The sequence below is a fragment of the Trachypithecus francoisi genome, unplaced genomic scaffold, assembly GCF_009764315.1.
Source record: "Trachypithecus francoisi isolate TF-2019V2 unplaced genomic scaffold, Tfra_2.0 Lachesis_group4, whole genome shotgun sequence".
In the NCBI taxonomy this organism is placed as follows: Eukaryota; Metazoa; Chordata; class Mammalia; order Primates; family Cercopithecidae; genus Trachypithecus; species Trachypithecus francoisi.
This window is the reverse complement of record NW_022681469.1, coordinates 28,852,851-28,967,837: the sequence shown is the minus strand read 5'-3', so window position 1 is coordinate 28,967,837 and position 114,987 is coordinate 28,852,851. Positions and strand designations below refer to the sequence as shown.

At 43.9% G+C, this 114,987-nt stretch overlaps 2 protein-coding genes across 5 annotated transcripts; both read left to right on the top strand.

Annotated features, from left to right (window-relative positions):
- Positions 1-19,808: 19,808 nt before the first annotated feature.
- Positions 19,809-90,929, top strand: KLHDC10 (kelch domain containing 10). Of its 4 annotated transcripts, XM_033195127.1 has the most exons (11): positions 19,827-20,109; positions 50,381-50,467; positions 65,709-65,732; positions 71,656-71,877; positions 75,982-76,136; positions 77,290-77,438; positions 79,646-79,730; positions 81,081-81,147; positions 82,641-82,688; positions 84,632-84,771; positions 85,733-90,929. In XM_033195127.1, the coding sequence occupies exons 1-11, from the start codon at positions 19,944-19,946 to the stop codon at positions 85,940-85,942; spliced, it is 1,353 nt and encodes a 450-aa protein (XP_033051018.1). In that variant the 5' UTR covers positions 19,827-19,943; the 3' UTR covers positions 85,943-90,929. The 4 variants fall into 4 exon arrangements, with proteins under 4 accessions (XP_033051019.1, XP_033051018.1, XP_033051020.1 ...); XM_033195128.1 differs by lacking the exon at positions 65,709-65,732 and having other exon boundaries at positions 19,809-20,109; XM_033195129.1 differs by lacking the exon at positions 50,381-50,467 and having other exon boundaries at positions 19,840-20,109.
- Positions 90,930-96,664: 5,735 nt separating this feature from the next.
- LOC117073073 lies at positions 96,665-98,116 on the top strand. Its single transcript, XM_033193572.1, has 2 exons — positions 96,665-97,266; positions 97,655-98,116. The coding sequence occupies exons 1-2, from the start codon at positions 97,011-97,013 to the stop codon at positions 97,729-97,731; spliced, it is 333 nt and encodes a 110-aa protein (XP_033049463.1). The 5' UTR covers positions 96,665-97,010; the 3' UTR covers positions 97,732-98,116.
- The last annotated feature ends 16,871 nt before the right edge of the window (positions 98,117-114,987 follow it).

Sequence of the window (114,987 nt, the reverse complement as noted above, 5' to 3'; positions counted from 1 at the left end):
GCGATTCTCCTTCCTCAGCCTCCCGAGTAGGTGGGATTACAGGCACCTGCTACCATGCCCAGCTAATTTGTCATATTTTTAATAGAAACGGGGTTTCACCATGTTGGCCAGGCTGGTCTCGAACTCCTGACTTCAGGTGATCCACCCACCTTGGCCTCCCAAAGTGCTGGGATTACAGGCATGAGCCGCCATGCCCGGCCACTTGGCTAATTTTTATAATTTTAGTAGAGGCAGGGTTTCACCACATTCACCAGGCTAGTCTCAAACTCTTGACCTTAAGTGATCTGCCTACCTCGTCCTCCCAAAGTGGTAGGATTACAGGTGTGAGCCACTGCACCCGCCTTCATAGATGGCTATTGTGTAACTCTTTCCTCAAACACCTTCAACACTTCCACTTATCCATACTTCCTTTCTGCTAATGACACACTCCTAAGAAAATATTGACTATACAGTTAGCTATGGTAACAACCAGCAATCAGAGCCAGTTTTAAGTTCAATTGACCCATGATTACTCATCACAGTGAACGCGCTTTTGCAAACGCAATCAATGACAACTTCTTGATTCAACCAATCACAAAGACTCACTTCAATAAGCACTCCTCTGAGTACCAGCCACTCAACAATAGTTTCACCCAAGTTATCACTTCTACAAATGATGCCAACACACTTACACCTTTGAAAGTTTGCCCATCGCTGAACTCCTCACTTTCTCAAAGCCTGATAGAAGATTAGTAGTCTGGTCTGCTTGAAGACTGTGCCTCACCTGCATGGCTCTTACTGTTTATAGTAAGCAAGAAATTTGGCTTTGTGGGGTTTTTTTTTCTTTTTTTTTCTTTTTTTTTTTGAGATGGAGTCTCGCTCTGTTACCCAGGTTGGAGTGCAGTGGTGCATCTCAGCTCACTGCAAGCTCCACCTCCCGGGTTCACTCCATTCGTCTGCCTCAGCCTCCCGAGTAGCTGGGACTACAGGCACCCATCACCACGCACGGCTAATTTTTTGTATTTTTTTTAGTAGAGACGGGATTTCACCATGTTAGCCAGGATGGTCCTGATCTCCTGACTTTGTAATCCGCCCGCCTCAGCCTCCCAAAGTGATGGCATTACAGGCATAAGTCACCATGCCCAGCCTAGAAAATATTTTTTTTAATAGATGGTTGCATGAGTATTGAACACATACAGAATTTTTTCCTTGTTATTCTTTTAACAATACAGTATAACAACTATTTATATAACATTTACATTGTATTAGGTATTGTAAGTAATCTAGAGATGATTTAACAGATACACATATGGAAGGATGTATATGGGTTATATGCAAATACTACACCATTTTATATAAGGGACTTGAGCATCTGTGGATGTTGGTATTGAAGAGGAGTCCTGAACTAATCCCTTGAGGAGATGCAGGGACAACTATATGTATACTGAAGTATAGATATTTATTTATTTATATCTATTATGTATAATGTATATATTGTGTGTGTGTGTGTGATATTTCAGTTTTTTTCCCCTTAATTCTCCAGCATCTGGCGTATAGTAGATGTTCAGAAGATGTCCTTTTTTTTGTTTTTTGAGACAGAGTCTTGCTCTGTTGTCAGGCCGGAGTGCAGTGGCGCCATCTCGGCTCACTGCAACGTCTGCCTCCTGGGTTCAAGCGATTACCTGGGACTACAGGCGTGTGCCACCATGCCCAGCTCATTTTTGTATTTTTGGTAGAGACAGGGTTTCACCATGTTGACCAGGATGGTCTTGCTCATTTGACCTCATAATCTGCTCACCTTGGCCTCCCAAAGTGCTGGGATTACAGGTGTGAGCCACCACGCCCAGCCAGAAGATGTCAATTTTAAGACAGGAATCAATAAAAACTTCCCAAGTTTCAGATAGTCACTTGGCCAGTGTGATGTGAAGAAAAGAGTTTTGAAGACAGAGACGGTCTCTTGTTCTGCTTCCATCACTAGCCATGTGGCCTTGGGGTCAAATAACTTCTGGATTTGAGACTAAATGAAATAATGTATGTGAAAATGTTTGGTACGTAGTAGGTTCTTGGTAAGTGCTAGTTTTCTTCCTAAGCATTTTAGTGATGCATTATCCCACATCCTTTCAGGAATAAAGAACTAATCTCCCCAGCCGCTAGGCATAGCAGCAGCAGGAAGCCCTGCTGTCCTTGGCTGTCATCTCCTTTGATATCTACTTCACTGAAGGAAGCCATTTCTCCTGAGGTCACCTCCACTCCCTTCCTTAGGGCATCCACTAACTAATCCAGACAGTTATAAAAGGCCCAACCATGTGTCCTAACTCAGGATAATGCTGAAGGGCCATCCAGTCTCAGGGTTTCCTGGAGGGTCTCCCTTGAGACTGCATCGTAGCCCAGCTTCTCCCCCTGCCCAGACCAGCTTCCTTCCCATCCTTTCCATGGTGTTGACCCCAAGAGTCCTCCCAAAAACCTCCTGCATGCTAATCTCCCTCTCAGGAGCTGCTTATCCATTTTGTTTATACTGGGGAAGTAGACAGTTCTGCCGATTGCTCCAGCTGTCAGACTGTCTTTACTGTACGTATGGTTTTTTGCTTTGTTTTGAGACAGACTGTCGCTCTGTCACCAGGCTAGAGTGCAGTGGTGCGATCTCTGCTCCCAGGTTCAAGCAATTCTCCTGCCTCAGCCTCCCAAGTAGCTGGGACCACAGGTGCACGCCAACACGCCTAGCTAATTCTTGTATTTTTAGTAGAGACGGGGTTTCACCATGTTGGCCAGGATGGTCTCTATCCTCTGACCTTGTGATCTGCCCACCTTGGCCTCCCAAAGTGTTGGGATTATAGGTATGAGCCACTGTACCCAGTCGTATGTATGTTTCTTTGTTTTCTGTGAGTTTGTTTGTTTGTTTGTTTTTTTGAGACGGAGTCTCTCTCTGTCGACCAGGCTGGAGTGCAGTGGCATGATCTTGGCTCACTGCAAGCTCTGCCTGCCGGATTCACCCCATTCTCCTGCCTCGGCCTCCCGAGTAGCTGGGACTACAGGCAGCTGCCACCATGCCTGGCTAATTTTTTATATTTTTCTTTAGTAGAGATGGGGTTTCACCGTATTAGCTAGGATGGTCTTGATCCTCTGACCTCGTGATCTGCCCGCCTCGGCCTCCCAAAGTGTTGGGATTACAGGCATGAGCCACCCTGCCCAGCCAGCCGTATGTGTGGTTTTTAATGTGAGAACACACATTTGGCCAGGTGTGGTGGCCCAATGGGTGGATCACTTGAGGTCAGGAGTTCGAGACCAGCCTGGCCAAAATGGTCAAACCTTGCCGCTCCTAAAAATACAACAATTAGGTGGGCGTGGTGTCATGCACCTGTAATCCCAGCTACTCGGGAGGCTGAGGCATGAGAATTGCTTGAAACTGGGAGGCGGAGGTTGCAGTGAACTGAGATCACGCCACTGCACTCTAGCCTGTGTGACAGAGCAAGACCCTGTCTCAAAAAAAAGAAAAAAAAGAAGAACACACAGACATTTAAACTGAGAAGCTTTTAATACTTCATAGGACCTCTCCTCTTAGGAATAAATCAAACATACTATATTTGTGAATATAATTCTTTCATGAAGTAGAAAAATGTGTCAACTAGCAAAATTTAGCCAGGCTCTGTGCTCACATCTTTAATCCCAGCACTTTGGGAATCCTAGGTGGGTGGATAGCTTGAAGCCTGGAGTTTGAGACCAGCCTGGGCAACATGGTGAAATGCTGTCTCTACAAAAAATTTAAAAATTAGCCAGACTTGGTGGTATGCACCTGTAGTCCCAGCTACTCAGGAGGCTGACACAGAAGGATTGTTTGAGCCGTGGAGGTCAAGGCTGCAGTGAGCCATGACTGCCTCACTGATTTCTAGACAGTGTCAGAGTGAGATCCTGTCTCAAAAAAAAAAAAAAGCAAAATTTTTATTTTTAGTGAAAATTTAATTTATATAAAAGGTGACACAGGTTTTTAAGTGAGTATACATTTATTAAACATTTTCATTTCTTTTTTTCTTTTTTGAGATGGAGTCTTGCTGTCACCCAGGCTTGAGTGCAGTGGTATGATCTTAGCTCACTACAGCCTCCACCTCCTGGGTTCATGCAATTCTCAGGCCTCAGCCTCCCCAGTATCTGGGACTACAGATGTGTGCCATCATGCCTGGCTAATTTTTTGTATTTTTAGTAGAGACGAAGTTTCATCATGTTGGCCAGGCAGGTCTTGAACTCCTGACCTTAAGTGAGCCACCCGCCTCACCCTCCTAAAGTGCTGGAAATACAGGCATGAGCCACTGTGCTGAGTCAAAACATTTCATTTCTTTTGGGCTGCTTTTTATTGATGTAGATCTCACGTAACATAAAATTTACCCTTTAAAGTGTACAAGTCAGTGGTTTTTAGTATATTTGCAGATATGTGCAATTATTGCCACTGATTCAAGAACATTTTATCACCCCCTAAGAGAAACCCAGTAACTATTAGCAGTTACTGCCATCCCTCCTCTCCCTCCCTGGCAACCACTAATCTACTTTTGGTCACTATGGATTTGCCTATTCTGGATGTTTAATATAAATGGTGTCATACAATATGTGGATTTTTGTGTCTTACTTCTTTCACTTAGCATCATGTTTTCAAAGTTCATCCATGTTGTAGCATGTATTACTACTATACTTCCTTTGTATGGTTGAACAATATTTCACTGTATAGGCATATCATATGTTGTTTCTCAATTCATCCATTGATGAATCTTTGGGTTGTTTACACTTTTGGCTATTATGAAAAATACTACCATGAATATTCATACAGAGGTTTTTGTAAGGGCATATGTTTTCAATTCTGTTGGGCATATATTAAGGAGCAAAATTTCTGGATCATATGGTAATTGTATATTTAACATTTAGAGAAACTGTCAAAATGTTTTTCAAAATGGCTCCACCGTTTTACCTTCCCACTAGCAATGTATGAGGGATTCCCTTCCTCCACATCCTTGTCAACACTTATAATTGTCTGTCTTTTATATTTTAGCCATTCTAGTGAGTGTGAAGTGGTATCTTGCTGTGGTTTCAATTTGCATTTCCCTAATGACTAATGATGTTGAACATCTTCTCCTGTGTTTATTGGCCATTTGTATATCTTCTTTGCAGAAATAGCTATTTGTGCTTTTTTGGCCATTTTTTAAATGGGTTGTCTTTTTGTTGTAGAGTTTTAGGAATTAATTAATTTATTAATTTATTTATTGAGACAGAGTCTCACTCTGTCACCCAGGCTGGAGTACAGTGGGATCTCGGCTCACTGCAACCTCAAACCCTGAGCTCAAGGGATCCTCCTGCCTCAGCCTCTCAAGTAGTTAGAACTAGAGGCATACTCCACGATGCCTTGCTGATTTAAAATTTTTTTGTAGATATGGAGTTTTACTTTGTTGCCTAGGCTGGTCTTGCTGGCCTCAAGTGATTCTCCCACCTCGACCTCCTAAAGTGCTGGGATTACAGGCAGGAGCAACCCCATCCAGCCACTTCTGAGTTTATTATCTGGTAAGTACAAGAACATTACCAATAAGAATAAGATAATTATCATAAAAATTCCTTTGAAATACTGTTCACATTTTCACATTTTGAGTCCAAAGGAAGCCAAGTTGAATAGAATGTTTTTGGTAGAATAGAATATTACTAAATGGGGGCTGGGCGCAGTGGCTCACACCTGTAATCCCAGACTTTGAGAGGCCGAGGTGGGTGGATCATGAGGTCAGGAGATCAAGACCATCCTGGCTAACAAGGTGAAACCTCATCTCTACTAAAAATACAAAAAATTAGCTGGGCGTGGTGGCGGGCACCTGTAGTCCCAGCTACTCGGGAGGCTGAGGCAGGAGAACAGGGTAAATCTGGCAGGCGGAGCTTGCAGTGAGCCAAGATCGCACCACTGCACTCCAGCCTGGGTGACAGAGTGAAGAGCGAGACTCTGTCTCAAAAAAAAAGATATATATATATGTATTACTGAATGGGTTCAGTGTTCTTCTGGCATCCTTTTCCTTTTTTTTTTTTTTTCATTCCTTATCTCTTTTTTAAATTATGGTTAAAAAAATACCTAGCAGGCTGGGTGTGGTGGCTCACATCTGTAATCCCAGCACTTTGGGAGACCGAAGTGGGAGGATTGCTTGAGCCCCCAGAGTTTTGAGACCAGTCCAGGCAACATAGTGACTCTACAAAAAATTAGCTGGGTATGGTGCTCACCTGTAGTCCCAGCTACTTGGGAGGCTGAGGTCAGAGGATCACCTGAGCCTGGGAGGTTGAGGCTGTAGTGAGCTGTGATCACGCCACTGCACTCCAGCCTGGGTAACAGAGCAACACCTAGTCTCTTTAAAAAAAAAAAAAAAAAAAAAAAAAAAAAGGTCCAGGTGCAGTGGCTCACGCCTGTAATCCTAACACTTTGGGAAGGCAGAGGCGGATCAGGAGGTCAGCAGTTCCAGACCAGCCTGACTAACATGGTGAAATGCCGGCTCTACTAAAAATACAAAAATTAGCCGGACGTGGTGGCATGCACCTGTAATCCCAGTGGCTGTCAGCAAGTCAAGGAGACAGGCATCGGATCAAACATCAAGACATCTGGCTGATGTCTTGATTTTGGACTTCTAGCTTCTGGAATTGTAAGAAAATAAATTTCTATTGTTTAAGTAGACTGTGGTATTCTGTTATGGCAGCCTTAGCCAACTAATACACCTGGGAGATTAATATAAATAGGAAAAAAGTACCACTGTTTTCACAATCTTCCAACTGAAATTTGGCATTTCCATCTATGATAAATGTAGTCAGCAAGCCACAGTGGTATTAACTGTACTGTGAGTTTGTCACCAATAGAAATCCAGATATTTTCATATCCCATTATAGTTATTGCAATTTTTTTGAAACATTTTGGGTTTTTTTTTTTTTTTAGATGGAGTTTTGCTCTTGTTGCCCAGGCTGGAGTGCAATGGTGCAATCTCGGCTCATTGTAACCTCTGCCTCCCGGGTTCAGGTGATTCTCCTGCCTCAGCTTCCTGAGTAGCTGGGCTTACAGGCATGTGCCACCACACCCGGTTAGTTTTGTATTTTTAATAGAGACAGGGTTCCTTGATGTTGGTCAGCCTGGTCTCGAACTGCTGACCTCAGGTGATCTGCCTGCCTCAGCCTCCCAAAGTGCTGAGATTATAGGCATGAGCCACTGCACCCAGCGAAATATTATTTATTCCCTATAATAGTTATTAGACTACCACTTAACTTGTTATTTATTTATTTTTTGAGATGGAGTTTCGCTCTTGTTGCCCAGGCTGGAGTGCAACGGCATGATTTCAGCTCACTGCAACCTCCGCCTCCCAGGTTCAAGCAATTCTTCTGCCTCAGCCTCCTGAGTAGCTGGGATTACAGGAGTGTGCCCCGTGCCCGGATAATTTTTGTATTTTTAGTAGAGATAGGGTTTCACCATGTTGGCCAGGCTGGTCTCGAACTCCTGACCTCAGGTGATCCGCCTTCCTTGGCCTCCCCAAGTGCTGTAATAACAGGCATGAGGCACTGCACCCGGTCTTGACTTGTTATTTACTATGTTAGAGACACATTAATTACATTATCACAGCTGGGTGCAGTGGCTCCCTCCTGTAATGCCAGCACTTTGGGAGGCTGAGATGAGCAGATCGCTTGAGCCCAGGAGTTTGAGACCAGCCTGGGCAACATGACGAAACCCTGTCTCTAAAAAAATTACCAAAATTAGCCAGGTGTGGTGGTGCATGCCTGTAGTCTCAGCTACTTGGGAGGCTGAGACGGGAGGAACACCTGAGCCCAGGAGGTTGCAGCTGCAGTAAACTGTGATTGCTCCACTGCACTCTAACCTAGACGAGAGTGAAACCCTGTCTCAAAAAAAATTTACTATGTTACAAATTTAATTATTTTGATTTGATATCTATATTTCAATATAATTGGTTTTCTTTGTAATCCTACACATCTTATTTTATGCGTTAAAAACATTTTTTCTGAAAAAGTGTTCATAGGCTCTGCCAGGTTGATAGAGGTTAAAAAACTCTGATTTTTTTTTTTTTTTTTGAGACGATGCTTTACTCTCTCTCTCAGGCTTGAAAGAGCTCCTGGGCTCAAGTGATCCTCCCACTTCAGTCCCCTGAGTACTGGGACCACAAGGGGGCGCCATTACATTCTGATAATTTTAAAATTTTTAGTAGAGACGGGGGTCTTGCTAAAAGCAGGTCTTGAACTCTTGGCCTCCAGCAATCCTCGTGCCTCAGCCTGCCAAAGTACTGGGATTACAGGTGTGAGCTGCTTCACCCAGCCAGGAACTCCTGATTTAAGGAGCAATATCTGCATGGAGAAACCAGAACAGTGTCCTATGAACAAATTCTCTCAGGGGAGATGAAACTCAGTGGAACTTTTTTTTTTTTTTTGAGACATAGTCTTGCCCTGTCGACAGTGGCATGATCTCAGCTCACTGCAACCTCCACCTCCCAGGTTCAAGCGATTCTCATGCCTCAGTCTCCTGAGTAGCTGGGATTACAGGCACCTGCCACCATGCCTGGCTAATTTTTTTATTTTTAGCAGAGACAGGGTTTCACCATATTGGCCAGGCATGAACTCCTGACTTCAAGTGATCCACCCGCCTTGGCCTCCCAAAGTGCTGAAATTACAGGCGTGAGCCACTGTGCCTGGTTTCCCCCCCCTCCCCCTCCCTCGTCTCCTCCTTCTTCTTCCTCTTTTTGAGAAAAGATCTCACTCTGGCGCCAAGCCTGGAGTGCAGTGGCATGCACACAGCTCACTACAGCCTCAACTGCCCCAGCTTAGGTGATCCTCCTGTCTCAGCCTCCAGAGCAGCATCTGGGACCACAGGCGGGCACCACCACACCGGGCTAATTTTTGTATTATTTTTATAGTGATGGGGTTTCACCTGTTGTGTAGGCTGGTCTCAAACTCCTGGTTTCAAACAACCCGCCCACCTACACCTCCTAAAGTGCTGGAATTGCAGGTATGGGCTGCCCCACCTGGTCAAACTTTTTGAACCTACTGTACAAGGATATCCTCAGATTCACTCAGATCTTGATGAATTATCCTTCCTGTTTAGAGAAATCCCAAGCCTACCCTTAATATTTTTTGAAAGGAAAGATTGTGAATATGCTGAAGACAACTTCAACTTTGCTTTTATTTATTTGGAGTCTTTGAATGATTTTAACATCTTTTGTTTAATTTTTTCTGTATTTTAAAAAATTTAATTTATTGATTTTTGAGACAGGGTCTTGCTTGCTCTATCACCCAGGCTGGAGTGCAGCAATGAGATCATAGCTCATTGCAGCCTGGAGCTCTAGGGCTCAAGGGATCCTCCTACCCGCTCCTTCCAAGTAGCTGGGACTACAGGCATGGGCTCTATAAAAAAGAAATGGGGGTCTCACTATATTGCCCAGGCTGGTCTTGAACTGGGCTTAAGCGATCCTCCTACCTCAGCCTCCCAAAGAACTGGGATTATAGATATGAGCCACTGCCCCTGGCCTTAAACTTACATTTTAAACTTCCAATGTGCTGATTTGGGGCTTAGGAGGTTTTTTTTTTTTTTTTCTTTTTTGAGACAGAGTCTCTGGAGTGCAGTGGCACAATCTCGGCTCACTGCAACCTTTGCCCCCCGGGTTCAAGTGATTCTCCTGCCTCAGCCTCCCGAGTAGCTGGAATTACAGGCACCGGCCACTGCACTCAGCTAATTTTTCTATTTTTAGTAGAGACGGAAATCGCCATCTTGGCCAGGCTAGTCTTGAACTCCTGACCTCATGATCAACCCACCTCGGCCTCTCAAAGTGTTGAGATTACAGGCGTGATCCACTGTGGCTGGCCTCATTTTTTTTTTTTTTTGGAGAACTCTTTACTAGTTGTTTTCACCAATGGTGAAAAAAGAATGGTTGCAGATTTTATTTATTTACTTTTAAAATTAATTAGTTAATTAATTAATTTGACATAGAGACTTGCTCTGTCACCCAGGCCGGAGTGCAATGGCGCAATCTCGGCTCACTGCAACCTCTGCCTCCCAGGTTCAAGTGATTCTCCTGCCTCAGCCTTCTGAGTAGCTGGGATTACAGGTGTGTACCACCATACCTGGGTCTTTTTTTTTTTACTTTTAGTAAAGACAGGGTTTCAACATGTTGGCCAGGCTGGTCTTGAACTCTGGCCTCAGGTGATCCGCCTGCCTTGACCTCCCAAAGTGTTGGGATGACAGGCGTGAGCCACCGAGCCCGGCCCACTTGAGGTCAGGAGTTTGAGACCAGCCTGGCCAACATGGTGAAACCTTGTCTCTACTAAAAGTACAAAAAAAGTTAGCCGGGTGTGGTGGTACATGCCTGTAATTCCAGGTACTCAAGAAGCTGAGGCAGAAGAATTACTTGAACCTGGGAGGTGGAGGTTGCAGTGAGTCAAGATCGTGCCACTGCACTCCAGCCTGGGCAATACAGTGAGACTCCGTCTCAAAAAAAAAAACATAAAAATGAGACACAGTGAAACTCCATCTCTATAAAAAATAAACAGAATTGACTGGGCATGATCATGCATGCCTATGACCAGCTACTTGGGAGGTTGAGGTGAAAGGATGGCTTGAGTCCAGGAGGTCAAGGCTGCAGTGAGCCAAGATTGCATCACTGCACTCCAGCCTGGGTGACAGATGAAACCCTGTCTCAAAAAACAAACAAAAACCAAACCAAAACAAAACCCACAAAAAACAATGTATAAAGCTCTCTAAGACATATTGTATAAAAGAACAAAAACCTATCTGCTGAATACATTCTGTACAATCCCCAATCCTATTTATGTAATAAGCAAAAACAGAGTACCTGCATAGGTCTACAAATGTGTATGTGTTTACAAAGAAAGAGAACTAAAACTATATCAAACTGTGTTTTTTTCTTTTTTCTTTTGAGATGGAGTTTCACTCTTGTCGCCCAGGCTGGAGTGCAATGGCACGATCTCAGCTCACTGCAACCTCCGCCTCCTGGGTTCCAGCGACTCTCCTGCCTTAGCCTCCCAAGTAGCTGGGATTACAGGTGCCTGCCACCATGCCCAGCTAATGTTTGTACTTTTGGTAGAGATGGGGTTTCATCATGTTGGCCAGGCTGGTCTCAAACTCCTGACCTCAGTTGATCCACCTGCCTCAACCTCCAAAGTGCTGGGATTACAGGTATGAGCCACTGCAACTGGCCTATATCAAATTATTAATAGTCTTTTTTTTTTTTTTTGAGACAGGGTCTCATTCTGACACCCAGGCTGGAGTGCAGTGGTGTGATATCGGCTCACTGCAGCCTCTACTTTCTGGGCTCAAGCAATCCTCCTACCTCTGCCTCCCGAGTAGCTGGGACCACAGTCATGTGCCACCATGCCTGGCTAATTTTTGTACACTATGTTCCCCAGGCTGGTCTGGAACTCCTGACCTCAAGCCATCTGTCCACCTCAGCCTCCCAAAGTGCTAGGATTACTGGCATGAGCCACTGAGCCCAGCCATCAAACTGCTAATAGTCTTTTGAAGAGGTGAATAAGATTGGGGGAAGGGTGAAGTGGAAAGTTTCACTTTTTCTCTATATTCCTCTGTTTATTTAAGATTATAAAATAAGGATGTACTCTTTTTTTTTTTTTTTTTGAGATCGAGTCTCACTCTTGTTGCCCAGACTGGAGTGCAATGGTGGGATCTTGGCTCACTGTAACTTCCGCTTCCTGGGTTCAAGCAATTCTCCTGCCTCAGCCTCCTGAGTAGCTGGGATTACAGGCATGCACTACGATGCCAGCTAATTTTGTATTTTAAGTAGAGAGGGGTTTTCTCCATGTTGGTCAGGCTGGTCTCAAACTCCTGACCTCAGGTGATCTGCCCTCCTTGGCCTCCCAAAGTGCTGGGATTACAGGTGTGAGCCACCATGCCTGGCTATTATTTTGAACATTAGGATTAAATTTAAAGACAGTAGAGTTACTGTCTTAGTCCATTTTGTACTGCTATAAGAGAATGCCCACAGACTGGATGATTTTTTTTTTTTTTTTTTTGAGACGGAGTCTTGCTCTGTCGCCCGGGCTGGAGTGCAGTGGCCGGATCTCAGCTCACTGCAAGCTCCGCCTCCCAGGTTCACGCCATTCTCCTGCGTCAGCCTCCCGAGTAGCTGGGACTACAGGCGCCCGCCACCTCGCCCGGCTAGTTTTTTGTATTTTTAGTAGAGACGGGGTTTCACCGTGTTAGCCAGGATGGTCTCGATCTCCTGACCTCGTGATCCACCCGTCTCGGCCTCCCAAAGTGCTGGGATTACAGGCTTGAGCCACCGCGCCCGGCCGACTGGATGATTTATAATGAACAGAAATTTATTAGGCTCATGGTTCTAGACGCTTAGAAGTTCAAGAACCTGGAGCCACATCTGAAAAGGGCCTTCTTGCTGCATCTTAACATGGCAGAAAAAGCATCACATTGGATGAGAGAGAGTGAAAGGGAAAGGCAGAGGGAAGGAGGAAGAGAGAGAGAGAAAGGGAGAGAGAGAGAAGGGAGAGAGAGAGAAGGGAGAGAGAGAGGGAGAGTGAGAGAGAGGCACCAAAGTTATCCTTTTATTGGGAACACATTCCTGAGATAACTAACTCATTCCTGCCATTACAGCGTTAATCCATTCATGAGGGCGGAACTCTCAGGTCCTAATCACTCTCAAGGGTTCGTTCTCCAGATTGTTGCATTGGGGAGTAAGTTTCCAACACATGGAACTGTGGGGGACACATTAGAATCATAGCAGTTACCCATATAACTAGTGAGCCAAACCTTGGGACTACTAAAACTTTATATGTTGCTGCCCGCCTCCCTTCCCCCTCCCTCCCTCCCTCCCTCCCTTCCTCCCTCCCTTCCTTCCTTCCTTCCTTCCTTCCTTCCTTCCTTCCTTCCTCCCTTCCCTTTCCTTTCTTTCTTGGAGTCTCACTCTGTTGCCCAGGCCAGAGTGTTGCAGTGTGGTCTCGGCTCTCTGCAACCTCTGCCTCCCAGGTTCAAGCGATTCCCCTGTCTCAGCCTCCTGAGTAGCTGAGGCTACAGGCACCTGCCACCACATCTGGCTAATTTTTTTTTTTTTTAAATATTTTTAGTAGAGATGGGTTTTCACCGTGTTAGCCAGGATGGTCTCCATCTCCAGACCTCATGATCCACCCCCCTCGACCTCCCAAAGTGCTGGGATTATAGGCGTGAGCCACCGCACCTGGTCCTTTTAAAAATTATTTATTTTTTTTTTATTTTTGAGACAGAGTCTTGCTCTGTCACCCATGCTGGAGTGCAATGGCACGATCTCGGCTCACTGCAACCTCTGCCTCCTGGGTTCAAGCAATTCTCGTGCCTCAGCCTCCCAAGTAGCTGGGATTCTAGGCACCCACCACTATGCTTGGCTAATTTTTTTCAATTTTTAGTAGAGACAGAGTTTCACCATGTTGGCCAGGTGGGTCTTGAACTCCTGACCTCCGGTGATCTGCCCACCTCGGCCTCCCAAAGTATTGGGATTACAGAAAGTGTTGGGATTACAGGCGTGAGCCATTTGCGCACAGCCAAAACTTTATATCTTATTTTCTTATTTCATCTCTCCCAGTTGATTAATTAAGAAGTGTTACTTAAGAATCTACTTTGGCTGGGCATGGTGGCTCATGCCTATAAATTACAAATGCTTTAGAAGGCCAAGGCAGGAGGATGGCTTGAGGCCAGAAGTTCTAGACTAGCTGGAGCAACTAGGTAAGACTACCTCCCCCACACTGCCCTATCTCTACAAGAAATTAAAAAATTAGCCAGGTGCCTGTACTTAGGAGGTGGAGGCAGGAGGAGCCTTTGAGCCCAGGAGTTGAAGGTTGCCATGAGCTATGACTGTGCCACTGCACTCCAGCCTGTGTGACAGAGGAGATGTTATCTCACAAAACACACACTCTCTCTCTCTCTCTCTGTATGGTAAATATCTGATTCCATTGTACTTTATGGTTTGAATCTATTTCTCACGGCTCTAGAGGTAGTGTATTCATTATAATTTTATTGGCTTCAGGTAAAAATCCAATATAATCTAAGCAAGAAGGAAAACTTAATAGAACAGCATTTCTTAAAATTGAGGAATGTTCCCTCCACCTTTTAATTTTGTTCTTCCTATTCTAAAGAAAAAGAAACCCCTTCCTCAATGTTAGCAAGTTATTTTATCCAAATTTAGTTATATGTGAGATCTCAGCAAAAAAAAACAAAACACATTTACTTATATGCATAAATTATTTATAAGCTCCTATAAGCATAAGGAGCATGCATATAAGTAAATTTGTTTTTCTCAAAACAAATTTGAAATCAGAATATGAAATCAGAATAAATTTATTAATTAAATAGGTTGGCATGGTGGCTCATGCCTATAATCCCAGTGCTTTGGGAAGTTGAGGCTGGTGGATCAGTTGAGGCCAGGCATTTGAGACCAGCCTGCCCAACATAACAAAACCCTGTCTCTATTAAAAATACAAAAATTAGCCGGGCATGGTGGCGGTCGCTTGTAATCCCAGCTACTCGGGAGGCTGAGGCAGAAGAATTGCTTGACCTCGGGAGGCAGAGGTTGCAGTGAGTCAAGATCATGCTACTGCACTGCAGCCTGGGCAACAGAGTGAGCCTCCATCTCAAAAAAATAAATCAATAAAAATTTAAAAAGAATAAATTTATTAATTAAATAACCGCAAATTCAAAACAATTCACATTAATGGCATTCATTTACTCTGATGAGTGATGTTGCTTTGCTGAAATACAATTACCAATGTTGGAACAAAGCAGAAAAATATAGCTCTATTTTAGTTTATTTAATTTGCTTGTGTAATTTCGTTTTAATATATTAACACATGCAGAGAATGCCTGTTCACATAAGTTTGTCATACCAGAAATACAAAATGATATTCATAATTTCAAGGCTTTATTTACTTATTCAAAATAATTGAACTTAGTAAGTCACAAAAGATTTTGCAAGAAAGCATTTCTTTAATGTCAATTTAATGAGATGTGACTTGATATCTTCATTAAAACAGACTTGTTCCCTTGTAGTTAAGTTAGTGTTACGCAAATCTGCATTAAATGAGTATCTAAGCCAATTATTGTTGGAATAGGGAACAGGAAATAATATCTGGACTTCAAGTCCAATCACTGCAGATGTTGAAAAAGTGTCTAGTTTTAGCCCAGAAGTTTCTGTTAGATTGTTGAAGGAGGTAAGTACTCCAATGACTTATTCACATAATTTTTAAAATGACTGACCATTAATCAATTTTTTTTTCTTTTTTCTTTCTTTTGAGACAGACTTTCGCTCTGTCACCCAGGTGAGAGTGCAATGGCACCATCTCAGCTCACTGCAGACTCCGCCTCCCAGGTTCCAGTGATTCTCCCTCCTCACCCCCTGAGTAGCCGGGATTACAGGTGCATGCCACCACACCAAGCTAATTTTTTTTTTTTTTTTTTTTTTTGAGACGGAGTCTCGCTCTGTCACCCAGGCTGGAGTGCAGTGGCGTGATCTCAGCTCACTGCATGCTCTGCCTCCCGAGTTTACGCCATTCTCCTGCCTCAGCCTCCCAAGTAGCTGGGACTACAGGCGCCCGCCACCTCGCCCGGCTAGTTTTTTGTATTTTTTAGTAGAGACGGGGTTTCACCGTGTTAGCCAGGATGGTCTCCATCTCCTGACCTCGTGATCCGCCCGTCTCGGCCTCCCAAAGTGCTGGGATTACAGGCTTGAGCCACCGCGCCCGGCCACCAAGCTAATTTTTGTATTTTTAGTAGAGATGGAATGTCACCATATTGGCCAGGCTGGTCTCGAACTCCTGACCTCAGGTGATCCACCCACCTCGGCCTCCCAAAGTGCTAGGATTACAGGTGTGAGCCCAGTTTTTTTTTTCCCCCCCAAACATCCAGTTTTTACTGGACTTGGAACATTAGGACCACTGCTAAGCTTGGTTTTATACTTTTCACTGTGATGTCATGCAGGCTTCATTTACCTGCATACGGCAGCCTGTGTGTATCCTCTTTTCCAGTGGTCCCCAACCTTTTCGGCACCAGGGACCGGTTTATTGGAAGCGGTGGCGGGGTGGATATGGTTTTGGGATGATTCAAGCACATTACATTTATTGTGCATTTATATCATTATTACATTGTCATATATAATGAAGTAATTATACAACTCACCATAATTTAGAATCAGTGGGAGCCCTGAGCTTGTTTTTCTGCAACTAGATGGTTCCATCTGGAGAGATGGGAGACAGTGACAGGTCATCAGGCATTAGATTCTCAAGGATCTGTCAACCTAGATCCCTCCCATGCACAGTTCACAGTAGAATTCCTGCTCCTATGAGAATCTAATGCTGCTGCTGATCTGACAGGAGGCAGAGCTTGGGTGGTAATGCAAGTGATGGGGAACGCCTGTAAATATAGATGAAGCTTTGCTTGCCCACCAGCCGCTCACCTCCTGCTGTGCAGCCCTATTCCTAATAGGCCATGGGACTGGCCCCAGGGGTTGGGGACCCCCGCTCTTCTAATTAGCCTACAACAGCTAAAGTAATATGCTGCTGCATTACATTATGTCATTTTCATAATGTCAAGTACAAAACTAAACTTATTCAGGTTGGGCTCAGTGGCTCACACCTGTAACCCCAGCACTTTGGGTGGCTGAGGCAGGTGGATTGCTTGAGCCTAGGAGTTCAGAATCAGCTTGGGCAATATGGTGAAACCCTACCTCTACAAAAAGAAAAAAAAAATTAGCTACAGGTGGTGTGCACCTGTAGACCCAGCTACTTGGGAGGTTGAGGTAGGAGGATCCCTTGAGCCTAGAAGATTGAAAAGTGAGACCCTATCTCAAAAATAAATAAATAGCAGTAGCTCACACCTGTAATTCCAACACTGGGAGGGTGAGGCGAGTGGACCACCTGAGATCAGGAGGTTGAGACCAGCCTGGGCAACACGGTGAAGCCTCATCTCTACTGAAAATACAAAAATTAGCTGGGTGTGGTGGCGGGCACCTGTAATTCCAGCTACCTGGGAGGCTGAGGCATGAGAATCACTTGAACCTGGGAGGCAGAGGTTGCAGTGACCCAAGGTCACGCTACTGTACTCCAGCCTGGGCGACATAGCAAGACTCTGTCTCTAAACAACAACAAAATTATTAAATAAATAAAGAAAGAAAAATAAATAAAGAAAAACAAATTTAGTACCTTAAAAAACTAAAATTTAATTCCGTTTTAGTCTTTGGGTTACAAAACAATGCTACAAGAACATTGCCTTTATAATTGATGGTTATAAAACCATGTGACCTAGTGGTAGTACTGTATTGCAATTAAATCATAGTCTAAACGGGAATTTTAATCTTTAGTTATATTGCTCTCAAACACGCATAATGTGATAGGTAGATATTTAGTGTGGCAGTTAGAAGATATTTGGGAGCAGAGGTCTTTTCCCTGAGGCTGCTGCTTATAGGCACCTCCATTCTCTAGTATAAACACCAAACTCTGGGGTGTGGTGGCTCACGCCTGTAATCCCAGCACTTTGGGAGGCTGAGGAAGTCCGATCACCTAAGGTCGGGAGTTCGAGACCAGCCAGACCAACATGGAAAAACCCCATCTCTACTAAAAATACAAAATTAGCCGGGCGTGGTGGCGCATGCCTGTAATCCCAGCTACTCACGGGGCTGAGGCGGGAGAATTGCTTGAATCCAGGAGGCAGAGGTTGCGGTGAGCCGAGATTGTGCCATTGCACGCCAGCCCAGGCAACAAGAGTGAAATTCCATCTCAAAAAACAAAAAAACAAAAAGCAAAAAAATTCCCCAAAATCTACCCAACTGAGTTCACTGTAGCTGGAGTGATCTTTGAAAACATAAATCTGATCGTGTCACCTCTCTGCTTAAACCCTTCAATGCTCCTCACTCCATTAGGATTCAATTTAAGCTCCTTGATGAGGTTTACCTTTTCAGTGTCATCTCAGGCAGAATTGTTCAACTGCTTCCCTGCCCCAGAATGGCACATAATGTCTCACGTCTTATTTTGTGACACTAACAGTGGTTGATGCTCAATGGGTAGATCTCTTAATTCATTAGGGGTTGCAAAATGGTGACATCCTATCATTCCTTATTTATTACTTGGACTACTCTTTTAAAGAGAAAGTTTCCCTCATTTACTATTTGGTTACTCAAAGGTATAGGTTCTTTAGAAAAGTTAACATGGGCTGGACGCAGTGGCTCGCACCTGTAATCCCATCACTTTGGAAGGCAGAGGCAGGTGGATCACCTGAGATCAGGAGGTGGAGACCAGCCTGGCCGACATGGTGGAAACCCATCTCTACTAAAAACATAAAAATTAGCCGGGTGTGGTGGTACATGCCTGTAATCCCAGCTACTTGGGAGGCTGAGGCAGGAGAATTGTTTGAACCTGAGAGGCAGAGGTTGCAGTGAACCGAGATCATGCCTTTGCACTCCAGTCTCTGCGACAGAGCAAGACTCCGTCTCAAAAAAAAAAAAAAGTTAACATATATTAATTTTGTTTTTCATATTTTAGAACCACAGGCTTTTTTTTTTTTTTTTTAAGTCTCAAACATTTCATAAGTAGTGTGCTATGGTGCTAGTAGCTAAAACATCTCTGCCTACAGCGACTGGAAGTAGGAAAACAAGGAGGCAGGGCCAGTGGTGACCAGAAATTTGCACACCAGGACCAAAGGGTATTTGTCCTCAGCTCCAGCAGAATTTTTTTTTCTCTGAAACCGTGAAAGGTTCTTCTAATGCAAAAGAAAAAAAATCTGTCACATCTAAGGACCTTGAAAAGTTTTGTTTCCCTTGAGGAATTTGATATGCTTTTTCCTTATCATTTAGAAACATCAGTGTGTAGTCTGTTTTCCCAGTTTGCAATGCGCCCAGTAAGTTTCAAGCCAAAATTTCTGTTTAATTTTGGAACAATAGGAACTCCTGATCGGCACATCTAAAGTTTTCTTTGATCTTGATCTTCCATATCCGTTACTGCCTTTTATTTAATTTTACATTTCCTTTTGATTATATATCTTCCAAGCTGATTAAAATTTTCTACTAGCCAAAAGGAGTTTGAGTGAACAAAAATATTTACAGAGCCATCAGCCATCTACGAGAATACCTTTTTCTTGGCATTCCACACACTGCCGGGTGTTATTTGAAAAACCTTTACTGATGTAATAAGCCAAAAATGGTTTCTCATTGGGGTTTTATTTTGTATTTCTAAGATTACTGGTGAGAGTGAGCATTTTCCCGTATTTGTTAACCAGGTTTAAAACTGTTTGATTGGGACGTGGCTTATACAGGGACGAGTGCAGTTAATCCGACTGAGAGACAAATGAAACCCAGGAATATCTGGTTCTTACATTTTAGCTTTGACTCCGCCTCTGGGTCCCCTCACCCACCCCGACCCCAAGCAAGCCCTTTGTGTCAACTGTCAGGGAATGGGATCTCAGTCTGAAAAGCTGGCAGAATACCGTATTGCCCCCAAATATGTGTATTATGCTTATATCCAGTGTCCGATTGCAATGTTTACGGGAAAGAGTTCCTGAACGCTAACCAAACCTGAGGCACTGGCCGTCGCCGTGAGTCTTTCCGCAGGCGCGGCCTCTGACACTCGACCTTCGATTGGCCCGCCTGGTCCCGCAGGAGTCGGGGTGACGCCGGCCAGCCCAGCGCGGACGATGAGAGCGAGGAGTGGCTGCTTCTGCCTTTCTCTCTCCTCACTTTTTTTTTTAGCCATAGCTATGGTTACCACGTTTCTCTCCGCCTCCCTCTACCTGCCAAGAAGACGACTGACCATTGGCTGTCTTTCACCAAGGCGGTAAGTCATTGGTCTCTGGTGGGACCGGGCGCTGCCCCCTTCCCCTCTCTCCTGGGTCTCTGAAGGAGCCCAGGAAGGAGGTTCCGCTGGTGCCGCCGGGTCAGGCGCTGACGGGACCGGGCTGCGGCAGTCGTTAGCGGGTCATGTCGGCCGCCCAGGGCTGGGACAGGAACCGCCGGAGGGGAGGAGGCGCCGCCGGCGCTGGTGGCGGAGGTAGCGGGGCCGGCGGGGGCAGTGGGGGCAGCGGGGGTCGGGGGACTGGCCAGCTCAACCGCTTCGTGCAACTCTCCGGGCGGCCGCACCTGCCAGGTGAGTCGTGGGACAGGGTCCTGACCGCTTGCGGGCGCGGCGGGCGGGAAGGTGACTGCTACCTTTTCTTTTTCTCCCTGGCTTTCTTTTCCTTGGGAGGAGGAAAGGCAGGCCCCACGCATAGCAGAGGGACTGGGGATCAGAGAAAAGGGAAGGTGTCTTTGAGGTCAGGGAGGGAACAGGAGCACAGCGAAGAAAAGTATCTTTGCTCTGTTGAAAGCTCTGTACTGAGAGTTCTGTTTTCTTTTCAAAGGAGAGGCCACTGTCTCATTGACATTTCCAAATGTTTCGGTTACTCGGTTCCCAATCTCTTCCCCTTCCGCAGTTTGATCTTGTAAATGAAAGACATTGGCGCCTAGCTGTGGGAAATTATTTCAAAAAGGGTGCCAAGTTAAGGAGAAAAGAGGGAAGCGCATTCCAAGGAGTGATTTTGTAAAAACTACCCGGGGTGTGTGTGTAAGAGGCATTCTGAAACATAAGAAAGGGGTGGGGGAGTGTGGTTGGGGAGTGTATGGGAAAGAGAACCTACAGGATTAGGGAAAACTAGTTGAATTATTATTATTTTGGAATGTCCAGAGACAGAATGGATAATGGGGTCTAGGTTTTAGGGGAGAAAGTGAAGATCAAAAATATACTTAGTGACAAAATTATGCTGTGTTTACGATATGAAAACAACTAAGAATTGGAAAAATGTACCCAATACAATTATTTCACATTTTGGTCTACAGTGCTGTAGTCTTGAGTTCAGATGCTTTTGAAAACAAAATAAAATCAAGTGAATATGTATGTGTAGACAAGTTTAAAGAGGTACGTTTGTAATCGAATATTCAATCTAGTAGAAGGAAGGTAGGGGATTAAATAATGCACAGAATGTCAAATATCCCACTGGGCAAGCCTGTTTTTACTATGAAAAGAACTATCAGGAATGATGTGTTAATTATTCATCGTGTTTTTTTGTGAATAATATTGATTATATTAGTGATATGTTTGTTTAGCTGATGAGTTTTGAGAACATGATGAATTGATTTTTTTGAATTGTACTTATGACTGTGCCTTATACTTCTAAGTAGTCAAAAATTATTATTTGATTAAATTGAAGATGACAAAGGGAATTTAGCACATTTAATGAGACAATTGCTTATGTTTGTGATGAGGTTATTGATGTGTGCTAGAAACGTACATTACACCATTTATATGCGCCATTAAAATTAAATCGAGGCATTTGTAAGTAATCATATAATATACCAGAAGTTGGGTTTGAGATGTTAATATCAGACTGGGCACCCTAGAATTTCCAAATATATGATCCTTAACATGAAAAAGAAAAAAGGAGCAATCTTTTTTCTTACTCCCAATTAACAGTACAAACTTAGATTTTTGTGTATTGACAGCTTAGAAGATGGATCTCTTAGCGAGCACTGTCACCAGTTTGCCCTCTACTATCGTAATCTTTAGGTCTTTGATCACGGATTAATTATACCATGGGCTTCATGTAGGCATTCCTAGGTTCCTAGAACCTGGTTGGTGCACTTCCTCACTGCCACCACGTGGTGGCAGTGGAAGCCATGATTTCTGCTAAGGGGCTTCAGTGTGGAGCTGTTTCTGCATTCCCTTAGCACACAAGACCAAGAACAGCCATTTATCCGGAGGTAAAGATAAACGTGTCTAAACTGTGAAAATTTGTAAAGTGGGGTCATCAGTCTCTTTTTTCTGCTTCCCTTTTCTCTTGACTGACACTTCATTGCTCCTTTACTCATTCTCAAAACTGGGACACATCTGATATCTCAGTGTATTATATAGTTTGAAATTCTTTCATACCAATTCTTTATTCTCCTAGGTATTGCATTTTAAGCCTCTCCCTTTTCTTGTATTTTGATAGATTTTAAAAGATTTTAGGTGATGGGGAGGAGTAGGATGTCTAGGCTTGGTTGACGGGCCTTGGAGATAAAACCTTTTTTAAAAAAAATTAATTAATTTATTTATTGAGATGAAGTCTTGCTCTGTCCTCCAGGCTGGAGTGCAGTGTCGCCATCTCGGCTCACTGCAACCTCTGCTTCCTGGGTTCAAGCAATTCTCCTGCCTCAGCCTCCTGAGTAGCTGAAATTACAGGCACCCACCACCACGCCCGGCTAGTTTTTGTATTTTTAGTAGAGACAGGGTTTTATCATGTTGGCCAGGCTGGTCTTGAACTCTTGAACTCAGGTGATCTGCCTGTCTCAGCCTCCCAAAGTGCTGGGATTACAGGCGTGAGCCACCTTGCCTAGGCAAAAAAATTTTTTTTTTCAAAGTGTACTATAGCAACTGGTCATGATGGCTCACGTCTGTAACCCCAGCACTTTGACAAGCCAAGGTGGGAGGATCGCTTGAGCCTAGGAGTTCAAGGCCAGCCTGGGCAGCAAAGCAATACCGCATCTCAAGTTAAAAATTAAAAACAAAAAAAACAAACAAAAAAAACCAACTCTGCTATGGCTCACTCTCTCTTTTGACCTCTAAATCCCATTTGTCTTTTTTTTTTTTTTTTGAGACAGTCTCACTCTGTGGCCCAGGCTGGAGTGCAGTGGCATGGTCTTGGCAACCTTTGCCTCCCAAAATCTAGCAATTCTTCTGTCTCAGTCTCCCAAGTAGATTAGAGGTGCGGGCCACCACATCCGGCTAATTTTTTGTATTTTTGGTAGAGATGGGGTTTTGCCATGTTGGCCAGACTGGGCTCGAACTCCTGGCCTCAAGTGATCCTCCCGCTTCAGCCTCCCAAAGTGCTGGGATTACAGGCGTGAGTCACGGCGCCCAGCCAGCTCCGTGTTCCATTTTTCATCCTTGTCTGCCAAGACTTCCAGTTACTGACACTTAGAACCTTTTCTTACTTTTTACGTCTCAACCCTCCATCCAGCCCCCAATGAAACCAAACAAAACAACCTGGTCTTCCTGGAGTGTTCTCACCCTCTTTCTGTGGTAGCTTCTTTATGCATCCAGTTGTGCAAACTTGAAACTTGGGCATCCTCGTCAATATTTTCGTCTCCCTTGCACTTCAGGTGTAATCATTTACCAAGTCCTGTTTCTTTTACTCCTGCCGTAACTCCAATCCACGGTGCCGCCATCCCTCACTTAGGTCTCCTGCAGGAGCTTTTTAAGCAGTATTCCTGCTTCTACTCCTGCCCTCCAATTCGTATAGCACACCAGTCTTTTTGCAAGCCCAAATACATTCTCATCCCTGCTCACAACTTTTTTATTGCTCTTAGGATAAGGCAAAAATCTTTAACATGGCCTCAAAGGCACTGTGTCGTCTGACTCCTCTCTAACTCTACAGTTAATCCTGTGTTATGTTCTCTTGGTCGTTGATCTTTTTCTGCCCCCTTAGATGTATCATGCTTCCTCCTGCCCCAGATCCATTGCACAAGATTTTCCATCATCCAAGAACCTTCTTACTCCTCATTCCATTCTCTTATTTTAACCTCTATTCCATTAGATCTCAGTTTGATCAAAATGTTTTTTACACAGAAGCCTTCCCTGACCTTTCTGACTTGGTCTCTTCTCTCTGTAACACTCATAGCATCATGTGGCTCTCCTTGTGCATACTTTACCATTTGTATGTGATTCCTTGATATGCGTGATTTGATACTCTTGAGATGTATGTGTGTGTACATATATACACATATACATATATACCATACACATATACATATATTTTTAAAATTCTAAATTAATACATTGGCATTATATATAACACATTAATGTCTAGTGAGTTTGATTAGTGTGGTTCAATCCTCTCTAGCCACATTGACTCTGAATAGGTGGTTAAAATCAGTTTCTCTCTCTCTTTTTTTTTTTTCTGAGATGGAGTCTTGCTCTGTCACCCAGGCTAGAGTGCAGTGGCACAGTGTCGGCTCGCTGCAACCTCTGCTTCCCGGGTTCAAGCAATTCTCCTGCCTCAGCCTCCTGAGTAGTTGGAATTATAGGTGTGTGCCACTGTGCTAATTTTTGTATTTTTAGTAGAGACGGGGTTTCATCATGTTGGCCAGGCTGGTCTCGAACTCCTCATCTTGTGATCCACCCACCTTGGCCTCCCAAAGTGTTGGGATTACAGGCATGAGCCACCGTGCCGGACCAAAATCAGGTTCTTTAATGTAAAGTAGTGGATTAGAGTCTGCATCCATTGCGACAGCACAAATGATAGTTTGTGAAACCTTTTTTTTTGAGCACTTGCCTTTCTGCTGTTTTCTAAAGTTCAGTAGTGATTATGTATTTGCCTCATAGGCCAAGAAATTAATAGCTTTTTACTCCTGGATTTTTACTAACTCATAATTTCTATACACCCAGTAACGAGCAGGGAATTGTGCTTTTTGTAGAATAAGTATGCAGAGAGAGCTCAGGAGCAAGGGGATCATGGGACAGTGGAATTCAGGTAACTTATGATTTAACTGTGTGAGTTTGATTAAATACCATGATTAACTGGGAAAATAGTTAAGCGTTGCTAACGTGAGAACTGGAAAACTGACAAAGAAAAAGAAGGAAAAATGTGACAGTTGGTAAAGCTGGGTAAAAATAATACTGTAGTCTTAACTTAAACATCTTAAGTAAGTAATGTGTATAAAATCCAAATGGTATAAAAAGGTATATGGTAAAAGACAAGTTTTTCTTCTTGCTTTGACCCCAGCTAATTGACTTCCTTCCCTAGAAGCAACCAATGATACATTTCTTGTGTATTATTTCCAGGCGTGAGGGGATGGGAAGGACTTTGTGGAGATGGTAGTATTCCTTTGTTTGGATGGGTATTTAAGATGTTTACAGTCTTGCTAATACAAATAGTGATACAATGAATATCCCTATACATATATAATTTTTGCACATGAGAGAGTCTCTCTTTAGGATACATTTGTAGAAGTACAGTTTCTGGGTCAAAGGATATATGTTTACTGCTTAAACGTTGATAGATACTGTCAGATTTCAAGTTTGTGTTTTCCTGTTGGTGTTCAAGTGCTGTCTTCCTTGTTCTCTTGGTAACGGAGTGGGTTATCAAATGTTTTTTAAATTGTCAGTTTAGTAGGAATATTTTTCTTAAGCGTCTTTTCAGTAGGTAGATATAAGAGCCATTCATTTGTTTCCTTTATTTATAGACCCGTTTATATTTTTTGTTCATTTTTCTTTTGGGGTGGTTCATATTGTTTATAAAGGCGGTCCCCAACCTTTTTGGCACCAGGGACCGGTTTTGTGGAAGACAATTTTTCCATGGATAGGGATGGCGGGGTGGAGGAGTAGGAGGAATGGTTTCGGGATGAAACTGTTCCACTTCAGGTCATCAGGCACTAGAGACTCGTAAGAAGCGCACAGCCTAGATCCCTTGCACGCACAGTTCACTGCAGAGGTAGCACTCCTATGAGAATCTAATACCTTATCTGACAGGAGGCCGAGCTCTGGCAGGAATGCTCATTCGTCCACCACTCACCTCCTGCTGTGTGGCCAGGTTCCTAACAGGCCATGGACCGGGACTGGGGGTCCATGGCCTGCGGGTTGCTGACCCCTGGTTTATAGAAACTCTGTATTTTAATGAAATCAGTTCTTAACCTTTGATACATGTTACAGATATTTTTCACAGTTTTTCATTTGCCTTTTGACTTTGTTCATGGTATATTTTTTCATCAGAAATTAAATGTTTTGTTGTTAAATTTATCAGTCTTTTCAGAGTCTAGGTTTTGTGTCATAAGAAAGGCCTTTCCTATTTTATTATTATTTCTAATTAGAATTAAATATTCTTGTGTTTTCTCCAGGTACTTCTGTAATTTTATTTTATTTTATTTTATTTTATTTTATTTTATTTTATTTTATTTTTTTGAGACGGAGTCTTGCTCTGTCGCCCAGGCTGGAGTGCAGTGGCCGGATCTCAGCTCACTGCAAGCTCCGCCTCCCGGGTTTCCGCCATTCTCCTGCCTCAGCCTCCGGAGTAGCTGGGACTACAGGCGCCCGCCACCTCGCCCGGCTAGTTTTTGTATTTTTAGTAGAGATGGGGTTTCACCGTGTTAGCCAGGATGGTCTCGATCTCCTGACCTTGTGATCCGCCCGTCTCGGCCTCCCAAAGTGCTGGGATTACAGGCTTGAGCCACCGCGCCCGGCCTGTAATTTTATTTTTAAGTTAAATACACTTACCCACACAAAATGTAAGTTGAATAAGGTGTCGAGGTAGGAATCCAACTTTACCTTTCTTCCGGATGGCTGCCCAGTTATGGCAGTTTCCTTCATTTAGTTCAACTTTGCCCTACTGATTGAAATGTTGTCTATAGGTGTACTTAGTTCCTACATATAATTTGAGGTTATTACTGGACTTTTATTCTGTTTCATTGATCAGATTACCTTTTTATACCTAATGACCCCATTCCTTGGTTATCGTCTTCCTCATTCTACTTCCCAGAGTTTTCCTGGGAAGTTTTCTTTGTTTATTTTTCTATATGACTTAGAATTAGCTAACCAAGTCCTGCTCCTCTGTCCTGTTGGTATTTTTGTTGGTATTGTATTATGTTTATAGATTAATTTAGAGATAATTGACATCGTTTTGAGGTTCAAGAACAGGGTCTATATTCATTTCTTTATGTTCAAGAACAGTATATGTGACCAGGCACGGTGGCTGACGCCTTTAATCCCAACACTTTGGGATGCTGAGGCAGGTGGATCATTTGAGGCCTGGAGTTCGAGACCAGTCTGGCAACATGGGGAAACCCTGTCTCTGCTAAAAATATAAAACTTAGCTGTTCTTGGTGGCAGGTGCCTGTAATCCCAGCTACTGGGGAGGCTGAGGCAGGAGAATCGCTTGAACCCGGGAGGCCAAGGTTGCAGTGAGCCAAGATTGTGCCACTGCACTCCAGCCTAGGTGACAGGACGAGATTCTGTCTCAAAAAAAAAAAAAAAAAGAACAGTACATGTATTTATTGTCGTTCAAGTCTTGTTTTGCATCTATCAATATTAAAAAGTTATTTTTCATATAGACCTCTCACATTTCTTATTATATTTATTCCTTGGTGTTTATCTTGTTTGTTGCTATTGTAAACGGAGTTTCTACTTTCCTTTTTTTTTTTTTTTTTTTTTTTTTTTTGAGACGGAGTCTCGCTCTGTCACCCAGGCTGGAGTGTGGTGGTGCGATCTCAGCTCACTGCAAGCTCCGCCTCCTGGGTTCATGCCATTCTCCTCCCTCAGTTTCGCGAGTAGCTGGGACTACAGGCGCCCGCCACCACGCCTGGCTAATTTTTTGTATTTTTAGTAGAGATGGGGTTTCACCTTGTTAGCCAGGATGGTCTTGATTTCCTGATCTTGTGATCCACCCACCTCAGCCTCCCAAAGTGCTGGGATTACAGGCGTGAGCCACCATGCCCTGCTGGGGTTTCTGCTTTCTTTTTTAACTTTTATGTGGTTGTTTGAATTATTATTATTATTTGAATTATGTATTAAATTTTGAGTGTTAATTTTATACCTAGCCACCTTAAGAATTCTAATATTATCTATAATAGTTTCCCAGTTGTTTTTCTATAGAATAACAGGTATAGCTAAATAATTATATAATTGCTGAATAATGATAATTTTATCTTCTCCTTTTCATTTTTTTTTCTTTTTTTAAAATAGGCCGAGTGTGTTGGCTCATGCCCGTAATCCCAGTACTTTGAGAGGCTAAGGCAGGCAGATCACTTGAGGTCAGGAGTTTGAGATCAGCCTGGCCAATATGGTGAAACCCCGTTTCTACTGAAAACACACACACAAAAACTAGCTGGGCGTGGTGGTAGTTCATGCCTGTAGTCTCAGCTGCTCAGGAGGCTGAGGCAGGAGAGTCGCTTGAACCCTGGAGGCAGAGATTGCAGTGAGTGAAGATTGCGCTACTGCACTTCAGCCTGGGTGACAGAGCAAGACTCCATCTCCAAAAAAAATAAATAAATAAAATTAAAATAAAATAGAATAGAGATGGAGTCTTGCTATGTTGCCCAGGCTGATCTCAAACTCCTGGGCTCAAGTGATCGTTCTGTCTTGGCCTCCCAAAGTGCTGGGATTACAGGTATAAGCCTCCGCGCCCTGCCCTCCTTTTCACTTTTTTTGTTGTTGTTGTTGAGACAGAGTCTCGCTTTGCTGCCCAGGCTGGAGTGTAATACTGCGTTCTCGGCTAACTGCAACCTCTGCCTCCCGGGTTCACGCCATTCTCCTGCCTCAGCCTCCCGAGTAGCTGAGACTACAGGTGCCTGCCACTACGCCTGGCTAATTTTTATTTTTTTGTATTTTTAGTAGAGACTGGGTTGCACCATGTTAGCCCAGGATGGTCTCGATCTCCTGACCTCGTGATCTGTCCGTCTTGGTCCATTTTTTTAAGTTTTTTTTTTTTTTTTTTTTGAGCCAGAGTCTCACTCTGTTGCCCAGGCTGGAGTGCAGTAGCTCGATCTCAGCTCACTGCAACATTTGCCTCCTGGGTTCAAGTGATTGTCCTGGCTCAGCCTCCCGGGCAGCTGGGACTATAGGCGCCCGCCACAACATCCTGCTAACTTTTGTATTTTTTTTTTTGAGACGGAGTCTCACTCTGTCTCCAGGGCTGGAGTGCAGTGGCCGGATCTCAGCTCACTGCAAGCTCCGCCTCCCAGGTTTACGCCATTCTCCTGCCTCAGCCTCCCGAGTAGCTGGGACTACAGGCGCCCGCCACCTCGCCTGGCTAGTTTTTCTTTTTTGCATTTTTTAGTAGAGACGGGGTTTCACCGTGTTAGCCAGGATGGTCTCGATCTCCTGACCTCGTGATCCGCCTGTCTCGGCCTCCCAAAGTGCTGGGATTACAGGCTTGAGCCACCGCGCCCGGCCAACTTTTGTATTTTTAATAGAGACAGGGTTTCACCATGTTGGCCAGGCTGGCCTTGAACTCCTGTCCTCAAGTGATTCGCCCACCTCAGCCTCCCAAAGTGCTGGGATTACAGGTGTGAGTCACCATGCCAGGCCTAAAGTATTTTTTTAATAAATGGAAGTAATGTTGCTAATGCCTGTTCAGCATCTATGGGAATTATAATGTAATTTTTCTCCTTTGATCTATTATTGTGGTAGATTGTACTAATGGATTTATTGTTACTGAACCATTCTTGTATTCCTGAATTAACTTACTTTGTCGTGGTTTATTAGTATTTTAAACGTACTGCTGGGTTCTGTTTGCTGAACTTTACTTAGAAATTTTGCATCACTCCTCATAGGCATTTTCATTTTCCTTTCTGTTTTTTTTTAACTGTGTTATTTTGTTTCTACTTTTATAAAACTATTTCAAAGCTTGCCTGCCTGCCTGCCTTCCTTCTTCTTTCCCTCCCTCCCTTCCTTCCTCCCTTGCTCCTGCCTCCCTTTCTCCCTTCCTCCTTCCCTCCCTTCCTCCTTTTCTCCCTCCCTCCCTCTCCCCTACCTTCCTCCCCTTTCCCCTCTCTCTCCCTCCGTTCCCACCCCTCCTCCCTCCTTTCCTGCCTCCCTCCTTCCTTCCTCCCTTGCTCCCTGCCTCCCTTTCTCCCTTCCTCCTTCCCTCCCTTCCTCCTTTTCTCCCTCCCTCCCTTCCCCCCTCCCTCCCTCCTGCTGTCGCCCAGGCTAGAGTGCAGTGGTGCAATCATAGTTCACTGCAGCCTTGAACTCCTGGGCACAAGCCAACCTCTTGCTTTAGCCTCCCAAGTAGCTAGGACTACAGGTGTGCACCAGCACACTCAGCTTATTTTAAAATTTTTTTGTAGAGATAAGGCCTTGCTATGTTGCCTAGGCTGGTTGCAAACTGCTGGCCTGTAGTCATCCTCTCACCTCAGCCTCCCAAAGTACTGGGATTACAGGCGTGAGCCACTGTGCCTAGCCCTCCTTTCTTTTTCTATGCATTTTTTCCCCTCTATGGTTAAATGGCATTGAAGTTAAAGGTTTTGTTGAATTCCCCATGAAGTCATATGGACCTCCTCTTTTTTAGGGGGTAGAAGTAGCTCTTAGACAATTATATTGTCCAATTATATCATACTTCTTAGTTTTTTTGAGACAGGGTCTCACACTGTTGCCCAGGCTGGAATGTAGTGGCACAATGATGGGTCACTGCAGCCTCAACCTCCTGGGCTCAAGGGATCCTTCTTCCTCAGCCGTCTGAGTAGCTGGGACTACAGGTGTACACCACCACACCTGGCTAATTAAAAAAAAATTTTTTTTTGTAGTGGTGGGGTCTCGTTGTTGCCCCAACTGGTCTTGAATTCCCAAGCTCAAGCAATCCTTCTGCCTCAGCCTCCCAAAGTGCTGGGATTATATGTGTGAGCTACCGTGTGCTGACCAATTATATCATTCTTCTCTGATAGTTGGCTTCTTTTTTTTTTTTTTTTTTTTTTTTTTGAGACGGAGTCTTGCTCTGCCACCCAGGCTGGAGTGCAGTGGCCGGATCTCAGCTCACTGCAAGCTCCGCCTCCCGGGTTTACGCCATTCTCCTGCCTCAGCCTCCCGAGTCGCTGGGACTACAGGCGCCCGCCTCGTCGCCCGGCTAGTTTTTTGTATTTTTAAGTAGAGACAGGGTTTCACCGTATTAGCCAGGATGGTCTCGATCTCCTGACCTCGTGATCCGCCCATCTCGGCCTCCCAAAGTGCTGGGATTACAGGCTTGAGCCACCGCGCCCGGCCGATAGTTGGCTTCTTACAATTTATATCTTTTGGGGGTAGCTTTGATAATTTATGTTAACCTAGAAAATCAGTTCATCTAGATTTTCAAAATTATTTGTGTGAATTGACCAAGGTATTCTTTGATTAAACAGTTATTTCCTGGGTTTGCGACTACTCATTATCATTTCTTATTTGGTATTATGTGAGGCTTTGCCCTTGTTCATAACCTGCTCTTGGATTTTTAAAACTTAGTTCCACTATTTTCTTTTTTTTATTAATTTTTTTCTTTTAGTTTTAAATCCTCCCTTTAGCTTTCCACACTGTATTTTGTGGTTTGTATTTCTGTCTTCTTATGTTGGATGCTTAATATTTCTTTCATTCTTCCCATATGTTTAAATGCGATTTCTTCTGAGCCCTGCTTTAGTTGTGTACTGTTGATTGTAGGCTTCTCTTTGTAATTATTTTCTGAATATTTTGTCATTCCATTTTGAATTTTTTTAAACACAGAGTAGTTTATCCTTTTCAAGTGTTGTTTTGTTTTATTTTTTGTTTTGTTTAGAGACAGGATCTCATTCTCTCACCCAGGCTTGAGTGCAGTGGTACAATCATGACTCACTGCAGCCTCAACCTCCCAGGCTGAAGCGATCCTCCCACCTCAGCCTCCCAAGTAGCTGGGATGACAGGTATGTGCCCACCACGCCCAGCTAATTTTTAAATTTTTTGTAGAGATGGGGGTCTTGCTGTGTTACCCAGGCTGGTCTTGAACTCGTGGCCTCAAGCCATCCTTCTACCTTGGCCTCCCAAAATACTGGGATTAGAGATGTGCGCTATCGTGCCTGGCCCTTAAGTTTTTTTAAAAACATTCCATTTCTATATATTTTAACAGCTTTATGGAGATATAATTCACATGTCATGCAATGCATACATTTGAAGTGTGAAAGTCAGTGGTTTCTAGTATATTCACAGATATGCACAGCCATCACTGCAGTCAATTCTAGAACAATTCATCACCTCAGGAGTAAGCTCTTTATCCTTTAGCCATCATCCCCTTATCCTCCTGTTCCCCTCCCCCATTCCCTCACCCTCACCCTAAGCAATTATTCATCTATTTTTTGTCTCTGTAGATTTCCCTGTTACAAACTTTCTCATATGAATGGAATCATATAGTAATAGTATGTGGTCTTTTGTGTCTGGCTTCTTTTACTTTGCGTAATATTTTCAAGGTTCATACATGTTGTAGAAGGTATCAGTACATCATTGCATTTTATGATGAAATAATATTCCATTATATGGGTAGACCCATTTTGTTTATCCATTCATCTATTGATGGATATTTAGGTTGTTTTTCCTTTTTGGCTATTATGAATAATGCTGCTGTAAATGTTGACATATAAGTTTCTATGGACATATATTTTTGTTTCTCTTAAGTCTGTATGTACAAGTAGAATTGTTGAGTCGTGGTAATTCTGTGTTCTACGTTCAATCAGTTGAAGAACTGCCAGACTGTTTTCCAAAGTGGCTGGAATTTTACTTTCCCACCTGCACTGTATGATGGTTCTGATTTCTCCACATCCTTGCCAACATTTGCTATATATGAAATTTTTATTCTCTTTTTTTTCTTTTTGAGACAGAGCCTCACTCTGTCACCCAGGCTGGAGAGCAATGGTGCGATCTTGGCTCACTGCAACCTCCACTTCCTGGGTTTAAGCGATTTTCTTGCCTCAGCCTCCTGAGAGCTGGTATTACAGGTGTGCACCATCACACCCGGCTAATTTTTTTTTTTTTTTTTTTTTTTTTTTGAGATGGAGTCTTGCTCTGTCGCCCAGGCTGGAGTGCAGTGGTGTGATCTTGGCTCACTGCAACCTCCGCCTCCCGGGTTCAAGCGATTCTCCTGGCTCAGCCTCCCGAGTAGCTGGGATTACAGGTGCCCACCACTACACCTGACCAATTTTTGTATTTTTAGTAGAGATGGGGTTTCACCATGTTGGCCAGGCTGCCCTTGAACTCCTGACCTCAGGTGATCTGCCCACCTCAGCCTCCCAAAGTGCTGGGATTACGGGCGTGAGCCACCGCACCTGGCCTATGAGATTTTTATTCTTTTTTATTCTAACAGTCCTAGTGAGTGTAAGGTGGCATCTCATTGTGGTTTTTGGTTTGTATTTCCCTGATGAGTAATGATATTGAGCATTGTTTCATGTGATTGTTGGTTATTTGTATGTGTTGGCCATTTCCTCTTTGGAAAAATATTTATTCAGATCTTTTGCCCAATATTTAATTGGGTTGTCTTTTTATTGTTGTTATAGGAGTTCTTTATATATTCTAGATACAAATCCATTGTCGTGTATGTGATTTGCATATATTTTCTCCCATTCTGGGATTGTCTTTTCATTTTCTTGATTGTGCTCTTTAAAGCACAAAAGTTTTCAATCTTGATGGAGTCTAATTTGTTTTGTTGGTTTCGTTTCAGTGTCATATCTTAGAATCTTTTGCCAAATCCAAGATCATGAAGACTTGTTCCTGTTTTCTCTAAGAGCTTCATAGTTTTACTCTTATATTTATGTCTTTGATCCATTTTGAGTTAACTTTTGTATTTGGTATGAGATAAGGATTATCTCAACTGCCTATCCAATTGTCCCAGCACTATCTGTTGAAAGACTGTTCTTTCCCCACTGAACAGGTTTTGGCACTCTTGTTGAAAATCAATTGACCATAAATGTATGGGTTTATTTCTGGACTCTGAGTTCCATTCCATTGATCTATATGTCTGTTCATGTACCAACACCATACTGCTTCAATTATTGTTGCTTTGCAGTAAGGTTTGTATTTTTTTTTGTTTTTGAGTTGGAGTTTCGCTCTTGTTGCCCATGCTGTAGTGCAGCGGCGCAATCTCAGCTCACTGCAACCTCCGCCTCCCGGGTTCAAGCAGTTCTCCTGCCTCAGCCTCCCAAGTAGCTGGGATTACAGCCTTGCACCACCACGCCCAGCTAATTTTGTATTTTTAGTAGAGATGGGGTTTCTCCATGTTGGTGAGGCTGGTCTCAAACTCCTGACCTCAGGTGATCAGCCCGCCTTGGTCTCCCAAAATGCTGGGATTACAGGTGTGAGCCACTGTGCCCAGCCTGTAGTAAGTTTTGACAGGACAGTTCGAGTCCCCCTAATTTATTCCTCCCTTTTAGGGTTATTTTGGCTATTCTGGGTCCCTTGCAATGCCATATAAATTTGAGAGTCAGCTTGTCATTTTGTACAAGGGATTCACTTTGTACAAGGGATTGTCATTTTATCAGCTGGGGTTCTGATAGGGATTGCATTGAGTCTGTAGATCAATTTAGGCAGTGTTGTCATTTTGATATTGTTTATTTATTTATTTTTTGAGATGGAATCTCGCTCTGTCACCCACGCTGGAGTGCAGTGGCGCAATCTTGGCTCACTGCAACCTCTGCCTCCTGGGTTCAAGTGATTCTTCTGTCTCAGCCTCCCCAGTAGCTGGGATTACAGGCGCACGCTGCCACGCCTCGCTAATTTTTTGTATTTTAGTAGAGACAGGGTTTTACTATGTTGCCCAGGCTGGTCTCGAACTCTTGAGCTCAGGCAATCCACCTGCCTTGGCCTCCCAAAGTGCTGGGATTACAGGCATGAGCCACCACACCTGGCATTTTGATGATGTTAAGTCTTCTAGTCTGTGAACATGAGATGTATTTCCATTTATTTAGATCTTGAGTTTATGTCAACAATATTTTGTGGTTCTCACAGGTCATTTATGTTTTGCCTGCCTTTCTCAATTCTGTCATCTATTAATATGTCCCTTACTATGTTTTCAGCAGTGTCTGTACTCCTTTGTGCTACTTCCAATGAAGATTTCATTTCTGTGTTGGTTTTATTTTTCCCTTCCATTTCTTTTCTGTTCTCTGTTTATATTTTTCTCTATTGTCTACCTTTCTAGAGCTAGAATCTCTTTTCTTTTCTGGACTTGAGACATTAGTTTTTGTAAAACCTGTTGTCTCCCACCCCCTACCACGACCACTATATGAAAGGAATACAAACTCATTAATTAAAATTTGGATAATGGGCTGGGTGTGGTGGCTCACACCTATAATCCCAGCACTTTGGAAGGCCAAGGCGGGCAAATGGCTTAAGTTCAGGTGTTTGAGACCAGCATGGGTAACATAGTTAGACCTTGTCTTTACAAAAAATAAACAAAATTAGCCAGCTGTCGGGGCACGTGCCTGTAATCCCAGCTAATCCCACCTACTTGGGACACTGAGGCAGGAGGATTGTCTGAGCCCAGAAGGTTGAGGCTGTAGTGAGCTGAGATCATGCCACTGCACTCTAGCCTGGGCAACAGAGTGAGACCCTGCCTCAAAAAAACCCCCCAAATTGGAAAATGTAGAAAAATTGAGACAAGGAGAAAATCATCCATAGTGATTCCACTTAAAGACAGCTATATCAACATTTTGATATTTTACTTTCCTTTTAGTTCTTTATCAAGTGTTTCATTTAATACTGCGTAATAACTTATCACCTGTAGGAATTTGGGATTCTCTTAAAACCGTTCTATATTTAAATGTTTTACTCACAAGGCTTGTTTATGTTTTCTGTTATTTTATTAGGTGGAATCTCTCCTCAGTTTACCATATGAGTAACATTTTAGGTTTTTTCTAGCTGGTGGCCTGTTTTACTTCTCTCTGTCACAACCAGGCTTTCAGAAAGAATAGACTCTCTTGTTTATTTTAATTTCTTTTTTCTTCTTCTCTTCAGTCTTTTGCAGTCTCACTTCTGCCTCCATTGTTCTACTCAAGTGCTCTTACTAAGGTAATAATGTTCTAATTGCTAACTCCAGTAGATAGCTCTTAGTTTTCATCATACCCAGCTTCTCTAGAATTTGGTTTTAACTGTCTCCTATGCTAGACCCTGGAAATACATAATTAAATAAAGTTCCTATTCCTAAAGAGCTCTTATTCTTTTATCTCTTGAACTTCCTGTTAGTTTTCATCTGCCCCTTAATATTGGTATTCAAGAGTATATCTGTTTGTTTCCCCTTCTTACTCTTAGTAAGATATCATTAATGTCCTGACTCAACCTACATCTATGTCTAACCCACATCTCTCTTTCTGGCCTGTTTGCCAACAGCTTCTAGATGTTTCTACCAACTGACTGATGAGTACCTCAAATACAACATTTTCAAAAAACAATTTCATCATTTTTCCTGCCAAACCTGTTACTTCATCCTGTGCTTCTTATCCTTACTGATTTAATGGCTATATCATCAATTTAGTGAGTCAAGCCAGAAATGTGGGAATCACATGAGATTCCTTCCTTTTACTCATTCCTTATCGAATTGTGACCAATTCGAATTGGTCACAATTCGATAAGGAATTGTGTTGTTGATTCTTCCTCCTTACCCTCACTCTATTTGTCCCTTTCTACCTCTTTACCCTCCCCATTTATGTCTTTCATTTTATATTTCAGCTATGCAGAAGTATTTTCAGTTAGTTGCGTTAAATTCTTGGAACAAGGTAGGTTGAGAGGAGAGATTTTTTAAAAACTTGGAATTTCCTGTGCTACACTGTTTCTTGATTTTGTACATACCATTTCTTCTTTCTAAAGTGCCATTCTCCTAGTCATCTTTTTAGACCCACCCATGTATACTTTAATCTACATAGCATTTTTTCCTATTCTCTCTTTTAATCCCAGCACTTTGGGAGGCTGAGGCAGGAGAATCACTTGAACCCGGGAGGCGGAGGTTGTAGTGAGCTGAGATTGCATCACTGCACTCCAACCTGGGCGACAGTGAGACTCCATCTCAAAAACAAAAAACAAACCCACAAATGACTTACGTGTGTCAAGTCAAAGGAACATTTTAAAATCTCCATCTGCCTTGATCTCCCTTCATTTTTAAACATCCTTTTCCCTTTTGGCTTCCTGGGCGTCAGGTCTCGTTTTCCATTTATGTGTCTAGCCTCATCCTTAGTCGTCTTTGTCAACTCTTTCCCTTCCACCAGGACTTTACGTATGAGAGTTCTCAATTCTTGGTTATGTGTTCCCACCCTTCTCTTTTCAACTTACTTGAGGTGTTCTCTTCCAAATCTGTGATTTTCAGTATCTATACATATGCCAATAAGTTATGCCAGTTTGTAATTTCAGTCCAAGTCTCTTTTGAGGGCCATTTCCTTGTTTTCTCCATATCTACAATTACATGCTTCACATTTCTCAAGCTTAGCAAGCCTAAAACTGAATTTATGATGTTGATTATAAAATTAAAGGGTAACTATTGGGTAATTTTAAGCAGAGGAGTGATGTGATATGATTTATTATTTTCTAAAGCTCCCTCTAGCTGCTGGTTGGAGAATGGCTAGTGGGACATGGTAATAAGGACACATTGAGGTCATTTAGAAGACTATAGAAGTACTTTGCTAAAAAGATTGTGGTGGCTTAGACTAGGGTATGGTGGTATATCAGTGGTTGGAAGTGGTTGAATATGAGATGTATTTCGAAAGTAGCATTAATAGGATTTGCTGTGAGGTGTGAAGGAGAGAGAAGAATCAAGATGATTGCTAACAAGGCTAGATGCAGTGGTTCACTCCTGTAATCCCAGCACTTTGGGAGGCCAAGGCAGGCGGATCACTTGAGGTCAGGAGTTGGAGGCCAGCCTGGCCAACATGGCAAAACCCCATCTCTACTAAAAATACAAAAATTAGCCGGGCGTGATGGCGCGTGCCTTTAGTCCCAGCTACTTGGGAGGCTGGGGCACAAGAATTGCTTGAACCCAGGAGGCAGAGGTTGCAGTGAGTTGGGAAAAGAAAAAAAAAGACTCCTAAGTTTTTGTCTTGAGCGATTGGATAGATGACGATCTCATCAAATGTGATGGAGCAGATCTGAAGCAGCAGGATTGCAGGGGGCAAATCAAGAGTTTTGTTTTGGCAGTGTTAAGCTTGAGATGCCTATTTGACCTCCAAGTAAGGATATACAGTAAATAATCTTTACATTAAAAAAATCAAACTTAGCGGCCGGGCGCGGTGGCTCAAGCCTGTAATCCCAGCACTTTGGGAGGCCGAGACGGGCGGATCACGAGGTCAGGAGATCGAGACCATCCTGGCTAGCACGGTGAAACCCTGTCTCTACTAAAAAAAAAAAACCAAAAAACTAGCCGGGCGATGTGGTGGGTGCCTGTAGTCCCAGCTACTCGGGAGGCTGAGGCAGGAGAATGACATAAACCCAGGAGGCAGAGCTTGCAGTGAGCTGAGATCCGGCCACTGCACTCCAGCCTGGGTGACAGAGCGAGACTCCGTCTCAAAAAAAAAAAAAAAAATCAAACTTAAGGGAGATGGTGAGGCTCACAATGTTTTTTGGAATTATTAACAAGCCTTTGGACTGGATGAGTTCACCAAAGAATATTTTTAGCCATGTGTGGTGGCTCACACCTGTAATCCCAGCACTTTGGGAGGCTGAGATGGGTGGATCACCTGAGGTTGGGAGTTTGAGACCAGCCTGGCCAACATGGTGAAACCCCATCTCTACTAAAAATACAAAAATTAGCCAGATGTGGTGGTGGGTGCCTGTAATTCCAGCTACTGGGGAGGCTGAGGCAGGAGAATTGCTCGAACCCAGGAGGCAGAGGTTGCAGTGAGCCGAGATCACGCCACTGCACTCTAGCTTGGGGGACAGAGCAAGACTCCATCTCAGAAAAAAAAACAAAGAATATTTTTACAAACTGGTCAAAAGACTATATAACTCTTGAAAGTGAGAAGGAAAGGAGAAGCAAGCAAAGAAGGTTAGTGAGGTAGGAGGAAGACCAGGACTACTTGGTTTCACAAGAGTCAAGAGAAAAACATGTTTCAAGAAGGAGGGAGAGGTTATCTTGTCAAATGTACCTGAGAGTTTGAGTAGGATAAGGTTTTAAAATGGTAGACCCAGCTGGGTGCAGTGACTCATGCCTGTAATGCCAGTACTTTGGGAGGCCGCGGTGGGTGGATCACCTGAGGTCAGGAGTTTGAGACCATCCTGGTCAACATGGCAAAACCCCATCTCTACTAAAAATACAAAAAATTAGCCAGGCGTGGTGGCTGGTGCCTGTAGTCCCAGCTACTTGGGAGGCTGAGACATCAGAATCTTTTGAACCCAGGAGGTGGAGGTTGCAGTGAGCTGACCTTGCACCACTCTACTCCAGCCTGGGTGACAGAGTGAGACTCTTTCTCAAAAAAACCAAAAAATTTAACAGCAACAACAAAACAAAATAAAATGGTGGAATCTGTACTACCATTAGTACAGTATTATAAGTAATCTAATAGGGTATAGTAGGCCTTTGTGAGCTGAATAGGGACTGACCTATTAACTATTTATAACATTGGAAAATATATTAAGAATTTCAAATGACAAATTGACATAATTACTTAGAATTTTCAGGTGCAGCCTAATTTTTATTAGCCTGCATATTTTTTAAGGCTTTATTTTCCCCAAACTATTTTTTTTTTTTTTTTTTTTTGAAACGGAGTCTCGCTCTGCCGCCCAGGCTGGAGTGCAGTGGCTGGATCTCAGCTCATTGCAAGCTCCGCCTCCCGGGTTTACGCCATTCTTCTGCCTCAGCCTCCCGAGTAGCTGGGACTACAGGCACCTGCTTAGTCGCCCGGCTACTTTTTTGTATTTTTTAGTAGAGACGGGGTTTCACCGTGTTAGCCAGGATAGTCTCGATCTCCTGACCTCGTGATCCACCCGTCTCGGTCTCCCAAAGTGCTGGGATTACAGGCTTGAGCCACCGCGCCCGGCTCCCCAAACTATTTTTAAGGTCATTCCCTTACTTTTTAAAGTAAGCAGTCCTTGTCTTCTACTTTATTGACCTTCTTTGCTTCTCCTTTCCTTCTCACTTTCAAGAGTTCTATAGTCTTCTGCCCATTTATTAAGTGGTTTTGAACACTCCGTATCATTAGACTTTTACCAGTATCAGTATTGGGCAAGCTTGTAGAACACATAAAGGTTACGCTTACTTAAAATATGTAAGTATGATTTCCTATGATTGAATGCATCCAGCTTTCCTCCTAAAAGTCTTTTTTTTGTTTGTTTTATTAATTTTTTAAATGGGAAAACATGTAAACTTGGTAAAATCAAACAGTATGCAAGAGGAGAAAGTGTCCCTTCCACTTGAGATCCCACGTTTTGCATTCTGTCTCCCTAGCAGTGTCATCTCCCTAGAGTTTCTGGTGTGTCTTTCTAGAAGTAGAATTTGCAGATATGTGCATATAGGTGTATGTTATCTTTATATTAAAACAGAGTGCAACAACAAAGTATTCTTTCTGCATCTGTCTTTTTTTTTTAACTTAAAAATATGTTTTGGGGATTGTTCTGTGTTAGCACATTTAGACGTATCTCATGCTTCTTCATGGCTGAAAGTGTTGTGTTGTGTGAATGTGCTGTAATTTACCAGCCACCCAATTGATAGATATTTAGCTTGTTTCTGGTTTCTGTTATTTAAGAACATCACTGCAATGCATAGTGATAAATATTGCTAACTTGCCTTTTAATGTCTGTGTTTTAAAAGTTTTCCTCAAGTTATAGAACTTAAAAACTCACACTTATCCCCTTATTTTACTCCACTTTCCCATTCAGCTAGTCTTTTACTCCTTATGTTTTATCCCTACAATAATATTAGCCAGGGATTTATATAAACATTTACTCATAACTCAGTAAGGGAATAGATACTATTGCTGTCCCTTTTTTATAGTTAAGGAAGCTGGGGTACCCAGGACAAGACCTTGTCCAAGGACATATAGCTAGCAAGGGACAGAGCTAGGATTTAGACCCAGGCAATGTGGTTCAAAAGTCTGTGCACCATGCTGCACTCCCCTCTGCTTCCTGTCCTTCCCTGTTATTTTGTTACTAGTACTGTAATTCAGGCCCTCACTGCTGTGAACTGGACTACACTAAAAATTTTTTTTTTTGCTATTCCTAGTCTTACTTTCCTAACCCGTTCTCTATATTGAAACAAGATTAATCTTCCTAATGCACAGCTATGGTTATGTTGCTTCCCAGATCAGAATCCTTCAGTAGCTTCCTGCTGCATTTAGAATCCAGCCCAATCTCATGCTCTTCCCTTTTATATTTGCTATATGTCCCTGAATTTGTTCCAAGCTTTATCTAGGATGTGAGCATTAAAGCATCATAAGACAAAATAAGACTAGATAGTGAAGTGAAATTAGAAGTATTATGACTCGCAAAAAAATGAGGTAAGTGATCTTTGGAGTTGAATGGTGTTTTTTCTTTGAGTTATTTCCCTTTTTACCCATAGTAGCTCCTGCCATATGGTTTCATCAACAAACTGTCAACTCAATTAATTTCAGTCAGATGTGTAATTGATCAAATGCTAACCACAGATATTTTAGTGTCACATAAAACAAATTCCTTAAAACACACACATACACACAAACCTAAAACAGAAATATGTAATTTCTTTCTTTCTTTTTTTTTTTTTGAGATGGAGTCTTGCTCTTGTCGCCCAGGCTGGAGTATAGTGGTGCTGTCTTGGCTCACTGCAACGTCCACCTCCCGGGTTCAAGTGATTCTCCTGCCTCAGCCTCCTGAGTAGCTGGGATTACAGGTGCCCACCACCACGCCTGGCTAATTTTTGTATTTTTAGTAGTGACGGGGTATTACCATGTTTGCCAGGCTGGTCTCAAACTCCTGACCTCCTGACCCACCTCAGCCTCCCAAAGTGCTGGGATTACAGGTGTGAGCCACTGCGCCTGGCCATATTATACTTTTTAAAGCAACTTTAAAAATATCAGATATTAGATATTAAAAATTTGCTAATTAGTGACTATTATATGCTTTTTGCTGGATTTAGTCCAATATAAGCTTTTATATCCTTCCGTCAGATCTAAGTATTTTCTTGGAAGGCATTGCATTTGTCAACAGAAAATGACCTGAGAGAATGGAAAGTGAGTTCATAAAGAAAAGTTATGTCTTCACTTTTTTTTTTTTTTGAGACTTAGTCTGGCTCTGTCCCCAGGCTGGGGTGCAGTGGTGCAATCTTGGCTCACTGCAACCTCTGCCTCCTGGGTTCAAGCAATTCTCCTGCCTCAGCCTCCTGAGTAGTTGGGATTACAGGTGTGCACAACCACGCCTGGCTAATTTTTGTATTTTTAGTAGATATGGGGGTTTTACCATGTTGGCCAGGCTGGTCTCGAACTCCTGACCTCAAGTGACCCACCTTCCTCAGCTTCCCAAAGTGCTGGGGATTACAGGCCTGAGCCACCAGCCCCAGCCGTGTCTTCACTTTCAAAACTGATTACTTCTCTAGTTTGTTTTTTTTGTGTGTGTTTTTTGTTTTTTGTTTTTGTTTTTGAGACAGAGTCTCACTCTGTGACCCAGACTGGAGTGCAGTGGCACAATCTCAACTCACTGAAACCTCTGCCTCCCAGGTTCAAGTGATTCTCCTGCCTCAGCCTCCTGAGTAGCTGGGATTACAGGGACCTGCCGCCACACCCAGCTATTTTAGTAGAAACAGGGTATCACCATGTTGGCCAGGCTGGTCTTGAACTCCTGACCTCAAGTGATCCGCCTGCCTCGGCCTCCCAAAATGCTGGGATTACAGGCCTGAGCCACCGCCCCTGGCCTCAGTTTATTTTTCTAAGTGGTGAAGTTTTGCTGGAGATAAAAAGGAAGGAGGGTAATACTCAATTAAGAAAAACAATCTCTGGCTATAGTTAATATTTCAAGATAGGCACATTCACACTGATACATATAAAGTACAAATGCAGGCAGGATTTTTGGTAAATCTTACAGAAAGAAACCATGTACAGTAAAAAAAAAAAAAAGAAGATTTTAAAATGAACTTTTATCTTTTAAATTTTTCCCCTTGTCTGAAACTTCTTAGAATCATAAAATGTTAAAATTGATAAAGACTGCTGGGCATGGTGGCTCATGTGTGTAATCTCAGGAGTTTGAGACTAGCCTGGGTAACTTGGTGAAACCCTGGCCACATCTCTACAAAATAAACAAAAATTAGCCAAGTGTGATGGCACATGCCTGTTGTCTCCCTGTTGGGAGACAGAAGCAGGAGGATTTCTTGAGTCCAGGAGTTCAAGACCAGCTTGGGCAACATGGCTAGACTCTGTGTCTACTTCTCCCATGCCCCGCCAAAGAAAAAAGAGTATTTTATTTATTTATTTATTTTTTTTGAGACATAGTCTCGCTCTGTCGCCCAGGCTGGAGTGCAGTGGCCGGATCTCAGCTCACTGCAAGCTCCGCCTCCTGGGTTCACGCCATTCTCCTGCCTCAGCCTCCCGAGTAGCTGGGACTACAGGCGCCCGCCACCTCGCCCGGCTAGTTTTTTGTATTTTTAGTAGAGATAGGGTTTCACCGTGTTAGCCAGGATGGTCTCGATCTCCTGACCTCGTGATCCGCCCGTCTCGGCCTCCCAAAGTGCTGGGATTACAGGCTTGAGCCACCGCGCCTGGCCAGAAAGAGTATTTATAAGTGCTAAGCATAGAGTAGATACTCAGTATATAAAGTTGTTTGGCATAGAGTAGATAATAAATGTTGGTTATCCTAAATTTAAAAGAAAGTTGTTTACTTAACAAGTAAGTCACTGTTAGCTCAAAGTGTGCCATTGTGAAATTTTAAAAAGATTCCTCTTCCAGGTAGACATAGTCCCATGGGTACATTGGAGAATAGAGTGAAGGCTGGATTTAGCCTCCCTTAGACACTTTGCCTGGAGCTCTTGTGCAGTAAGCAATCTGTACAGCTGTGCAGCGATTCCAAATACAGTATTACTCTTTTGAAATTCTTACAGATCCTGAATTGTATATAGGAGTAGGACTGTACCACATGTTGTAGCCACCTAAGTCAGAATTCTTGGATCATTTTCTCTGATTCAGTAGTTCTAATTGTTAAATATTCATAATTGTTTTAGATATATCATTTTTGAATGTAATCTATTCCATATTGGCACCATCTTTTTTTTCTTCATTTCGATTTTTATTTAATTTTTATACCTTTTGCTTTGAGAACTGTAGATTCATTTGCAGTTTTAAGAAATAATATTCGCTGGGTTCTGTGGCTCATGCCTGTGATCCCAGCACTTGGGAGACCGAGGCAGGCGGATCATTTGAGCCCAGGAGTTTGAGACCAGCCTGGGCAACATGGTGAGACCCTATCTCTACAAAAAACACAAAAATTAGCCAGGTGTGGTGGCACACACTTGTAGTCCCAGCTTCTTGGGAGGCTGAGGTAGGAGGATTGCTTGAGCCCAGGAGGTGGAGGTTGCACTGAGCCAAGATCATGCCACTGCACTCCAGCCTGGGTGACAGAGTAAGACACTGTCTTTAAAAAAAAAAAAAAAAAAAAAAAAAGGAAAATAAATAATACTGAGAGATCCATATACCCTTCCCCAGGCAGTTTCTTGGAATGATAACATCCTGTTACTATTGTACAATGACACAACTAGGAGATTGACTTTGATACCATCCAGTGACCTTACTCAGATTTCATCAGTTTTACATGTACTTGTGTATGTGTGTGTGTGTGTATCATATTCTGTACAATTTTATTTCGTGTTAGATTCGTGTGGCCACCACAGTCAAGATACAGAACAGTTCCATCACAAGGCTCCCTGGTGGTACCCTGATACAGCCACAGCCACCTTCCCTGGCAAACCCCTGGTGACCACTAATCTGTTCTCTAAAATTTTGTCATTTCAAGAATGTTATGTGAGTAAAATCATACAGTATGTAACCTTTTGACACTTTTTTTTTCCCTATTGGTTGCATGAATCCATGGTTGTACCACAGGTTTAACCATTCATTTCGCTGAAGGACATTGGGATTGTTTCCATGTTTTGGCTATTGTGAATAAAGCTGTTAGGAACGTTTGTGTACAGGTTTTTGTGTGGACGTAAGTTTTCATTTCTCTGTGGTAAATAGCCAAGAATGTAATTGTTGAGTTGTATGGTAAGCATATGTTTAGCTTTGTAGGAAACTGCCATACTGTCTCTCAGAGTATGTGTGTATCATGTTACATTCCTCCCAGCAAAGTATAACTCATCCAGGTCCTCTGCATCCTTGCCACCATGATCAGTCTTGGTAAAACACTTTGGCAACTACTGTTAACTAGTCTCTCTCATTTTAAGAAAATCAGAACTGATTGACTTCTTACATGTATCTTCAGGTTCTCTAGAATGAGACCTTTGGTTACTTATATCAGTTTGACTTGGCAATTGGCCCTTAAATATTAGGAGGACTTCACCAGTGAAGCCATCTAGTATTCTTAAATCTTTTACACAATACTTCAATTTATATTTTTCCATCAATATCTATATTAATCATTTTCTATATCCTTCATCTGAATAAGACAGATACTTTAATGTTCTTCTGGTTTTCCTTCTCTCAGCCTCTCTTCCTACCCTTATAAATATTCCTGTTGATAGCATCTGAGATTATATCAGATGTTATATATATCAAATATATAACATTATATATTTGAATGTTAGTAATGTTTTTTCCCCAGTCAGTGCATATTTAGACTTAAAAGTTTTGCTGGTTTCTCTGCTTACTCTTTTTTTTGCGCCTTGTTTGTTATTCTTCCATTAATTTTTTTAAAAAACAATCCAGATATATATCTTTGAGTAATTCTTTCATCAGAAGTCTGAAGGAAGCAAACTTTTTGGGTCCTTGCATATAAAAAAAGTCTTTATTTCACTCTCCTTCTTGAGCAGCAGTTGGAGTAGGCATAGAATTCTAAATGTAAAAGTATATCCAAGTGTCCCAGGACAATTCGTTGAAAAGACTATTTATTCCCCACCGAATAGCCTTGTCACCCTTTAAAAAAAATCAATTGACTATGGATGTTAGGGTTTACTTTTGGACTCTCAATTCCATTCATTTAATCTGTATGTCCATCCATATGCCAGTACCACAGTTTTTGAATACTGTATCTTTGCAGAAAGTTTTGAAATTAGGAAGTATGAGTCTTCTTTCACTTCTTTTTCAAGATTGTTTTGGTATTCTGGGTTTCTTGCTTTTTTCCCTCTGAAGTATAGGATTAGCTTGTTCATTTTGGCAAAACAAACAAAAAGGTAGTTGAAATTTTAATATTGTTCGATTCTCTTTTGTGTCTTAACTTTTTAATATACTTTTCTATAATACTTCGTCATGCTTGGGTCTTAGTTTTATAAAAGCTCATTCATCTTTATCTGTGAGTCCTAGTTAGCTTTGCTGTGAGTGTTACGTCTGTTTATTGCAGCATGTCTCCATGGATTGTGGATAGGGATGGAATAAGCAATGAGATGAAGTGTAGTAGTTGCCAGGCTTCTTCAGTGTGACTGTCCCCTCTTCTGCCTGGGTGTTAATATCCCCACAGGGTTCTACCTTCTCTCTCTGATCCCAGTGTTCACACTCATTGTTCTAGCTGAAGAGTGACACCTTTGTTGTTTTTGCCACTGTTCCCATCTGGGAACAAACACCTCTGTTCTATAGTGCTTGACTCAAAGAGGTAAATGGCTGGGAGGGGTTAACCTGCTATGTAACTTCTGTGCTACGCTCCAATCACTTAGGCTGTAAATGTTTAAAATGGTTTCACTTCTTCTTGCTGTCTTTTACCTTGGGGTTTAGTTGACTCTGAGAGTTGGTCCCTCCACTTGCCCTGGTCCTCTGCTCTTGGTGTGTAGGACTGTGGTGTCTTCTTTAGTCTGATTATACCCGCTTTTCATCGTCCAGTGATTCCTCATAGTATTAGTCCACTAAGGGCATTTCATGTTTTCTTTTAATTATGGTTTTTTTTAATGACTTTTTTTGTTATTTGGGAGATTTTAAGGGAAGGTGAGCTTGCTCACAGTGTGCTCAGCCTACCATTTTAATTCAGCCAATGACTATGTTATATTTATAGCAAAGTAAACATAGTAAAAAAGAGAAATTAAAAACTAGCAGAAAATAAAATATTGATGAAATCATTGAAGAAATTATTATTATTTTTGTGGAGACAGAGTCTCGCCCTGTCGCCCAGGCTGGAGTGCAGTGGCATGATCTTGGTTTACTGCAACCTCCGCCTCCTGGGCTCAAGCACTTCTCCTGCCTCAGCCTCCCAAGTAGGCAGGATTACAGGCGCACGACACCATGCCCAGCTAATTTTTTTTGTATTTTAGTAGAGACGGGATTTCACCATGTTGGCCAGGCTGGTCTCGAACTCCTGACCTCAGGTGATCTGCCTGTCTCAGCCTCCCAAAGTGCTGGGATTACAGGTGTGAGCCACCACACCTGGCCTATGTTTTTGTTTTGAAGAGTCTAAGCTACCACTTAGGAAGGTTGGCACTTTGCATATATAAAAATTAAAACTTCAATGAATGAAAGTTCAGACCAATAATATATTTATATGGAAGTGGAGAGGCATATATTTATTTAAAAATTTAATAAGTACATTTGTGTTGGCGTAACACTGTTATGTTGCTAGTTTCTCTTTTTTCTGCTATTTGGGTGAAAGAATAAAACGGGTTCTGAAGTCAGTGCCTGCCTTGATTGAATAACCTCAGCAGAGTCAATAGGAGTCTATGCATACAAACTTATGCTGGTTGCTGAGAGAGAGACCTGCCAAAGATGTTTGACAAAAGTCCTGAGAAAACATAAAAAGGGTTTTTTATGACAGTTTTGGTTTGTTAATTATTTTTGTTTTTTTTTTTTTGTTTTTGAGACAGGGTCTCGCTCTGTCACCCAGGCTGGCTGGAGTGCAGTGGCGTGATCTCGGCTCACCACAACCTCCATCTCTTAGGTTCCAGCGATTCTCCTGTCTCAGCCTCCTGAGTAGCTGGATTTACCAGGCACCTGCCGCCATGCCTGACTAATTTTCATATATTTTTAGTAGAGATGGGATTTTGGCATATTGGCCAGGCTGATCTCAAACTCCTGGCCTCAAGTGATCTGCCTGCCTTGGCCTCTTAAAGCGCTGGGATTACAGGCGTGAGCCACCACGCCAGGCCTGGTTTGGTAATTTTTAATGTTATTCCTTCAGTGTTACTCCAAAGTAGTTTTTTGTATTTTTCCATTGTAAAATCATATATCCTAGAATTTATGGATAACATAAAAGGGGTAATAACCTCAAGCCCAATCATAACCAGTGTTAAGACTTTGGTATGTTTCTTTCCAGTATTTTTTTATAATCCCTTCTTAAAAAAATTAAAATAATACAGTATTGTTTTTCTTCCAGTCTAAAAGTAATGCCTACTCAGAGAGCTTGGAAAATAAAGACCATCATAAAGGGGAAAAAAACAAAAATAATGTATTAGAACCATCCAAAGATAACTACAGTCAAATACATTAATTTGATGTAATCTTTCCTGTAATTTTTCTGAATATATAAAAATACTTTTTTCTTTACTAAAATGGTGTCATACTTAATACTACTTTGTACATTGTATTTTTCATTTGCAATATATTGTGAATGTTTTGTCATGTTAATAGTTTTGTATATACTCTTTAGTGGTGTGTAGAATATGAGCATATTTAAGTATGTTTATTTAGCATACTTAACCATCCCGTCACTGGACATTGAAAGTGTTTCTAATTTTTTACCATTATAAATAATACCATAGTTAATATCTTTGTCCATACATCTTTCCATGCATCTATGATTGTTTCTTTAGGAATAGATTCCTAGAAGTGGAATAGCTGGGTCAAAGGGTATGTACATTTTAACGCTTTTGATACATAAAAATGTCAAATTTTAAGCTAATCACTTGTTATATTCTGTCCTGTATTGCTAATTATTTTATGTGTCTGTCTTGTCTCCCTAATTAGAATGTAAACTTAATGGCAAGGGAGGTTTCTTATATATTTAATGTATCCTTTGACAGTGTGGTTTACAGTTTTGGACTCTGGAGTCATCTCAACACATACTGTATTGATTTAAAACAATGGTTCTCTAGACTGTTGAATGTCATAAACCTGTACACTAAAATATATATGTACTTATATTTATCCATATGTGTATATTTAGAGTAGATAGGCTTGCAAATTTTCAGTTTTTCCACGAGATAATATTAAAAAGAAAACCAACTACCATTTTCTTATCAGCATCATTTCATAAAGTAAAGAATATTTAACAACAAAAAGGTTCTAATCTCTGAAAAAAGGGCAGGCCTTTAAACGAAACATTTTAGCTTTTTGAAAAACTTATTGCCTTGTCCATATTTTTCTCATTTTGTGTTGGACTGGTGAATCTTCACCTTAGCCTAGCAGTTGTCAGTAGACCAACATTAGGGAATCACTGATTTAAAATCACTGACCAACATTAGGGAATCACTGATTTAAAAGACTTAGAATATTAAAAGATAAATCCTTTTGTAAAATAAATAATTCTTCCCCTTGTCCATGAGTCTGTATTCTCTACAAAATTAAGTACAAATGTGCAGGTGATGCCATTTCATTATACAGAATTGGTATATATCTATGTACAAGTTCTGTAGTAAGCAAACTAGACCCTGCTGATGGACATCTGAATATATATTTCCAGTTGCCAAAAATAAAAACTGTTCTTTTTGTAGGGAATTTAAGACAGGATAAATATGGTGTAGTGGAAAGAGGCAAGTTTTTAGAGTCAGAAGGCCTCGCTTGAATCCTGGCTCTAGCATTAAGTCATTTAATTTTCCTTTAGCTTCCTTGCTTGAAACATTAGGATGATCCTATCTTCTTCAAAGTGTTTTGGTAGCTCCTATTACAGCAGTTCCTTCACTATCATGTAATTATTTTTTTACACATCTGCCTTCCTCATGAGACCATGGGCTCCGAAGAGCAGGAGTCATGTCCTTGTTTTGCAATCTCAGGTCCTAGCATAGGGCTTCAGGCATAGCAGATGCTAAATAAAATGATTGTTGAATCAATACAGGGTTGTTGTGAGAATTATATGAGGTAATATATGTGAAAGCTCTTTGTAAACCCTAAACATTATACAAGTGTTAATTGTTTTTATTGTCAATAACAGCTATCTTTGAGAGCTATCAAAACTTTGGGAAAAGAGAAAATTACCCCATTTAACAGTTCCATTAATTTATTAGGTTTTTCTTCTATTTTATAAGAAAACATTTTAATTGAGGTTAACATGGAGGTAATTTGCTTCCTGGGAAGGCAGATGAGCACCTTCCCTCCTTTCCCCTGTGGAAGTGCCAAGATATTAAATGTTTGTTTAATTTAGTTGCTGTTTTAAAATTTAATTATAGTAGGGTCAACTTATTTCATATTTAAAGAATGGTGCCCATTGCTTTATCTTCTTAACCATATAATTAATATAACCTTGAAGGGAACAGGAGCCTCTGTTATGTCCAGTTAGTTTCAGAGCTCCATTTTGAAATTAACTGACTTAAAAATGTCATCATTTCTAATCTGTTCATAAAGCTCCTGGTGAATTTTTGCCACAAGATGGCATTGGTGATTATTGAGTGCACATACTATTGAACCAGAATTCTGAAAAACGGTGCACAAAACTGTATTCTTTTGGGGGTAAGAGTTGAAAACCTTCATCACTGCTTATATGTTAATTTAATTTTGACTTCCAAAACAGGGTTAAATGCTACTTTACATCACTTTCTTTCTGTATTCAAGTATTGTGTTGTTTCTTGTTTTTCTGTCTTTATAACTACAGTGACTATGTATTATTTGCCATGTGTTGTATGTGTCTGACTTATTGCTGATAATTGTGGTAACAGGTAAGAAGAAAATACGATGGGACCCAGTTAGGAGGCGCTTCATTCAGTCCTGTCCCATCATAAGGATCCCTAACAGGTTTTTGAGAGGTGGGTGATAACTAGCAAGAGATCTGTGCTTCATATGGGTTAAAGGGAACTTTGAATGAATTTTCTAAACTCAAAACTCTGGTTTTTAAAAATCATCTAGCTAATGAAACAATTGGAATAAGAAAAATCTAGAACTTAATTTTAAACCTGTTGTTGGCCACGATTGGGCTTGTAATTGTAAGTGTCAGGGAGTTAGAATCACTTACTGTATTATTAGATAGTAGAGATAAATCATCTCTCTGATAAAAATGGTATTCCACAGTAGCCATATTAGAAAGAATTTTGAGTGACTAATCTATAAAATATGGATGTGGGAAAGAATTTTCTAAATATGATTCTAAGGAAGAAGTAAAAGATTATGTGATGGTATAAACTAAAAAACCTCTTATGTCAAATGTCATATATTAAAAGATAAAAAAGAGAATTTGTAACAAAGGGGTAATATCAATATATAAAGAGTTCTTATAAACCAATAGGTTAAAAACAATTGCCCACTAGAAAAATAGGTAAAAGGATATAGAATTATCAGTTTGTTAAAAAGAAGTGCCAATAATTACGAACAAGTATTTTTACTATTATTATAAACACAACAGGCCGGGCGCGGTGGCTCAAGCCTGTAATCCCAGCACTTTGGGAGGCCGAGACGGGCGGATCACGAGGTCAGGAGATCGAGACCATCCTGGCTAACATAGTGAAACCCCGTCTCTACTAAAAAATACAAAAAACTAGCCGGGCGAGGTGGCAGGCGCCTGTAGTCCCAGCTACTTGGGAGGCTGAGGCAGGAGAATGGCATAAACCTGGGAGGCAGAGCTTGCAGTGAGCTGAGATCCGGCCACTACACTCCAGCCTGGGTGACAGAGCGAGACTCCGTCTCAAAAAAAAAAAAAAAAATAAACACAACAATTAAAACAATAAGATATTTTTATCTATTAGATGAGCAAAGACCAAAAATAAGAATATCCAATATTGGCAAGGGTATGGGAAGATAAAGCTCATATATTGAAGGAAGTGTAAATTTTATACAGCTTTTCTGAAACCAATTTGGTAATATGTATTAAAAACCTTAGAAATGTTCATACCCTTTGACCTAGCAGTTTTTACTTTTAGAAATGTTGCATTCCTTCTACTTTTTATTTTTTCTACTAAAACATACTCCATACTGAAAAAAGAAAATCTCAAAAGAGGGTTGAAAACTGATTCACACTATTTTTCTAGATACAACAAATTGTCACACAAGCATACTTAATGTTGTAATTTAGACTATATTAAATTATTTACAACCCAGTGTATCTAATTTTAACTGGAGTTTTTTTTTTTTTTTTAACCTAGGAAAAAATCCTGCAACTGCTATAGATGTTTCTATATCTAGTTCCTAACCTATTTTTGGCACCCGAGCTCCAGATCATGCATAAAATCAGCCGTAAAATGGGTCAAGATAAGATCCTGAAGATGGTGTACCACCTTTTAGCATGAGTAAATTTTGTTAGTAAAAATGAAGGGCCAGGCTGGGTGGCTCATACCTGTAATCCCAGCTTTTTGGGAGGCCAAGGTGGGCATATTGCTTGAGTCCAGGAGTTCAAGACCAGCCTGGACAACATGGTGAAACCCTGTCTCTATAAAAAATACAAAAATTAGCCAGGCATGGTGGTGCACACTTACAGCCCCAGCTACTTGGGAGGCTGAGGTGGGAGGATCACTTGAGCCCAGGACGCAGAGGTTGCAGTGAGCCATGATTGCGCCACTGCATTCCAGCCTGAGCGATAAAAGTGAGACTTTTCTCAAAAAAAAAGAAAAAAATTAGGTGATTTTAGTATTATATGACAGGAAAGCCATTGTACACACATGGCCAAGCAGGCATGTCTAATTCTATAGCATTTTTTCTTTTTTCTATTTATAAATTAGAGTGCCAATTTCCCAATTTCCAATGAGAAATCTAACTTGTACTGAATAAAGCATAAATTAAACTTCATTTAATTATATTAATAATTATAATTATGCATACTAAATATAAGCATAATTAAGGAATTGTTTAGGATATATAATTCAACATAATGATATAGAACATGTAAACATAAAAAACAAATAGTGACATAACAGGTTGTTTCTGTATGGTGGGGATTTTATTTTCTTTCGTATGGTGTTTGTTTTTCAATTTTTTGATTGTGGAAAAAAAGATTGCACAGGTAAGTTTTATAGCATTGGTTATTTGTAAGCCCTCAATAGCCTCAATCAGTGGTTGAGAAAGGTGGCCCCTGACAGTACTGGAATTGAGGTGGGAGTTAACTCAGCATCAGCAACATCAGGATCACTAGTGGCCTTCTTTTAGTTCTCACCTTCTTTAACCTCTAAGTAGTGTTTGAGGCTGTTGACTACTTGCCCTTCTTAAATTTTTCTATTTTTTTGGGTTGCTGTACTGTATAGTTCTAGATGTTTTCTTCCTGCCTCTTTGATTGTTCATTCTGTTTCCTTCACTAGCTTCTTTCTTCCTGCCCCCTCAAGGTGGGTATTGCTCCAGTGTTCTGTTCTCTCCATTATCTCCTTTAGTTGTCTCATCAACTTTCACAGGCTTAACTCTCTGTTTGTTTGTTCGTTCATTCTTTCATTCTTTCAGTATTTCTTGATTGCTTCCTATGTACTGTGCTAGCCTGATGATCTGAGTAATAGAGAATCAGGTAAACAGGCAATTACAGAATAATTTGAGTATAATTATTTGTGGTAAGTGTTCTGATGAGGTAGCATGCTATGGGAGCACACAGGAGAGGTACCTGACTCAACTTGGCTGGAGGAGGGTGACAGAGGAGTGGCCATGAGGATGACATCAGAAGGAATGTGCTTAAAGGCTGAGTAGGTATCAGCAAAGGAGGGTTGGATCCTCTCAAACCGTGGGGATCAGGCAGCTTGAGTAAAGGCATTTAGGCAAAACAGGCCATGGTGCTTTTAGAGATCTAGAGAAAGTTCAGCACAGTGGGAAAGGGGTAGACAAAAGAGGCAGGAGAGGGCCCAGACCAAGTGGGCACCACCCAGGTGGGGTTTTCAGGATCAGATTTGGTTTTTTAGCTAGTGAAGAAATTTAATTAAAGGCTAGTTATGAGATTATTACAGTTATCAGTATGCAAAATGATAGAGACTGAAATGAGGTAGTTGTAACAGGAATGGAGAGTAGGGGCTGGGCACGGTGGCCTGCACCTGCAATCCTAGCAGAGTGAAACCCTGTCTCTCTACATACACACACACGCACGCACGTACAATTAGCCAGGTGTGGTGGTGGCATGCCTGTAGTCCCAGCTACTCTGGAGGCTGAGGCAGGAGGATTGCTTGCACCTAGGAGTTTGAGGCTGCAGTGAGCTATAATCATGCCACTGCATTCCAGTCTGGGTGAAAGAGTGAGGCCCTATCTCATTAAAAAAAAAAAAAAAAGTAGAGAATTGATTTGACATATAAGGAAGTGGAAATGAAATTAGATGTAGATTTTAGGCAAAGGATAGTAAATTCAGTTTAGTCTCTTAAACCAACCAATAATAGCATTAATAGCATATCCTTGAACACTCGGTCCAAGAGTATTTCCAGGGAATCTTCCTTGGCAGGCCTCTCCCCTCTTTGTTCTGATGGCAGCCTCCATGTACCTACCTATATCATAGCACTTATTGCACTGAACTGTAGTTGTTTACTTGGCTCTGCCTCCCATTAGACTGTAAGCTCTGTAAGGGCAGGGACAATCGGACAGTGCCTTTCATATCTTTACTCCAGTTTGTAGGATAGTGCATGTAGCAGTTATATCATATGTATTTGAGTTGAATTAAAGCATTATAAAGGCCACTGTCAGAAAATAGGATGGGACTAACATTTTATTTTGTTCTCAACTTCTCTATGGTATTGGTGACAGTGAACTAATGAATTGTTGAGAACATGAAAATGCTATTGTTTAATGCTTCAATAGGTTGTCTGGTTTTGTTTGTTTGTTTTTAATTATACTTTTGAAATAGCCACTTTCAAGCCTCATATTTTGGAATTCTTTATATCACCTCTCTTGGTTCAGATTGTAGACAGTTTATGTCATAGGGCCCATTTTCTGTCACTAGATTCCTTCACTAGGTCCTACATCTTCTCTAAAGCATATTTCTACCAATTAAAATTGTGGTGTAGTGAAAACAGTAATGGTGTAATGAAAACAATGGTTTTTATTATAAAATGGCAGACTTAACATACCCATTTACCTTCCCCTACTTCTCAGATGTCATTGGAAATGACAAAACAAACATAAGACAGAGAATAAATCATTGTAATTTAAAAAAAAAAGAAAAGAAAAGGGAGACTTTGAAACGAGATTACTTGTGTCTGAATCCAGGCTCTGCCCTTTAGCAACCGTATGACCTTGGGCAAGTTGCTTATTCTTTTTTTGCCTCAGTTGCCTCATCTGTAAAATTAGAATGATGATAATAGTATCTGCCTCCTAGAGTTACTGTGAAGATCAAGAGAGACAGTATGTCCAGAGCACTTAGGAGAGTTTCTTTATGTATAGCAAATGTTGAATTAATGTTCGCTATCATTATTGTTATTGTTATAATGCCAGAAGTTTTTAGAAATTTTAGGGTACTGGAAAACAATTGGAATTATATCGATGGAGGAACCATCACAGAATAAAGTGCAACCCAGAATAGATGCTCCTGTTGCATGGTAGAGGTCAGAGAGTGTCTTAATAGGGCTCTTTTCTTAAACTCTAAGCATAGAGGCAGCAAGTATAGGAACATGGAGCAGTTTGGGGGGAAAGTGGAATTATCAGGGCAGGTAATGAAAAAATTGCCTTCAAAACAGTTACTTCCCCTACTCCTTCTCTCCCTTCGTATAAAGCACCCTAGCAGTGGCATTAGTTCCAGGATAAGGCCATGAGAACAGTTCAAGGAAAGTAGATTTGCCTTGGGGAGGATTGGGCAGGCACTGGATTAAGACTGGAGGAAGAAGGCGGGGCGTGGTGGCTCACGCCTGTAATCTCAGCATTTTGGGAAGCCGAGGTGGGCGGATCACGAGGTCAGGAGATCGAGACCATCCTAGCTAACATGGTGAAACCCCATCTCTACTAAAAATACAAAAAATTAGCTGGGCATGGTGGCGGGTGCCTGTGGTCCCAGCTACTCAGAAGGCTGAGACAGGAGAATGGCTTGAACCCGGGAGGCGGAGCTTGCAGAGAGCCAAGATCGCGCCACTGCACTCCAGCCTGGGCGACAGAGCAAGACTCCGTCTCAAAAAAAAAAAAAAAAGATACTGGAGGAAGAGTGCACAAAGCAGAGCCTTAGCGAATGGACTTCTGTAGTACATGGATGAGAAGAGTAGAATGAGAGGAGAACAAGAAAAACAGCTCTGTCAAGGATCCATATGCATTAAAGGACAATACCGTCAAAATACAGCCTGCCAATTTTGGCATTAATAAGGTCAAACTGCTTTCTTTTCTCCACTTGTAAAGGGAAACCTGTTTGTCAGTGTGCCACTTACCTGCAGAGACCCACACTCAGACCTTCCATCCCTCCGTTTGGGTTTTGGAGGCAGATTAATACAACTGTTGAGGAAACACATGTTTCTTATAATAAAGTAAACAATGTAGTCCTTCATTTATAATATGAGTAGGTGATAAAGGCTCATCTACATTTGAGGGAAACTAGACTTAGAAGAGACTAAAATAAACAAATAAAACAGCTGCCTATGGTAGAAACAGAGATAATGAAGAAGTAGAGTGGAACTTGAGGAAGTTCTAATCACAGGATGTATCGTTACAGAGCCAAGAGTGAATTAGATTCATAAATTTAAAAAACCAGCTTCCTGGCTGGGCATGGTGGCTTACACCTGTAATCCCAGCACTTTGAGAGGCCAAGGTAGGTGAATCACTTGAGGCCAGGAGTTCAAGACCAGCCTGGCCAACGAACATGGTGAAGCCCCATCTCTACTAAAAATACGAAAGTTAGCTGGTCATGGTGGCACACACCTGTGGCACACACCTATAATCTCAGCTATTTCGGGAGGCTGAGGCATAAGAATCACTTTAACCTGGGAGGCAGTGGTTGCAGTGAGATGAGATTGTGCCATTGCACTCCAGCCTGGGCAACAGAGCGAGACTCTCTCAAAACAAAACAAAAAACGTTTCCATGGATAAAAAGTAATGATTAATGAATTAGTTTTATATTGAATTGATTGCTGACATTAAAATTCAGTTGGAGGGTTAAACAATACACTTAAGACCAGTTACTTTTCATAAAAATAAAATAGAGGAAATTTGCAGACTATAAAGAAGACCTACAGATAGAAAGTACATGAGGAAAATTCTTCCTTTGAGGATAGATCTGAGTGATCAAGTACCCATTTCACAGGAGTTACAGAAGGAAAGATCAGACAATAGAACGGAGAAAATTTAAAAATCTGAGTTTTGGCCTGGCCAGTGGCTCACACCTGTAATCCTAGCACTTTGGGAGGCTGAGGCGGGTGGATCACGAGGTCTGGAGTTCAAGACGAGCCTGGCCAAGATGGTGAAACCCCCGTCTCTATTAAAAATAGAAAAAAATTAGCCAGGCATGGCAGGTGCCTGTAATCCCAGCTACTTGGGAGGCTGAGGCAGAGAATTGCTTGAACCCGGGAGGCAGAGGTTGCAGTGAGCCACAATCACGTTATTGCACTCCAGCCTGGGTGACAGTGCAAGACTCAAAAAAAAAAAAAAAAAAAATCTTGAGTTTTCACGTATAAAGGGCATGCCAAGGACCAAACAGGAAAAAATGCAAAAACAAACCAACAAAAAGTACCTCCCTATACGTTACTAAAGTACTTACTATTTCAGAGGTGGAAAACAAGTTATATAGACTCAAAACTGAAAATCAGACTGGCATGGATTTCTCACCTGCAGCATGGTTTGCTAGAAGATAAATGCCTTCAGTGTTCTGAGGGGAAATTATTCTCGAGAAAGAATTCTGTACCCAGCCTCACTAATGTTTAAGGGGGGGAGTCAAAATAAGATCTCTGAAAGTTTGTGACATACCCCCATTTTGTGACATACCCCAAATTACTTGAAGATATACTCTGGTAAAATGAAAAATCCAGCCTGGGAGTGGTAGCTCACGCCTGTAATCCCAGCACTTTGGGAGGCTGAGGCAGGTGGATCACGAGGTCAGGAGTTCAAGACCAGCCTGGCCAACATGGTGAAACCCCGTCTCTACTAAAAATACAAAAATTATCCGGGCATGGTGGTGGGCATCTGTAATCCCAGCTACTCAAGAGGCTGAGGCAGGAGAATCGCTTAAACCCAGGAGGCGGAGGTTGTAGTGAACCAAGATCACACCACCGCACTCCAGCCTGGGCAACAGAGCAAGACTGCATCTCAAAAAAAAAATTATAAGAAAAATAAAATACACTTACCATTCATTAAGTGGAAGTGGATCATCATAAAGGTCTTCATCCTTATTGTTTTTACATTGAGAAAGCTGAGGAGGAAGAGGAAAAGGAGGACTTGGGCTTGCCATCTCAGGGGTGGCAGAGGCAGAGGAAAATTTGCATAGAAATAGACTTGTGCAGTTCAAATTCATATTGTTCAAGGGTTAACTATATAACATTCTGTAACTAAAATTAAACAAATTGAGAGTAGTGCTAAAGGTCCTAGAATTTTTTGTTTTAAAATTTACAGGTAATATTATCTACTAAAAGAAAAATTCAAATAATATAGAAATACATAGGGTGAAAAGTGAAGATCCTTATTGTAAGCATATATAACATTTCTACAAATCAAGTTCAAAAAAGACAGTTCAATGAGAATGTGTTAGAGGCTTGAGCAGGTGTTCTTTTTTTTTTTTTGTTTTTGAGATGGAGTCTGGCTCTGCCGCCCAGGCTGGAGTGCAGTGGCCAGCTCTCAGCTCACTGCAAGCTCCGCCTCCCGGGTTCACGCCATTCTCCTGTCTCAGCCTCCCGAGTAGCTGGGACTACAGGCGCCCGCCTCGTCGCCCGGCTAGTTTTTTGTATTTTTTAGTAGAGACGGGGTTTCACCGTGTTAGCCAGGATGGTCTCGATCTCCTGACCTCGTGATCCGCCCGTCTCGGCCTCCCAAAGTGCTGGGATTACAGGCTTGAGCCACCGCGCCCGGCCTGAGCAGGTGTTCTTAATCTGTTCTTGCACTGGTATAAATAAATACCTGAGACTGAGTACTTTATAAAGAAGAGGTTTAATTGACTCACGGTTCTGCAGGCTGTATAGGAAGCATGGTAGCATCTGCTTCTGGAGAGGCCTCAGAAAGCTTTTACTCATGGCAAGAGGCAAAGTGGGAGCAGGTGTCTTACATAGCAGGAGCAGGACCAAGAGGTGGTGGGAGGAGGTGCTACACACTTTTAAACAACCAGATCTTGTGAGAACTCAGTCACTATACAGTACCAAGGAGGTATGGTGCTAAACCATTCACGAGAACTTCGCCCCCATGATCCAGTCACCTCCCACCATGCCCCATCTCCAACACTGGGGATTACAATTGTACATGAGATTTGGGTGGGGACACAGATCCAAACCATATCAGCAGGCATGTCCCAAAAGAAAAATTCAAATGGCCAATAAATGTGAAAAGGTGCTCACCCTCATTGTAATGAGAGAAATGAATATTAAAACCACAAGAGCTCTACAAACTCACAGGAATTGCTAAATTAAAAAGACTGACAATGGCGATACCAAATATTGGCAAGGATGTGGAGCAACAGGAATTCTCACATGCTGCCCTTGGATATGTAAATTGGTACAGCCATTTTGAAAACCATTTTGGCTTTACCAAATGAAGGTGAAGATTTACATACATTAAGATTCAGAAGTTCCATGTTTAGATTTGTAGCCAACAGAAACGCGAGCCCCTGTGAACTTGCAGCGTGTGCAAAAATGTTCGGAGCAACATTAAGAACCACAAATTTGAAACAACCCAAAATGCCTCTTCACACAACTTAGACTGGATAAATACATTGTGATATACATTCATACAAATAAATAATATTTGGCAAGGGAAATGAACAGACCACCTCTGCTCCCCTAGAACAGGGATGAATCTCAAAAACTTAATTGTGAATAAAAGAGCCCGGAAAGAAAATACACTGAATTATTCTACATACTGTTCTATTCAAATACACTTTAAAACCAGGCCAAAATAAACAGTATAGTTTAGAGATGCATACCTAGGTATAATAAAGCTATAAAAAGACAACAGATTTTTATGATTGCCCTAAAAATCAGGAAGCAGGATACTCTAGAAGTGAAGGGAGGTTGGAGGGTGTGATCAAGATGGGCAGGCAGAGGGTTTCTGGGTGCTGGCAGTATTCTGTTTCTTGACCTGGATGATGGTTATTTGACCTATTTTAATAATTTGTTAAGCTCTTTATGCAGTATTCTGTTACTTGAGCTGGATGGTGGTTACGTGTTCTCTTTTTTTTTTTTTTTTTTTTTTGAGACGGAGTCTCGCTCTGTCGCCTAGGCTGGAGCGCAGTGGCCGGATCTCAGCTCACTGCAAGCTCCGCCTCCCGGGTTTACGCCATTCTCCTGCCTCAGCCTCCGGAGTAGCTGGGACTACAGGCGCCCGCCACCTCGCCCGGCTAGTTTTTGTATTTTTAGTAGAGACGGGGTTTCACCTTGTTAGCCAGGATGGTCTCGATCTCCTGACCTCGTGATCCGCCCGTCTCGGCCTCCCAAAGTGCTGGGATTACAGGCTTGAGCCACCGCGCCCGGCCACGTGTTCTCTTTTTAATGATTTGTACATTTAAGGCCAGGTGTGATGGCTCACGCCTGTAATCCCAGCACTTTGGGAGGCCGGATCACCTGAGGTTGGAAGTCTGATACTAGCCTGACCAACATGGTGAAACCTGCCTCTACTAAAAATACAAAATTAGCTGGGCCTGGTGGCGCAAGCCTGTAATCCCAGCTACTCGGGAAGTTGAGGCAGGAAAATCGCTTGAACCCAGGAGATGGAGGCGGTAAGCCAAGATCACACCATTGCACTCCAGCCTGCGCAACAGTGAAACTCCATCTCAAAAAAATTAATTAATTAATAATAATAATTTGTACATTTATATTTATGTAAATTCTAATGCATGCCATATTTAACAATAAAAGGAGTTAAATTTAAAAAGCAAAGATCCTGCCTCACATCTTCACTCAACCACCATTAATTAACAGGCCAGTCTTTCCAGATGTGGTTCTTTCTGAAGCGTGTTAAAAAAATAAAAGTTTGTTTTCCAGAAAGTATTAGGGGTAATAAGATACAGATCTTTGTAGGGGAAAAAAGAAAGCTTATTTCAATAAAATCAGAAAAGTGGGAAAATCAAGAAAGAGTGGTAAATAACAAATACATAAGATTGCAGGGACAAATCTAAATAAGAAGAAATCAAGATCAAATGGACCTTATCTGTGGAATGTATTTATTTTACTACTTTAATAGGCTTAAAGAAAAAGTGTGACTTTGCTGTATTAAATAAAGCATTTAATAAAATTTGATATTTAATGTGCTCATTTTGTTAAAATGCATCCAGTACCCTTATGACATATATGCTTTTCTGTATGTTACATTTGAATACAAACTTTGTGTTGGGTGCACAGTGGCTCATGCCTGTAATCCCAGCCCTTTGGGAGGCTGAGGCAGGAGGATCTCTTGAGCCCAAGAGTTGGAGACCAGCCTGGGCAACACTCTGTCTCTAAAAAAAAAACTGAAAAATTAGCTGGGTATGGTGGCACACACCTGTGGTCCCAGCTACTTGGGAGGCTGAGATGAGAGGATTGCTTGAACCTGGGAGGTCAAGGCTACAGTGAGCAGTGATTGCACCACTACATTCCAGCCTGGGCAACAGAGCAAGACCCTGTCTCAAAAATAAACAAACAAACCCCACATCCATTCCTGGTAAGGGAAAACATTCTTATGCATCCAGGGATAAAATATTTATGACAATACTGTAGAAAACAAGAAGTAAATATCATATATGATTTATCATTTATTGGTAAGAAACCAATAGCAAACATTATATATAACGGCAAAACCTTACCAGTATCCTCATTAAAGTAAAAAAGCAAGACAAAGATGTCAGCTGTCATCTCCACTATTCAACTTTGTTCTGGAGTTTTCAGCCAATACAGTAGAAAACCAGGAAAAAAAAAAAAAAAAAGTACACATATTGGAAAGGAAGAGTTAAAGTTGGCATTATAACAGATTATCTGATTGGCTACCTATTCAAGATATTTCATGATAACTAATACTAGAGTTCAGAAAATTGACTAGACAAAAACTTGTAAAAACCACCTTCTTATATATTAACAGCAACCAATTAGAAAATAAAAGAGGTATTTAGTTACAATTGTATGGAAATTTATAAAGTACTTAGAAATAAAAAAACAAGAAAACAATGAAACTATTGATGAAATACAAAAACTAGCTTGGGCGACCAGGTGCCATAGTTCATGCCTGTAATCCCAGCGCTTTGGGAGGCTGAGGTGGGCGGATCACCTGGGGTCAAGAGTTCAAGATCAGCCTGGTCAGCATGACGAAACCCAGCCTCTACTAAAAATACAAAAATTAGCTGGGCATCGTGGCGTACGCCTGTAATCCCAGCTACTCGGGAGGCTGAGGCAGGAAAATTGCTCGAACCCATGAGGCGGAGGTTGCAGTGAGCCAAGATAGCGCCACTACACTCCAGCCTGGGCGACAAGAGTGAGACTCCGTCTCAAAAAAAAAAAACAGATGCAGTGGCCCCTGCCTGTAGTCCCAGGTACTCTGGAGGCTGAGACTGGAGAATGGCTGGAACCCGAGAGGCGGAGGTTGCAGTGAGGTGAGATCACACCACTGCACCCCAGCTGGGGGACAGAGCAAGACTCCGTCTCCAAAACAGAACAACAACCCCCTCCCCGAAAAAGAAAAATAGCTGGTTGAATTCGCGTGCGCCTGCAGTCCCAGCTACGCCAGAGGCTGAGGTGAGAGAATCGCCTGAACCCGGAGGCGGAAGTTGCAGTGAGCGGAGATCGCGCCACTGTACACCAGCCTGGGCGACAGAGCGAAACTCATCTCAAAAAAAAAAAAAAAGAAACTACTCACGGACATCAAAAAAGACAAGAATAAATGGCTAGGGATTATGTTCCTTAATGGGTTATCCCAGATAAAATCCTCAAGGGACTTTTTAAAAATTCAATTTTAAATCCCGTAGAACTTTCGGTTTAACAGAAAAATTGCAAAAATGGTGGAAATTTTCCCGTATCCTGGCCGGCACGGCGGCTCACGCCTGTAATCCCAGCACTTTTGGAGGCCGAGGCAGGTGGATTGCTTAAGCTCAGGAGTTACCAGCCTCAAGACCAGCCTGGGCAACGAGGCGAAATGCCATCTCTACCAAAAATACAAAAAAAAAAAAATAGCTGGACGTGGTGGTGCGCGCCTGTGGTCCCAGCTACTCATCAGGATGCTGAGGTGGAAGGATTGCTTGAGCTCCAGAGGTGGAGGTTGCAGTGAGCTGCAATTGCGCCACGGCACTCCAGCCTGGGCGACAGAGCAAGACCCCATCTCAAAAAAAAGAAAAAAAGAAGCCGGGCGCGGTGGCTCAAGCCTGTAATCCCAGCACTTTGGGAGGCCGAGACGGGCGGATCACGAGGTCAGGAGATCGAGACCATCCTGGCTAACATGGTGAAACCCCGTCTCTACTAAAAATACAAAAAACTAGCCGGGCGAAGTGGCGGGCGCCTGTAGTCCCAGCTACTCCGGAGGCTGAGGCAGGAGAATGGCGTAAACTCGGGAGGCGGAGCTTGCAGTGAGCTGAGATCCGGCCACTGCACTCCAGCCCGGGCGACAGAGCAAGACTCTGTCTCAAAAAAAAAAAAAAGAAAAAGAAAAAGAAAAAAAGGAAAAAATTTCATCCTGTATCTGCCCAGATTCCCCAAATGTTATTTTGTCTTTTACTTTATCCTGCTCCCTCTCCTCTCTCCCTTCCCCCGTTTATACATAATAGGTATATGCATATTTTTCTGTTTCAACCATTTGAAAATTGCAGACATGATGTCTTCCTCTCTCTCTTTTTTTTTTTTTTTTTTGAGACAGGGTCTCGCCCTGTCGCCCAGGCTGAAGTGCAACAGTGCAATCTCAACTCATTGCAGCCTCCGCCTCCCAGGTCCAAGTGATTGTTCTGCCTCAGCCTCCCCGAGTAGTTGAGACTGCAGGTGTGCGCCACCACACCCTATATTTTTTTAGTAGGGTCAGAGTTTCACCATGTTGACCAGGCTGATCTCGAACTCCTAACCTCAAGTGATCTACCTGCCTTGGCCTCCCACAGTGCTGGAATTACAGATGTGAGCCACCGAGCCCAGCAGATGTCTCTTTTTTTTTTTTTAGAGGTGAAGTTTTGTTCTATCACCCAGGCTGAAGTGCAGGGGTGCAATCATAGCTTACTGCACTGAAGCGATCTCCAGTCCACCTCAGCCACCCATGTAGCTGGGACTACAGGAATGCACCACCATGCCAGGCTAATTTTTTTTTAGCGGGGTCAGTAGAGATAGGGTTTCACTATTTTGCCATATCTCTTTATGTCTGTGTAGCAAAGTGTTTGCACCTGAAAAACAGACATTCTCTTCCATAACTGCAGAACCTGTATCAAAATTAGGCATCAACACTGATTATTAACCCTATAAATAATGGGTAAAATTAATACTAGTATATAAGTTACAGACCTTGTTTCAGATTTTGCCATTATTATTTTGCCACTATCCTAATATTGTTCTTTTGGTTTGTTTGTTTGTTTTGAGATGGAGTCTCGCTCTGTCACCCAGGCTGGAGTGCAATGGTACAATCCCGGCTCACTGCAACTTCCACCTCTCGGTTTCAAGTAATTCTCATGCCTCAGCCTCCCGAGTAGCTGGGATCACAGGCGCCCACCACCACTCCCAGCTAATTTTTGTATTTTTAGTAGAGATAGGGTTTCACCATGTTAGTCAGGCTGGTCTCGAACTCCTGCCCTCAGGCAACCTGCCTGCCTCGGCCTCCCAAAGTGCTGGGACTACAGGCATGAGCCACCGTGCTGGGCCAATAATGTTCTTTTTTTTTTTTTTTTTTTGAGACAGCGTCTCGCTCTGTCGCGCGGGCTGGAGTGCAGTGGCCGGATCTCAGCTCTCTGCAAGCTCCGCCTCCCGAGTTTACGCCATTCTCCTGCCTCAGCCTCCCGAGTAGCTGGGACTACAGGTGCCCGCCACTTCGCCCGACTAGTTTTTTGTATTTTTTAGTAGAGACGGGGTTTCACCATGTTAGCCAGGATGGTCTCGATCTCCTGACCTCGTGATTCGCCCGTCTCAGCCTCCCAAAGTGCTGGGATTATAGGCTTGAGCCACCGCTCCCGGCCATAATGTTCTTTTATAGCAGTAAAAAATCCAAGATTGTGTGTTGCATTCTGTTGTCATGTGTCTTTAGCCTCCTTCAGTGTTGAACAGTTTCTCAGCCTTTTTTTTTTTTTGACACTGATATTTTTGAACAGTTGCAGACTAGGTACATTGTAAAATGTCCCTTTGGGTTTCTCCCCCTTTTCCCATAGTTACATTCAGCTTATGTATCTTTGGCAGGACTACCACTGAAATAATATTGTGGTCATCTCATTGCACATGATGTTGATTGATTTGTCCCATTACTGGTGATGTTAATTTTGATCACCTGGATAAGATGCTGTCTGTCCATGGGACTTTTTATAGACTTAACAAACTCATTCTAAAATTAATTGCAAAAGTAAATGGAGAAAAATAGCTGGACGTTTTTGGGAAAAAGTAATACAAAAGGGAATTTGTTCTAAATATTGAAAGATAGTTCAAAGCTATAATAATTAAAACAATGTGGTAATGAGGGCCAGGCATGGTGACTCACACCTGTAATCCCAGCACTTTGGGAGGCCCTGTGGTAGGAGATGCTTATATAACCAACAAGTAATATTGTGGGTTGGTGTGAATGGATTACTTTGGTCTGAGCAACTTGGGCTCTGGGAGTAGTAAAAAGTTCTACCTGCCGTTTGGGGGATATGGGAGAGCTAACTGGATCAGACTTCCTTGGCTTTCCTTGAGACTTCTAGGTCCAACAGAAGACCTGTCTTTTGTGGTAGAGGTAATTGTGGCCTTTATATTTGGAAAGAAGTAACCAGTTACATTGATTTATCATTTAGGCTGTTTGATATTTATAACTAATGAATACTTTTAACAATAAGTTTTTTTTTTTTTTTTAAATGGCGTCACCACAAATGTTCATTAGCACATCTGGAGGTGGCTACATCTTGTAAGTAATAGACTTATTAAGCAATAAATGTTATGTACTACTTTATTTACAAGCTTTTGCATTTAAGCTTCTGTGATGTTCTTTTATATATTTACATATTGTTTATATATATTTCCATTCATATATTGTTAAAGGCAAGAAATTTTGTGTCCAAGGGGATTAGACCTGAATATTGGGATTTTCCTAATTCTACTCTAGAACTTATCGATTTAGAATATGATAAAGATGGCATTTCAAATAAGTATAGGAGGGGTGGCCTTCTTTAAGTCCTTTGGGAACAGTAGCCTGTTTATTTTGGGAGGAAAAATTAGAGCCCTACCTTATACAACACACACAAATATTAATTCTGATGTATTCAAATTCTGAATATAAAAAATCAAAACCTGAAATTATTCAGAATAAATGAGAATATCTTACTCATTTTATAATGATGCAGAGGTGAATGAAATATAGAACAAGGGAGCTGAAAAAGACAAGATAGAGAGATTGAAAACTTCTGTATGTTAATAGATGCCATAAACAAAAGACAAGGAGCAAGCTGGAAGAAATAAATATAAATAAAGAATTTGGAGTCGGGCAAGGTGGCTTATGCCTGTGATCCCAGCACTTTGGACGGCTGGGGCAGGAGGATCATTTGAGCTTAGATTAGATGTTCAAGACCAGCCTGGGCAACATAATGATACCTAATCTCTACAAAAAAGATTTAAAAAGTAGCTAGTTGTTAGCTACTTTTTAATAGGGGCTCATGTGTGTAGTCCCAGCTGCTTTAGATGCTGAGGTGGAAGGATCACTTGAGGAAGAGAGGTTGAAGCTGTAGTGTGCTGTGATTATGCCACTACAGGGTCTCACTCAGCCTGAGTGACAGAGTAAGACCCTGTCTCAAAAGAAAAAGAAAAAAAACTTCCACAATGGTGAGAAGACAATCTAATAGATCTAAAAAGTAGGCAAAGGAGGTGATCGGGGAGTTCCAAAAAGAAGAAATACAAATGGGCCAATAAACATGTGAACTAGTACAATAAGGGAAATGCAAATTAACCTGACACCAGTTTGTACCCATCAGATTGGCACAAATTTGAGAAGGTTAAAGAGTATGAAGAAGTAGGCACTCGCATAACATTGCTGGGAGTAGAAATTGGTCCGTTCTATTTGGAGAGCAGTGTGGCCCTATAACAGTATTATATCTATACAAATTTTTTTGTTTTGTATTTTTTATTTTTTCTATAAAAATTTTAAATGCATATTCCTTTGACCTAGAAATTCTACTTCCAGTAATTCTCATACATTTGCATACAAATATATGTAGAGGAAGCTTTGTTACAATATTATTTGTAATAGTGAAAACCTTGGAAACACCCTTCTGTCGCATTATCTCAGACAGCTAGCTTCTTTCTGCCTTTGGACTAGAAACTAAAACCCGTTTCCCTGGTTACTGTAAGTTCCTGCTTTCTCCCTGGGGTAAAGAGCAACTCCTTGTGACATGGAAGAGAGGATGGGTCAGACTTCACAGGTACATAATCCTTTAGCTTCATGTTCCCTTCTGGATATTAAATGTTTACCTGTGAATACAGGTTCTGTTCTAATTTTTTGCTTTTACGTTTTCCACTGGGAGTTCCTGAATCATGTAAACCAAATTCTATGGTAGATTTTATTAGCAGCAAGTAATTTTTAGGAAAATGGGATTTGCACATGGAGAATTTGGGGGAGGATTTAGAGAGCTACTTTAGACCCTGAAACACAATTTCAGTTTTGTCAAGGTTGAGGAGCCTATGCTATATTTCGCCTAATAAAAATTAATGCTTAGTCTCCGTGGCATTAACCCAGACAAATTCCCATGGTTTATCCAAAATGAAATGACTTTTTAATATGTTAGTCACTCTTGGGCTATAAATATGAGAAAGAAATCTGTAGTTACTGGCGAGAGAGAAAGAGGAGTTGCCTTTTTACTCTCAGCTATGAGATTCCTTGACAAGATGTTTAATATTTATCAAATATTGATTAGACGCGCTTTACCCAAAAATGTGATTTGCAGAGATCGTGAAATTATTAACAGAAGCCAACAGTTGGGCTGGATCAGCACTGTGTCAGAAATAGGTGAACCACAAAATTAAAATTCCTCCAGTATCCACATTTAAAAAAGTAAAACACAGGTAACATTAATTTTAATATTTTTATTTAACTCAGTATATTAAAAATACCATTTCAACATATAATCAATATAAAAACTAATAATTTTACGTTCATTTTTGGGTACTAAGTCTTTGAAATCCAGTGAGTATTTTCCATGTAAAGCACAGCTCAGTTTGGACCACCCACATTTCAAGTGCTCGGAAGCCACGTGTTATGGCATGGCTCATGGCTACTGACGTGGGCTGTGCAGGCTGGACTGGAAGCTCCCGAGGACAGAGGTAGTCATTGCCTTATCATTGTATCCCCAGCACCTAGCACAGTACATGGTACTTACTACATAGCCAGCGTCCAATAATAACTTTTTTTTTTTTGAGAGGAATCTCGCCTCGCTTTGTCGCCCAGGCTGGAGTATAGTGGCGCAATCTCGGCTCACTGCAAGCTCCACCTCCCGGGTTCAAGCAACTCTCCTACCTCAGCCTCCCGAATAGCTGGGACTACAGCTGCCCGCCACCACACCTGGCTAGTTCTCATATTTTTAGTAGAGACGGGGTTTCACTATGTTGACCAGACTGGTCTCAAAATCCTGACCTCGGGTCATCCACCCACCTTGGCCTCCCAAAGTGCTTGGATTACAGGTGTGAGCCACCGTGCCTGGCCCAATATTTTTGACCTGAATGAGTGAGTAGGAAAATATGAAATCATAATTTCTTTTCTTTTTCTTTTTTTTTCTTGAGATGGAGTCTCGCTCTGTCGCCCGGGCTGGAGTGCAGTGGCACAGCCTTGGCTCACTGCACGCTCTGCCTCCCGGGTTCACGCCATTCTCCTGCCTCAGCCTCCCGAGTAGCTGGGACTACAGGTGCCCGCCACCACGCCTGGCTAATTTTTTGTATTTTTAGTAGAGACGGGGTTTCATCGTGTTAGGATGGTCTCGATCTCCTGACCTCATGATCCACCTGCCTCGGCCTCCCACAGTGCTGGGATTACAGGCGTGAGCCACCCGGCCCGGCCCGAGACCATCTTTTCACAGACCCCTCAACTGTGTAATCCATGTGAATTATATCTGTCACGGAAATAGTTGGCAGTAAACGTGTAACATTACCTTCCCTGCTATACAGCCATTTAGAGAAAAATGTAGACTAGACTGCATTTCTTTTCATATTTGCCCAAAAGCAGCTTTAAAAATTATTTGTTGGCTTCAGGTAATACAGCAAATGACAGAGATTTTTAGAGTTGCTGTCTGCTGACCATAGCAACTCTGTTAGATTTCTTCTTTAAATTTGTCTCGCTAATTCTTAGAAAGAAGCATTTGTGTCTTGAGAAGAAGATTGCGTAATCCAACACCCGTTCCCTAAACCATGTATCTCTTAGACATAAATAATATCAAAGTCCACTGAGAGTTGGACACTGTTTTAATCATCCCTGTCACTGTTTACTTTGGCCTGATGTTGAAGTCAATCAAACTTTTAGTACCTGTTACAGATCTCCAACTATTTAGGTGTTGTGGGTGATACAGGATAATTACTATATATGATCTTTGCCCTTGAGGAGCTTATAATCCATTTGGAAAAGAAAAACAAACTGACAAAATGCATAGAGAAAAGTAAATGCCAAATAAGTTGATTTCCCGTTTATCTAGTGTTTGCTGTGTGCCGAGGCTTGGTTATAGAAAGGTGAATACAAATGTATTCCTTTTCCCTCAAATAGCTCAAAGCCTCCTAGAAAGTTACATGCGTAAGCCAATAAACTTTTCAACATGACAGATCTAACAAATCTTTGAAGTGCAGTAATAATATCCCAATATGCAAATGAGGTAGCTGAGACTAAGTGAAGGTCAGTGACTTGCTCAAAGTAGCAGTTAGAAAGAATCTGGATTCAAACTTAGACATTTATAGGAGCTCTTATTTTTTCTTCCACACCACACTTTCTGTTTCAAGAGTCCTAAAAAGAGAAATTGAGTTCGTCATTTAAGGTAAATCATAGCTCAGTAAATCAGACAAACTGATTATAGTTTGTCTGATATTCATGTATTTACATAGTTAAGGTGTGATCTTATTAATTGTATATATATACACTAATATATGAGTAGTATGGTACTGAACTGGAAGGGTTCTAGGGTTTTATCGATGAGAAGGGTGGTGTGCACTAGACTTAGGTATTTCCACAAGTAGGGATTCATGGGTAGGTAGGTAGACTAGGTCAAGGTATAGGGGAGGAACTCTGGGCTTTCCAGGCAGAGAGAAGTGTGAGAAGTTAACAGTAGGACAAGGTTAGTAGGAGAAAAGCTGTAACATGTTGGGCAGGGGACTTGGTACTTGAGTGGTGAGGAACCATCAAAGACTTTCAAACACGACTAACAGGTTGGATGTCAGTGACTCAGTGATTCACTGTTTTTTAGTTGCTCTCAATCTGTGCACAGTTTCAGCTCTTGTTTAAAAATATAACCTTAGAAAGTGGGATTTTGATTTTAAAAAGTAAATATAGAAGGCCTATGTTAGGTTGGTAATAAATGTTTGTATAACATGTTTATTAGGTGTCTAGTGTTGTCCTAAATATTAACTTTATACTAATATCTATTACCAACATATAAAAGTACGTTCATCTTTAGGGTCACAACTATAGTAGCTTCTTATTCCATCCACTATGTATTTAAGCATCTTTGTTTCTGAAGTTAGGCAAGGGTTTGTATAGATTGGTATAAACATTTTAAGGATAACAGAAATTATAATAAACTTTTTTGTTTTTGTTTTTTTTACTCTAAAATAACCTTGAAGTAATTTTTAGTAAACTAGTTGAGGCTGGGCATGGTAGCTTACGCCTGTAATCCCAGCACTTTGGGAGGCCAAGGCAGGTGGATCACCTGAGGTCAGGAGTTCGAGACCAGCCTGGCCAACATAGTGAAACCCCGTCTCTGCTGAAAACACAAAAATTAGCCAGGCATGGTGGCGGGCACCTGTAATCCCAGCTACTTGGGAGGCTGAGGCAGGGCAATCACTTAAACCTGGGAGGCAGAGGTTGCAGTGAACTGAGATCGCACCACTGCACTCCAGCCTGGGTGACAGAGTGAGACTTGGTCTCAAAAAAAAAAAAAAATAGTTGATATAATTTAGACTTCAGGACACTTTCAAATATAAATTGTAGAAACAGCTTTTCTTAGTAAAGCTCTTAATAGGATGAAAGATGCTCTCTGAGATAAATATAAGGAGATTCTTTGTTAACCACCATAAATCCAGGATGTTAAAGTCAAAATTTTACTGTAACTCCTTAACAGCCAGTTTCCATTTTAAGTGTATAATTATATCTTGTGGAAAAATCATAGATTTTATGTGTGTGTATTTTTATTTATACATGACTCATTCACATTCGTGATTATATTTATTTAGTTCTCTAATGTTCACAGTTTAATTTAGTTGGCCTGTGTTTTTTTCTCCTCTGAGGAAATTAGAAAATTTGTCCTGTTAGCTTTTGGATTATTAAACCCTTCCTCCTTCTTTTCTTGAAAATTTCAAGTTATCAGCCATTTTCTTGAATTTATCATGCTTTTTACAGTTATCAAAATCTGAAGGTAATCATAAAAAATAGAAGTAGAGACTAGCTCCTTAAAATCTTAAGTAGTATGTGTGAATAAGAAGTATTATTAAGAAGTATATCCATGTTATAAATCTAAACAAATAAGAAGTATATCCATGTTATAAATCTTTCCTGATCCCCTTTTAAGGCTAAAATGATTGTTACCTAATTTTGTTTGTGCTTTTAAACTGGTAGGACACTTGTGGAAAACTGTCCTCTTCTCTCCTAGGCCACAGACCTCCACCAGCACGAAGTGGACATCGCTGCGTGGCAGATAATACCAACCTATATGTGTTTGGAGGTTATAACCCAGATTATGATGAATCGGGAGGGCCTGATAATGAAGACTATCCTCTCTTCAGGGAACTCTGGAGGTATCATTTTGCTACAGGAGTATGGCACCAGATGGGCACAGATGGCTACATGCCCCGGGAATTGGCATCTATGTCACGTGAGTACAAGCAGTTCGTAACTCCTGACTTTATGAAATGTCTGAGAAGCCAGGTTCACTGTCCCATATTCCTTGTTAATAATTTATAACACCATATTGTGATTTCGTCCTGTGGGTGGATAGGCCTTTTACTAGGGTAATAACATAGCATGGTGATTCTAAATTATTTGGGTCCTGAGTTTGAATTCAGCTTGTCAGGTGAGTTTTAGCTTTAATTTCCTAACTTGTAAAATGGGATTAATAATATCCTAGAGGGTTCAATATAAAGTATCATGTATATGCTAGGCAAAATGTAGTAGAAGGTCAACAAATGGGGCTTAGGATGATGACAGTTAATAGCTATTGAGCAAAGTACAGGCATACCTCAGAGATATTGTGGGTTTAGTGCCAAACCACCACAATAAAGCGAGTCACACAACGTTTTTGGTTTCGTAGTGCATATAAAGTTATGTTTACACTATGCACTAGTCTCTTTAGTGTGCAATAGCATTATATCTAAAAAAGTACATACCTTAATTAAAAATACTTTATTGCTAAAAAGTGCTAACAACCAACCGAGTCTTCAGCAAGTTGTAATCTTTTTGCTGGTGGAGGGTTTTGTCTCGATGTCGGAGGCAGCTGACTTATCAGGGTGGTCGTTGCTAAAGGTTGGGGTGACTGTGGCAGTTTCTTAAGACAACACAGAAGTTTGCTGTATCAACTGGCTCTTCCTTTCACAAAAGATTTCTCTGTAGCATGTAATGCTGTTTGATAGCATTTTACCCAGAGTAGAACTTCTTTCGAAATTGGAGTCAAATCCTCTCAAACCCTGCTACTGCTTAATCGACTAAGTTTAAGTGATATTCTAAATCCTTTCTTGTCATTTCAGCAGTGTTCCCAGCATCTTCATTAGGAGTAGATTCTATCTCAGGAAACCACTTTCACTGAGCACAGTGACTCATGCCTGTAATCCCAGCACTTTGGGAGGCTGAGGCAGGAGGATCACTGGAGCCCAGGAGTTGAAGACCAGCTTGGGCAACATAGTGAGACCTTTTCTCTACAAAAAATATAAAAATTAACCAGGCGTGGTGCTGCACGACTATATTCCCAGCTACTTGGGAGGCTGAGGTGGGAGGATGGCTGGACCCCAGGAGGTTGAGGCTGCAGAAGCTGTGATCATGCCACTGCATTCCAGCCTGAGTGACAGAGTAAGACCCTGTCTCAAAAAAAAAAAAAGAAAAGAAAAGAAAAAGAGGTCGGGCATGGTGGCTCACACCTGTAATCCCAGCACTTTGGGAGGCTGAGGTGGGTGGATCACAAGGTCAAGAGTTTGAGACCCAGCCTGGCCAACATGGTGAAACCCTATCTCTACAAAAAATACCAAAAAAAAAAAAAAAAAAATTAGCTGGGCATGGTGGCAGGCGCCAGTAATCCCAGCTACTCGGGAGGCTGAGGCAGGAGAATCGCTTGAACCCGGGAAGGCGGGGGTTGCAATAAGCCAAGATCGCCCCACTGCACTCCAGCCTGGGCAATAATTAGAAAATTTGTCCTGTTAGCTTTTGGAGACTCCGTTTCAAAAAAATTTAAAAAAAAAATTAGAAATCTGTTGTTTAGTGTAGCCACTTAGCTGGATCTTTTGGATAACTTGCTGCAGCTTCTACATCAGCACTTGCTGCTTCACTTTGTACTTTTATGTATTGGAGATGGCTTCTTTCCTTAAACCTCTTGAACCAACCTCTGCTAGCTTCCAACATTTCTTCTGCAGCTTCCTTACCTCTCCCCACCTTCATAGAGTTGAAGAGAGTCAGGGCCTTCCTCTGAATTAGGCTTTGCCTGAAGGGAATGTTGTAGTTGATCATCTGTCCACTTAAACTTTCTGCACTATCAGCAATAAGGCTGTTTTGCTTCCTTATCATTCGTGTGTTCACTGGAGTAGCACTTTTAATTTCCATCAAGAGCTTTTCTTTGCATTCACAACTTGGCACTAACTGTTGGGTGCAAGAGGCCTAGCTTTCGGCCTCTTTGCTCTCCACATGCCTTCCTCACTGAGCTTAGTCAATTCTAGCTTTTGATTTAAAGTTAGATACGGTAGACTCTTCTTTTCACTTTATTACTCAGAGATAAGATTATTCACTGGCCTAATTTCAATCTTGTTGTGTCTCAGGGACTAGGGAGGCCGGAGGAGAAGGGAAAAAGATGAGGGAATGGCTGATTGGTGCAGTCAAAACTCACAGCATTTATTGATTAAGTTCACTGTCTTATACGGGCGTGGTTCATGGCGCCTCAAAACAGTTACAATAGTAACGGCAAAGATCACTGATCAGTGCTGGCGTGGTGGCTCAGGCCTGTAATCCAGCAATTTAGGAGGCCAAGGCGGGAGGACCACTTGAGGCCAGGACTTCAAGACCAGCGTGGGCAATGTAGCAAGACCCTGCCTCTTAAAAAAAAAAAAAAAATTAGCTGGGCATAGTGGCCTGTACATACAGTCCCAGCTACCTGGACATCTGAGGTGGGAGGATCACTTAAGCCCAGGAATTCAAGGCTGCAGTGAGCCATGTTCATGCCACTGCACTCCAGCTAGGCAACACAGCAAGACTCTGACTCAAACAAATAATAAACAAAGGCTAGGTGTGGTGCCTAACCCCTATAATCCCAGCACTTTGGGAGGCTGACGTGGGTGGATTGCTTGAGCCCAGGAGTTCAAGACTAGTTTGGCCAACAATAGCAAAACCCCATCTCTACAAAAAAATACAAAAGTTAGCCAGGCGTGGTGGCACAAACCTGTAGTCCCAGCTACTTGGGAAACTGAGGCAGGAGGATCACTTGAGTCCCGGAGGTCAAGGCTGCAGTAAGCTGTGATCATGTCACTCCACTCCAGCCTGGGTGACAGAGCGAGACCCTGCCTCTCAAACAAACAAACAAACAAACAAAAAAAGAGTTACAAAAAAAAAAAAAAAAAAAAAAGCCGGCTGGGCGTGGTGGCTCACGCCTGTAATCCCAGCACTTTAGGTCAGGAGTTTGAGACCAGCCTGGTCAATGTGACGAAACCCCGTCTCTACTAAAAATACAAAAATTAGCTGGGCTTGGTGGTGGGCACCTGTAATCCCAGCTACTAGGGAGGCTGAGGCAGGAGAATCGCTTGAACCTGGGAGGTGGAGGTTGCAGTGAGCTGAGATCATGCCACTATACTCCAGCCCGGGTGACAGATCAAGACTCCGTCCAAAAAAAAAAAAAAAAGCCACTGAAATAACATAGGAGCACTGTTTCGAGAGAGAGAGAGAGAGAGAGCGAGCATATGTATGAGTGAAGAGAATACGTGGGTACGTGTGTGTATGTATGTGTGTGGTGGCAGGAACAAAAGAGCTACAGGAGGAAGAACACCAAAGTTGCCTGCTGGATATTGGTGTGTTTTGTTTTATCTGGTAGAGCATTAAAATGACAGAAGTCATAATTTTAAATGTAGAGATCATTTTCCTGGCAAAAACAGAATGTCCCTTTAATCCCTTTATTTGGAGTCCCCTTGGGTCTTTGCTAAGGCAAAGATGATGCTTCATTTTTCTCTGCTTTGCTGCATACTTGAACTGTCTTGAGCAGCAGTGGTATACTGGGTAGGTTGTAGTTCATACAACTCAATATTGTTATACAGAGTATTTAGTGAATTCCATAAATATGTATTGAATATGTCATATATGCCTACCAATGAACTATATGATAGAGCCCATATAGTGATATTCGATCTTTTTCTGCAGAACTTTGTAGTATAGGCCATGTACCCCTTATCTGAAATGCTTGGGACTAGAAGTGTTTTACATTCCAGATTTTTTTTTTGAATATTTGCATTGTACTTAGCATCCCAAATCCAAAACTTTGAAATCCAACATGTTCCAGTGAGCATTTCCTTTAAGCATCGTTGTTGGTGCGCAAAAAGTTTCGGATTTTGAAGTATTTTAGATTTCAGATTTTCAGATTTGGTACACTCAGCTACTAGTTAGATGTCAGTGATTTGAGCTATCATATGAGATCATTAAAGCAGATATGTGTTAGCTTCTCAGATATTCTGGGTTTATGTGGGTACACATTGCAGGTAGCCATTTGTGAATGGAACTTGTGCTTCTCCTTCCTCAGTTGTGCTGCATGGAAACAACCTGTTAGTGTTTGGAGGTACGGGCATCCCATTTGGAGAGAGCAACGGCAATGACGTCCATGTGTGTAATGTGAAGTATAAGAGATGGGCTTTGCTCAGCTGTCGGGGGAAGAAACCCAGTCGTATATACGGACAGGTACCAATCTGTGGCCAGTCATGGTGTATTTGTTCATATTTTTCTAGTCTGGGGATGGTGTTAGAATATCTGTAATTGTTACCATTTTATTTTAATGGAGAAGAGTTATTTGTGGTTAGTGCTTGATTTTTTAGTTCTGATATGAAATTATAATTTGTAAATCTGGTTACTTGCCATGTTCTGTTCTTTTCTTTCCTTTCCTTTTTTTTTTCACTTTCTGTTTCTAATTCAACTTAGGGTCAGGATATAGACCTGTATGGAAGTTCCTTTAAGTGTTAGAACCCTACCTCCACCTCCACCCTCACCCCCAGTGAGAGATTGGGCTCCACTATGGCCTGGGTCCTGGTCATTTTTAGAGTGATTCTTGAGTAGATGAGAAAGCACTTGGTGAAGAAACTTTTACATGGATCTGAGCTAAAACATACATACATTTTGTAGAGATTAGTTTAGGTTCCAGCACTTCAAACCTTAGGTCTGAAAAGTTATATCCAGAAAGATAGGGAGCAACCCACCATACATCAGAGACTCTTTGAGAGTCTAAGCTTAAAACAACCAAGCTTTGACTTCTTTCTTGACTTGCCGGCATTAGTACTGATAAACAGCTTCTGAGCTTAACTTCAAAGGAGCACATACTAGACAACTTTGTTGCTTCCACAGGAGGCATTTAAACTATAAGAAGTGGCCATAACAATAGCTGAAACTTTCATTGAAAAGAGTCCTTTCGAAAGCGTCAGGTTCCTTGAACTGCTAAGTAGGGTTTCTACTTAGGAGATTGCGGTGGCTTATTTTCATATCTCCTGCTTCTTGAGAGCATTTTACTTCAGACTGCTTATAGGGAGAAGGAGCTTTCAACGGAAGTGCTTATATGTGCCCATGGGCTAGAAATTATTTGGTCGGCCAGGACCCTTAAGAATCATCTTGGCAGGTAGGACTTGCTTTCCAGTTGAGTAAAGCTTTCCTTTCCAAAGGTGTTTTCCAGGTTCTTAAAATAATCTCTGGGTTCTCTAAAATCTTCTTTTAAGAGTCTGATACATTAAAAGATTAAAAAGTACAAGAGAATTTCATAAAACCTGATTTGGAGGTGTCTGGTAAGTTTACATTCTTTAATCAAGTGTTAACAAGTTGGTCTTATTCACCTTTCATTGTTATCCAGGCTATGGCCATCATCAATGGCTCCCTTTATGTCTTTGGAGGGACAACCGGCTATATTTACAGCACAGACCTGCACAAGTTAGATCTCAATACCAGAGAGTGGACACAACTGAAACCAAACAACCTATCCTGTGATCTACCAGAAGAGAGGTGAGGTTCTAGGATTCAAGCATATTTATTCTTTTGTGCTAACATTTGACCTCTTTCAGAGTATTGGCAATATGAAGAAAACCCTTTGGCTCCAGTTAGAGTAACTAACTGGCTGTTAGATGTTAGATCTCAGGTAAGTAGTAAAGAAAGGTCTATAGTAAAAAAAAGTTCTTCTGGTGAGGAAATAGTATTTCCTTCTAAACTACCGAATTTTTTCCATGTCATTTCCTCTTATATTTAGTCTTTCTGCATTAGGAAGATAGTAGTAACACTTTGAAGAAGAAACCAGTGGTAGCAACTATAACCAAATTTCATATTACAGGCAAAACAATTACTGTCCAGTTACTTTTTGATTTCCCTTTTTTTTTGAGAAAGGGTCTCATTCTGTCACCTAGGCTGGAGCACAGTGACATAATCATGGCTCACTGCAACCTTGACCTCCTGGGCTCAAGGCATTCTCCCATCTCAGCCCTCCGCCCAAGTAGCTGGGACTACAGGCATGTGCCACCACATCTGGCTACTTTTTTGTACAGATGAGGTCTCACCATGTTGCCCAGGCTGCTTCTCAAACTCCTAGGCTCAAGCAATCTGCCTGCCCTTGGCCTCCCAGAGTGTTGGGATTACAGGTGTGAGCCACCATGCCACGCCTGATTTCCCTTCTTAATTTGCATATTAGAATTCTTTGCCTCATTCTCTCACAGACATATCATCAGTACAGGGCACAGGGCCATCCCCACAGTGAATGTGAATGTTGATTGGATAGATGGAAGGAAGCTTGCATGGGTGGATGGGTGATGAATGATGGATGGATGGATGGATGGAAAGGTCATTCATTTTAAGTGCCGTGTTAAACATCACATGGTTTTCTCTAGTTGCCTTCTAGTAGCAGATCTGTATCTTTCACTTTTCTTTGCTAATAGCAGTTGCCTCTTCATAGAATTAAACTCACTGTGGCTGGGCGCAGCCTGTAATCCCTGCACTTTGGGAGGCTGAGGTGGGTGGATCATGAAGTCAGGAGTTCGAGACCAGCCTGGCCAACATGGTGAAACCCCGTCTCTACTAAAAATACAAAAATTAGCAGGGTATGGTGGTGGGCATCTGTAATCCCAGCTACTCAGGAGGCTGAGGCAGGAGAATTGCTTGAACCTGGGAGGCAGAGGTTGCAGTGAGCTGAGATCGCGCCACTGCACTCTAGCCTAGGCGACAGAGCAAGACTCTGTCTTGAAAAAAAAAAAGAACAGAAAAAAGAATTAAACTCACTGAAACACTTGAAGAGATTTTTTCCCCCTCCAGTTTGAAAGCAAAGACAGTAAAACATTTTTTATTAACTCTGTTTAGATGAATCCAGTGTCTTTTTGTTGCCTCTAAACAAAATAGCATATAGGTGCTAAGGAAGAATTTATCTTAATTGTAGCCTGTTAGTGGGCTGATCATTGTAAAACTAACATAAGAGGACTTGGGAGTTGGCCTCTTACTGGAATGATTTTGATGTAGTTTATTTTATCAGCAACAAAGACTTCAGGTAAAGAAGGAAATAGATTAAGTTTTCAAAGCATTTTCACATGGTTGCTTTCTTTGAGTCATTTTATGGACATATTAGAAATTATTTTAGCTTTTAGCTAGACTGCCTGGATGAAAGTTCTGAGGTGTTTTATATTATATCCACAGTTCTATGTAGCATAATTTTCTGCTAAATAAGTATCTTAATTTGCAAACTCATAGTCTAAGGTCTCTAAATGTAGGCAGATCACTTTTTAAAACTATGTAATATTTTCCCCTTTATACAAAATTATCACAAAAGGTTATAGAAAAATCTACAAAATACAAATTAGCAAAACGAAGAAAATAAAAATCCAAGTCTAAACTCAAAGATAACCAGGTTTAATGTTTTGGATTATATCCTAATAGTCATTTTCTATATATATTTATGTATCTATAAATTTTTAATGCAATTTATTTTAAAAAATGACACAAAAAAGTTCTCAATGCATTAACCACTATCTGGTACCTACTCTGTTATTGGTTGCATACTAATCCATTTTATGTATATTCTGTAAGTCATATAACCAATTCACTATTGTTAAACACTTAGGTTATTTCCAATAATTTATTATTATAAATAATGATGTTATAGAAAACCTTATAGCTAAATCTTAGGTAGATCATTTTTCACTTAATTATAAGTGAATTTTATTGTAAATTTTCAGATACCGACATGAAATCGCACATGACGGGCAGAGGATTTACATCTTGGGAGGTGGTACGTCCTGGACAGCATATTCCTTAAACAAGGTATATTTTTTAAAAAAGAAAAAAAGGGAGAGGGAGAAGGCTAGAAAGAGGCATGTGTCAACTAAGCAAGATAATTCTGTTACTTTAGATATTTTAATTTTTGAGCACATTCCTCATTAACGCCTATTTTGTGTTGGATGCACTTTATATTATAAGGTTGAACTCTGTACCCCAAAATGCTTTCAGTTGACAGGTGTTATTTATCACACACTGAAAATACTTTGTGAAAATTATCCCCTTATGCTGGATGAGGAAAGTGACTAAAAGGAAGGCATAGTAGCTTGAATGGAGCAACTAATTAGAATTGGAAGCAGCATTCTCAGAATGTCACATCCGCATCATCATCACTGCTGTGTATCTAAAAAGAACAGGCTTGTTTAGGGTTGCACGTCACGAACTTGAGAAAGCTGAGCTCTGAAGGGCTGTTATTCATCCATCCCATCCCTGTGGCATTTCTAAAATGTCATAGTCACACATCCCAGGGGAAACCTACATTAGGCTGTAGAGCTCCTGGACTGCTTGGAACCTTAATGGTCTTTTTCAACTTTTGTCAAAACTGAATTCCCACATTCCCTTACAAACACTTGCTTTTTTCTGTTATAAAAATGATATATGCCCCTTGCAGAAAATGTGGAAGTTGCAGGACAACATATAGAAGAAAATCAAGAATCACATGCACTGCAGCTTCTCATTCCAACCTTCTTCTTCCTTTTTTTCTGTGAATTTAAAAAAGTGGGCTGGGTGAGGTGGCTCACACCTGTAATCCCAGCACTTTGGGAGGCTGAGGTGGGCGGATCACCTGAGGTCAGAAGTTTGAGACCAGCCTGGCCAACATGATGAAACCCCGTCTCTGCTAAAAGTACAAACATTAGCTGGGCATGGTGGCAGGCACCTGTAATCCCAGCTACTCGGGAGGCTGAGGCAGGAGAGTCGCTTGAACCTATGAGGTGGAGGTTGCAGTGAGCCGAGATCGTGCCATTGCACTCCAGCCTGGGTGACAGAGACTCCATCTCAAAAAAAATAAAAAATAAAAAATAAAATAAAAAGCAAAATCATATATGTGTTTAATTTTCAACTGCCCCATTTAATGTTTTCCCATATATTTGGAAAGATCAGAAAAAAGCAAAAGAAAAGAAGAAAGACTTTTCAACTAAGAATATATGTTTACGCAGGCTGCTGCTGTTAAAAGTCCAGTTTTCTATATGGAAAATCACTGTACCTTCTGCTCAGTTTTGCTGTGAACCTAAAACTGCTTTAAAAAACAAAGTCTGTTTTTAAAAGAATCATTTTCAGGCTAGCTAAAATTACAGTTATTTATGTATGTGTATATGTTCTTTTTTTTTCTCTAAGATCCATGCATACAACCTTGAAACGAATGCATGGGAGGAAATTGCAACAAAACCCCATGAAAAAATAGGTAAATTTAAAGTATTGCTTAACTTATCTTTAACAAACATATATTACACTTTTACTAATTTTGGAAGGAAAAAGTAATTTTACTGAGTTATATGGCAAGTTAAGTATCTGTTGGGCCGGGTGCAGTGGCTCACGCCTTTCATCTCGGCACTTTGGGAGGCCAAGGTGGGCAGATCGCTTGAGCCCACGAGTTTGAGACCAGCCTGAGCAACATGGTGAGACCCTGTCTCTACCAAAGATACAAAAACATTTGCTGGTCATGGTGGTGTACACCTATAGTCCCAGGTACTCGGGAGGCTGAGGTGGGAGAATCACCTGAGCTTGGGAAATAGAGGCTGTAGTGAGCCATGATTGAGCCACTACATTCCGGCCTGGGCATCAGAGTGAGACCCTATCTCAAAAAAAAAAAAAAAAAAAGAAAAATCTGTTGAACTGGTATTAGAAAATACTTGTATTCCTTAGTCCAATTATAATTATTCCTTAGGGCTGGGCGTGGTGGCTCACGCCTATAATCCCAGCACTTTGGGAGGCCGAGGTGGGCGGATCATGAGGTCAGGAATTCGAGACCAGCCTGGCCAACATGGTGAAACCTCATCTCTACTAAAAATGTAAAAATTAGCTGGGTGTGGTGGTATGTGCCTATAATCCCAGCTACTTGGGAGGCAGAGGTAGGAGAATTGTTTGAACCCCAGAGGCAGAGATTACAGTGAGCCAAGATCACGCCACTGCACTCCAGCCTGGGAGACAGAGTCTTGCTGTCAAACAAAACAAAACAAAACAAAACAAACAAACAAAAAAAACCCACACACACACATTAATTATCCTTAGTGATTGAGGAAAGAGACTTTTCATCCTCTTTATTGAATTATTTGGCAGAAGCTGAGAAATATGGGTGATATAAGAAATTGGAGCCTAAATAAAGATCTACCAGCTGGGTGTGGTGGCTCATACCTATAATCCCAGTACTTTGGGAGGCTGAGCCCAGGAGTTCGAGACCAGCCTGGGCAACATGGTGAAACCCTGTCTCCACTAAAAATAAAAAAAATTATCTGGGTGTGGTGGTATGCACCTGTGGTCCCAGCTACTGAGGAGGCTGAAGTGGGAGGATCACTTGAGCCGAGGAGGCGGAGGCTGCAGTGAGCCAAGATAGCACTGCTGCATTCCAGCCTGGGCAACAGAGTGAGACCCTGTCTCTAAATTAAATAAATAATGAAGATCTACCTATCTCTGTGTGGGTAAAAGGGCTTGGGAAAGCCACTAGCAACTCCTGTCCTTTCCCTCTTTGTTTCTGGCACCTTAGCATTGTACTGTTACGATGAGACTCCTGATGGCTTCTGAAATACGGAGGGAGTGAAAGGACTAGTCAGTGTTTGCTTCACATGCAACAAAGGGGTTGTTTTGAGTTACACATAGTATGTCTTTCACTGTGTTGTGTCAGTGTGATTCCCAGTCTTTCTGTAAGTAATGGAACTTCTGCGTTTGTGTGTTTGGCAGGCTTTCCTGCAGCCCGAAGGTGTCACAGTTGTGTTCAAATAAAAAATGGTAAGGATTCTAAATAACATTTTGCTTCCATTTCTGTAATTGTATCTTCTGAAAATATCTTATTTCCTAAAGATAGCCCCCTCAAAAGAGGCTCATAACTTTGAGAAAAGTCTATTTCTGGTAGTTTAAACTTAAAGGGAAATTAGTAGTTACGCCTCTCTCAGCCATTTTCATCAGGTAAACTAGTATGGTGTTTGGGTTCCCTCAGTTATTAGAGAACTCAGAAAATGGTGATAAATAAGCTTTGATTTTAGCACTTGATCTTCCAGCATCCCACACCTCAACAGATGTCTGTGGTTACGGTGACTAATACTAATAATTTTGACTGTTTATACTGTAGAGACCTCAGCAAACATTGTATTAAAATTGTAATAACTCCTTCAGAGTGATATTTCATAAAGTTGATTCTGTTCTCTCTCTGATGCCAAATGGAACTCTTAGCTCATTCTTTGGCTATATTACAACAAAGGCATTGTATGGCTTCAGAAAGCAGCTGCAGCTACTTTAACTAAATGTGATAAGTGACTCCTCTCTGGATAACCTTCCTGTCTTTTAATTTACAACTTATTTCATCGTTTGATATAGCTCTTAAATTTTTTCTGGGAGGAAAGTATATATAAATGAGTTAGATAGCCTGTATGCTTTTAGCAACTTAGTTCAGATATAACTAGGATTATTCTGCCATCTCTAGTTCAGAGGGATTTTTTATTGTGCTCCTGCTTTCTGGATAAAATTTATAGATAATGACATTGCTCACATTTCTCTCTCTCAGAATGGAACTGTACTTTAGGTTTTCCTTGAATCCTAGCCAAAAAAGTTTCCAGTGCATTTTATAGCTTAAGTATTAGCTTAAACTTGTTCTAGACCTGAGTTAAGGAATTTATTCATTTAATTCTTTGAGGCCAAGCACCATACAAATAGAATTCAACCTTAGTTCTAGGCATTTCATTTGAAGGTTCACATAGCCTTTGTTACAAGTTGTCTAATTAGTTATAACTAACTGATTTTACCAGAAAACCCACACCTCTCATTTTGGGAAAATTATTCCTAATAACTGTACAGATCAAACAGAGCTTCAGTTTGTCCTCTTTTAGCTGAAGAAAGCTTGGAACAGCCTCTCTTGTGTTCCTAAACTGAACACTGCAGTGAACGTTCCTCCTCAGAGACTTTAGACTCTATGAACAGATAAATGTATATTCTTTCCAGGACATTATTTAAAGAAGAGTTTGCAAACTGGTGGCCTGCATATGTGTTTTGTTTGGCTCATATGTGTATTAAAAATTGTTTTGAGGCTGGGGTGGTGGCTCATGCCTATAATCTTAGCACTTTGGGAGGCTGAAGCAGGAGGGTCACTTGAGCCCAGGAGTTCAAGACCAGGCTGGGTAACATAGTGAGACCTTGTCTCTTAAAAAAAAAAAAAAAAAAAAAAAAAAAAATTAGTAGCCAAAACTTAAAAATCAAAAGATTTCATTTTTAAAAACATATCCAGATTTCCAAGCTTGCCTTGAAAAAAAATGGGCAATCTGGCAATTGCCAACCTTAAGTCTCTTATGGTAACGAACAGCTGGGGCTGCATAGCTGTCACCTCTTTTAGAGCATGAGCATTCCTGTCTGTTTTCCTGAGCCTTCTGTTTATCCTCCCTAGACCCCTTGCTCTTTCACTTTCTGTGCCTGGAATCTGTAGGTATGTGTCTGAGTTTGGAAACTTTGACATGAAGGCTCCCTAGAGGCTTGCATCCTTAGTCCCAGTGAACACCCTGACGTAGCGTCTCAGTTCTATTGAGGGACAACAGCATGAGAGGCTGCACAGCAGAAGTCGTCTGTGTCATGGGGCAATCCACTTCACTGGCCACCTGTCAGCTGGCTGTGTGACCTACCCTAAAACACTCCATAGTTTTGGCTCTTTTCCTTTGTGTGATCTTGGCTTTCTCTTTTCTTCATAGATGTATTTATTTGTGGGGGCTATAATGGAGAGGTGATCCTGGGAGATATCTGGAAGTTGAATCTGCAGACTTTCCAATGGGTGAAGCTCCCAGCTACCATGCCAGAGCCAGTTTATTTTCACTGTGCAGCAGTTACACCAGTAAGTTTTTATTTTCATATCTTCCTTATGTAGTTACAGATGATAAAGAAATCTTTTTAGAGATATTAGCAAGAAAAAAACCCAGATATGGGCAAACCTTAGATTATTAATAATGTATTTTTAAAACTTCCTCCCAAAGCTAGGCCATCCTCTGAGAAAAGAGGAGAAAAATTATCACACCCAAATTTGAGAGAATAACATAGATGTAAGAGAAATGCTACCTGTGGCATTCCGGCCCTGACCATGATGTCAAAGGTGTTTCCTGGGAGGGTGGAATCGTTTTAACCCCTTGATACCATATTATTGAAGGTCCTGCTCATTTCTTGAAGCGATGGCCTTTATTTTCATCTTTGTATTACCAACATGTGGCATTTTGGATACTTAATATAGTTTTAGTTTAATGTTAGTTAATAGTGAAATTGTTTGTTGTTGAAGTAAAAAAAATTCATATTTATAGGCTGGGTGCAGTGGCTCACGCCTGTAATCCCAGCACTTTGGGAGGCCAAGGTGGGTGGATCCCGAGGTCAGGAGATCGAGACCATCCTGGCGAACACGGTGAAACCCCGTCTCTACTAAAAATACAAAAAAAAAATTAGCCAGATGTGGTGGTGGGTGCCTGTGTTCCCAGCTACTCAGGAGGCTGAGGCAAGAGAATGGCGTGAACCTTGGAGGCAGAGCTTGCAGTGAGCCGAAATCGTGCCACTGCACTCCAGCCTGGGTGACAGAGCGAGACTCTGTCTCAAAAAAAAAAAAAAAAAATATATATATATATATATATATATAGTTTTTCCCTTAGTAATTCATTATTTAAACCCTCTTGATCTCCACATGATATTGGGATCAGTGAGGAATTCTTGTCTCATTTCAGTTTGATTCCATCTACTGTGCTCTTTCCCCACTGAGTCTTCAGCCTTGTATGTTTCTCTCCCGTTTGAATTTGTCCTCTTTTGACCACTCATAGGCTGGTTGCATGTACATTCATGGAGGAGTGGTGAACATCCATGAAAACAAACGGACTGGGTCATTGTTTAAGATCTGGCTGGTCGTACCTAGCCTGCTGGAACTGGCATGGGAGAAGCTGCTTGCGGCCTTCCCTAACCTTGCAAACCTCTCCCGAACACAGCTTCTGCATCTTGGACTCACACAGGGACTCATCGAACGCTTGAAATGAGGATTTCTGGACTGTTCATTGATACTGGAAATGTTAATTTAAAGAGACTCCTTTATTTATGGGCAGTGTAGAATGTGCTACAAAGAGGATTGGTTACCCTGATCAAGGCCTTATTTAGAAAATACATCAGATGCCTTTCTGTAAATTGGTTTTTCAGTTTATGGACATCTCACTTTCCCACGTGCTTCCTTCTTTGCTTCTCTTCCTCCTGACCCATTACATGCACATGTATTCACATACTCCCTCTTCCTTCTCGATGGAGTTAAGGGAAAGCCTGAAAGTACCTTAATAATGTTTTTAATCAAGACAGATTCATTTTTAAAGGAATTCTGAACAGTTCCATGTCATACAATGTTCTAGAAATTAAAACATCATCAACATAAACAAAAATGAAATTAAAAAATTTTTACATCTAGCAACAGCAACAACCACAAGTTTAGGGGAAGCTGAGAAGGCTAACCTTGGGAATCTTGCAGGTTATACTTAAACCTAGATGTTTAACTTAGTGTTTTCAAGATGCGTCTAATTGACTAGTAGCTGGGTCTGATGGCAGCAGTTGTTGCCATCTTGTTGCATAGATAACTCAAACCTACTACTTTGGCTTTGAAGGAAGGTTAAGCAGCCCAGCACCTCTTGGTTAGTGATTTCTTTCTCATCCTCACGGTGCCAGCAGTGGGTAGAGTTGGCTGTCAAAGGAGTCGTGTGTGTGTCGTGGTTGTGCTCTTTGTTGTTGCTCTTAGAAATTATAGCATCAAGAATGTTTCAAATGGAAACACTTGTGGTGGCCAAAATTCTTCATTCTGGCAGTTTTGAAACTCTCTTATGCTTATGAATGGTTTTAAATATCTCTTTGACTTCTTCATGGGGAATTGCAGACTCTAAATACGTGGTGTAAATGCCGTGTAACATGAACACAAGTTCCCGAGGGAGGCCAGGGAAGAGCCAGGCAGAGAAAACCTGCATCCTCTGGGCTTGTTAACTTGGCTTCCGCTCAGGCTATGGTCTTTGGCTATCATCTTGGCCATTTCCTTTTGAGAACTTGTTTCTTTTCTAATCTCTGGGCCAGGTACCTGCCATTTTCTCAGGCAGTTGGTCCTTGATTTTTCCCTTAGCTTGTTGCCTTCTTTTCTGTCTGCTTTAATGTGCATGGTGCTGTGAGTAATTGTCTAGTTATTGGATACAAGGTCTTGGGGGTAAAGCCACAGGTCATCCTTCCTGAAGAACCAAGTATCATTTAAAAACTAGCATGAGGAAGGAATGAAACTGAGTAGCATTCATTTTTTGTGTGTGAAATTTCAATTCTGGTTTGTTTGATTGGTTTTTTTTAATTCTAAAAAGAATGACATAAATTTTCACTTGCTTTGCCATCAGGCTGCTAGGGGAGCTGAGCAAGAGGCTCACCATGCGCATGTGTAAGCCGCAGGTGTACTCAAGGTGCTGAAGGCGTGCAAGGGGCAGCGCTGGTCCTCCCGGGGCCACCTCACAGCAGGAGACTTGCATGGGAGAGTTGGAACACACCTTTCCTTTAAGTGCCTCTTTTTTCACCTAGCTTTTAAAGTTATTCTTTTTCCTTCATCTCAGAAGAGATCTCTTTAGCTTATGTGTGGATTTAAAATGACCTTTGTGCTATGGTTAAAAAGTTACCATCTGGTGTTCAGTTCTGGGGAAGAGAAAACCGCAGCCTCCAGACATGCTCCTGATTTCTAGGCCTTATCATACCATCCCCTCTGTGACGGGTTGAGTTCATGGAGCCTGTATTCTGGGAAGTCTTATAATAACCACGCACCTGTGAACTTGGGTCCTTTCTGGGGCGTGAGGAATGTGGGAGAGAGGCAGGAAAAGGAGCAGCTCCTCTAGGGGCCCATCCTCCCACATCTTGCCATTACCAGTCTGTGTAGCCCTTAACCTCCTGCCACCACTGCCAGGCTTGCTTCTCTGTGCTCTCCCAGAGCAAGCCAGTCTGAGCAGCTCCATTAGTCCAAAACAGAGCTTTGCTGCATGGCTCCAGCCTGGCCTCTGGATATCTGGTGGAAATATATCCCAATTGAACAAGCCAGGCTGTTTAGGGTGGCAAGAGGATTTTTGACCTGGATTTATACAGGGACCAAAGACTGAATGCTCAGCCTCTGTGCTTAGACTTTCATGGTCCTTAGGATAGAAGCGAGTCTCTAGCCCTGCTACACCAGAGAGCTGAAGAGAGATGTGGTCTGGTTCCATCCACACTTGCTGGCATCCTTTGTTAAGCCTCCTGAGGGCAGCCTTCTTTGAGGTAGACCTTGGAGGCCTGACATCAAAGACCTGTGTGTTTTATTTTCATAAAAGTATATATCCTTGGTCCAAAGTGTCTTCTTTTAATATAACACTAGTAAAAATGACGTGGTATGACCAGCACTGAGTGCTATAGAACCACACATGTGCACATGTTCTGGATGCCAAATGACTGTGTGTGAATGACTAAGTGTAGATAACTAGAAATTAGATAGAGGTCATCAGGCATTTCAGTATACCTATAACCAGCACTCGAAATTCCGGACACTGTTTACTTGATTTAGGAAAGTTTATGCCTGCTGCTTCTCTGCCTCTTTGAGGTACTCCCAGCCGTCCTACTACAGTCCTGTAAATTTAAGTGCAATATATAGAAACATATGGATATATACAGATTATATATAGGGTGTAACTATAAAGCAGGTAGACTACTTTTTTGCGTCTTGGGGAAGTGAGCTTATTACTTTAGGGTCAAATTATGCCAAGAATTTTAGATGTGATCAGCTGGCTTAAGCCAACTCATGGTAAAGCTGGATTTTCAAGTCTATGTTTTCTTACTCCAAGATGGAACTCTTAGAGACTCACTGTTCCTTAAGTGTGTTAGAGTTGAGATTTTTTTTCTCCCTGTCATCTTTGCACTAGCTCATGTTTGCATGTCTTACATTTTGTTGCCCGAGAACAAGGAAGTCCGTCTGTAAGGAGTTTCCTAAATGGAGAATTAAAACCTAGTATTTAACACTATCCGTTCTCCCATGTATATACTAATTTATCTGGGAATGTAACACTTTATTAAATGAAGAAAACGATGCTTTCTTCATTTAATATTGTCCACGTCCTGGAAAAACTATAAACTGACACAGAATAAATTGAAATCTTAACTATCCTTAGGGGCTAAACAAAACCCTTTCCATTGGCAGACTCTCCTTTTTTCAGGGCCGTAATGACACGATGTAAAAATTTGCTTTAAACCATTCATGTCCTTACATAGCTAGATTTTAAAGTATAATAAGCATATTAACATTTTTAAGCAAAAGATAGGTTAACAGTGACCTTTGGTTATCCACCAGTAGCAAGAGTAAAGCACAGATCATTGAAATCCATAGATAATCAGCGAATCAACTTTTCTATCAAACAATAGATTCATTTACATTTCTTTTTCCTCTCTATCCTTCCCTCTAAGCACCTGTTTTTCCATGGAATGGGGCTAATGAGTAGTTAGAAAAGGAAAAGGAACAATCAGTAGGAGCTGACAACCAGTGACCATATAAGCAGCTGATTGCCTGTAATTAGTCAGTCTGAACAATTAGAGTTGAATGCTGAAATTAGGAACCACAGGTGGTAATCCTGAGTAGATGTAACTCTTCAGCATCATCTCCTGCCCTGAGCTCCAGGCCATCTCTCCTCTAACCACCAAAGAACTCTTAGTACCTATGGGAAGGAAAAGCTGTGTGCAACACAGAGAAAATTCCATTATTTGAACACATTTATTTGGCTCTTGACAAATACTTGCTTTTCCTCTAATCTTGCAAGATTTCCTCCATTTTCCAATCACACAACTTGGCATGTAGGAAAGGTTGAATGATCCTCTAAGACTGTGTTGGTCTTAGTATTCTGTAAAACCAATTTTTTTTTTTTTTTTTTTTGTGGTCTTACAGATGTTTAGAAAGTGGCACAGGTTACTAAATTGTCTACCTGCCAGCATTCTGATGTAGCACAAAAAGCTATTTTCCTTTTTTTTTTTGTATTAATTTTTCTGGCATTGAGCTCTAGGGTGGATGAAGGTTTATGGTCCTCTGATCATCAGCTCCATTCTAAAAACTGGTCACTGTTGGCTGAAATTGCTCTGGTTCCCCAAATGCCTTGGGACTCCAGACGCACCCGCAGGGCCTGAGGTAGGTTTCATAGAATTCTAGGACCTCCGTGTGCGTTGCCACCAGATCCCGTCTAGCAATGGCCTTTCCCTTCTAAGGTCATTAGATTCAGCCAAAAGTGACCTCTTCCCTAGTCTGGTGTTATGAACATAAGTTCTGAGTTGTGCTACAAAAGTAGTTCCATCTTTTTATTGTAATTTTCATGTTTTTAATTTGAAAAAAAAAAAAAAACAAAAACTTTTTATAAGGTTTTTTAAGGGCCCTGCTTAGTCAGTGTACAGGATGGAGTCAGAGGCAATTTTCAGGAAAAAAAAAAACAAAAAACAAAAAACAATTTCACCGAGCGGTAGTAATTGTTATTTTACTAGTTATACATTTAGAATATAAAGGAGGCATCAGAAAACACACTCTCTAAAGCCACTTCCTTGTGCACAGAGTCTGCACAGGGAGAGCACAGGCATCTCCCTGGAAAAGCACCTGCCAATGACGAATTTCCTGGAAGAACCTAGGCAAGAAAGGAAGCCTCTTTCTGAGACGCAGTCTCCGGGAGGTGAGCCTAGCTTTGCTCTTCCTACAGGGTATGCTTGGGCCATACACAATGCTCGCCTTACTTTAAAGCTATTTTGCCACAGTCCTGTTAAATAGTGTGGACGTCCTTTTGCAGTCTGGTGTGCATGCCATATGATCAGGACAGCTTTTCCACTTTACTCGGTTTCCTACAAGCAAGTAGGAAATGTAGTGAATTTACCCTAAAATGTCCAATCTGTATTTATGTACCTTGTCAGTGTTTTGCTGTTGGTTTTCTAAAACAATCTGATCAATAAATCTTATCCAAATCAATTTGGTTCAAGGCCACCTTGATTGTCTGATGGTAATTTGTGTGTACATGAGCGCACCTGTATGACAGAAGCGTAAGTCCTGCCCCACCTCCACCACCCCCACCAGGCTCAGCTTTTCTCTGTAATATCTATGAGTCATCTGCCTTCCACCCCCACTCCGCTGTGGGTTCTTTATCTGCTCACTGTCTGGAACTCCTGGACACACAAGAGTTCCCTCACCAGTACACTGCTCCCCCCACAAAGACATCAGCAAGGGAGCAAGTGCCGGGCAGCCCACACTCCCTCTCACCGCCCCACCCCATGTTCCCCAAACCACCGCGAGACAAGTTTGTATAGGTATATCAAGACTTTTCTGAATGGCTGGAAGAGCTACAGAGAATTCAAAGGGAAAATGTGAACCTGTATATACAGTCATATGACTGTCTTTATGATCCGAGGGAAGAGCCCCAGGAGCTGCTGAGCCCTGTGCAGGGGTTCTCTGGGGGTGAAACTAGCTCTGCCCTTGGCCTTCCAGATGCTTCCTTCACCAAAACCTCTGTTTTATGATACTGCCATCTCTAATCCTCTAACCCTTCTCCATGCAGTACTTTCCTCCATGTCTGTTTAGTCCAGAGTAAGTAGGCAAGGGTACTCCCAAGTCTGATCATTTTTCAGGTCTCCCTTCAAGAATTGCACAAATGCCTCTTATTTTTCAGTGTTTCCATTGGTTAACTATTGGATTGAGCATACCTTCCATGGACAAGTAATCTTAGATATTACAATATACATCTACAAGGAAGAAGAGAAACAGTTTCTACCCATTCATCCACCTTACAGTTAATACTTTATTATGCAGAGCAGTCTTCTTTCCTTGGGTTTATTTCTCCTACCTCTTAACTATACTCCTCTCCAACCTACCAGATATAAGTAATGGACCCTATACCTTTCAGTCTTTAGACCAGCCAGAACTTTGAAATGGACTCTTATGTGCATCTGATTTGGTTCTTAATATAAGGCATCTAAGACCCATCTTGGCCTAGTGGGAGGGGTTTCAGTGGCCTTTATGTGTATACAATTCTAGTTTGTCAAAATGATAATTGTTAAGCTACTGTAATTGAACAACCACATTCTCTTGTAGTTAATCTTCTGCAGTAATTGCTTGAGGGAAGAAAACACTGGTAAAACCATCCAGTTTCCCTACTGCCTTCAAATGAAAGGCCAGGTTCTAGCCCAGTGCTAGAGCAATAGAGCTTTGTGCAATGGTGGAAATGTTTTGTATCTGCACCATCCAATATGGTGGTAGCCACAAGCCACATGGGGCTTTTGAGTACTTCAAATGTGGCTAGTATGGCTGAGGAACTGAATTTTTAATTTGATTTAATTTTCATGTATTTATATGGAAATAACCACACATGGCTAGTGGCTACCTCTTAGTGCTGTTCTAGAAAGAGATGACCTGCCGGGTTAGGAGACGAGGGCTCTGCTCTTGGCTGAGTCCATAATAGCCCTGTTCTGTATGCAACTTGCTTTTCTTTGGGTCTTGGTTTACTCATCTGTCAAATGTGAGGAGGTTAGCTAGATAATCCCCATATCTAACATTCTTTATTTAGGATGTTTGGCCAAAAGCCTGGAGCATAGTGGTGAGTACCATAGGTGTACAGCGCTAGGACTAGAGTTACCTCTTAAACTTGATCCTGATCTTAAGATCACTGATCTCATCATGGTGGGAGGTCTACTGCCCGCTCCAGGTGGTTCCTTTGTGGGTGGCACAGTCAGGATTTCCACTTGCACAGTGCAGGCTCCAAGAAAAAGTATTGAAAATAGAGTAGGGACTAGAACACGGCCACTGCCAGGCCACCTGTAACCCACTGGTTTCAAAATCATGATCCAGGCCGGGCGCGGTGGCTCAAGCCTGTAATCCCAGCACTTTGGGAGGCCGAGACGGGCGGATCACGAGGTCAGGAGATCGAGACCATCCTGGCTAACACGGTGAAACCCCGTCTCTACTAAAAAATACAAAAAATTAGCCGGGCGAGATGGCGGGCGCCTGTAGTCCCAGCTACTCGGGAGGCTGAGGCAGGAGAATGGCGTAAACCCGGGAGGCGGAGCTTGCAGGGAGCCGAGATTGCGCCACTGCACTCCAGCCTGGGCGACAGAGCCAGACTCCGTCTCAAAAAAAAAAAAAAAAAAAAAAATCATGATCCATACTTGTTAACAATACAGATTCCTGGGCCCAAACCCCAAGGATTAGATTTTAATAGGTGTGTAATTTTAATAAACTCTTTTGTTGATTCCAATTCAGCTGGTTTAAGATGTTTGGGAACCACTGACCCACAGCTGAACTAACTGGCCAATGCTGGCCAAGATGAGAGACTTTGCTACTTTACTTTTTACTGTCATATTTCATTGTCCAGCAGGGGACTTCATTGCAAAGGCCAGAATGAACGTTTCCCAATCCTTGCCCCATTAGAACTCAGTGGCAGACTGAGTACACAAGTATTCTCCACTCCTTCTTGGAGAACCACTAAAATAACAAAGTGGCCCTAGTTTCCTTTTCTCTGAAATGGGGCTAATAATAGTAACCTCTCTCCATACTACTGTGTGGCTGAAATAAGTAGATATGGGTAGAGTGCTTCAAATGACACCTGGCATATAGTAAGCATTATGGAGATATTGACTGTGATTGCTCTCTAGTTGATGGAGTAAGAAATAAAAGTGAAGGCTGGGTGTGGTGGCTCATGCCTGTAATCCCAGCACTTTGGGAGGCTGAGGCGGGCCGATCACCCGAGGTTGGGAGTTCGAGACCAGCCTGACCAACATGGAGAAACCCCATCTCTACTAAAAATACAAAATTAGCCAGGCGTGGTGGTGCATGCCTGTAATCCCAGCTACTAGGGAGGCTGAGGCAGAAGAATAGCTTGAACCCAGGAGGCGGAGGTTTCAGGGAGCCAAGATCGCACCATTGCACTCCAGCCTGGGCAATAAGAGTGAAACTCCATCTCAGGAAAAAAAAAAAATGTTTACTAAAAATTACAAAGTTAACCAATAAAGAAGAAACTAAATGTAGGACAAGGGAGGGAGGGTGGTGATGCAAGTGAGCTGAGTTCTGCTCTCCAAAGCAGGAAGGGGATAAACAGAATGTCTTAGATTGAAGCAATAGCCGGGTACACATGTAAATTAGAGATGTAAAGGTGGGTATCAGGCCAGGTACGGTGGCTCACGCCTGTGATCCCAGCACTTTGAGAGGCTGAGATGGGCAGATCACCTGAGGTTATGAGTTTGAGACCAGCCTGGCCAACCTGGCGAAACCCTGTCTCTACTAAAAAAAAAACAAAAATTAGCCGGGCATGGTGGTAGGTGCCTGTAATCTCAGCTACTCAGGAGGTTGAGGCAGGAGAATTGCTTGAACCTGGGAGGCGAAGGTTGCAGTGAGCCAAGATTGCGCCATTGCACTCCAGCCTGGGCGACAGAGCAAGACTCCATCTCAAAAAAAAAAAAAAAAAAAAAGGTGGGTATCCAAAAAGCAGCCACAAGAGCTCACAGAGCTCATGGTAGTAAGACAGGTGACAAGGCAGAGGGGCTGTGGCAGTGACTGCTGGTTTTTGAGTGTGATCCTGGTTTTTTGTTGTTGTTGTTGTTGTTTTTTTTACTTTTTCTGCCTTCCTAAAGCAGAACCTTCTTGTGGCTCTTTCAGTCTAGCTCTTCTTCAGAATATGGCAAGTCTGAGTCTCTTCTGATCACATAAGACGGGGTGATTCAAAGCATGCAGCTAGAGTATTCATATTTTCAAGTTCCTCCCTGATTCAGCTGCAGCCTCACTGGTACTTGAGAATCTTTGATTTAAAAGCCAACCCTAGAGGCTAGTGGAAGGAAAAAATGGAGGGGAGGGAGGAGGTTTTTAAAAAATACACACTCTGTCAAGTTTTAGATGTGGGGTTTTGTTTGTTTTCGCTTTGTGTTATTTGAGCCCTGGCTGGAGTGCAGTGGCTCGATCACAGTTCCCGGGCTCAAGTGATCCTCTTACCTCTTAAGTAGCTTGGACCACAGGCATGTACCACCACACCTGGCTTAGCTGTGATTTTATCCTGTTGCCCAAAGCCTATTCCTTACCATCCTCTCCATTAATAAAATCAAGCAAGAACATTATTGTAGAGCAGAGGTTTTTTCTTTCATCCACAGCCAGGGGAGAGGAGGTAGTTTTGAGTGACATACAAAGCCGACCCAGCCGATCTGCTCACCCTGCACTGGCCTTGCAGCCTCAAATGCAAAAGCAAGAGGCTTCTCAGATTCTCCAGCAGACAGCTCAGCAGGGGGACCTCAGCAGCCCATGCAGGAAGGCAGGTGCCACACACCGCTCAGGGAGGTCAGGAGCCACCCCAGCCCAGCTCCAGGACTTGGGAAGAGAGGACAGAGACAGCCAGGAGCTCTGACCGCTTACTATTTGGGGGCCCCACAGCAGGCCGGGAGCTTTAGAGTATTGCAAATGACATCCATGAAAAGAAAAAGCAGCTGCCATGCAGCCTGTGTCACCTTAGAGGGGTCAGACTGCTCAGTTTATCCTCCTCGAACCTGCCACCTAGAACCGCCAGGCTGAGGAGGCTTTCACCATGACCGCCAAGGATGTGTTCAAAATCCCCACCCCACTGTCAGGGAGCAAACTTAGTCTCCCAGCCCCAGAAAAATACATCCGGGCCATCCAGGCATCTTCTGCACCTGGGTTATTTACTACCCAAACCTCACCTTGAAACAGCTAAGATCAGGTCATGGTTCAGGATGTCGGCCCCTGCGTAGGCTCACCCTGCACCGTACAGGCTTGCTGTCCACAAAGATGCGGTTTATAAGAACAGTAGGCACGGGGGTATCTCAGAGCTACTTGCATACTAGGGCATCCAGGATGAGAACTCCAGCTTTACACCAGATCTAACCCCGGACCCCAAACACACACACTACCTCAGAGCCCAGCCTCTGCACCCCCTGCCATGTCAACCAAGCATTTTCAGTTCATTGTCTCGTCGGCAAGCCTGTATTGAATCACAGGCCTAGAAGTTTTATCCCCGTTTCACAGATTGGCAGGCTAAGACAAGACCCAGGGGCCAGAGAAGGGAGCCCAAGTCTGCAAGCCTGCAAGGTCGCGTTCATGAGAACTTTCATCCTCCTGTGACCTGGCGGCAGGCACGTGGGCCTGGGTGGTTACTGAGAAAATTCTTTCAGAGGGGCTTTCGGGGACGTGAAGTCACCCCTGGCTTTGCGGGATTTGGGGTTGGGAGCAGCCGCCGTGGAGCGGTGAAGCCAGAGGCCAGGGCGGTCCGTGCTGCGGGCGGCTCCCCAGGGCCCGGTGCGCTGGGCTGCCCGCCCCGCTGGCCATGGCCTGGCCGCCTGCAGCACACGTATTGCTGGGGAGGAAGAGCCGTGGATTTCAGTCTGTACGCCCAGATGATTAAGAAGCTGCCGCCCGCTAGAGGGGAGGGGACCGCCAGGAAGTGGCCCTCGCAGCCCGGCGCCGCCGCCGCACGTCCCATCCTGGAGGCCACCGTCGCTCACCGAACATCTGGGACGTGCCGTTGGTGCTGGGGTGCTGCGGGAGCGGGCCCAGCCTTCGGGAAGCTTCCATAGGGGAGGAGGCGATCGATCAGACCACAGCAAACGAGCAAGATGACCACAGTGGCCCATGGAGGGGGACGAGGAGCAGTGTGGCCTAGAAACAAGGAAAGCCTCCCGCCCGGTGTGCACGGGGAGTTAGAAAGTGTGGCCATACTGTTCGGGGCAGGGACAAAACGCAGCTTCTGGTGTCTTCTGCGAGGGGAAGAAGCCCTGTGGTGGGAGCCAGGGGAATCCCGGGGAAGAGGCGGCCTCGCACAGATCATCAGGGGCTGGGACAAAGCGTTCGGCTTCTCTAAACGCAGCGGGAAGTTTTAAACCAGAGCCACACAGAGCATCCCTGTAGCTGCCGCAGGAGAGTGCGCGGGGTTCCCAGCAGGGCAAAAGCACCTTGGGGCCGGGACACTTCCGCTCCCATCACCCCCGCCCCAGCAGGGCGCCCCTGTTTGGGGAACAGCCAGCAATCAGGGACAGCGCCCCAGGCCCTGCTAGCGCCAGCACTGGCAGGAGGGACGCATGGAGGTCGGACGGAACTGGGGAGGGGGCGCTGGCCAGGGTGGTCTCAGGCCCTCCCCACTAAAGTCAGCTCGACCCAGGGCCTCCCTGCGCAGCCCAGCGCGGCTTGCCGGAGAGGCTCCTAGGACCGGAGGGGAAGCCGCTCTGAACCGGAATGATCTGGTTTGGAGCGGGTTGGCTCCCTCTCTGCTCCCCCGCCCACTGCTCTCCGTCTCCTTCAGCGACAGGCTGGTTTTTGCCGCAGTCTCTGACCAAGGTAAACAGGAGGGAGGAGGAAAGAAGGCTCTGTTTCCATGGCAACCCAGAACCCAGAGGGCAGGCGCCGTGGTTCTCCGGGATGTGCGGGGGTGACTTCGGGGAGAAGAAAAGGCTCCCTGGAAAAGCCACAGGGAGGAAGGACCCTTCCATGCACACGGTGGGGTGCGTTGCCAAGTAGGGGATGGAGGGAAAAGGAGAGGGGTCAGGCACCCTCGGTGAAGTGGAGAATTGAGCAGGGCCCTGGGGACACAGAGACACGTAAGGGCCAGGGGTCACACCGAAAATGCAAGCGCACACCCTCTTCTGACCACTCAACCCAGGGAGCAGAAAAGAGGTGCCAGAGGGCTCAGAGCTTCCGAAATCCACACCTCCCTGGTCCTTTCCAGAAAACCCTTCCAGGGGCAGCTCAACCTGGGGACAACCACAGAGGTGGGATCTGGGCCCGAAGACAGGTGTCACCTGAAACAGGCCACTGTTGTCCGGCTGCAGTATGCTGGGAGGACCAGCTCCTGCTCCACCGTGCCCCCGCTGGGAGGAAGGTTGACCCCTGCGTGGGAGTGTGACTGCTGGAAAGGCATCCTTGCTGCAGCTGTGAGTGTGGTGGGACAGCAGAGTCACTCCTGCATAGGATTCTAGGGCTGGGGGTCCCAGAGGGGGGGCCCCGCCCCTCCTGGAGGCCAAGGACTGTCACCGTGTCACTACGGCACTCTCCAGCTGCTCACCGAAGCCCTCGCTGACCACAGCCCTGCCACATTACAGGTCTTCCCTCTGTAGCAACGTGAAGAGACTGCAGTGAGGCGTGGAATTGGGCAGTTCTTCTGGATTCATTAAAAACTCGTTCCACCACAGGAGTCAGCCTGGCCACTCCGGTGTGGGGCGGGTCTCTGCTCATTTAGCTTTCACCTGCGTGCCCAGGGATAGGAGAAAACGGCACAGAGAGAGGTTGTAAAGGGTAAGCATCCTGCCCTGGCAAAGCTGAATGAATATGGGTAGCTTCCGCCCAGTGAAGCAGCGGCAGGGACGCCTGTGGGAACCTGGGTGGAGGTGCCCTCTGACCTTGGTTTCGCTGGGCCAGGGGGTGAATGCTTCTGGCAGTGGAGCTTCCAGACCCGGAAAACCCAGGCCTCTTCTCACGGGGGCCCTCAGGTGCTTGTGGACTGCCCAGAGACAGAAGAGAACTGAGGGTGGGAGGGCCTGCTTTTGCCTGCAGAACACCCTGAAATGCTCCATTTACCCAGCTCTCTCCAGGGCCCACACAGTCCAAACTTCTCTGGCCTCAACTCCTACCACTGTGCCTTTGCTTACTCTTGACCAGCCACGGTGGCTTCCTTGCTGCTCCTTGAGCGCATGCTCCCTCTTTCTGGAAGTCTCCTCCTCCAGTATCCACATGGCTCCTTGCCTGGCCTTCTTCAGTTTTTTAATGTGGTCTTCTCACTGAGGCAGAGCCGGGGCTAGCGTGAGGCAAGTGAGGCAGCAAGGGCTTTCCTGCCCTCTCTTGTTAAAACTGTATACTCTCCCCTCTGCTCAGGACTCTCCACTCCCCGTCCTCTTCCCAAAGAATGGAGCACCATCTTGTTTAGTAGGCACGTTGTTTATTGCCAGACTTTCTCCGTTAGAATGGAAGTGCCATGAGAACTGGAATCGTCTCTGCCTTGTTCTTGTTCTGTCTATATTCTTCAGAGCCTAGCACATAGTAGGTGCTCAGTGCACACTGTCAGATGGAGGGGTGGATGGAGGGATAAATGGGGCCATGGGGTCAGTAGGCTGTGTCCTTCCCCAGTTCCCCTTCCAACAAGTGGGAAGTGTGCTGCGGCCTTAGAAGAGGCTGGCAGAGTGGCGTAACGCACTCCTGGTGCGGCACATAATGTGAGGTACAGGGGTTACAACTAAAAAGAAAAACAGACTGGCCTTAAAAAAATAACGAAGGTGGATGCTGCTACTTCCACCAGGCCCAGTAGCCCCAGCCAGGCTTTAAGAGTCCTTCTACATCGACCCGGTGAGGTGGTTCACGCCTGTCATCCCAGCACTTTGGGAGGCCGAGGTGGGCAGATCACTTGAGTCAGGAGTTCAAGACCAGCCTAGCCAACAAGACAAAACCCCATCTCTACTAAAACTACCAAAAAAAAAAAATTAGCCAGGTGCGGTGGTGCACACCTGTAATTCCAGCTACTTGGGAGGTTGAGGCAGGAGAATTGATTGAACCCAGGAGGCGGAGGTTGCAGTGAGCCGAGATCAGGCCACTGCACTTCAGACTGGGTGACACAACGAGACTCTGTCTCAAAGAGGAAAAAAAAAAGAGTCCTTCTACATGAAAACTGCTAGCACAATTGGAGAAATTAAATTCATCCTGAGGCCAAGACTGCCCGCTGGGAAAAGCAGGGTGGAGGGCAATAGCCCAGGTGTGCTCCCTGCTCCTACCCCACACCAAGGACTGTGGGGATTGTGCAGGGGTGGTGGCAATGAGGCAGCTCTCTGTGGGTTCAGCCCAAGTGGGATGTGCTGGAGGCCTTCACCACTACCAATGTTCTCAGCCTGGCAGCGCATTGGGAGGGGTTGGGGGAGAGGAAAGAGGGGAGAAGACCCTCTTAGAACCACACTAGTGCTTCTCTCAGACAGGCAGCCCTGACACCTGCACTGGGGGCTCCGTGCGCCTTTCTGCTTCCTGTTCCTCGCTGTGTGTAACCAGAAACAACAGGTTTTCACAGTTCCATCCGTCGAAACCCCCACTTGCAGAGTGAGTCACCTTCAGTTTCCTGCCCACCTGCCTCTTTCCTGATTGACCTGATAAATTCAGGACAGCTTTTATTGCTTTTGGCGAAAAACTGCCATTAAGATTTACAGAGCCGAAAGCTGGTACAATGTAATCTTCAGAGTAATTTACACAGTGAGTTTCAAAAGATGAAAAGTTAGCATTTTAGAGGTAATTTCATAAAAAGGATTATCAGATTAATCACTATGTCAATTTAATAGCAGTGTCTCAAATAATTAATTAGCTTTCTTGAAGTCAGCAATGCAAGAAAGGACTCTAAAAGGAATACAAATGGCTGTGTCAGACAGTAAGTATGTTTTGGGCAATCGATCTTGAGAGAATTCTTCTTGGAATTACACTGGTGGAATGTCAGGCGTGGGCTCATTGGCACAGAGACAAAACCAGAAAGTGAAAAGCTCTTGGTGCGCCCAGGTCTCCCGAAGAGCCTTGGGACGTGACTGCTGGGGGCTTGTCTGTACCCGAAGAGCAAAAGCTGACCTGCCACATGTTGAATTGTCCTGTGACACCTGGAAAATGTGTCTAACCAAGCAAGCCACTGACAGGTTGCTCTAATGGGAGATCCAGGTGTGAACTGCAGTCCGCTTGTGAAATTACCCATGGGTGCTTCGAGGTAGAATACAGTCAACGCCTGGGCTGGTTATAAACACAGCCCTCCCTGTTTCATAGCAATACCACTCCAATCAGCTGCCACATGGCAGGGCAGGGCTGTGTTCTTAGTGGATGCTATGGATTGAATTGTGTCCCCCACCCCCATTCCCCCAGAAAACATATATGTTGGAATTCTAGCCTACAGAACCTCAGAATGTAACCTTATTTGGAAATAGGCTCTTTACAGAGGTAAATTAAAGTGAGGTTCACGCCTATAATCCCCGCACTTTGGGAGGCCAAGGCGGGCGGATCACCCGAGATCAGGAGTTCAAGACCAACCTGGCCAACATGGCGAAAACCCGTCTCTACTAAAATACGAAAATTAGCCAGGCGTGGTGGTGTGTGCCTGTAATCCCTGCCACTTGGGAGGCTGAGGCAGAAGAACTGCTTGAACCTGGGAGGCAGAGGTTGCAGTGAGCTGAGATTGTGCCACTGTACTCCAGCCTGGGCAACAGAGCAAAACTCTGTCTCAAAACAAAAACAAAATGAGGTTATTAGAATAGGCGTTAATCTAATACGACTGGTGTCCCTATGAAAAGGGGAAATTTGAACCAAGACACACACACACAGAATACCACATGAAGATGAAGGCAGCGATCTGGCTGACAGGTGTGTCTATAAGCCGAGAAACACCAAGGCTTGCCCCTAGACCACCAGAGCCAGGAGAGAAGTACAGCAGATTCTTCCTCACAGTCGACTCTGCTGGCACCTTTACCTCAACGGCCAGAGCCCTGAACTGGGAAATAATACATCTCTCTTGGTTAGGTCACTCAGTGTGTGATACTTTGTTTTTGTAGCCCTGGGGAACTCAGACAGTGGGGCCTCATGGAAAGAATCAGCTTGAGTGTCTTTGTTCTTAATGTTCCTATGTTTTTCTAACCTTTTTTTATACACAGGCTCGGGGCAGAATGTGAAGATATGACGCATCTCAGTAGGTGCAAGCGTATTCTCTATGTTAATCACTATTTCTTTTTCTTCCTTTTCTTTTTTCTTCTTTTTTTTTTTTTTTAAATTGAGACAGAGGCTTGCTCTGTCGCCCAGGATGGAGTGCAGTGGTGTAATCTTGGCTCACTGCAACCTCCCACTCCTGGGTTCAAACGATTCTCCTGCCTCAGCCTCCGAGTAGCTGGGATTACAGGCGCCTGTCACCATGCCCGGCTAATTTTTTTTTTTTTTTTTTGTATTTTTAGTAGAGATGGGGTTTCATCATGTTGGCCAAGCTGGTCTTGAAGTCCTGATCTCTGGTAATCTGCCCAACTCGGCCTCCCAAAGTGCTGGAATTACAGGCATGAGTCACTGCACCTTGCCCACTATACTTTTTCCTAAAGAACTGAAAAAGGGGGCCGGGCACGGTGGCTCAAGCCTGTAATCCCAGCACTTTGGGAGGCTGAGACGGGCGGATCACGAGGTCAGGAGATCGAGACCATCCTGGCTAATACGGTGAAACCCTGTCTCTACTTAAAAATACAAAAAAAAAAAAAAAAAACTAGCCGGGCGACGAGGTGGGCGCCTGTAGTCCCAGCTACTTGGGAGGCTGAGGCAGGAGAATGGCGTAAACCCGGGAGGCGGAGCTTGCAGTGAGCTGAGATCCGGCCACTGCACTCCAGCCTGGGTGACAGAGCGAGACTCCGTCTCAAAAAAAAAAAAAAAAAAGAACTGAAAAAGGGTGCGGTGGTTCACACCCAGCACTTAGGGAGACATGCTGGCGGATCATTTGAGCCCAGGAGTTCGAAGCCAGCCTGGGTAACATGGTGATACCCCATCTCTATAAAAAAAAAAATACAAAAGAGTTTGCTGCTGGCCGGGCGCGGTGGCTCAAGCCTGTAATCCCAGCACTTTGGGAGGCCGAGACGGGCGGATCACGAGGTCAGGAGATCGATACCATCCTGGCTAATACGGTGAAACCCCGTCTCTACTTAAAAATACAAAAAACTAGCCGGGCGACGAGGCGGGCGCCTGTAGTCCCAGCTACTCGGGAGGCTGAGGCAGGAGAATGGCGTAAACCCGGGAGGCGGAGCTTGCAGTGAGCTGAGATCCGCCACTGCACTCCAGCCTGGGTGGCAGAGCAAGACTCTGTCTCAAAAAAAAAAAAAAAAAAAAAAGAGTTTGCTGGGCCTGGTGGTGCACTCCTGTAATCCCAGCCACTTGGGAGGCTGAGGTGGGAGAATCACTTGAGCCTGAGAGGTCAAGGCTGCAGTGAGCCAAGATCACTCCACTGCACTCCAGCCTGGGTGACATGAGTGAGACCTAAAGAGAAGACTCAGATGCTTTCTCCTGGGGTTGCTGACCTAAGGCTCTGAGCCTGGAGCTGATGGGAGCCCTGTGACTTCTGCCTGGGGACAGCCTGCCCTAAAGAGAACAAGGCAGCAAGGCAGAGTGGATTCTGGTGACACATGCACACCTGGATGCACACACTTGGCCAGGTGTTTTAGCTGCACGAGCTCTGCAGAAAAGCCTCCTTGACTTTAAACAGTACACGGGTTTGGGTCTCAGCAATTCTGCTTAGAAATGTCATATTCTGAGGCCGGGCACGGTGGCTCAAGCCTGTAATCCCAGCACTTTGGGAGGCCGAGACGGGCGGATCACGAGGTCAGGAGATCGAGACCATCCTGGCTAATACGGTGAAACCCCGTCTCTACTAAAAAATACAAAAAACTAGCCGGGCGAGGTGGCGGGCGCCTGTAGTCCCAGCTACTCGGGAGGCTGAGGCAGGAGAATGGCGTAAACCTGGGAGGCGGAGCTTGCAGTGAGCTGAGATCCGGCCACTGCGCTCCAGCCTGGGCCACAGAGCGAGACTCCGTCTCAAAAAAAAAAAAAAAAAAAAGAAATGTCATATTCTGGCCTGGTGTGGTGACTCACACCTGTAATCCCAGCACTTTGGGAGGCTGAGGCAGGCGGATCACTTGAGCCCAGGAGTTCAAGAGCAGCCTGGGCAACATGGCAAAAAGCCATCTCTACAAAAAAAATATAAAAATTAGCTGGGTGCAGTGGTATGCTCCTGTAATCCCAGCTGCTAGGGGGCTGAGGCGGGAGGATTGCTTGAGCCTAGGAGGCAGAGGCTGCGATGAGCTGAGACGACGCCACTGCACTTCAGTGTGGGCAACGGAGTGAGGCCCTGTCTCAAAAAAAAAAAAAAAAAAAATATTTTGGTCTTTGCCTACCTGCTCACCAAAGAGAAAATCCACCCTCAAAAGGTTGTGCAAATCAAGCACAAGGAAAAAGTCAGGGTGACCAGGAGAGTGCCAGACCAATGGTAGGTGTCTGATTAGATACCCCAGGGGCCACTGATGCCACATTTAACAGCCTGAAAGGAACCGTGGTGCCAGCCTCCTGAGCGGCACCACCCACCCAGACGCCTCCAGCCCTCACTGCCGAGGGGCGTTTCCCAGGGTGCTCTTCTCACCCTTAAGGGAGCAGGCTGTCTCCTCAACACCACCTCTTCCCACCAGTTTGGCCTCCCCGGCCTTTGTAGTCAGGAGTGCTCCCTGCTAGGATGACAGCTAGTCCCTTCAGGAAGGGCACCGGTGCCCAAGAGGCCGATGACCCCTGGGGCCTGCGTGTGACACCCAACCAGTACCCAGGGTGAAGCTTCCACGGCTGAGGAGCTTCCATAGGAGTCTGAGGCTGGCAGCAGGGTGGAAGGGGAGCCAGCCTAGTGGCTCAAGGCTGCCAGCGAGCCCTTCAGTGGGGAGATCTACCTCCAACAGCCTCCTCCTCAACAGCCCTCTTGGGGAACAAGAGCCCAGCTGCTCTCTCGGTGTGCTTCCAAGAGCGGAGCCCAAGCCCCAGCTGTGGTTTCCACTCTGCCGCCCCCGCGTCCAGTCTTCCCACCTGCCTTGGCCTCTTTTTCCCAGGGCCACACCAGATGGGGCAGCGGCCACTCCACTACTGCAAGAGAATATATGGGAACCTTCCGTGGAGGCACTGCCCTCCTGGCTCCAGAAGCCTAGTCTCCCTTTCAGTGGCTCCTTGAAAAAGGGACAGCCAGCATGAGCCACCAGAGCTCTCTCCTCTGCTTGAATGTCACCATGGGCAGTGTGCCTCTTCCCCGCCTTTCCACCACAGACTTAGGTTTAGGCTGTCCCTGGTGACAGCAAGGTGGCTCCAGGAAGAAGTGTAAATCATATACTTGGGCTTGTAGGAAGAATTAGACCCCCCACTCCCCCCCTTTTTTTTTTTTGTTTTCTGCCAGCATAATTTATCTCCTGCTCCCAGACTTCCGCACATTTCTGCACTGGGGGCCTCCTGTGGTACCTTGACCTTGACCTGCCAGCCCTTCCTGAAGATGCTGCGTCGTAATGTTTGGCCTGGAATAGGGAACAGAGGGCTGGCTTGGGGTGGCGGCAGTGGGATGCAGGAAGCAAACAATATTTTAAACCTAAGCTGCTTAGGGGCATAACTCTTCCTCATTTGGAAAGCCTTTTTTTTTTTTAAACTTGGGTCCTCGAATGGTGGAATTGCTCACTCTTCCCTGGGAGGAAAATCAGGCCCAGATGGTGTCATCCCTTTCCCATCCAGTCTGGCAAGATCACAGGAAGGGCCAGCTGGTGGCTTCCTTGTTATTGTAAAGTTATTTAATTTTTTTTTGAGGAGTCTTGCTCTGTCGCCAGGCTGGAGTGCAACGGCACCATCTTAACTCATTGCAACCTCCACTTCCCGGGTTTAAGCAATTCTCCTGCCTCAGCCTCCTGAGTAGCTGAGATTACACGCATGCACCAGTGTGCCCAGCTAATTTTTGTATTTTTAGTAGAGAAGGGGTTTCGCCATGTTGACCAGGCTGGTCTTGAACTCCTGACCTCAGGTGATCCACCCGCCTTGGCCTCCCAAAGTGTTGGGATTACAGGTGTGAGCCACTGAGCCTGGCCTAATTGTTTTTTAACGTTTTACTGATTAAAGTTTTGAAATTTCCAGAGACCAGATGGGAGCCAAATAATATGACCCTTTTGGTTTTCTTATAATGAGATCAGGTTTGGGAGAGACCTGAGATGGTGAAGCCATCTGCTGGGTACCCTGGGACCTATTGGCCAGAGGGCTTGGCAAGCCGTAAGTACTTTCATCCTCCTTCCTACAGGGAGTATTGCCCCTATTTTTCCAGAAGATTCTTATAATGGTTTCTGTAGGACCGTGCACTTCATAGGCTTCAATTAAAATTGGACTCAGCTTGTGGGTGGAGAGACTAAAGCCCTGTGAAGACGTTTGATCCTGCAAGTCCTCAAAGCCTCCTGCTTCCCGAGGGGCAGCTGGGCATACCGTTATGGAAAGCGGCATTGAAGATGTGCTGTCTCCTTCCCAGATCCTGCTGCCTGGGGACCAGCAGTGAGGCCTTCTCCCTGCAGGGCACTCTCAGTCTTGCTGGGCTAGAGGAGGAGGCTGCGGGGGTGGTGGCTGCAAAGGGCTGGGCACAGAGACCTGGTGAGGTGACAGGAGGAGGTGACTGGCTCAGGCTGGCGCCTGTCCCACTTCACTGTCAGTCAAGCAGATGGAGAGGTGGGTGCTCTGCCTGCTGCCACCACCTGCCCCGCAGCCTCGGCTGCGCCCATTTCTGCTCTGGGTCTGCCAGGAGGAGCTCAGCCCTCATCCTCATGTTCATCTAGTGAGGTGGGGGGAGGCGGTCACCCCAGGCAGGTGTGGGTGTGGAAGACGTAGCCGCAGGTGTGGGACCACTGCAGCAAAGGGCCCTGCCCTGACTCCAGGAACTCCCACGGGCTCTTAGAGTCTCTCCAGGTTGTCACCATTTCATTTCTGCCCGCAGTTGGGCATGGGTTATGTACGGAACACACATTAGACCCTGGGGAGCAAAAAGGAAACAAAAACAGGAAATGTGTCTTCTCTCAAGGATATTATTAAAATGGTGAGAAAACACAAATCTACCCACGAAATGGCCTGAGAACAAAACACACCCAGTGGTTGTGATATTCACGCTACTTAAACCAGAAGGCTTCGAATGGGCACAGTGCAGTGGGGCTGAGGGGGCTAATCAGAGGTGACATTAAATGTTCAAGAACACTAGCATGCAAGAACAACTGCGACCCTGGGAGACGTTTGCTACCAAGTATACTGCAGGGCCCCACCACCCTGGAAAGGTGCCTCAGCAGGTACTGAGGAAGACCGGGCCATGGCTCCCCGAGGTTGTGCTGTGTGAACTCACCAGCTGCAGTTACGGGAAAGCTTGCTAAAAAGGGCAGGTTAGGAGGCCCCAGGCCTACAGGTTCTGATTCAGTAAATCAGCATGGGCCCAGACCTGCATTTTAAGGAAGGGCCACAGGTGGCTGTGCTGTAGGAAGGACTGAAACCACACTTTTTTTTTTTTTTTTGAGTCTCTCTCTGTCTCCCAGGCTGGAGTGCAGTGGCGTGATCTCTGCTCACTGCAGCCTCTGCTTCCTGGGTTCAAGTGATTCTCCTGTCTCAGTCTCCCGAGTAGCTGGGATAACAGGTGCCCACCACCATGCCTGGCTAATTTTGTATTTTTAGTAGAGATGGGATTTCAACATGTTGGCCACGCTGGTCTCGAACTCCTGGCCTCAAGTGATCTGTCTGCTTTGGCCTCCCACAGTGCTGGGATTACAGGTGTGAGCCACCATGCTCAGCCAAAACCACACTTCTTTTCTTTTCTTTTCTTTTTTTGTTGAGACAGAGTTTCACTCTCGTCACCCAGGCTGGAGTGCAATGGCATGATCTTGGCTCACTGCAACCTCTGCCTCCCGAGTTCAAGTGATTCTCCTCTCTCAGCCTCCCTAGTAGCTGGGATTACAGGCGCATGCCACCACACCGGGCTAATTTTCGTATTTTTAGTAGAGATAGGGTTTCACCATGTTAGTCAGGCTGGTCTCGAACTCCTGCCCTCAGGTGATCTGCCCACATCGGCCTCCCAAAGTGCTGGGTTTACAGGCGAGAGCCACAGTGCCCGGCCTCGAAACCACACTTCTAAGAAAATTGCTCTTACTGCTCTTAGGAAGGCACCAAGGCCCTTCCCTGCAGAACCCTAGGAAGTACTGTACATCAGGTTTCCCTTAGGGAACTCCACTCCAGGGCAGTGCCAGGCACAAGCCACACTGCGTCATATCACACAAACATGCCACAGGCCACACACACATCACACACACATGCCACAGGCCACACATACCACATCACACACACACATGCCACAGGCCACACACACTGCATCACACACATACCACATCACACTCACCACAAGCCACACACATCACACACACAACACCACAAACCACACACACCACAGGCCACACACACATCACACATACTCCACAGGCCACACACCCCACCTCACACAAACACACATGCCACATCACATATACCACACAAACACTACAAACCACACTCACACATCACACAAACACACAAACCACACTCACACATCACACAAACCACACACACCACAAGCCCCACACCCACATCACACACACCACAAGTCACACACACATCACACATGCATCACACACACACCACAGACCACAAACGACACACAAACCACACATCACACACACCACAAGCCACACATAACACAAGCCACACACGCCACATCATACATCATAAGCCACATACACCACAGACCATAAACCACACACAAGCCACACACACATCACACACACCACAAGCCACATATACCACATCACACAAACACACACACCACAAATAAAAAACCACACAAACACACACCACAAGCCGCATACACACCACACACCAGAAGCCACCCACATCACAGAAACACACACCACAAACAGCATACCCCCTCACACACACACCACAAGCCACACACATCACACAAACACAAGCCACACACACATCACACACACTGCAAACCACACAAACATACCACAAAACACACACCACACAAATACACATCACACACCACAAGCCACACACACTGCAGACCACACACACACAAGCCACAGATATATATCACAAACCATACACACCACAAATCACACCAACACCATCCAACACTCACCCATACACCCTGCTAACTCCCACACACCATATACCACGCATACACATTAGAGCTACACATACCACATACACCACAATCCAGAAACACACACACCGTATACACAGCCCACACATGTATCGCACACACCATAGGCACCACACAAATACACTGTCACACCCCTCCACACACCCCACACCTACACAAACCACATACACCCCACACAAACACACGCACCATGCACCACACACCACACCCACACACTGCACCCACATTCCCCAGATCCACCAGAGGCCCATTGCCCCCTGGCCTGGGTGGGAGTCTGTGACAGGGACTTAGGAACTGTGACTCCAGGCAGTGCACGTTTGCCGCACACGCAGGCAGGCAGCGCGGGCAGGAGCTGACTCAGCCGGTTTTCGCCATTGGAGACAAACTGCGTCCCTGCCTCCTGCGGGCTGTGCTGTGCGGAGGAGCAGAGGTCCCTGATTAAGGCCCCCTGACTCCGAGCCAGGGCTTATTGATCTCGTTTTGCAGACAGAGAACATGGATGCGGGGAAGAAAAGACTTCAGCCAGGAGTGGCAGCCACTGGGCTACCCGGGCAGACTCTGCCTGCGGTCCCCACGGAGAGTGGCTCCGGCGGGGAAGGGCCTGGTGCGCTGGCAGCCAGGGTCTCCCTGGGGGGCACTCGGGCAGAGGCCTGGGCCGGGACCAGACCACACCGACTCTTCCCTCCCCATCCCAGCCAGGGCAGAGAAGCTTCTGGCAGCAGAACGGCAAACCTAAGTGACCACCATAGGGGTGTGAGCCTCCCCGGCCTCTGGGGCCATGGACGCAGCCGCGGAGAGGCTGGGCCTGGCGCTGGTACCGGGGAACCGCCTGGCTCCAAAGAGCAGCTCAGAAAAGTCAGTGGAGCCAGTGCCTGAACAGCCACGGGGACCGGGAGGAGGGAGGAAGGAGGAAGGAGAGGCCTTTTTTGACCTTCCTCCCTCTCCCTGCCCCGGTCCAGGCGCACAACAGCAGCGGCCGGTGGGGAGGGCAGGATTTAGGCACAGAGGCCCCTCGCGGGCCCTTGGGTCTCCCTCAGCTCCAGGGAGGCGCCGGCCTCGGCCTGCCATCGTCTCGCGGGTCCCAGGCCCTCTCTCTGCCCACAGCCACCCTGCCTCCCTCCACCTGAGCCCTGTCAGGCCCTCTCTCCAGAGCTCAGGGAGATGCCCTGGGGGAGGAAGGAGAGGGGCAGTCAATTCTGCAAAGCACCTTCTAGAAAGGGGCCACAGAGTCCGCTGGTCAAGGGCTGTGGGCACCCAGGCACCGTGGGCTGATGCTCTGGCCACTTGGCAAACACCTCACAACTCTCGAGCCCACGGTAACAGTTGAGAAACAGTTGCGTTTCTTTTGCCCACAACTCCCCATGTTACAGGAAACTAGTGGTCATCGGCCTCCATGTCCTCAGAGAGGCAGGGACAGCTGTGTTGGTGTGGCCCTGGAGCCTTTGGGGCGTCCCTGGCAGGGCTGCAGCGTCTTCATGTGAGACAAAAAGGCAGCTTCTCATGCCTGGGCTTCCAGATTCTCCACGGGTGCGTGTTTGGCCTGGGCTGTGTGCTCCGCCTGGGGGCTGTCCCAGGCCAGGGCAGTGCTGCCAGGGTGTGAAGGGGACTTGGGACCTGACTGCTTCTGCTTTGCTCACAGCTCTTAGCACCTCAGGAGCCAGAACCCCTCAGTGTGTGGTGGGGTCGGGGGGTGGCGGGCAGGGGCACGGTGGGTGGTGGGGAGGGCCAGGTCTAGTCAGAAGCCAGGAGGCGAGCCAGGCCCAAGGCTGATACCAGCTGGTTCTGGGCTCCAGCCAGGAGCAGGTGGCCATGAGGAGCCAGGCTCTCTGCCCCTCCTCGGGAGGCCCCGCAGGAGCCCTGGCACCTTTCCCAGTGCCAGCTGCGCAGCCCGGGTCCAGAAGGGCCCGCAGTGTCTGCAGCTGCCTGGGGACCACATGCGTGACTGGCTGCCCGCGTGCTCATCCCACCTCTCTCCTCTGCCTGGCTTCGCGTCGTCTGCCTGCCCTCAGGGACAAGCATGCCCATCTGACACCTCAGCGCCTGCCCATTCCCCGGGACCAGGCCATCTGGCCTCGCTGCTGCCTCTGCTCTGTGCAACCCCACGACCCAGCCTGTCACCTCCTGCTCCAGCCTCCGCCAGGACTGTCCTGTGCTCCCATCAGGGTGTCCTTGGCACCTGGCTGGCAGGCTGTGCCCAGCCAGGAAGTCCTCCTGTAAACTCTCCATGCATCTCAGTGCCAAAGGGCACAGCCCTCAGCACGGAGATGGCTGTGGAAGGGATTATCAGAGCGCAGGGGCCCAGCTCTACCTTGTCAGGCCACCATCAGGCCTTCCTGTGACCCTCCCAATGGTGTGACCTCTTGTCTCCGCTTTGACCAGAGGCTGGAAGAAGAGTCTGACCCAAGCAGGCAACAGGAGGTGCAAGGGAGGGTTAGAGGAGCCAGCCTGAGAGGGAAAGCCAGGAGGAAACAAGCCCCCCTACAGCGCTGCCAGGGGGCCTCCTGGCAGCGTCCTTAGGCCATGCTTCTAGAAAGGCTTTGGACCTCAGCACCAGCAGGGCCCAGGCACTCACAGGCCCACTCTGGGCTTCTGGACCGTGTGTAAAACAAGACAGTCCAACTATTTGATCTCCAAGACCACTTCTAAGTTGTTCTGAGCTGTGACAAGGACAAAATCTCACCAAAAACTTGAAGCAGCTGGAAAAGCCAACACTACTGGCACGGGGTGCTTCATATTATAAACCATGCCTGTCCGTGTGGTGTGGGGTGGGCCACAGAGCTGGCTTCACAGGCCTGCAGCCTGCACTCTCATGGGCCGTTAGGAGAGTGCCGTGCTAGGTGTAATGCCCTGCTGCGGCTATCTTGAACAGAGGCCCCCGCATTTTCATTTTGCTGTGGGTCTCTCGCAAATTACCTAATTGTTGCTGGCTGAAAATACTTGGAGTGTTGCTCCAGCAGCACTGTGGACATGTCTGCATTGTTTTTGCTCTGTTTTGGAAATGCTGAACATTTCATTTCCAGTGCCTGGGAAAGGGACAGAAGATGAACCAACTGGCTGGGCGCGGTGGCTCACGCCTGTAATCCCAGCACTTTGGGAGGTCGAGGCGGGCGGATCATGAGGTCAGGAGTTCGAGACCATCCTGGCCGTGTCCAGCTAAGAATTAACACAAAGGAAGAAGAGGATGGCTATGAATGAAGAACAGCAGTCCACCCCTGCAGGGGATGTTTAAATAAGCCCACAGAGCCTTGGCTCCACCTGACTCTGGGTATGGTCAGTGCTGCGGATGGAGGACTCATTAGTTCCCTTGAAACCTCTCTCACCATGCACTTCCTTAATTGATTCATCTTTTTTTGGCGGACGGAGTCTTGCTATGTCACCCAAGCTGGAGTACAGTGCACCATCACAGCTCACTGCAGCCTTGACCTCCGAGGCTCAAGTGATCCTCCCGCCTCAGCCTCCCTGGTAGCTGGGACTACAGGCAGGCACCACCCCAACCGGGTCTTCTTGCCATGTTGCCCAGAATGGTTTCAAATTCCTGGGTGCAAGCGATCCACTTACCTCCACCTCCCAAAGTGTTGGGATTACAGGCCTGAGCCACTGCACCCAGCCTTCATTTTGAATATTCTTGACATGGTTGCCTTTTAATGTTCAGTTTTTCAAACAGGAAATTGAGACTAGTGTACAGACTCTAAAGGTGATGCTCGAGGAGGGGAGCAGGTAATAAGCAAAATCTCAGGTAGGTGCAGAGAGGAAGAACTGAGCAGGGCGAGGGCGGTGGTGTGTGTGTGACAGGGGCACCACTGTAGGAGAAAGGGCATGAAGGGATACTTGAGCCGAGACATTACTGAGGACCGGAAAGAAGACAGTTGAGGGAAAGGCACTCCAGGAAGAGGGGACACGTTCCATCCAGTTCTTCTGCCAAAAGTAGAGCTTTCTTCCTTAAGGTTCAGACTTGCATTTCCAACTCTCTGTTGTTATCTCCATGTGGATGTTCCAAAGCCGCTCAAATGCAACCCATTTAAAATTTCTCTTCTGCTGCAAACCGGTTCCTCTTCCTCATTGCTCTATTGCTGATATTTGTTCCACCCTCTTCCCAGTCACCTACATACATGCTCTGAGCTCCCAAGTTGTGACCATTTGTCTTCCACAAATGCTCTCCAGTCTTTTTTTTTTGCCACCTCTGCAGTCTAGGCACTGGATGACTGCAGGGGCCTCCTCATGGGTCTCCCCAACTTCAGCTGCTCCAGCTCTGCCATTCTTCAGTACTGCAGTCGGTCATCTTCCTTCAGCACTCTTTCAGTTAATGCTGTACTCAAAAGGCTCCGGAGTCTCTCGGAGTAAAGTCAGAAATCCTGAGTCCAGCACCTGAGGCCCACCTTCCTTCCAGGTGCAGAAGAGCATCTGCCCATGCTCCTCTAAACCCATCTCAGTTTGGATTCTTTGCAGTTTTCTTTTTTTTTTGAGACGGAGTTTCGCTCCTGTTGCCCAGGCTGGAGTGCAATGGCATGATCTCGGCTCACCGCAACCTCCACCTCCTGAGTTCAAGCGATTCTCCTGCCTCAGCCTCCCGAGTAGCTGGAATTACAGGCATGCACCACCATGCACAGCTAGTTTTTTTGTATTTTTAGTAGAGACGGGGTTTCTCCACATTGGTCAGGCTGATCTCGAACTCCTGACCTCAGGCGATCCGCCCGCCTTGACCTCCCAAAGTGCTGGGATTACAGGCGTGAACCACTGTGCCTGGCCTCTTTGCAGTTTTCTAAAGACATCTCTTCCTTTCCTGTCTTGAGTCTGGATGCCTGCTTCTTCCTACTATGGAAATCCAAATATCACCTTTTTATTATTTTTGAGATGGAGTCTCACTCTGTCACTCAGGCTGGAGTGCAGTGGTGCGATCTCGGTTCACTGCAACCTTTGCCTCCCAGGTTCAAGTGATTCTCCTCTCTCAGCCTCCCTAGTAGCTGTGACTACAGGCGTGAGCCATCATGCCCAGCTAATTTTTTGTCTTTTTAGTAGAGACGGGGTTTCACCATGTTGGCTGGCCAGGCTGGTCTCGAATTCGTGACCTCAGGCCTCCCAAAGTGCTGGGATTACAGGTGTGAGCCACCACTGCACCTGGCCCAAATGTCACCTTTTTAATTAAGTCTCTCCTGCCAGCTTCACACCCAGTGGCACTTTCCCGTTGACCTATACAATTTTATTTGCACCACATTATTTTTTCTGGAACTTTTCAATTATAAAAGCAATATACATTGAAAAGTACCTCCAAAAAAAAAAAAAAAAAAAAAAGAAAGAAAAAGAAAATAAAAGAAAACGTAAGGACAATCATGCAAATTCCCACTTCAACAAGTGAGTTCACTTTTGGATATTCTCTTCTAGTCCTTGGTGATATGCATGCATATTTTTACATAATTGTAATCACAGTAGACATACAACTTCGATTTTTTTCACTTCTGTCCAACATTTCCCCCATCTTTCCACGTAGTCTTTTCAAAGAGGTCAAAATAAAAATAAGAGGTCAAAATAAAAGTCCTTAAGTGATAACATCTCAAGATTGTATCTCCTAGAGTTTACATATAATTTGTTATATATTTTTTGAGACAGAGTTTCACTCTTGTTGTCCAGGCTGGAGTACAATAGTGCAATCTTGGGTCACTGCAACATCCATCTCCCAGGTTCAAGCGATTCTTCTGCCTCAGCCTCCTGAGTAGCTGGGATTATAGGCGTGCGCCACCACACCTGGCTAATTTTTGTATTTTCAGTAGAGATGGGGGTTTCACCATATTAGTCAGGCTGGTCTCGAACTCCTGACCTCAGGTGATCCGCCTGCCTTGGCCTCCCAAAGTGCTGGGATTACAGGCATGAGCCACTGTGCCCGGCCTACATAGAATTTATTAAACCATCTTATTACTGGACATTTGGATGGGTTTTATTTTTAGCGATCATAGACTGGAAGCTATTTGAAAGAAAGAAGGATAGATCTTAAGTTTTCTTTGTATTCCCAGCATCTGGCAAAATACTTCAATTAATATTTATTGGATCGACTGGGTGCAGTGGCTCATGCCTGTAATCCCAGCACTTTGGGAGGCCGAGGTGGATCACTTGAGGCCAGGAGTTTGAGACCAGCCTGGCTAATATGGTGAAACCCTGTCTCTACTAGAAATACAAAAATTAGCCTGGTGTGGTGGCATGCGCCTGTAATCCCAGCTATTCAGGAGGCTGAGACACAAGAATTGCTTGAACCGAGGAGGCGGAGTTTGCAGTGAGCAGAAATTGTGCCGCTGCGTTCCAGCCTGGGCAACAGAGCG

Excerpts from the sequence above, each read along its gene's own strand:
- KLHDC10 (XM_033195127.1), top strand. The coding sequence starts at position 19,944 with ATGTCGGCCGCCCAGGGCTGGGACAGGAACCGCCGGAGGGGAGGAGGC. Across the intron at positions 77,439-79,645 it reads TGTGATCTACCAGAAGAGAG|ATACCGACATGAAATCGCAC; the intron begins GTGAGGTTCTAG and ends GTAAATTTTCAG. Across the intron at positions 81,148-82,640 it reads AAAACCCCATGAAAAAATAG|GCTTTCCTGCAGCCCGAAGG; the intron begins GTAAATTTAAAG and ends TGTGTTTGGCAG.
- LOC117073073 (XM_033193572.1), top strand. The coding sequence starts at position 97,011 with ATGGAGGTCGGACGGAACTGGGGAGGGGGCGCTGGCCAGGGTGGTCTC. Across the intron at positions 97,267-97,654 it reads TGCCGCAGTCTCTGACCAAG|AAAACCCTTCCAGGGGCAGC; the intron begins GTAAACAGGAGG and ends GGTCCTTTCCAG.